Source organism: Chiloscyllium punctatum, chromosome 19, assembly GCF_047496795.1.
Source record: "Chiloscyllium punctatum isolate Juve2018m chromosome 19, sChiPun1.3, whole genome shotgun sequence".
Taxonomy (NCBI): Eukaryota; Metazoa; Chordata; class Chondrichthyes; order Orectolobiformes; family Hemiscylliidae; genus Chiloscyllium; species Chiloscyllium punctatum.
Window position 1 is genome coordinate 43,712,017 of NC_092757.1, and position 139,247 is coordinate 43,851,263.

A 139,247-nucleotide genomic window follows, 5' to 3' on the forward strand; every position below is an offset into this window, starting at 1 on the left:
ACCATAATCATCCCATTCATCAAATTTGGCTCCTGTCCTTCAAGTCTCTGACATTTATATAAATTCACTGCCAGGTGATCAATTTATGGGTTTTAAATTTAAACTTTTTTTTTAATGTTTGCCAGTTATAAATGTGATGGCAGTAAATCCATTGGATAATCTAACACATGTTTTAATATCAAAGTGGGCCAAGGGCTAGTGAATACTGCTAAATAACAGAAAACTACTGACAGTAAATCCAGGCAAGGAAGCAAAATAATATTTGCACGAGTGTGTGTGTGTGTGTGACAGAGAGCGACAGAGAGGCAGAAAGACTATGTGTGAGAGACGTAGTCTTTCGGTTAAATGCTTGGCTTCTTTACATTCATCAGGCACATGATCTTTAACACATTTTCAATTACAATCTGTAGTGTTGGTGGATGCCTTTGAGTTGACTTGTAACAAAAATGTCTTTCACTTCAGTAAACAGAACCACAAGTGAATGACCATTAGACAGAAAAGGTTTGCTTTATCCTTTTTGATGTGATGCCACCAACTTTAACATTGATTTCCTGTTCTTTTCTAACCAATGTTTTCTGTCCTGGGATTCTGTCCAAAGTTGCTATATACAATCCACTCCACTGCTCACCACATTGCATATGCAGCTTCAGTGAGTCAGAATCTTACTATGGGTTCGGTTTATTGCAACCACCCTTTTTAATTGTAGGAAATTACATTTTCTGCTTTGTCTAGTGTACCTTAACTTTTAATTGGACATTCTTCTTAAGTTCCTTTGTTAACCACAGATAGTTCATCCTTTTCAATGAGTCCTTTCTGACTGCAATAAATTTTTGTTGAGCATTATGATATATCTGCTTAAATATTTGCTATTGCTGATCTACTGACTTTCCCCTCAGTCTATTTTCCAAGCCCATGTGAGATAACATTTTCTTCATACCACTGTAATTGCTGTTATTTAAGTTGAGGACGCTTAACTGGTTTGCCATACCAAAATACAGCACCTCACATTTACCTAAATTAAACTCCATCTGCCATTCCTCAGCCCACTGGCCAAGTTGATCGAGATCCCATTATGCTCTTAGATAACCTTCTTCACTGTCTACCAATTCTGTACCATCCACAAGATTAATATCCAGGCCTCTATATCTTTATCCAATTTTTTAATATAAATGACAAAAAACAGGGGATCCAGCACTTTGCGGCACACTTTTGGTCACAGGCCTTCAAACTGAACAATAACCCTCTACAACCACCTTCTGTCTCCTATCATTGAGCCAATCTTGTAGCCAATTGGCTAGCTTTCCCTGGATCCATGTTAACTAACTTTACTAATCATTCTACCATGTGGAACCTTGTTGGAGACCTTGCTAAATTCCATGTAGATGTCTACCAGACTGCCTTCATCTACCTTTTTAGAAACCTCTTTGAAAAACCTAATCAGGTTTGTGAGACATAATTTCCAACACACATCCCTAATCAGTCCTTGCCTTCCCAACTGCATGTAAGTCCACTGTACTCACCATGGATGTTAGGCTTATCAGTCTGTAGCTCCCTGGCTTTTCCTTGTAGCCTTTCTTAGATAATGGCACAATATTAGCAACCCTGTAGTCTTGTGGCACCTCACTTATGGCTGCTGATAATACAAATATCTCCGCTAGGGGCCCCTACAATGCCCTGGGATACACCTGTTCAATCCCGAGGATTTATTTATATGTTTTAAGACCTCCAGCACCTCGTCTTGTAAGATTCTGATTTAGAAATAGGTAGTAGTTCCTTCACAGTCTCTGATTCATAATCATGGAACATCATTATTGTTTTATTCATTCATGGGATAAGTGTATTGATAGCCAGGCCAGCATTCATCGCCGTCCCTAATTGGCCTGGGGACAGTTCAGAGTCAACCACACTGATGTGGGTCTGGAGTCACAGGTAGGCCAGACCAGGTTAGGATGGCATTAGAATCATAGAATGCCTACAGTGTGAAAACAGATTATTTAGCCCAACAAGTCCACATCGACACTCCAAACAGTAAATCACACAGACCCATTCCCCGACCCTATGACTCTACATTTCTACTGACTCACCACCTAACCTGCTTCTGGACAGATGCATGAGTAGGTGGCGAGCAAAGGGATACAGATGCTTAGGAATTGGGTGACAGGTTTGGACAGTATATTTGGAGCGGCTCAGGCTTGGAGGGCCGAAGGACCTGTTCCTGGGCTGTAAATTTTCTTTGTTCTTTGTTCTAACCTACACATCCCTGAACATATAGGCAATTTAGCATGGCAAATTCACCTAACCTGCACATCTTTGGATTGTGGGAGGAAACTGGAGCCCCCTATACCCACACAGGTACAGTGAGAATGTGTAAACTCCACACAGACAGTCACCCAAGGTTGAAATCAAACCCGGTCACTGGCGCTGTGAGGCAGCAGTGCTAACCACTGAGCCACCGTGCTGCCCAAATCGGGTTTTCCAACAATTGACAATTGATTTTCGCAAGGTTTGTGAAGTTTTGTAGTTCAGGTTGAGATTTAGGGTGTTGGTTTGCTCGCTGAGCTGTAGGTTTGATATCTAGACGTTTCATTACCTGGCTAGGTAACATCATCAGTGGCGACCTCCAAGTGAAGCGAAGCTGTTGTCTCCTGCTTTCTATAGATTTGTGGTCATTGTTAGTCTTAATTCCATGTTTTAATTTCATTTAAATTCCATTATCTATTCTAGCAGTATTCAAAACTGTGACATCTGCAGTAATTTGCTCCCCTAAACATTACTTGGGACCCTGGATTAACAGTCCAGCCGTAATACGCCATCACCTTCCCCTACATTATTAATGCAGCTAGACTACAGTCATAAGCAGTTTCAGGATGCTTCTCAAGGATAATTAGGAATGCATTACAAACCTTTGCTTGTGACACCGACATCCTGTGAATGAATCAATAATTCAATTGTAATGTGGACTGACATTGGATTGTAACAAACACTGATTCTTTGAGGACTAGAACCTTCTGTTTGCCATCACATTAGTTTTGAATTCAAATTGACAGGACGAGGTTTTCCTGAATTTCAAGATTTGGAGGTGCCGGTGTTGGACTGAGGTTGACAAAATTAAAAATCAGGTGGAAGTGGGTACTGCAGATGCTGGATTCCTGATGAAGGGCTTTTGCCCGAAACATCGAGTTTCCTGCTTATCTGATGCTGCCTGACCTGCTTGACTAAAATTAAAAATCACACAACATCAGGTTATCGTCCAACAAGTTTATTTGGAAGCCCTGGCTTTCGAGGCGCTGCCTCTTCAACAGGTGGTTGTGGAATAGGGTGTGGCTGACGTGGTGCCACTATTTAAGAAAGGTGGTAAGGACAAGCCAGGGAACTATAGACCAGTGAGCTTGATGTCAGTGATGGGCAAGTTGTTGAACAGGATCCTGAAGGACAGGATTTACATGTATGTGGAAAGGCAAGGACTAATTAAGGATCAGCTTTGTGCATGGGAAATCATGTCACACGAACTTGATTGAGTTTTTTGAAGTAACGAAGAGGAATGAGGAGGGCAGCGCGGTGGACGTGATCTATATGGACTTCAGTAAAGTGTTCAAAAAGGTTCCTCGGGGAGACTGGTTAGCAAGGTTAGATCTCATGGAATACGGGGAGAACTAGTCATTTAGATTCAGAACTGCCTTGAAGATAGAAGACAGAGGGTGGTGGTGGAGGGTTGCTTTTCAGACTGGAGGCCTGTGACCAGTGGAATGCCACAAGGTTGTTGCTGGGTCCACTACTTTTCATCATTTATAGAAATGATTTGGATGTGAACATAGGAAATATAATTAATAAGTTTGCAGATGACGCTAAAACTGGAGGTGTAGTGGTCAGCAAAGAAGGTTACCTCGGATTACAACAGGATCTTGATCAGATCGGCCAATGGGCTGAGAAATGGTAGACAGAATTTAATTTAGATAAATGCGAGGTGCTGCATTTTGGAAAAGCAAATCAGAGCAGGACCAATACACTTAATGGTAAGGTCCTGGGGACTGTTGCTGAACAAAGAGATCTTGGAGGTTATTCAGTTTCATAGCTTCTTGAAGGCAGATAAGATAGTGAAGAAGGTGTTTGGTATGCTTTCCTTTATTGGTCAGGGCATAGAGAGGAAAGGTTTAAAAGGGACATAAAGGGCAACGTTTTCAAGCAGAGGGTGGTGCGTGTATGGAATGAGCTGCCAGAGGAATTGGTAGCGGGTAGCATAATTGCAGCATTTAAAAGGCATTTGGATGGTTATATGAATAGGACAGGTTTAGAGGAATATGGGCCAAGTACTGGCAAATGGGACTAGATTAGGTTATAGATTAGTGGTGCTGGAAGAGCACAGCAGTTCAGGCAGCATCCAAGTAGCTTCGAAATCGACGTTTCGGGCAAAAGCTCTTGTTAGGCTATCTGGTCAGCATGGACGAGTTGGACCAAAGGGTCTGTTTCCGTGCTGTACATCTCTACGACCCTAAGACACAGAACTCATAGCAAAAGAGCTACAGTGTCATGGAGCTGTAATGATATATTAAAGCACCCGAGCTACAAATCTTCTCACAAACTTTGATATATTAAATAATTTAGATTAAGTCTGTCATCTTTTAGAATGGGAAATGGGATATCCATTCCAAAAGATTAAAAACTTAATCTAAATTTGTTTAACATATCCTTACAGCTCCATGACACTGTAACGCTTTTGCTATGAATTCTGTGTCTTATGGTTCTGTTCCACAACCACCTGATGAAGAGACATCTCTCGAAAGCTAGTGCTTCCAAATGAACCTGTTGGACTATAACCTGGCGTTGCAGAATTTCAAAGAATTGTCACAAACTTTTCTCAAGCCGCTGTGGAGGCGCTGACGCCCACCACCGCCTAATGGGTAGCGAAGCACCATTCTGTATTGTGATTGGCTAATGTATCTCCACCCCGCGGTATTATTGTGTAATACTGATGTCAATCAGAGACGCTCCATTGTCCGGGAGGTGGGCTCAGGCCGGAGCCACGTCCCACCCCTTGCTCTGATTGGACAGTAATGACACAGCGTGCATTCGGATTGGCCGTAGGTGCTGTCGGTCAGGGAGGGTTCATGGGTGGGATGGCCGAGTCGGTACGGGCCGAGTGGCTGTGGTAGTGGCGGGGATGTGAGCGGTGTTTAACGGCTCTAGAGTGACAGGGAGGAAGGGAGTTTGGCCACCGGGACCATGCAGTCAGTGCTGGCCTATGGCCGCATAGTGGCACGGACTGTGCTGGGAGGCGGTCTGAGGCAGTCGGAAAGGCGGGAATACCGGCTCATTACCGTCAGCTGCGGCTTCGGCAAGGACCTCCGCAAGGGCAGCGGCACCACCGCCAAGGGCAGCGGCTACGGGGACGATGCCTGCTTCGTGGCTGCTCACCGGCTGGCAGATGTCCTGGGTAAGGGCCCCGGGGGCTAACTCAGACCCTCACCCCTTCACAATTACCCCGCCCTCATACCCGAATCCCCCACCTTCACAACTGCCCCTTCACTCGCCGCATCTCTGTACCCCCCTGGTGCTCCCCCGCGTAGTGCGTCCTCCTTCTTCCTCCCCCCCTCCCCCCTCGTGCCCTCTTCCCCCCCCGTGCCCTCTTCCCCCCCGTGCCCTCTTCCCCCCCGTGCCCTCTTCCCCCCCCCCGTGCCCTCTTCCCCCCCCGTGCCCTCTTCCCCCCGTGCCCTCTTCCCCCCCGTGCCCTTCCCCCCCGTGCCCTTTCCCCCCCCGTGCCCTCTTCCCCCTCCCCCTGTGCCCTCACCCCCCTGTGCCCTCACCCCCCTGTGCCCTCACCCCCCTGTGCCCTCACCCCCCTGTGCCCTCACCCCCCCGTGCCCTCTTCTCCTCCCCTGTGCCCTTTCCCCCCGTACCCTTTCCCCCCTGTGCCCTTGCCCCCGTGCCCTTCCCCCCCCGTGCCCTTTTCCCCCCCCGTGCCCTTCCCCCCCCGTGCCCCCCCCCATGCCCTTCCCCCCCCCCCGTGCCCTTCCCCCCCTGTGCCCTTCCCCCCCTGTGCCCTTCCCCCCCCGTGCCCTTCCCCCCCCCGTGCCCTTCCCCCCCCCCGTGCCCTTCCCCCCCCCGTGCCCTTCCCCCCCCGTGCCCTTCCCCCCCCGTGCCCTTCCCCCCCCCGTGCCCTTCCCCCCCCCCGTGCCCTTCCCCCCCTGTGCCCTTCCCCCCCCCGTGCCCTTCCCCCCCCGTGCCCTTCCCCCCCCCCCGTGCCCTTCCACCCCCCCGTGCCCTTCCCCCCCCCCGTGCCCTTCCCCCCCCCCGTGCCCTTCCCCCCCCCCGTGCCCTTCCCCCCCCCCGTGCCCTTCCCCCCCCCCGTGCCCTCCCCCCCCCCGTGCCCTCCCCCCCCCTGTGCCCTCCCCCCCCCCGTGCCCTTCCCCCCCCCGTGCCCTTCCCCCCCCCGTGCCCTTCCCCCCCCCGTGCCCTTCCCCCCCCCGTGCCCTTCCTCCCCCCCGTGCCCTTCCTCCCCCCCGTGCCCTTCCCCCCCCCCCCGTGCCCTTCCCCCCCCCCCCGTGCCCTTCCCCCCCCGTGCCCTTCCCCCCCCCCCGTGCCCTTCCCCCCCCCCTGTGCCCTTCCCCCCCCCGTGCCCTTCCCCCCCCCGTGCCCTTCCCCCCCCCGTGCCCTTCCCCCCCCCCCCGTGCCCTTCCCCCCCCCCGTGCCCTTCCCCCCCCCGTGCCCTCTTCCCCCCCCCGTGCCCTCTTCCCCCCCCCGTGCCCTCTTCCCCCCCCCGTGCCCTCTTCCCCCCCCCGTGCCCTCTTCCCCCCCCCGTGCCCTCTTCCCTCCCCCCCGTGCCCTCTTCCCTCCCCCCCCGTGCCCTCTTCCCTCCCCCCTGTGCCCTCTTCCCTCCCCCCCGTGCCCTCTTCCCTCCCCCCCGTGCCCTCTTCCCTCCCCCCCGTGCCCTCTTCCCTCCCCCCCCGTGCCCTCTTCCCTCCCCCCCGTGCCCTCTTCCCTCCCCCCCCGTGCCCTCTTCCCTCCCCCCCCGTGCCCTCTTCCCTCCCCCCCCGTGCCCTCTTCCCTCCCCCCCGTGCCCTCTTCCCTCCCCCCCGTGCCCTCTTCCCTCCCCCCCGTGCCCTCTTCCCTCCCCCCCGTGCCCTCTTCCCTCCCCCCCGTGCCCTCTTCCCTCCCCCCCGTGCCCTCTTCCCTCCCCCCCGTGCCCTCTTCCCTCCCCCCCGTGCCCTCTTCCCTCCCCCCCGTGCCCTCTTCCCTCCCCCCCGTGCCCTCTTCCCTCCCCCCCGTGCCCTCTTCCCTCCCCCCCGTGCCCTCTTCCCTCCCCCCCGTGCCCTCTTCCCTCCCCCCCGTGCCCTCTTCCCTCCCCCCCGTGCCCTCTTCCCTCCCCCCCGTGCCCTCTTCCCTCCCCCCGTGCCCTCTTCCCTCCCCCCCGTGCCCTCTTCCCTCCCCCCCGTGCCCTCTTCCCTCCCCCCCGTGCCCTCTTCCCTCCCCCCCGTGCCCTCTTCCCTCCCCCCCGTGCCCTCTTCCCTCCCCCCCGTGCCCTCTTCCCTCCCCCCCGTGCCCTCTTCCCTCCCCCCCGTGCCCTCTTCCCTCCCCCCCGTGCCCTCTTCCCTCCCCCCCGTGCCCTCTTCCCTCCCCCCCGTGCCTTCTTTCCCTCCCCGTGCCTTCTTTCCCTCCCCGTGCCCTCTTCCCCCCTCTTCCCCCCCCCCCGTGCCCTCTCTCTCCCCCCGTGCCCTCTTCCCTCCCCCCCCCGTGCCCTCTTCCCTCCCCCCCGTGCCTTCTTTCCCCCCCCGTGCCTTCTTTCCCCCCCCGTGCCTTCTTTCCCCCCCCGTGCCTTCTTTCCCCCCCCGTGCCTTCTTTCCCCCCCGTGCCTTCTTTCCCCCCCCGTGCCCTCTTCCCCCCCCCTTTCCCCCCCCCCACCCGTGCCCTCTCCCCCCCCCCCCCCCGTGCCCTCTCTCTCCCCCCATGCCCCCCAGTGCCCTCCCGGCCCACCTCTTCCCCTCCCCCGTGCCCTTCCCCCTCCCCCTGTGCCCCCTCCCCCCGTGCCTGCTCCCCCTCCAGTGCCCCCTCCCCTCCTCCTGTTCCACCCACCTTGCCCCCTCCCCCGTGCCCTGTCCCCCTTCCCTTCCCCTCCCCTCCCCCTTCCCCCCCCGTTCCCCCCCCGTCCCCCCTTCCCCCCTGTTCCCCCCCCCTCCCCCCTTCCCCCCTGTTCCCCCCTTCCCCCCTCACCCCCCCTCCTCCACCCCTCACCCCCCCCCCTCCCCGCCTCACACCCTCACCCCCCCACACCCCCCCCCTTCCCCCCCTCCCTCCCCTCCCCCCCTCCCTCCCCTCCCTCCCCTCCCCCCCCTCCCCCCCTCCCCCCCCCTCCCCTCCCTCCCCCCCTTCCCCTCTCCCCCCTTCCCCTCTCCCCCCCTTCCCCTCTCCCCCCCTTCCCCTCTCCCCCCCTTCCCCCCCTTCCCCCCCTCCCCCCCTCCCCCCCTCCCTCCCCTCCCTCCCCCTCCCCCCCTCCCCCCCCTCCCCCCCTCCCCCCCTCCCCTCCCCCCCCTCCCCCCCCCCCACCCCTTCCCCTCCCTCCCCCCTTCCCCTCTCCCCCCCTTCCCCTCTCCCCCCCCTTCCCCTCTCCCCCCCTTCCCCCCCTCCCCCCCCCCTCACCCCCCCTCCCCCCCCCCCCCTCCCCCCCCCCTCCCCCCCCCTTCCCCCCCCCTTCCCCCCCACTCCCCCCCCTTCCCCCCCCCCCCTTCCCCCCCCCCTTCCCCCCCCCTTCCCCCCCCTTCCCCCCCCTTTCCCCCCTCTCCCCCCCCCTTCCCCCCCCCCCCTTCCCCCCCCCCCTTCCCCCCCCCCCTTCCCCCCCCCCTTCCCCCCCCCTTCCCCCCCCCCCCTTCCCCCTCCCTTCCCCCTCCCTTCCCCCCCCTTCCCCCCCCCTTCCCCCCCCTTCCCCCCCTTCCCCCCCCCCTTCCCCCCCCCCCTTCCCCCCCCCTTCCCCCCCCCTTCCCCCCCCCTTCCCCCCCCTTCCCCCCCTTCCCCCCCTTCCCCCCCCTTCCCCCCCTTTCCTCCCCCCCTTTCCTCCCCCCCTTTCCTCCCCCCCTTTCCTCCCCCCCTTTCCTCCCCCCCTTTCCTCCCCCCCTTTCCTCCCCCCCTTTCCTCCCCGTTCCCCCCCCTTCCCCCCCCACTTTCCCCCCCCTTCCCCCCCCTTCCCCCCCTTCCCCCCCTTCCCCCCCCTTCCCCCCCCTTCCCCCCCCCCTTCCCCCCCCCCCTTCCCCCCCCCTTCCCCCCCCCTTCCCCCCCCCTTCCCCCCCCCTTCCCCCCCCCTTCCCCCCCCCTTCCCCCCCCCTTCCCCCCCCCTTTCCCCCCCCCTTTCCCCCCCCTTCCCCCCCCACTCCCCCCCTTCCCCCCCCTTCCCCCCCCCTTCCCCCCCTTCCCCTCCCTTCCCCTCCCTTCCCCCCCCTTCCCCCCCCTTCCCCCCCCTTCCCCCCCCTCCCCCCCCCTTCCCCCCCCCTTCCCCCCCCCCTCCCCCCCCCCTTCCCCCCCCCCCCTCCCCCCCCCTCCCCCCCCCTTCCCCCCCCCTTCCCCCCCCTTCCCCCCCCACTCCCCCCCCCACTTCCCCCCCTTCCCCCCCCTTCCCCCCCCTTCCCCCCCCTTTCCTCCCCCCCTTTCCTCCCCCTTCCCCCCCCTTCCCCCCCTTCCCCTCCTCTTCTCTCCCCCCCCCTCCTCTTCTCTCCCCCCCCCTCCTCTTCTCTCCCCCCCCCTCCTCTTCTCTCCCCCCCCTCCTCTTCTCTCCCCCCCCCTCCTCTTCTCTCCCCCCCCCTCCTCTTCTCTCCCCCCCCCTCCTCTTCTCTCCCCCCCCCTCCTCTTCTCTCCCCCCCCCTCCTCTTCTCTCCCCCCCCCCTCTTCTCTCCCCCCCCCCCCTTCTCTCCCCCCCCCCTCCTCTTCTCTCCCCCCCCTCCTCTTCTCTCCCCCCCCTCCTCTTCTCTCCCCCCCCCTACTCTTCTCTCCCCCCCCTCCTCTTCTCTCCCCCCCCTCCTCTTCTCTCCCCCCCCCTCCTCTTCTCTCCCCCCCCCTCCTCTTCTCTCCCCCCCCCTCCTCTTCTCTCCCCCCCCTCCTCTTCTCTCCCCCCCCTCCTCTTCTCTCCCCCCCCCTCCTCTTCTCTCCCCCCCTCCTCTTCTCTCCCCCCCCTCCTCTTCTCTCCCCCCCCCTCCTCTTCTCTCCCCCCCCCTCCTCTTCTCTCCCCCCCCTCCTCTTCTCTCCCCCCCCCTCCTCTTCTCTCCCCCCCCTCCTCTTCTCTCCCCCCCCCTCCTCTTCTCTCCCCCCCCTCCTCTTCTCTCCCCCCCCCTCCTCTTCTCTCCCCCCCCTCCTCTTCTCTCCCCCCCCTCCTCTTCTCTCCCCCCCCTCCTCTTCTCTCCCCCCCCTCCTCTTCTCTCCCCCCCCTCCTCTTCTCTCCCCCCCCCTCCTCTTCTCTCCCCCCCCCTCCTCTTCTCTCCCCCCCCCTCCTCTTCTCTCCCCCCCCTCCTCTTCTCTCCCCCCCCCTCCTCTTCTCTCCCCCCCCCTCCTCTTCTCTCCCCCCCCCTCCTCTTCTCTCCCCCCCCCTCCTCTTCTCTCCCCCCCCCTCCTCTTCTCTCCCCCCCCCTCCTCTTCTCTCCCCCCCCCTCCTCTTCTCTCCCCCCCCCTCCTCTTCTCTCCCCCCCCCTCCTCTTCTCTCCCCCCCCCTCCTCTTCTCTCCCCCCCCCTCCTCTTCTCTCCCCCCCCCTCCTCTTCTCTCCCCCCCCCTCCTCTTCTCTCCCCCCCCCTCCTCTTCTCTCCCCCCCCCTCCTCTTCTCTCCCCCCCCCTCCTCTTCTCTCCCCCCCCCTCCTCTTCTCTCCCCCCCCTCCTCTTCTCTCCCCCCCCCCTCCTCTTCTCTCCCCCCCCCCCTCCTCTTCTCTCCCCCCCTCCTCTTCTCTCCCCCCCCCTCCTCTTCTCTCCCCCCCCCTCCTCTTCTCTCCCCCCCCTCCTCTTCTCTCCCCCCCCCTCCTCTTCTCTCCCCCCCCCTCCTCTTCTCTCCCCCCCCCTCCTCTTCTCTCCCCCCCCCTCCTCTTCTCTCCCCCCCCTCCTCTTCTCTCCCCCCCCCCTCCTCTTCTCTCCCCCCCCCCCTCCTCTTCTCTCCCCCCCTCCTCTTCTCTCCCCCCCCCTCCTCTTCTCTCCCCCCCCCTCCTCTTCTCTCCCCCCCCTCCTCTTCTCTCCCCCCCCCCTCCTCTTCTCTCCCCCCCCCTCCTCTTCTCTCCCCCCCCCTCCTCTTCTCTCCCCCCCCCTCCTCTTCTCTCCCCCCCCTCCTCTTCTCTCCCCCCCCCTCCTCTTCTCTTCCCCCCCCTCCTCTTCTCTTCCCCCCCCTCCTCTTCTCTCCCCCCCACCCCCCCCGTGCCCCCTCCTGCCCCTTCCCTCACTTCTCCGTGGCCCCTCCTGCACCTTCCCTCCCCTGTGCCTCCTCCCGCCCTCCTCACGTCGCCCCTTGCCCCCCCATTGCCCCCTCCTGCCCCGTGCCTTGCCCCGCACCCCCTCCTGCGTCCCCTTGTCGCCCCGCCCCCCCCCCCCCCCCCCAGCCCAAGTTCTCTTATGAAGTGATTCTAGTTCCTGGGGCAGGTTAGTGGCAATTTAATAAGACCTAATATTTTAATTGGAACAAAGAATTCAAATACTTACCTGGGGCTGGATGATGGTCAGGTAAATTAAAATGTTGAAGCATCTTTCTACAGAGCAAAATGCTGCACATGTTGGAATCTGAAACAAACACAGAGGAACTTCGGTCTGGCAACATCTGTGAAAGAGAATGCTGGACTTTGAGTCCAGCATGACTACTTCAGAACTGAAAGCTGTTGGCAAATGGGATTTTAAAAACTATTTTTGACAGAGATACCATCTGCTTCACTCTCTCCTCTCAAAGACAGCAGCTCTGACGCTGCAGCACTTAAAGTTGTAGAGATGTAGAGCATTGAAACAGACCTTTCGGTTGAACTCATCCATGTCGACCATATATCCTAAATTCATCTAGTCCATTTGTCTACATTTGGCCCATATCTTTCTCGCCTCTTCCTATTCATATATCTGTCTAAATGCCTTTTAAGTGTTATGATTGTACCGGCCTCCACCAATTCCTCTGGCAGTTCATTCCATACGTGCACAACTCTGCGTGAAAAAGTTGCCCCTTAGGTCCCTTTTAAATCTTTCCCCTCTGACCTTTAAATCTATACCCTCTAGTTTTGGAATTCCTTACCCTCTTGGAAGAAACCTTGTTTCTTTACTCTTTCTGTGCCCCCTCTTGACTTCTCTGAAGTCACCCCTCAGCTTTCAATGCTACAGGGAAAATAACCCCAGTCTATTCAGCCTCTCCCTATAGCTCAATCTCTCCAACCCTGGCAACATCCTTATAAATCTTTTCTAAATCCTTTCAAGTTTTACAGCATCTTTCCTATGTTGAGAGTGTGGTGCTGAAAAAGCACAGCAGGTCAGGCAGCATCTGAGGAGCGGGAGAATTGACCCTTCAGTTATAAGCCCTTCATCAGTAACTTCTGATGAAGGGCTTGAGCCCAAAATGTCGATTCTCCTGCTCCTCGGATGCTGCCTGGCCGGCTGTGCTTTTCCAGACCACACTGTTGGCTCTGATCTCCAGCATCTGGAGTCCTCACATTCTTCTAAAATCTTTCCTATAGCAGGGGTACCAGAATTGAATGCAGCATTCCACGAGTGGCCTAACTAACTCTACGGGCAGCATGGTGGCACAGTGGTGAGCACTGTTGCCTCACAGCGCCAGACACCAGGGTTCAATTCCCGCCTCAGGCAACTGACTGTGTGGAGTTTGCACATTCTCCCTGGGTCTGTGTGGGTTTCCTCCGGGTGCTCCGGTTTCTTCCCACAGTCCAAAAATGTGCAGATTAGGTGAATTGGCCATACTAAATTGTCTGTAGTGTTAGGTGAAGGGGTAAATGTCGGAGAATGGGTCTGGGTGGGTTGCGCTTCAGCAGGTCAGTGTAGACTTGTTGGGCCGAAGGGCCTGTTTCCACACTGTAAGTAATCTAATCTAATGTCCTTTACAACTGCAACATGACCTCCCAACTCCTATACTCAATGCTCCTTCAGTACTGCACCAGAAAATCAGCCTTGATTTTCTTAGTGCTCAAATCTGTTGTATGGGACTGGTGTGCAATTTTTCTCAGAGGAGATTGCTACATGCTAAGCCACAGCTAGCATTCAGTGACATGATATGGCGCTGTAGTGTTGAATGATTTGCTATGAATTTAACTGTTGTTCAGAACAAAAATTGGTCTAAAGTACACAGCTTTGGAAGTGGAAGCATACAGTAGAAAACATGACTTTGCAGAGGCTGCTCATTTTAAAATACATGGTGATAGTTTGCCGTCCTCATGAAGAGATGAGCATTGCAGCTCATGTGAGATTCTATTTCTTGATTTTAAATCTAGCTTGAGCCACATGGTCTGCACAAACCCAACCCAAGCAGCAACTCATTTTCTTGTATGCAGAGTTCTAAAGAAGGATCACTGGACCTGAAATCTTCATTCTAATTTTTCTCCACAGATGCTGCCAGATCTGCTGAGATTTTCTTGCAAGTTCTGTTTTTTGTTTCATTTTCTTGTATGATGGATCATTACAGCTGAATTCAACCAGTGAATTAGAATACATTATTAAACTGTGCAGTGCTCTAGTTCCTGGGACAGGTTACCCGCAGTTTAATATGAGACTTAAAGATGTGTGAATTGCAATTCTTTAGTCCAATGAGACCTGATAAAGGTGCTCCAAAAATTGATGTACAAAGTTAAAAATCACACGACACCAGGTTATAGTCCAACAGGTTTAATTGGAAGCACACTAGCTTTCGGAGCGCCATTCTTTCATCAGATGATTGTGGCCACAATTAAATCTGTTGGATTATAACCTGGTGTCGTGTGATTTTTAACTTTGTACTCTCTAGTCCAACACCGGCATCTCCAAATCACAAAAGTTGATGAATTTTGACAAAAGGTTCTGATAGAATCTCATATAGGTGTTTGAGTTTTGAACAAGGTGCTGGTTTGGGATTCCCTCTCTCTATTTTCTCTTTGCTTTCAAAGGAGAATGTGACTTATTTTATTTGGTTGTGCTAGGTAGAGGAATTCTGGGCAAGCTTTTCCCAGGATTCAAAGTGAATATCAAAACTAAGGGAAGCAGTTGTGTCCTTGTAAATTTCCTTTTACTGCATGAGGGTGCATCCTGGACTTGAACCTTCTGTAGATGATGACTTTGGTAAGCAGGTGTCAGAGTTTTAGCCATGTAACCAGCCAAACTCAGTTAAATCGTAGATGTTTACAGTGCAGAAAGAGGCCATTTGAACCACTATGTCTATGCTGGCTCCCGAAAAGAACTACCCAACCAGTTCCACTTGAGTCCTATCTCTGTTGTGACTCTCTCAATATGTTACGATGCTTGGCAAATCAAAATTTATTTTGCAAATGGCTATTAGGACATCTAATCCAAAAGTAGCCTTTAAGTGGATAAATATTTAAATTTTAAGCAAGTATAGGGACAAGATGAAATAATGAACCATGGCTCTTTGAGAGTTGGCACCAAAGTCATAGTCTGTAGTGAGATTCTATACAAGATGCATTGAGTGTTTGATGCTAGCTATGATTTATTGTGGACTACCTCCCTCCCTCTCCTTGTGATTGTGCTCCACACTTGGGAATTCACTCACTAAACCTCTGTCTCTCTACCATTTTCCTTGCAGCATTTCCTTTAAATTTTGCTGCTTTGGCTCAGCTATTGATGCTGATCTCTCCCTTTCATATTATTTTTAATTGAATGCCTAACTTTAACTAAAGTCTTGAGATATTTGTTACCATTTTAGGAACTTAGAAAGTGAAGCTGTGCTTTAATTTTGAAGTGACTCCCAACCACATTAGTGGCATTTTCCATTACTATGCCCTCATTAGAAAGTTATTTGTTTAGTTTTATTAACTTTGTGTATCAAAGTGAAAATGGATTATAGCCAATGCTGGAGATTTGTTTTTGTTTCTGGGATGTGGGCCTTGCTGCCAAGGTCAGGATTTATTTCCTATCCCTAATTTACTCTTAAACCACTGCCATCCTGAGCCTGTGCAATTCCATGTCATTTAGATCATATACAATGCTGTTCAGAAGTTCCATGTTTTGACTCCATGAACAAGACTGCCACTTTTCTTATGATCCTATTATGAACCAGTTTTCATTTGTTTAAAGTAGACAAAGTTTGAAATCCCATGTATATATCAAGAGAATAAAGCTGTAAGATTCCACAATTTTGAACAAACTAAACTTTTATAGTATGAGGAAAGAAAAATAAAAGAATCAGCAATATACCAAGACTAATATGAGGTAAATGAATTAGCAACCAGACTTCTGTTGGACACTTCACAGACTGCACTTTGCATAGTGATGCGGTCAGGATAGATCCCAATCAGATGTTACTGACATTGTGGTAAACAAATTCTGATTGGAGACTCTTCCAATGTAATTAAATCTGCAAGTGTGCTGACCAGTACAGTACACAGTTCTCCAGATGCAGTCTCGCCAATGCTCTGTATAACTGAAACATAAACTCTCTACCCTTGTACTTGGTTCCCTTCACAATGAAACACACTATTCTATTAACTTCCTTGATTATTTGCTGCATATTAACCTTCTACAAGTCATAAACTAGATATCTGGAATCTCTCTGCATTTCAGGGTACTGCAACCTCCTACCATTTAATATGCTCTGTTGTCAATACAATTTTTAGTCTTTATCTCTCTTCTACTCTTCACACAACCAACTTGAATGGCTAAACCGCTCTCAGTAGGCTGTGTAACAGAAGCAATGCACGGCTAATGGAAATTTATAGAATGGAACTTGATCAAATTGAAGTAACATTATTGGAAGTGGTATACCCAACTCCTTCAGTATTCAGCAGTCCCTAAAGGCCTCAACTGTGCCAGTGGATCGCACATGTTCCCTCTCATTGGGCATTTAAGTGTGGATGATGTCAACTTTTCTAAACTGATACTTGATCATTTCAGAAAGCAGTTAAGAGTCAACCAAATATAGGCCAGACAAAATGAGAACTCCTTAGCTCCATCCCTGAAGAACATTAGTGATTCATTTGGGTTTTTAATGACAATTTGAATTTTCTGTGAAACTTTGAGACTAGCTTTTTATTCCAGATTGAATTGAAGTTTCACCAGCTCCTTTTGTGCACCTTGAGCTCCTGCTCTTGGAGCTTTAATTCAGGCCTCTAGATTACTAGTTCAATAATATCATTACCAAGATACCATTGACCCCAATTAGAGTCGTAGAGATGTACAACATGGAAACAGACCCTTCAATCCAACTTGTCCATACTGACCTGGTATCTTAATTTTGGCCCATACCCATCTTAAACCCTACTTATTCATATACTCATCCAGATGTCTTTTAAATGTTGTAATTGTACCTGGCTCTACCACTCCTTGAGCAGCTCTTTCCAGACACTCACCACCCTCTGTGTGAAAATGTTGCCTCTTAGATCCCTTTTAAAAATTTCCCCTCTCACCTTTAGTTTTGGACTCTGCTACTCTAGGGAAAAGACCTTGACTATTCACCCTATCCATGCCTCCCATGACATTATAGACTTCAATAAAGTCACCTCTCATCCCATGACACTCTGGGGAAAAACAGCCCAATCTGTTCAGCCATTCCCTATAGATCAAATCCTGGCAACATCCTTGTAAATCTTTTCTGAACAGAGTCAAGTTTACAACATCGTTGCTGTAGCAGGTTGGTTCAAGAAACGATGGTGGGTCAGGAATAACTATCGAGGAGAAAGTGAGGGCTGCAGATGCTGGAGATCAGAGCTGAAAATGTGTTGCTGGAAAAGCGCAGCAGGTCAGGCAGCATCCAAGGAACAGGAGAATTGACGTTTTGGGCATCAGCCCTTCTTTCTGAAGAAGGGCTGATGCCCGAAATGTCGATTCTGCTGTTCCTTGGATGCAGGAATGACTATCACTGAGATCCCAGCGCATCCTCCGTGCTCTGTTTATATGCTCAGGTCTTTGGAGTAAACCTTACTCCAATGTTCTTCTGATACGACAAGAATGTAACCTTTGGACAAGACTGACAACCTCATGTGAAATTGCTTTGGGCTGTAGGTACTGAGTTAATTGTACACTGTCCAATGATGACCTGCAGGGGCATATTGTGTAATTTAGTGGAACTGCAAGTGAAAGCATTTTGAGTAAATTCTGTGGTCTGTATTGATTGTGTCAATGATGAATATTTTGTCAGTGTTCTCTAGTAAGAGGGATAATGTTATAGAAATCCAGGAAAAGAACTGTGATATACTTAAAGAAATTAACAGACTGAGGAGGTTCTGAGTGATCAGGTAGGTTTAAAGTGGATATTTCACAAGTGCTAGATGAAATGTATCTTGAGTTGTGAAGTGAGGCAAGGGAAGAAATAATGAGGGCTGGCAAATTTCAATTCATCTCTTGCCACAGGAGAGGTGCTAGATGGCTGGAGAATAGCCAAATTGGTGCCATCAATTGAGAAGGGAGAAAGAATAAACAAGAAAACTACAGGCTAGTCAGTCTAATCTCAGCGGTGGGGAAACTATTGGAAGCAATTCTGAGGGATGAAATTAAACTGCACTCTGAGCAATTAGTGATGAGCAGTAAATGTTGGCCTAGCCAGCAGTGCACAGTATTCCTGTGAATGAATTTGAAAATCGACATTTGGAGGGTGTGAATTAGTCAGCAGTAAAGTCATGTCTGACCAACTGGTTGAATTTTTTTTGAAGCAGTGACCAGATGTGTAGATATAAGCAACATATTCAATATAGTCTACTTGGACATCAGCAAGAATTTGATAAGATGCATAGGAGACTGATTGCAAAGAGCCAAGTTTGCAAACTAGATCCAGAATTGGCTGAGAGGCAGAACACAGAAGATTGGTCTAAGGGTGGTTTTGTGGCTGGAAGTCTGTCAAGTGGGGTTTCACAGGGATTCATTTTGGGGCCATTGATTGCCACATAAATAATTTAAATTCAAAGGTTGGTTAATACAAATCATTTGGGTGGTGAATAGTGAAGAGGACTTAGATGGCTGGTTGAATCAGTTAGTTCAGATGAATGAAATTATGAGGGGCATAGGGTAGACAGGAAGAAACATTCCCTCTTTGGAGGGATCAGTGGACAGGGCATAGATTTAAGGTAAGGAGTAGAAGATTTAGAGGACGTGAGGAGAAAGCTTTTTCATCCAGAGGGTAGTGGGAATCTGAAGCACACTGCCTGTAAAGGTTAACTAGGAGAAAGTGAGGACTGCAGATGCTGGAGACCAGAGTTGAAAAGTGTGGTGCTGGAAAAGCGCAGCAGGCCAGGCAGCATCTGAGCTGCAGGAGAATCGATGTTTCAGGCATAAGCCCTTCCTCAGGAATGAGGTTGGTGTGCCAAGCAGGCTGAGATCAAAGGTAGGGTGGGGAATTTGGGGGAGGGGCGCCGAGAATACGATAGGTGGAAGGAGGAGAGGGGGTGGGGCAGAGAGGTCGGGAAGAAGATTGCAGGCCAAGAGGGCGGTGCTGAATCAGAGGGTTGGGACTGAGATAAGATGGGGGGAGGGGAAATGAGGAAGCTGGAGAAATCTACATTCATCCCGTGTGGTTGAAGGGTTCATAGGCGGAAGATGAGGCGCTCTTCCTCCAGGCGTCTTGTGGCCAGGGTCTGACGATGGAGAATGAAGGAGGCCTGGTCACACGACGCCTGGAGGAAGAGCGCCTCATCTTCTGCATAGGAACCCTCCAACCACCCGGGATAAATGTAGATTTCTCCAGCTTCCTCATTCCCCCTCCCCCCACCTTATCTCCATTCCAACCCCCAGATTCAGCACCGCCCTCTTGTCCTGCAGTCTTCTTCCCGACCTCTCCGCCCCCACCCCCTCTCCGGCCTATCACCCTCACCTTAACCTCCTTCCACCTATCGTATTCCCAGTGCCCCACCCCCCACCTTTTATCTCAGCCCGCTTGGCACTCCAGCCTCATTCCTGAAGAAGGGCTTATTCCCGAAACGTCGATTTTCTTGCTCCTCGGATGCTGCCTGGCCTGCTGTGCTTTTCCAGCACCACACTTTTCAACTGCCTGTAAAGGTTGTAGAGGCAAAGAGCTTAAGGTATAAAAGTTATGGGCAAAGTGCTGAAAATGGGGTTAGAATAGTTAGGTGACTGTATATACTTGATGGGGATAAGGGCATTTTTTTTTGTGCTGCAAACATCTGACTTCAGCTTATTTCAACACAGTCCAACACCGATACCTCCACGTCAATGTTTTAAGTCAGATTGTGAACAATTTCCCTTCCTTTCACATTGCCATCTGCATCTGAGCTTGGGAGAGGAAACATTTATAATTTCTCCTGAAGTTGGCTAGGATTCCAAAAACCTTAACATTAGAACAAATAAGTTTTTTTAGAAAACAAAATCTGTCAAAATTGAATATATCTCTTTTCTGTCCCCCACCTGAGTTTCTAGCAGGAAATTATATGTTAGCTAATGATGACTTTTTAAAATAAAATTGATCTTGCATTTAGAAAGTTGAATCATATTGCTTTACACGGATGAAAGTAAATATTCTGCACTGATCAGAGAGGATGAAGTTAGAATAGTCAGTGAAGATTTTGGAAGAAAGTGGTGATGAGGCAGAAGGTACAAGATAGGAGAATAGAGAATCGATAGACCTAGTCAATGAACATGAAACAAGCAGTGATGGTGCAGAGTTGCAAGAGTGCACAAGGCAGGTCAGGTCAGATCACCTCCAAGTAAGAATGAGACAAAGTCAACTTATTGGCAGCATCTGTAGAGAGAGAAAAACATTTCGAATCCAGTCACCCTTCAGAACTAAAGTAGCTCTGGAAAAGTATAACTGGACATGAACCATTAACTCTGTTTCTCGTTTTATAGTTGCTGCAGATCTACTGCATTTCTCCAGCAATTTCTGTTTGTTCTTCTTTGAAGCATCACGGGAAATCGCAGAATAGTTCATAATTTTGGTAAAAACTTTCTTTCCTATCCTAACTATTTAATGCTTCTGTTACACTCATCAGGAATAGTATTTGGATGACTCATTTAAAGCAACGTACTGGCTTGATCTTCATCGATGTATGACGCTGGAACCATGGATATGGAGAGGAGGAATGAATAGTTAGCTAGTCAGATTCTGTCATTGGTGGAGCAGGCAACAGGAAGGAAGAGTCCCTGAAAGTGATAGGGTTTAAGGTGAATAGGGCACAGAAGAACATTACTGAAGACACATGTTTGGCACCCAATGCTGTGTTGCAGTCACATGTTAGTTGGTATTTTTAAATCAACAGACAGCACTGGTACCTATGTGTGGGTGCACTTGAATGGAACTTCCATGGAAATCTTTGCCTTGAGCATTAGGGTTACTAGGCCAAGAGCTAAGATACATAAGATCAGGTCCGGCTGTGGGTGGCTGGCTTTCAGCTGATAACTCTTGGGCAGTGAGTGGAACAGGCATCAAAAAGCCATATGATTATTAAGAGGTCAAATAAGTGCAGAGCAATAGATGCTCATTGCACTTTAGAGGAATCTTTAGAATGCTACATGGTAACCTGTGCGAATATACTTTAAAATAACATTTCAATGAAAAGGTTTGGTGTTGTGATAATGTGGAATCCATGACCATTAGGTGGTTGCCACACATAGCATTGACTCATTTAAGAGGAATTCTAATGCATACGAGAAGGAAATGGAAGGAGGCTCAGTCGAGTTTAAAAATAACCAAATGTAGTTGGACATTTGTAGATTGTACTTAATTTATCACCAAAATTGTCTTAAGGTGCTATGGTGTGAGTTAATGGTGATTACTGTTTCACCATCTTAAAAAAAGAAGCCTTCATAGAGCCACTGTGTCTCGTGTTTTGAAAAGGAATTTTGCAATTGTATACTTGAAGCTTCTATGTGTTACACATCCTTTAATTAAATGTGAGATACTATTGTTGACAACTCTGAGATTGGAATGTACAATTCACTTCAGCAAATGCCTGTTCAATCCCACCTGTTTTATTTGTTTCTGTCTCTACTTGTTTATTTTTGTGGTTTCAATATCCCCTCCTTGTACAATGTTTATAATTGAATTGAACTTAAAAATCTTTTTGCAGCTGTATCCAGTACGTGTATGTTGTACTGAGCCTGCAAATTAAAATGTTATGTAAATACAGATCTGTAACCTTCTGGAAGCACTAACATCTTAGTCAGTAATTTGTCAAGCTGGAGTGAATTAAAGGCTGAGGATTTCACCTGAAGACCTTGTCTTTTGCTACTAATCTGCTGTGCCACTTCTAGTATTTTTAATTTCTATCTCCTCCCTCGCTCTCTGCAAGGCCATGAGATTCTACAGGTACTCAAACATCTTGTCCAACTTTCCTCCTGATTCCCCTCAGTGCAAGTCTGCAGGTGATTTACTTGTGAAGAAAATTACTATTGAGCCCTCCTTCCCTGTATAATTCCATCCAGCATTTTCACTGCCTCGAGGAAACCTCCATTAACTGATTCTGTGTCCTTCAAGTCTATGCAGCTGGTACAGCAGGCTCTGGGGAATCTCTCCCATGTTTAATTGTAGTAACCTCTGATAACGTTCTTGTTTTCTGATAGCTTTACATTATAATTATGGAACAAACATGCCAGTTAAACCAAAAGATATGCATGAGCCTTCACCCATTCTTCTTCAACCCTTCTATTCTAGTCCCCTTTGTTTATTTAAGTCTCATGTGCGTCTATACTATTTGCCTTGAGCTCATTCACTATTTGGACATTTCTCTTTCCAAGGACTAAGTGACCTCTTTATTTTTTATTTTAAAATATGTTGTCACACTTGAAATCAATTTGTTAGTTAAATGTCCGTTCTTCCGTTCTTCTATGTTGTCCGGGCTTTGAATGAAGGTTGCCAGTTAGCTATTCTTGCTGTATCTCTCTGCCTATGCCAGCTTTGACCAAAACAATTGGTCACCCTCTTAAGTTGTACAAGTGTCCCATTGTAGTTTTATTCCTGTCTGATTTTCCTTTTAGTTATGCACAACGTGTTGTTTATTATTTCATTATGTTGGAGAATTTAGTTTTGTAGCTTCTGTTTGCTTTCCGTTTTTGTTTTATTCCTAAGCTTTATTTTTGTTTATTCTGTTTTCCATGTACTAGATGTTTGTTTCTCTTTCATTTTGCTTATACCTTTATTTCTTTATTCATGTATGGAATGTTACTGGGATAGTTTACTTCTTGCTTTTTAGTTTCCTCTGGACTGCAGTATTATTTTAAACGTTTCCCACTGTCATTCTATTTCTTTCCCTAGTGATTTTTTTCCAGTTATTTTCCCTTGATTTTTTTGCATCCTCTTGAATCCCTGCTGTGTGGAAGCAGGCCATTTGTGCCATCAACACCATACTGACCCTCTGAAGATCATCCCAATCAGATGCATCCCCACCCTGTAACCTTGAATTCCTCATGGCTAATCCACTTTGCCTGCACGTCTTTGGACTGTGGGAGGAAACTAGAACACCCAGATGAAACCCACACAGAAATGGGGTGAATGTGCAAACTCAACCCAGTCACCGGAGTTTGGAATCGAACCTAGGTCCCTGACACTGTGAGGCAGCAGTGCTAACGACTGTGCCACCGTGCTGCCCTATTTCCAATTCCTTTTTCTAAATGGTGTCCTTGATCTTTATTCTAAGCCTAGGTGTTATTTTATGTGTCCATTCTGATTCTTTTCCCACTGAGATTCAGCAGTGTTCCATCTCTCTGCTCATTTTGTATCATTCTGGGTAATAAAGGAGTTCTACAGACATTGTGAACTCAAATCCAGTTGCATTAAGTTTTTCATTGCCTCTTGTTACTTGAGAGTAGTAAAAGAAAATGTTTCCCCTTGTGAGGATAACCGTACTGGAGGGCATCAGTATAAGATATTCACCAAAAAAAAAATCCAACGAGACTATGCAGGGATTCAATACCAATCTTACAATTTGGGCAGCTGAAGACATGACAACTAATGTTGGAGTAATTAAAATTGGGGCTGTTGAGGAGACTAGGTTTAGATATCTCAGGTTGTAAAGGAGGAGACTAAAGGGATATGAAGGGATCACATCATTGGAGCTGAAAACAAGGATGAGAATTTGAAAATTGAGGCATTGTTTAACTAGAAGCCAATGACCCCAGTTAGTGCAAGGGTATAGAAATCAATTTGTGATACTAGATGTGGCCATGCATCCTCTTGTGCCCTTCCCTGACAGAGTTGCAAGCATAATCCTATTTTCCATCTGGCTCAGAGTACATAGAACAATACAGCACAGAACAGGCCCTTTGGCCCACGATGTTGTGCCGAACTTCTATCCTAGATTAAGCACCCATCCATGTACCTATCCAAATGCCGCTTAAAGGTCGCCAATGAATCTGACTCTACCACTCCCACGGGCAGCGCATTCCATGCCCCCACCACTCTCTGGGTAAAGAACCCACCCCTGACATCTCCCCTATACCTTCCACCCTTCACCTTAAATTTATGTCCCCTTGTAACACTCTGTTGTACCCGGGGAAAAAGTTTCTGACTGTCTACTCTATCTATTCCTCTGATCATCTTATAAACCTCTATCAAGTCACCCCTCATCCTTCGCTGTTCCAACGAGAAAAGGCCGAGAACTCTCAACCTATCCTCGTACGACCTACTCTCCATTCCAGGCAACATCCTGGTAAATCTTCTCTGCACCCTCTCCAAAGCTTCCACATCTTTCCTAAAGTGAGGCGACCAGAACTGCACACAGTACTCCAACTGTGGCCTAACCAAAGTCCTGTACAGCTGCAACATCACTTCACGACTCTTGAATTCAATCCCTCTGCTAATGAACGATAATACTCCATAGGCCTTCTTACAAACTCTATCCACCTGAGTGGCAACCTTCAAAGATCTATGTACATAGACCCCAAGATCCCTCTGTTCCTCCACCTGACCAAGAACCCTACCATTAACCCTGTATTCCGCATTCTTATTTATTCTTCCAAAATGGACAACCTCACACTTGGCAGGGTTGAACTCCATCTGCCACTCCTCAGCCCAGTTCTGCATCATATCTAAGTCCCTCTGCAGCCGACAACAGCCCTCCTCACTGTCCACAACTCCACCTATCTTTGTATCATCTGCAAATTTACTGACCCACCCTTCGACTCCCTCATCTAAGTCATTAATAAAAATTACAGACAGCAGAGGACCCAGAACTGATCCCTGCGGAACTCCACTTGTAACTGGACTCCATGCTGAATATTTACCATCTACCACCACTCTCTGACTTCGACCGGTTAGCCAGTTTTCTATCCAATTGGCCAAATTTCCCTCTATCCCATGCCTCCTGACTTTCCGCATAAGCCTACCATGGGGAACCTTATCAAATGCCTTACTAAAATCCATGTACACTACATCCACTGCTCTACCCTCATCCACATGCTTGGTCACCTCCTCGAAGAATTCAATAAGACTTGTAAGGCAAGACCTACCCTTCACAAATCCGTGCTGGCTGTCCCTAATCAAGCAGTGTCTTTCCAGATACTCGTAAATCCTATCCCTCAGTACCCTTTCCATTACTTTGCCTACCACAGAAGTAAGACTAACTGGCCTGTAATTCCCGGGGTTATCCCTATTCCCTTTTTTGAACAGGGGCACAACATTCGCTACTCTCCAGTCCCCTGGTACCACCCCAGTTGCCAGTGAAGACGAGAAGATCATTGCCAATGGTACTGCAATTTCCTCTCTTGCTTCCCACATAATCCTAGGATATATTCCGTCAGGCCCGGGGGACTTGTCTATCCTCAAGTTGTTCAAAATGTCCAACACATCTTCCTTCCTAACAGGTATCTCTTCTAGCTTATCAGTCCGTTTCACACTCTCCTCTTCAACAATACGGTCCCTCTCGTTCGTAAATACTGAAGAGAAGTACTTGTTCAAGACCTCTCCTATCTCTTCCGACTCAATACACAGTCTCCCACCACTGTCCTTGATCGGACCTACCCTCGTTCTCGTCATTCTCAGGTTTCTCACATACGCATAGAATGCCTTGGGGTTATCCTTGATCCTATCCGCCAGGGATTTTTCATGCCCTCTCTTAGCTCTCCTAATCCCTTTCTTCAGGTCCCTTCTGGCTATCCTGTATCCCTCCACTGCTCTGTCTGAACCTTGTTTCCTCAACCTTATGTAAGCCTCCTTCTTCCTCTTTACTAGACATTCAACCTCCCTCGTCAACCAAGGCTCCCTCACACGACCATTTCTTTCCTGCCTGATCGGTACATACATATCAAGGACACGTCGTATCTGCTCCTTGAAAAAGTTCCACATTTCCACCACATCCTTCCCTGACAGCCTATGCTCCCAACGTATGCTCCTCAAATCCAAGTACTTTTTAAAAGTTTCTGTCTCTACCACAGAAAGTGAGTTCTAGGTCCAGTGAGTGAAAATAAGTTTTTCTATTTTTCCTTTCAGGCCTTCCACCAATCAGTGTAAATGTGTGTTCCATGGTTTGTTTAAGACCTCTGTCAGTCAGTCAAGCGTTCCTGTTTGTTCTTAAGTAGGTGCCTCAATTTTATGCACTTCCGGTGAAGTCACTTGCCAGCCTTCTGTGTTCCACAGAGAGTATCCCCCAGCCTGTCTAATCTTTCATCATGCCATAAATTTTCCAATCCTGACAACAGCCTCATGGGTCTCTTAAGCACCCAGTGCAGTATAATCGCATTGCTTTTGTAATGGTCAGAACTGTATGTGGTACTTGAACTGTGATCTAGTGCTGTACACAGTTGTGGCATAATTTCCCTATGACCTCAGCTCATAAAAGAAAGCATTTCATTTGTAGTCTTAGCCACTTTATTGATTGTTTTGCTATCTTTAAGGATCTCTAGACATACAATCCAAAGTCCTCTGTTCCTCCACACTATCCAGTACCCTACTGTTCATTATGTATTTCACATCCTTTTGCTCCTTAATGCTAGATTAAATTTAATTTGTCACTTTTCTATCTCACTGGCTAGATCATCCCTATCTTCCTGCAGTCCAAAGTTTGGCACATAGAGTTAAGGAGAATCCAAAGGGTTTTTACAAATACATTAGGGACAAAAGGGTAACTCGGGAGAGAATAGGGCCCCTCAAAGATCAACAAGGCAACGTAAAGTCATAGAGATGTACAGCATGGAAACAGACCCTTCGGTCCAACCCATCCATGCCGACCAGATATCCCAACCCAATCTAGTCCCACCTGCCAGCACCCGGCCCATGTCCCTCCAAACACTTCCTATTCATATACCCATCCAAATGCCTCTTAAATATTGCAATTGTACCAGCCTCCACCACATCCTCTGGCAGCTCATTCCATACACTTACCACCCTCTGCATGAAAAAGTTACCCCTTAGGTCTCTTTTATATCTTACCCCTTTTAAACCTATGCCCTCTAGTTCTAGACTCCCCGACCCCAGAGAAAAGACTGTCTATTTAACCTATCCATGCCCCTCATAATTTTGTAAACCTCTATAAGGTCACCCCTTAGCCTCCGACGCTACAGGGAAAACAGCCCCAGCCTGTTGAGCCTCTCCCTTTAGCTCAGATCCTCCAACCCTGGCAACATCCTTGTAAATCTTTTCTGAACCCTTTCAAGTTTCACAATATCTTTCTGATAGGAAGGAGACCAGAATTGAACGCAGTATTCCAACAGTGGCCTAACCATTGTCTTGTACAGCCGCAACACGACCACCCAACTCCTGTACTCAATACTCTGACCAATAAAGGAAAGCATACCAAGCGCCGCCTTCACTATCCTATCTACTTGCAACTCCACTTTCAAGGAGCTGTGAACCTGCACTCCAAGGTCTCTTTGTTCAGCAACACTCCCTAAGACCTTACCATTAAGTGTATAAGTCCTGCTAAGATTTGCTTTCCCAAAATGCAGCACCTCGCATTTATCTAAATTAAACTCCATCTGCCACTTCTCAGCCCATTGGCACATCTGGTCCAGATCCTGTTGTAATCTGAGGTAACCCTCTTCGCTGTCCACTACACTTCCAATTTTGGTGTCATCTGCAAACTTACTAACTGTACCTCTTATGCTCGCATCCAAATCATTTATGTAAATGACAAAAAGTAGAGGAACCAGCACTGATCCTTGTGGCACTCCACTGGTCACAGGCCTCCAGTCTGAAAAACAACCCTCCACCACCACCCTCTGACTTCTACCTTTGAGCCAGTTCTGTATCCAAATGGCTAGTTCTCCCTGTATTCCGTGAGATCTAACCTTGCTAACCAGTCTCCCAAACTCAACAAGTTTGTGAGACATGATTTCCCACACACAAAGCCATGTTGACTAACCCGAATCAGTTGTTGCCTTTCCAAATACATGTACATCCTGTCCCTCAGGATTCCCTCCAACAACTTGCCCACCACCGAGGTCAGGCTCACCGGTCTATAGTTCCCTGGCTTGTTTTTACTGCCCTTCTTAAACAATGGCACCACGTTTGCCAACTTCCAGTCTTCTGGTACCTCACCTGTGATACAAATATCTCAGCAAGAGGCCCAGCAATCACTTCTTTAGCTTCCCACAGATCACATTTTACTGATCATATTTTGTATCATTTGTAAACTACTTCATGCTGCTTTCTATGTTTGAGTCCAGGCTGTTGTGAATTAAACTATAGAAGAGCCCGGCTGGAACATCCCAACTACTGTAAAAACACTTGTCAACTTCATTGTCCCATTGCTTCCTGTCACAAAGCCAAACTTGGATCCACATTGCTTGAGCCTTTTTTGACCAATCTGTTGTGGGATGTTGTTAAAAGTTTTCATAAAAGCTATGCAGACCTCTTCCGTTGCATTGACCAGTGAGCTTTCATATCCCTGCAATGATTGAAAGAGAAGATAAAGCTCACGTGGTTTAATGTGTATAGGAAGGCCACTGACAAAAAGCATATGGACCTCCTCTTCACCATTATTAGCTTCTTCACTTTTTGTGCTCGTGACTGGGGAGCTGATTGAATCCTTTGGATCAGGTCACATCAGCTCTGCATTAAAAAACACAGCAAAGATATTATAAAACAATACTGTCATCTGGTTAAAGCATGACCACTGACACAATTGTTTTTGAAACAGGCATTGTTGAATTTCAAACAAATCAGGGGTTCAAGGCCCTCAATCAGTTTGTTTTAAGGTTACAACTTTGATAATTTTAAAAAGGGCATAATGTACAATATTAATGTAAAAATGAAATCTACCCTGTTATATAGCCCACGAAACATATTGATTTGAGATCCTGAGTCAAATAAGGCAAAACAGTTACTTCAAAGGATTTTCTGAACCAGTATTTTAACAAACCACAATATTTAAATATCAAACCCTCTCATCATGGCATAATTTATAATGAACCTTCCTTTTTCAACCCAAATACTAATACAACCTTAATTTCAGCACTTCTCTTTTTTTTTCCTCTCAATGAAATTACACTTAGAGAAAACCCTTGCAGTGGACCACACAGCGGCGCAGTCCAAGCCACAAACTACTACCCCCCCACCTGTATCCACCTATTGCCTTCCTAGCTCCACCCCCACCATCCTATTTATTTCTCCACTCCCCCAGCACTCCTGATGAAAGGCTTATGCCCAAAATGTCGATTCTTCTGCTCCTCATACGCTGCCTGACTGGCTGTGCTTTTCAAGTGCCATACTTTTCAACTCTTTATCCTCAAACAGACCTCTCCAATCTAATTTCTTCAGTTCCTGCCTAATACTTTGTATAACCTTCCCTTCCATCCCCGCCCCACCCCCATTTAGCCTGTTCATCTGAGGGCCAGTCTTGTCTTCATCCACAGCTATCTTTAAAACTTACAGAATATGATCACTGTTCCTAGAATGCTCAGTACAGGCTCATTCACTAGTACAAGATCTAGAACGGCCCCTTCTCTAGTTTGACTATGTGCATGTTATTTCAAGAAACTTTAATGAATGCACCTAACAAATTTTGTCCCATCTAAGCCCTAGCACTGTCAATATTGAGGAAATTAAAATCACCCACTGCAACAATGCTGTTGTTTTTACATAATTTCATGATCTGCTGACATATCTGTTCTTCTGTCTCCTGGCTGTTGCAAGACATTTTGTGTAACCCCATCATTATGATTGCACATTTCTTATTTCTGAGTTTTCCTGGCATGGCCTCGCTGGGATGTGTCCTCCAGATTTTACATCTGTCTCTACCACATACAGTCAGAGATGTACAGCATGGAAACAGACCTTTCAGTCCTACACATCCATGCTGACCACATATTCTAAATTAATCCAATCCTATTTGCTCGCACTTGGCCCATATCCCCCTCAACCCTTCCTATTTATATACCCATCCAGATGCCTTTTAAATGTAACTGTACCAGCCTCTTCCATTTCCTCTGGCAGCTCATCCCATACCCGCAGCATCCTTGTGTATGAAACAGTTGCCCATTAGGTCCCTTTTAAATTTTTCCCCCCCCTCACCCTGGTTTTGCACTCCCCACCCCAGAGAAAAGACCTTGTCTGTTTACCCTATCCATGCCCCTCATGATTTTATAAACCTCTATAAGGTCACTCCTCAGTCTCCAGTCTGGCGAAAGTGGTCCCAGCCTGTTCAACTTCTTCCTAAAGCTCAAACCCTCCAACGCTAGCAACATCCTTGTAAATCTTTTCTGCACCCTTTCACGTTTCACAGCATCCTTCCTATAGGAGAGAGACCAGAATTGTATGCAATATTCCAGAAGTGGCCTAACCAATGTCCTGTACTGCTGCAACATGACCTCCCAACTAATATACTCAATGCTCTAACCAATAAAGTTAAAAATCGCAACACCAGGTCATAGTCCAACAGGTTTATTTGGAAGTACAAGCTTTCAGAGCGCTGATCCTTTGTCATACGAAGGAGCAGAACTCCAAAAACTCGTGCTTCCAAATGAACCTGTTGTGTGATTTTTAACTTTGTCCACCCGAGTCCAACACCAGCACCTATTGTTCACGGCTGACCAATAAAGGAATGCATACCAAATGCCTTCACCATCCTATCTACCTGTGACTCCACTTTGAAGGAACTATGAACCTGCAGTCCAAAGTCTCTTTGTATCAGATGGGAGTGTTGTTGAACATCTAAACACTGGGATGTTGAGTTGCCAATCCTGTCCTTCTCTCAACCAAGTTTTTGTAATGGTTACAATGTCAAAGTTCCTTGTACTAATCCAGGGTTTGTGCTTATCTGCCTCACCTGTTATATCCTTGCATTAAAATAAATACACTTCAGACTGCCAGTCCCACTGAGTTTATTAACCTGGCCCTATATTCTTCCTATTAGAATTACTTGACTTAACCTTTACCTTCTGCTCAGTCACTCCACGTGCTGACCTACTGCTCTGGTTCCCGCTCCCCTGCCACACTTGTTTAAACCCTCCAAGTGGCATCAGCAAATGTCCCTGTAAGGATCTTGGTGCCCCTTCAATTTAGTTGCAACCCATTCTTCTTATGCAGGTCCCTCCTGTCCTGGAAGACATCCCAATGATCCAAGTACCTGCAGTCCTTCCTCTTTCACCAGCTCTTTAACTATGCATTCTGTTGTATTATCTTTCTATTTCTGGCCATAGTAGCACTTGACGGATTAATCCTGAGATTGCAATTACTTCGAGTTCCCACCTTTCAACTTTCCATCTAACTTCCTAAATTCGCTTTGCAGGACCTCCTCTCTAACCCTGCTTATGATCATTCATTCTAATATGGTCGATGACCTCCCTTTTCAGAACATTCTGTGCATGTTCCGAGACCACCTCCTCCCTGGTATTAGGGAGGCAACACTATCCTGGAGTCGCACATGGCCACAGGAATGCCACTGACTATAGAGACCCCATGACTACCGCTCACCTACATTTCGACACTCCCTCCTTGCTGTCAAACAGAGCCAGTTATCTGGCTTCTGCTGTTGCTTCCCTCCAAGAGGCCATTCTCCATCACCCCCAACAGAATCCAAAATGATATACTGGTTTGAGAGTGAAATAGCCACAGGGGACTACTGTCTACTTGCCAATCCTGGTGGTCAGCCAATTATCTGGTTGGATCTTTGTTGTGATACATTATTGAAACTACTATCTATAGAAGTTTTTGTCACATGTACGCTCGCTCTCCAGTTAGTCCACCTGCTGCACCAACTGATCCATGTGACCTATAGAAGAACTGCAGGTGGACATACTTCATGTAAATAGGAACATGAAGTTGTCCCACAGCTCACAGGAAGAGCATACCATTTCACTAACTGCCATTATTAGCTCTCTTGTAACTAGAGGATTAAAAGAAACATGTTGCTCACTCCCCTTTACCAAAGCCTGTATTTTCTCTTCAAAGAGTAGCACTTTGACCCCACAGTCCCCCTCCAACGTGGCTGCCTCTGCTCGGGCTTGCCTCCCTTTTATATGCTACCAACAGTAAGGAAAATCTTGATCTCTTACCTGGTCCCCACCTTTTTTAAAACCGTTACCCTCTGTTGAATGCTCTTCCTTTTGTTGAACATCAGATCCTACATGATCCCCTTAATCTCCTCAGTCACTTTTCCACTTGATTTCATTTTAACTTTATCCTCTGAGATTTGATTGATTAAGCAGTTAACTAACAGGGTCGCATTGTTATTAAGTTTTCTGTTGATATCCCTCTCCTTTCTGATTTTTTTTGTCCTTTTTATTGATGGGGATATTGCTTCATACTTGTCCCTGATATCATTGTGCTCACTTTGTGCCTGCTGTCGAGATAAACCACGTGATGTGTGTAGAAAGCAAAGTACGTGCAGCTTGTAACTAGTTATTGGTACTGCACTTCTTGCTGAGGATGTTCAGTCGGAAGAGCTGAAAATCTGGTAAACTTGAGCATATGTTTAAATATCACCAGTTTATAATGGTGTTAGTCTTGTGCTAACAGATTTGCTTGAGTCAAAGGCTGTGGGTTCAAGTCCTGTACTCAAACTCTCAAAATCTAAACTGATGTTTAGTGAAAATGAGCAGTGTTGCATTAAAAGCACCATTTATTATGTGAAACGTTAAACTAAAAACATTCAAGTTCCCTCCATTATTTGAAGAGCATAGAGCTCATTTGGTATCCTGGCCGACATTTGTCCGCACCTTTTTGAAGGCTGCTTGTGTTGTATCATCTATTAATTTGGATATGAGCTTTAAGACTTGTATTGCTTTATGCTGTTTTAGGTGAAGCAATTACCTGATTAGACCTTGACCAGTAATGATTGCAGTTCATTGTGTGTTCATATTGTTCTGGATTTTGTGAAGTTATGAAGAAACAAAATTCACCATTCATTATGCCTACAGCTGCTCTTGCATGTTCCACAGACTTTTGTGGTCACTAGAGATCCATTTCAGTGTTGTGCACTCTACTGGATGTATCATCTTGAAGAATCCTCACTCACAGGCAGAGTGTAAAGCAGTAAACCAGAATGTGCACGGAATTAAACAATCTTGCATTGAAGTGAAATTGACAGAACAAAGTGTAAAACATTTTTCTTAATTGTGTTTGAAAGTTTTAGCCAAACAAAAAATTAATGGCTGAATTATATGTTTTTTTTGTTGATTCTAATATCGTCAGGAACAAACAGTTGGATATCCAACTGATTACTTAGCAATTGAAGAGATGAAAAGCAGGTTATTCTGAGTGAATGGAATAGAGGATGGACTACATGAAATTTTCATAACTCCTTTCAGATCTATTCATGTAGAATAAGTATGAGCAGACAGGTATCCCGCAATTTGTTTTAAAAGCAACCTTTACAAATGACTAGTTATTATGGAGTGAAAAGATAATATTGGTACAGAGGAAGAAGGGTGCAACAAAATATGACAGCATTGAAGGGCTGGACATCTTGTATTTCTTTTGATTTGATTGCCATGTTTTTCATTTAAATTAATTTGTTTCTATAATGGAGCTTAAATTTCTGCAGAAAAGTAGTGATTCTAAATAAAGTTGGGAAATAAAGTTAGACAGCAATTGGTCCCAGTGAGCCTTTGTAATGTTAAGATAGGAATGCTGGCCAATTCCTAACTGATTGTGATTAGAAGAGTGGGGGAGAAATGTATATGTGCATATTACCTTCAGTAAGTTCAGAAAACATTCCTCTTGCTAAAGCAAAGAAAGTGAGACATTGACGTCCTGAGAATCAAATGCAAGTATGATCCAGACGGCCTCACTCAAAAGTGACCTTCTTGTAAGGTATTGCTACATTTACTGGGCTAGGCAGTAATCTGTTGCAATTGCTTTTGTGCATTTTGGAAATATTCTGGACAACCTTTAGAATAATTTTTGGGAAACTTCATGGTTATACTTGGCATTCTTCTGGAAGTGGACATTTGGCTGAAGGTCATTATATGTTATCATCATCGGTGGAATTATGGATATATTTGTTTTGGCTTGAGAGGAAGAACAATGAGCTGAGACAAAGCAAGATTAATATAATTGGAAGAAGGGTGACTGCTCAGTCTCCCAGACGTGTCATTCTTGGCAATAATTTCTGTACTCTTGAGAGGTGGTACCCTGGAAATTGAAACTATATGTGAGACCTTACCTGCTCAAACACCTGTAAAAGCAAAAGCTCCAAAACAGCAATGGTAACAACGTTTGCTTGCTGGAATTTTCAACAATTCCAGCATTGTCTCCATATTGTACAGTCTGTGTTTACCAAATGACAAATGCATTGCTCATCAGAATCAACCAATTTATCTTTTGATTTCCCCAGGGATCAGAAAGTCTGAGCCCTCTGGTTCTGTGGTGTGCTAGCCTTCCCTGTTGTACAAGGAAAAGTAGACAGATATTCAAAACCCGTTATGACGCCTGAACAGGAATATATCTTGTATTTAAATATGACATAACCATCTTGTGTGTGCACTAATCGCTATAAGGTTGCGCACACTAGTAATAGTACTCCTGCTGAGTGAGTTATTTTTGAGGCCCCAATGCTCCATTCCTGTAGATCCAAAAACTTGCTGAGCTCTTGCCTCTGAACTGTTATTGAACACTTGGTAAGGGTCATAAAACAAGACTTAATGTGTCTTTTGTGTTTGGGAAATAGTGTTCTGAGGCATTTGGATCATTGTCACTTGCTGCATTCACTATGACTTAGCAGTTAATTGGAGTGGTCCTAGTGAAGCAATAGCTTCAGACCTGTTTGGTCATTCTGTGGTCATCTAAACTCATGGGGTAGCTGCCTAAATAAATTGGAATTATTCAACATAATCTGAGCAGCTGTTGGCAAAACTCTACTCTTCTGCAGTAAAGCTGTATTCTAAAGGTAGCCTTTACTCAGAGTGATAAGGGCGTGGAATATAGTCAACTCTGCCACATTAGGGAGATTTAAACAATCCTTGGATAGGCACATGGATGATGGGATAGTGTAGGGGAACGAGCTGAGAACAGTTCACAGGTCGGCGCAACATCAAAGGCCAAAGGGCCTATTCTGCTCTGTGTTGTTCTTTGTTCTAACCCCAGCCTAGTTCAAGGACAGGCAAAGATGGCACTCAGTAGAGTGAATACCTCTGCAGCATTGTGTTAATTCAATGTGATTATAATTAGAGATTTTCCTTGAAGTTTTTTTTTAATCAGTCTGGTTAATATTCTGTAACCTCAAAGTTTGGGAAAAGGTATTTTTGTTATTAACTTCCATTTCAGTTAAGAGGCTTCAGACAAGTCAGCATCCAACAGCCTGCTCTGAAAGCGCTGCTAACGTTATATTGGTTGTGATTAAAGTGCAATGCAGCAGCTGAGATAATAACAAATATTCTAAATAGAATGACCCACATCATTCTTAAAAATGAGCTACCCTTTCTTCCAATCTCAACAGGTGATTTCTTTTTTTAAAAAAAAATCAATCTAGTGTCTGGATATCCACCTCCACCTAAAACTAACACTTGTACCTTGGCTACACAAGCAAGCAGAAGACTAAGCTCTGCGCACCTTCAGTGACTGAAGTAATTACCTCCAAAGAATAGTTTTTCAAAGCTTAAAGCTAGGAAGGAATAGTAGCAGACATGAGAAAACAGTTTGATAGCAACCACATTTAGATCTCAAACCTTTAAATTGGACATCAACCAATGAGCATTTGATCCCCAGAGCTGCAACACTCTGATATATACTTTTTATGTCCAGTTGAACTTTACCCAAAATGGCTGTTCAGGCAAGATCAGTGCTGGTTGCTGCAGCTGCAACCTGGAGAGGAATACTGGTGCTGAAATCTGTTGTCATCCTCATTCTGCTTCTTTCTCTGCCCCCACCCTCTGCTCTTTTTCTTGATCAGCCTTTCACATCTGACTCCCCTTCCTCCTTGCTTAATCCTTTTCTCTGCCATTTTAGCTAGTATCTCACCCTCTTTATGGGCATTTAAACGGGCATTGGATAGGCATATGGAGGTTAGGTGGGCTTGGATCGGCGCAACATCGAGGGCCAAAGGGCCTGTACGCGCTGTATTTTTCTATGTTCTATGTTTTAAAAATATAAAGACATTTCTCATCCTATTGTCTAATCTAGTACTGTTTGGACGATGCATTGATTGAATCAGATATGAAAATAATTTGGCTCTGTGTAAGCGTTCAAGTCAGTTTTATAAATGAATTTGAACTGAATCGATATTTATTTCCTTCTCTCCCAATTGGACTCAAGAAATTAAAATGAAAATTGAATGCAAAGTAATATTGTACTGTAAAATTAGTTGCCATGCTCCCCTTCTGTTGCATTTGTTGATTTTAATCTTTTTTTGAGTGAAGTTGTTTCTATTTTGCTTCATTGTACAATGGGTGGCATGGTGGCACAGTGGTTAGCACTGCTGCCTCACAGCGCCAGAGACCCGGGTTCAACTCCCGCCTCAGGCGACTGACTGTGTGGAGTTTGCACATTCTCCCCGTGTCTGCGTGGGTTTCCTCCGGGTGCTCTGGTTTCCCCCCACAGTCACAAAGATGTGCAGGTCAGGTGAAATGGCCATGCTAAATTGCCCATAATGTTAGGTGTTGGGGTATGGGTGGGTTGCGCTTCGGCAGGTCGGTGTGGACTGGTTGGGTCAAAGGGCCTGTTTCCACACTGTAAGTAATCTAATCTTTAAAAAAAACCTCTCCTATAATTGAAAAACCAGTATCAATATTATTGGTACAATGAATTTTTAACATCAGATCATTGGCAGGAGAAATTAAGCTAAGATCTTGCCATTTATTTATTTCAGAGCTTAAAACAAAACATTAGAATGTCAGAGCTGGTCCTGCCGGATCCGTAAGGAGAAAAGATGAGGCAATGTTTTAGGTGTTCACCTTCACCAGAACTCAGTGGTGAGACAAGGCCACTGAGTTGAACAAAGGATTTATTGAGGGTAAAGGTGGTCCCCATTTAATGGGTGGGAAACTAGCTTTGAAAATTGCTAGTGGGGTGGGATGGAAATCAAGGACATGGAGCAGGGCTAACTGAAGAAAGTAGGATGGTGAATGTCAGTCCCAATTTCTGCTTCAGCTGAAGGTAGTATGCATTATGAATTGAACCTGAAACCCTCCAAGTCAGAATGAATCAGTGTCATTCTGAGCAGAGTGTTTGCTGACTGAAGCATATTGGTTTGGAGTCGAGGGCTGGCTGAAGACATGTATGTTTGTTTGCTTGATCCTAGAATATCTACCCAAAAGAATGGATGTTTTCGGTATTTCTTTCTCAATTGCACGTGTTAATTCCATTGTTGCAGTTTAATGTTCTTGAAGTTTCACTTGCTTGTTTGCCCTTTAGTTTTAATGTTCTGCCGATGATAGTATCAACTGGAGAACAGAAATGTTTCCTAATTTGTAAACCTGTTGTGACACAATAGAGCTACATAATGGAGAACAAGCTGCTTTCTTTGTATAGTTAAAATTAATTGTTAGCTTAATATTTTACTTTGTTTAAAAAACCTGTTGATTGTTCAATCTTCATGCAAGCTGTGTACAAACTGTTTCTCAGAATTCCTGTTGATGATTGTTAATTATTTTCCCTTTCCAAACTGGAACTGAAGTGAAGCATCTATGTAATGCCACGCTTTATGTGGTAGACAAGTTTGAAACAAAGGTTCAATTCTTATGGTTAATTTAGAAACAAAAGTCAGGTTCAGAAAACTGTATCTTAGAATTTGCAGGCAACAATTGAGCCATATAGCCCTTTTCTAATGTCTGGCTAATGGAATTAAATAATGTAATTCCGTTTTGTGAATTCAGTTTTTGATCAGTCACTGGTATACTTAGAATACTGTGGTTACCACTGTACAAGAAATCCTTTTTTCTCGCGGTATGAGTGTTTTCTTGGCAAAGTATTGCCTATTTGTTTGGTAATTGCTCTAGAGCAGATTGAGGTGAGCTGCTATCATGAACTAATGCTTGTAGGTACAGCTACAATGCTGTTAGCACTTTCAGGATTATGACTCGAGACAGCAACAGAAGGGTGATGCAATTCCATGTCAGATGATGTGCTATCCAAGTGCTGATATTGCCAGTTTGGAAGATGTGAAGGAAGCCTTGAATTGGAGCAATGCATTTGTAGATGGTAGACGTGATACTCCAGAGGTGGAAGAAGTTGACAGGGTGCCAATCAAGTGAGCTGTTTTGGTTGGTGTTGAGCTGCTTCTGTAGTTTCTGCACAACATCTAGACAATTGGAGAGTTTCCCCTGACCTGGTCCTTGTATGGCCATTTGCACTGGGGGGTTGGATGTTGAATAATGCTGTAGAATTCTGAGCCACTCACCTGGTCATAGCTACAATATTTATATGGCTGGTCCAATTGAATGTTGATAATGGGGAATTGAATGATACTGTTAAATATCAAGGAGGTAGTAGATTATGTTATTGGCGATGGTAATTGCTTAGCACTTGTATGATGTGAAGTTTTCATTTGTCAGCATTAGCTTGGATGTTCTGCAGATTTTGATGCAGGTAGACAAGATCTACTTCAGTATCTGAGGAGTTGCAAATGATGCTGAACTCTGCAGCCATTAGTGAAAAGCCTGAGTTTTAACATTGAAACAGCTGAAATGGTTTGGCCAAGGAAAGTGACCTGGAGATGTTCTGCAACAGTGTCCTGAGAATAAGATGATTGACTAAAGGAAGTGAGGGAAGAGATTGCTGCGCCTTTGGCAGTGATCTTTGCATCTTCACTATCCATTGGAGTAGTGTCAGATGATTGGTGAGTGACAAATGTTATTCCCTTGTTCAAGGAAGGGAATAGGGATAATCCTGGGAATTACAAACCAATCGTTCTTACATCTGGTGGGTAAAGTATTGGAGAGAAGAATTCTGAGACAGAATTTATGATTACTTGGAAAACCATAGTTTGATTAGAGATATTCAGCATGGCTTTGTGAGGGGGAGTTCATGCCTCACAAACATTATTGAATTCCTTGAGGATGTGACAAAATACATTGAAGGTGGAGCAGTGGATGTGGTGTAGATGGATTTTAGCAACGCATTTGGTAAGGTTCCCCATGGTAGGCTCATTCAGAAAGTAAGGAGACATGGGGTACAGGGAAATTTGTCTGGATACAGAATTGGCTGGCCCATAGAAGACAGGGTGGTGGTAGATACAAAGCATTCAGCCTGGAGCTCTGTGACCAGTGCAGTACTGCAGGGATAGGTTCTGGGACCTCTGCTCTTTGTGACTTTTATAAATGACTGTAAGTAAGTTTGCCGATGACGGAAAGGTTGGTGGAGGTATGGAGGGCTGTTGTAGGTTGCAATAGGGGCATTAACCAGATGCAGATCTGGGCTGTGAAGTGACAGACAGAATTCAACCTGGAAAAGTATGAAATGATTCACTTTGGAAATTTGAATGTAGTATACACAGTTAAAGGCAGGATTCTTGGCAGTGTGGAGGAATAGAGGGATCATGGGGTCCATGTCCATCAACCCCTCAACGTTTCCACCCAAGTTGATTTGGTTGTCAAGAAGGCATAATGGTATGTTGACTTTCATTAGCAGTAGGATTTGAGTTTGAGCTATGAGGTTATGCTGCAGCTCTATAGAGCCCTGGACTTCCACACTTGGAATATTGTGTTCCATTCTGGTCACCTTATTATAGGAAGGATATGGAAGCTTTAGAGTGTGCAAAGAAGATTTACCAGGATGCTGCTTGGACTGGAGGGCATGTCTTATGACGAAAGATTGAAGGAGCTAGGGCTTTTCTCATTGGAGCCAAGAAGGATGAGAGGTGACTTGATCATGGTGTATAAGATAATGAGTATGGATAGAGTGGGTGGTCAGAGACTTTTTTCCCAGGGCAGAAATGTCTATCATGAGGGTCATAATTTGAAGGTGAGATGTCAAAGATTGGCTCTTTACACAGAGTGGTGGGTGCATGGAATTCACTGCCAGCAGTAGTAGTAGAGTCAGATACATTAGGCACATTTGAGTGACTCTTGGATAGGCACGTGGAACTTCGTGCAATGAAGGATCTGTAGGTTAGTCTGATCTTAGGGTAGGATGAAAGGTTGGCATAACATTGAGGGATGAGGGCCTTTACTGTTCTGTGTTCTATGACTTCAATGTGAACATGTGAATTAGAAGCAAAAATAGGTCTTGATCTCTTGACCCTGCTCTGCCATTCAATAAGATCATGGCTGACCTGATTGTAATATTAGCTGCATATTCCTGCCTACACTGGATATCCTTGACTCGCTTGTTAGTCAAGAAGCTATTCAAGTAGCTAGGATGTTTGTGGTGGCTATATAGAGATGTTCACCTTTGATTCCCGTTGACTGTTGGAATGAATTGTGCTGCCATGGTGTCAAGGGCAATTCACATAAGGGTGCAGAAGAAAATAATTAATGATTTGAAGCTATGGAGGGACTCAAATGAGGAATGAATTCCTCATTCCAGTGAGAACATGCCCAACTTAGAAGTTTGGGGAGTGGTTTAATTGCTGTTTTTAGGATTCCGAATGGGTTGGGTATTATCAACAATGATAACCAATTTTACCTTGTCTAGAAATAATGGATTGAGATGACACACATGCACTTGAAGATAATATCTAAACAAGTCTTCTGCTAAGCGAGACAGTATTGATTAATTCAAATGCAGCTTAAACGCATTTATTTCAGGAAGTATGTTTTTAGGATGGAGTGCATAAATAATTTGAGACACGATGCTTGGCAGGGACTGATGACCTCAGACCTGTGGTTTCCTAGAGCTTCCCAGAGTTGGGGTTTTCCACATTAATGATTGTGTCTGCTGCAGGGTCATTGATGAAGATTTGTCTGTGATTATTCAACAATTCAACTATTATGTAATTATAACTGATGATGGTAAAAATGAACCTGGGGATCTTGGTGTTTCTTTGCCTCGCAGTGTCCATATTTCAGGCTATGGACCGTTTTCCACCCTAAACTGGAAGCTTTATACTCCTTCAAAAATAAGCTTTTGAGCCTTCAGTAGAGTTAAAAAATCTGTTTAACAATCCTGCCCATCTTTTTTGAAAAGCAGCAAGGAAAATATGGATTTGATCCAGGATCTAGTGAGTCATTGATAAATGCTGCACTCTGTAATTAGAACCAGAATTCCAGTGGAAGAATGAATAAATACTTTATACTTATAAGGGCATGTTATGCATTATTTTGTACGTTTTAAGACTTTTCATCCACTGCCATATGTTATCATCATAACGTAGCAGTCTCCAGGAACTAAACGGACTACTAATGGTTGTATGAGTTATATTTGTGGACTGCTAATATTTTTAGGCTTTTTATCTTTTTCATGTGAAAGTTATCTATTTACCAGGTCTTAGACTTAACTTTGCAGCTGTTGAGCTCCCTTTCTCATTCATAGTAACTCTTAAATGAAGCAGAGTTCCTTTTGGTGATGTCCCTATAATATTAAATGCTGTACAGATGCCTACAAGCATACAGCAAAAGCTTGGATTTGGATAATAAGAAACTCGGTTGTGGCAAGTCAACAGCCATTCTCTCCAGCAAATTAGGAAATTAAATCAAAAACCTTCCATGATAAGGTGAAGTTTCTGGCTGGTAACTCCAAATTAACCTAACCCAAGCATACTTTTCATATGACCACCCCAACCAACCTGTGGATCTAGACCACGTTCGCACATAAAATCATGGGCAAGCCATCATTTGACCAAGGTTTGTCTGAAAGAGTATTCAAACCCTGCAAGAATGACTGAGCCTGAGAAAGTTAAAAATGCTGCCAAATGGAGACCATGTGAAGTTGAGACAGCAACAGTGGTGTGAATTGGAAAGCAGATGCTGCTAAGGAATGGGAGATTTGAGCATCAAGTTATTCGTTATTTTGAAGCACAAGGAATGTTTTGGAATAGTTCCATAAGTAAGCATTCTCTCCAGCAATGAATAGGATGAGAACAGCTCCGATTCCAACTTTGGAGCAGCTCAACTAACATGGTTCAATGCAACTTTATCAGAGAATGTTCCAGTCTCCAGTAGGAAAGGTGAGTTACCCTGGCAATGAGGCTGGGCCACAATACTTTCACCCTTAGTAATGTTTGGCAAGATCAGTTCAAGACAACATATGGCATCATTTGATAAGTGGTGAACATATGGCAGTTATAGCAGTAATGATGGATGATTAGCTGTAGAATAGTTTTGCCCATGTTCTAAAGCACACTCACTAAGACGACCTTTTAACATGAAAGAAAGTGAAAAAAAAAAGTTCTAACTTTACCGGATCACACTAATGTTTTAAAGTTGATTTGTGTGACTGTAGGAAAGGGAGTGAGTCACTGCTTGGTCAACACCAGCATGGATGGCACCAAACATCAGCTTGTGATGGGGAAAGTCCATGTAGCCATGTTGTTTTTTGTGTGCCACGTCACTACCAACCCTGTATGAGGCTAACAAAACTGCGTGGATAACCTCATGCATTTTTTGTGATATTGGTCAGAAGTGAGGATATGTATTGAAGATTACTATAGACAGTTGTCCTGTGGACCCTAGACCAATGGCTTCAAGATTGTCAAGTCAAACCTGCCTTTCAACACGACAGCCAATTAATCTCTAGCCAATGGATCAATGGGTAATGAAATTTTTTTTTGAAAAGCTTAAATTATTGAGACCATTGATTCAAAGGCAAAGTACAATGCAGAGGTTATGTTCATGATTGGAGAAGCCTTGGAAGATGGTAACACTGGGAACAAGGAGGAGTAGGATGAAGCCAACCAGCTCAATGAATAGATGCTGTTTGTTTGCCTGTGGGAGTTTGACACACTTCAGCAGAGAACACCACGGAAACTTGTTCTGAGGTGGACAGCATCTTAACTTGAACAACAGAATTGACTGATGAGGCAATTGTTAGATGCAGTGTGCTCTTCAATGGAGGTTGTCAGTGGCCCTGTAGAGCCGGCCTGCTCACCCACCTGTTTCCCAAGCTGAAGCCATAAAGGCTATCAAGATACTATTATTTCGCACTCCAGTAGGAAAACACAGGAGATGCTTGACTGCACTGACAAACATGGTGCATGTGCTACATTTGTTCAAAGACAGCACGCTAAGCAGAACAAGATTAGTCAGTTTCTCCAGAGCTAATTCACAACATTATTCAGTCTCTTTTTCAGTCCAAGGTAGGCCATTGAAAGTGGTGAACAAGTTCAAAAAGAGAGTCATTTTATCACATTTACCAAGTTTTCTTTTCAATTGTTTTGTGTTGACATAAGGCATGTTTGTAAGTAAATTGGGTTCTATAGAGGCCTCCTTGGCTATCTTGAAACTCTACTTAACATGAATTTGTTGACAAGCCCCACACAATTTTATTCTGGGTAAAGTTGGCATTAAGAAGTAGATTCACCTTGCTGTACATTTGGAAAAGGTAAACTACTTTTGCCACTGATTCATCGATGAGATGACCTCTGCCTCTTTGTATGAGCAGTGTTGCTATTACTGACTTTTATGAATGCTTTGTTTATATCACCAACAAATGCTGGCCTTGAGAAGATGGTATTTGAACTGCCATTTTGAGGCACTGAAGACGATATAGTAGAAATGCAGCCACCGTGCTCTTGGTGAGGAAGTTTCAGGATTTTAACTCGGGACATTGGAAACTAATGTTGTCGCAAATCAGGATGGTCTATGACTTAAAGGGGAACTTGCAGGTGGAGGTGCTTCTATGTGTCTACTGTGCTGGCTTTGACAAATTTGGAAGAAGGTCACGTGCTGCAGAATAGCAAATCTCTAATCAGTTCTTGTCAGCATCTGTGATTGGTCCAGTTCAGGTCTGGTGACTCCCAAGATGTTGATGGTGGGGTATTCAGTGATAGATAATGAGCTTGAAAGCCAAGGGATGATGGTTAGCCTCTCATTGGAGATGGCATTGCCTGACACACGTACAACACGAGTGGCGCTTGTCATTAATCCATCCCAAATTAACTATATTGTCCAGCTTTTTTCGCATGAGCTGTGAACTGTACTGAACACTGCATTCACCATGAGCATCTGCAATTTCTGACTTTTCTGAATGTTGAAGCAAAAGCATTTGAGGTTGTTTCCAGCATGATGGTGGAGACGGATATTGAAATGTGATGGGCAAATGAAGAAGGAATATGAACTGTCTCAAAATCTGGAATGTATACTGATTTTTTTTTTCTTTAAAAATACATTATTTAAGAGTCTCATATGAGACTATCTTAAAAGCATGATGTCATGTAAAGATGTCATGTTCAGCGTGTGATTTTATTTAAGGGTCACAGCAGAACTGTTAGTAGTGATTTAGTTCAAGTGAAGGTCATGAGCATGATTAACTGTTTTGAAGGGCAGGTGTAATATTGACTGTCAGCCCTACCTGACCATGCCAGAAAATGCGCAAAGCACTAATTGTTCATTGAGGGTAATGTTCAGAGAAATCCCTAAAACTGGTTTTATGCTGTTAGGTGAAATCAAAGTTTGTTTTTGTTTTGGAATTCTGGCATGTGCAGAATTCTGCTTATCGCCATTCTTGATGGGCTGTTTGGAAAGGAACCAAAATTACTGAAATGTGCAAACAGGAGCTTACTAAAACCCTGGCCACGAGCGATTGCGATTTACCCACAAGATGTTGCCGAGGTAATGAATTAGAACTTCAGTCATAAGCAAAGTATTTTTGTCATGAGTGTTTTCACATTAGATTCTCTGCACCGGAGTTCCTGTTATATCAATATTATCAATTAGAATGCATCAAGTCTTGATTTATGAATTTGCTGTAGGCAATATGACTGGCACCTTTTATGATGTGATTTGCAGTCAGGAAAATATTTTCTGCTTTTATTTACTTCAATGGATTTTGTTGGTTGATTGTGGATAACACAGTAACCTCAGCCCAGTTGAACTGTTGGCGAATTTGCATTGTGGAAACAGGAAAGTCATCTAGTTTGAGTGCACTATCAACTCATGATCGTTGTATGCTCTGTGTTTATGTGCGAAACACTTTAAAACATACTCAAGATGTGGTTATGAGTCTAATGTATTATGCTATTTTGAGCTGCCTTGAGAAGATTATTGTGGGCTGCCTTGAATCTGGCAGCATGAAATTTAATATAGGGAAGACTGAAACAATGGTTTGGTCCCTGCCACAGATTTCTCTCACTGGTCACTGAATCCATCCTTCTGTTCATCAGCTGTCTGTCACCAGATATCTGTGCTCTGTTTTACATCCATAACATTATGGTACTCTGACCTTCCTCAACACTTCTGCTGAAACTTTAATCCATGCAAGTCTTACTCTAGATATCTGTGCTCTTTAAATTCTGTTCTCTTGAGCATCTGATTTAACCACTCCACTGTTGTTGGCCCGACCTCAAGCTGCTTGTGGAACAAATTCCAAAGTTTAGAGTCTCAACATTCCTAAACTCTTGCCTCCTTTAAAGTTAAAAATCTCAATACAGTTGGTCCAGTGTGTTTCGGATAAAGGATTGTGTAGATGTGCCAGGTTATAGTCCAGATTTATTTGGAACTACTCACTTTTGGAGCGCTGCTCCTTTAGGTAGCTGTGGAGCAGGATCCGAAGAGACACAACTTGTAGCAAAAGGTCAGTGTCATGCAACTGACAGGATATATTGAATAAAACTAGATTGTTGTTAAGTCTTTCATGTTTTAAAATGGGTTGCAGGTTTTGGTTCGTTAATATGTAAATCTCAGAACTTCTTTCAAGTCGCATTCTCAAGATAACATAAGGTTTTATAAAAAGAAGTGACATCTCAGCCCATTGGTGTGTGTGTGTGTGTGTGTGTGTGTGTGTATACGCATGCATGTGAGAGAGAAAGAAAGAGTGTGTGTGTGTGTGTGATAGAGCATGAGCCTTGAGAGGCTGTGTGTGTGTATATGAGAGAGGGTCCGCATGAGTGTGAGAGTATGTAAGAGTATTTGTGTATGTTTGTGTTTGAGTTTATGGTGTAATGGTGGCCCGAGGAATCGTACATTTGAGACCAAGCTACGACAATGGATGAATGGACACCGAGCAACAATCACCAGACAGGTGTGTTTTCTCCCAGTTGGGGAATACTTCAGCAGTCAGGAACACTTGGCCACAGATCTCCTGGTGACCATCCTCCAATGGGGACTTCGGGAAATGTAACAACGCAGAGTGGCTGAACAGAGGCTGATAACCAGGTTTGGTACCCATGAGGATAGCCTCAACCAGGGCCTTGGGTTCATGTCACTGTAGGTGACCTCACCACATTATACACATTTGCACACACACAGACACACTTTCATACTCTCACAGACTTTCTCTCATACACACATGCTTTCTCTCAGACACTCACCCACTCCCATGCACAACCCTTCTTATCGGCTTGTACTCAGTTACTTTCACATACACACTCCACCAAGCGCGCACACATGCAAAAAACACACTCTCTCTTTCTCTTTCCCTCACATGTTCACACAAGTCTATGGGGTGAATTTGCATTTGCAGAATTGTGATTGCAGATATATTCTATTTTGTTCAAAAAGCGCACAATCTGAAGACAGTTAATCCATGTAACTTTTTATTAATTCCAATTTTGGAAATAGAACAAGCCTGACTCAAGATTGGGATACAGACAGATTCTAATCTATCAGTTTTAATGCGTTTTCTGAGCTGAGATGTCTTTTTCTTTTTTATTATAAAACTTATTAAAAAGAATGTGGCTTGAAAGAAGTTCTGGGATTTACATATTAATGAACCGAAACTTGCAACCCATTCTAAAACATGAAAGACTTAACAGCAATTTAGGTTTGCTGTTAATATATCTTATCAGTTTTTCAACACTGATCTTTTGCTATAAATTGTATCGTATGATCCTGCTCCACAGCTGCTTGAAAAAGGAGCAGTGCTCCGAAAGCTAGCACCCCCAAATAAAACTGCTGGACTATAACCTGGTGTTATGATTTTTAATGTTGTCTATCCCATACCAATACTGGATCCTCCACATCCTCCTTTAAAACTTTACTTGAGAGCTGCCTGTATTTGAAAATTTGAACATTATGTTTAAAAAAAAGTAGACTAATTAACTTAGTGTCTGTTATTAGGAAAATGTTTCAGAATGTTATAAAGGATGTGATAGCAGAGCATTTAGAAATACATGAAATACGTTTAGAAATCAAAGTCAGCAAGGATTGATGAAGGAGAAGATCATACCTGACAAATGTACTAGAATTCTTTGAAGTAATGAACAGGATAACTAAAGAGGAAATAATGTAATATGTTTGGATTTTCAGAAGACTCTATGCAGGATATTTAATGAGATAAGAATTCATGGTATTGGGGAGAATATATTTGTATGGATAGAGGGTTGCTAATTAATAGAAGCCAAGGTTAGGATAAGGGGGGAATTTTCAGGCTGGAACTTATAATTAGTGATGTACCGCTGGGGCCACAATTATTTACGATGTATATTCATGACTAATGAGGAAAGTGAGTGTACTATCATGAGTTTTCTGGATGATGCAAAAAGTGGGAAGGCAAGTTACGAGGGTGACAGTCTGCAGAGGGATATAGACAAGTTACGTGAGTAGACAAAATCTCGGATGGGATGTAATGCAGGGGAGTGTGAGGCTATGCACTTTGGCAGGAAGAATAAAGGAGCTGAATATCATTTAACTGGATAAACATTGCAGAAAGCTACAGAACAGATGGATTTGGGAGTCCTTGTTCATGAATCACAAAAAGCGAGCATCCAAGTTCAGTGAGTAATGAGGAAGACAAAAATGTTGGCTTTTCTTTTAAAAGAAATGGCATATAAACATAGGAAGTCTTTGTTAAAACTTCACAAATCAGACCACAGCTGGGATAATTGAACAGTTTTGGGTTGGGGTCTGTATTCCTTGGAATGTCGAGGAATGAGAGGAGACCTTATTGAAGCATGAAAGATTCTTTGAGGATTTGACAGGGTGGATGCATAGGGACTGGGAGAGGCTGGGACTAGAAGTCATATTCTCAAAATGTCAGACATGTAAGACAGAGGAGGAATTCTTTACTGCTGAGGGCTAAATCATTAAGTATATTCAAGGCAGAGATAGATTTTTAAATATAAGGGGATGGAGGGTTATGGGGAAAAGACAGGAAAGTGAAGTTGAGGATTATCTGATGCACCATGATCTTGTTGATTCTGCTCCACCATTCAATGGCCTGAATGGCTGCCTGCTGCTATATGTTTGGATGTTGAAGCCTATCTCTGACCGACGTTTTGGTCTTCTGATCAAATATCCCTGTTGATTTTTATTTTGTAATGCTTACCTTCTATCTCTTTTAGGCAATATTCTAGCTTCAGTTTGAGTTGTTTACAATGTTTTAATGTTTCTTTCTCTGTTGTAGGGGTAGCGGATGGTGTCGGAGGATGGTGGGATTATGGTGTGGACCCATCCCAATTTTCCACTACGTTGATGCAAACGTGTGAGCGACTTGTACAAGAAGGACTCTTTGTACCCAGCAACCCTGTGGGTATCCTGACTGCTAGTTACAATGAAATGCTACAGAACAAAGCTCCATTACTGGGTTAGTGAAATATTTGTTTCTTGGTGATGTGAAGGAAACCAAGCTATTCGGCTAAAATCTCAAATACTGATGGATATTTGCACATCAAGCAAAATGTATTTGCGCAATGACTGTAAGGGTGATAAGAGTCCTTACTATTAATTGTTGGAAATTTAACCAGCATTGCTGTTTAATCTGTAATGTTGAATTGTTGCACATCAGCTGTTTTAGTGGTTAATGCTGACTCTTCGACCAGATTAATTCAGGATCTAAAAATGATTTTAACTGCAAGGGCAAATTTTGCACTTTTGCTGATAATTATGTGGCATGCATAGTTAATTGAATGAACTTCAAAAACATATTTGTCCTAAATGTCCACTTGTACATGTGCAGAATCTGCACTAAATGACATGGAGTAGCTTGAAGCACTGTGGAATATAAATGCTAGTGAATCACTTGAATCTTGGTTATCTTCCTGCTGATTCCAAAGTCTCATCACTCAAAGTAGTTCCTATTCCCAAAACTATGAAGCCCCAAGCTTTAAAATTCAAAGTTCCAGCAATTGCCAGTGTTCAGCAATGTTTGCCATGTTGGACCCAAATTCTCAAGCACAGTGTCGATAATATGTAAAAGCTGTATAACATTGCAAGAGAAAAGCGTCTTAACCTTGTACCAGTCAGCCTAGCTCTGGAGGGATTTTTTAATATTACGTTTTTAAGATTCCACTTGGACGTGGGATGCCTTACCAGTCTTATTCAGTGACTATTTGATTGTAATCAATTAAGCTGCTCTACAGATGATGTTTATACAAATGATGACATGGAAAGTTGTGCAAAACTGTGTCAAAATCAAAGTCGGGAGTGCTTTTTTTTTCAGATTACTCCCCTAGAGAAACCACCAAGTCAAAAAATCTGTTTCTAGATCAAGCTGACCATTTTAGCATTTGTTCATTTGCATTAATTTGTTGAATGTGGTCATTACTGATAAAAACAAAGTTTGCCCCTAATTGATGGTGAACAGTGTTCATGACATTTCAGTAGCGTACCAAGCCATTTCAGAATGCAGTTAAATGTCAGCTGTATTGCTGAGCCTGGAGTTGCATATAGGCCAGACTGTCAGGTTTCCTTCTTTAACGCTGGTGAATTAAATAATTTTTGTGACAATCCAGTAATTTCATAGTGTCTGTTACTGTGATTTTTTTTTTAAAGTTCTAGTTTATTTAGGGTGGTATGAGCCAAAGGTTGGTATATGGAGTTAGGCTACAGGTCAGCCGTGATCTCTTTGAATGGCAGAACAGGCTCGAGAGGTGAATGACCTACCTCCGTTCCTGTGCAAGCTTCAGTAGTGGGATTTGAGCTGTAAACTCTGGATCAATAGTCTAGGTCCCTGGATTGTTAGTTCTGTAACGAGGCCACTGAGCTATTTTACCCATAAAGCATTTTCCACTGATGTGGTAGGGTATGGGATGAAGACAGGATCTGCTTTGACTTTCATGTTGCCATTAACAAAATACCTAATAGGCAATCATCTGGGCTGACCCTGACTGACCCAGTCATACCACCTCTTTAATGAGATGTTAAACCTAATGACAATCTGCCCCTCTTGTTAAATGCAAAACATCTCATTGACAGTACTCTGGAGAGATGTTCCCCAGTGTTCATATCAATGTTTGCACCTTAACTATTGAAACATGCCCAAGATGAGACCATGGTAGATGTAAACTTACACCTTCTGAACAGAACTCAACAAAAACTCAATATTCTGGACATTATCTTGCTGTTTGGGATCTGAGTGAGGTGACTTTGGGGGCTGTGTGTAGGTGGGGATCTGGTTAGGGGCTCTAAGAGTATGGGGGTTGGGGGGCAGTCAGGTTAGGGCTGAAAGAATATGGGAGGTCAGGTAGGGAACTGTGTCTGTGTTGGGGGATAGCAATGCTAGTGAGTGTGCATGGGATTACATTATGTAAGGGGTCAATAAATGGTGTGAATGTTTGTGTGGGTAATTGGGTATGAAGAAGGTATTGGGGTGTCTGGGTGTGAGATTAGATGTGTCTGTGTGTGGCTCTGGGGTATCAGTGCTTGTCTGGTGTTGAAAACTCAGTGCAAGCATCATGATCCTGTGTACATTGTGAGTGTGCCAAAACCTCAGTGTTCAGTGCCAAAAGAACTGCTGACCCAGTGAAGAGGTCTGTCTTGTGATAGGGAGTGGAACTTTGAAGCAATTCTATTAAAAGGTCCCTCTAGGATGAGGGAATGTATTTGCTGCTGTCAGTGCTGATTTTGCATGCAGCTAGACATTGCAACAGTTGTTGATTTAGGTAGGGACTCTGATCTCATTTCACCTCCATGCTCACCTTGGCTCTTTCCCATTGATCCAGGTTTTAGTAATTTTAAGCTGTAATGCTTTAGTGTTTATTTAACTGTGAAAAATGTTCTACATTTATAAATGTACAATGTTAGTATGTTTTCATGGAATGATATGTGCCTTGTTGGAATTGGAAGGGGAAAGACGATTGCATTTTGGTGATTTTTGCACATGTTCCCTTTTCGTTGGAGCTCATCAGCAGTATGTTGAGGACAGCTGCTCATGCATGTTCTGTCTGCTATGGTTGTGCCCATGTCACAAGGAAAGCACGTGTGAAAATACTGTTTCATTAGAAACCATCAGCAACTTCTGGCACATTCAGGATTTGAAAAGTGCACCTGTTCCAAAGTTTCTTATAAAAGGAAGATATTTCAAAAGCGTGCTTAAAAGGACAATATTTGCAAGGGGATTTTAAGATATTTTGTTTCCTGCTACATTTAATGACTATTATGGATTTATTATTACAGTCTAACCCCACATGCTAAATTATACCTCTTATTAGGTATAGATTAATTACCAAGTTTAATCTTTTCAACTCTTTTGTGCATTTTTTTACATTTATGAAGATACCACTGGTTTAGCCATTTTGCAAATAACTGAAACAATGTCTGATTGTAATGAATACATTTTTAAAAATGATTTGGCGATCTAAACATAACCATCTAAACAGGCAAGGTTTTCTTCTGAAAGTTGTAATGAAATATTTTCCTGAATTGCTGTAATCCATATGGTGAAGGTAATTCCATAGTGCTGTTAGGTAGAGTTACAGTGCTTTGACCTGGTCCCAATGATGAAGAGACAGTGATTTGTTTCTAAGTTAAGGTTTGTTCAATTTGGATTTTTGTATTTAGCATTCAATTTCCATAGCATTTTACCTTACCTTGTCTGTTCTTTTAGTCTTCACCAGTGGTAGCAAGCTCCATGTTAGTGGCAGGAGCGCAGTTTAGATTAGATTACTTACAGTGTGGAAACAGGCCCTTCTGCCCAACAAGTCCACACCGCCCCGCCGAAGCGCAACCCACCCATACCCCTACATCTGCCCCTTACCTAACACTACGGGCAATTTAGCATGGCCAATTCACCTGACCTACACATCTTTGGACTGTGGGAGGAAACCAGAGCACCCGGAGGAAACCCACGCAGACACGGGGAGAATGTGCAAACTCCACACAGTCAGTCGCCTGAGGCGGGAATTGAACCCGGGTCACTGGCGCTGTGAGGCAGCAGTGCTAACCACTGTGCCACCGTGCCGCCCACATTTCTTGGGAGGCTAGTTAAATTTGTTACCTAGCTGTGCATGCTCCCCTCCAAGCAGCTTTTATTTTGAAATTAAAAATGTTCTATTTTTACTTAACAACCTTTTCTCTTCATCTATATATTTTTCTCTTTAAAAGTTTTTTGGTTTTATTTCTGCGATTTTATTGCTACTGTGTATGCTCTTGGGTGTCACCAGATGCAGTCTTTCAGCTAATGAATCTGATTAACTCTGACTCCCTTTCTCAGACCACAGCTCAGTCTATATAAAAATCATACAGCACAGAAACAGACCCTTTGGTCCAACCAGTCCATGCCAAACATAATCCCAAACTAAACTATTTCCACCTACCTACGCCTGACCAATATCCCTCAACTCTTCCTATTCATGTAGTTAGAGTCACAGAGATGTACAGCACGGACACAAACCCTTTGGTCCAACTCATCCATGCTGACCAGATATCCTAACCCAATCTAGTCCTATTTGCCAGCATTTGGCCCATATCTCTCCAAACCCTTCCTATTCATATACTCATCCAGATGCCTTTTAAATGCTGCAATTGTACCAGCCTTCACCACTGCTTCTGGTAGCTCATTTTATACACACACCACCCTCTGCATGAAAAAGTTACCCCTTAGGTTCCACTTAAATGTTTTCCCCTCTTACCATAAACCTATTCCCTCTAGTTTTGGATTCCCCTCACCTGGTGAAAAAACCTTGGACATTCAGCTTATCCATGCCTCTAATAATTTTATAAACTTGTCTAAGATCACCCCCCCCCCCCCCCCCCCCCCCCAGGCCCCCATCCTTTGCTCCAGGGGAAATAGTTCAAGCCCATTCAGCCTCTCCTTATAGCTCAAACCCTCCGACCCTGGCATTATCCTTGTAAAATAGAACATAGAACATAGAACAATACAGCACAGAACAGGCCCTTTGGCCCACGATGTTGTGCCGAACTTCTATCCTAGATTAAGCACCCATCCATGTACCTATCCAAATGCCGCTTAAAGGTCGCCAATGAATCTGACTCTACCACTCCCACGGGCAGCGCATTCCATGCCCCCACCACTCTCTGGGTAAAGAACCCACCCCTGACATCTCCCCTATACCTTCCACCCTTCACCTTAAATTTATGTCCCCTTGTAACACTCTGTTGTACCCGGGGAAAAAGTTTCTGACTGTCTACTCTATCTATTCCTCTGATCATCTTATAAACCTCTATCAAGTCACCCCTCATCCTTCGCCGTTCCAACGAGAAAAGGCCGAGAACTCTCAACCTATCCTCGTACGACCTACTCTCCATTCCAGGCAACATCCTGGTAAATCTTCTCTGCACCCTCTCCAAAGCTTCCACATCTTTCCTAAAGTGAGGCGACCAGAACTGCACACAGTACTCCAACTGTGGCCTAACCAAAGTCCTGTACAGCTGCAACATCACTTCACGACTCTTGAATTCAATCCCTCTGCTAATGAACGATAATACTCCATAGGCCTTCTTACAAACACTATCCACCTGAGTGGCAACCTTCAAAGATCTATGTACATAGACCCCAAGATCCCTCTGTTCCTCCACCTGACTAAGAACCCTACCATTAACCCTGTATTCCGCATTCTTATTTGTTCTTCCAAAATGGACAACCTCACACTTGGCAGGGTTGAACTCCATCTGCCACTCCTCAGCCCAGCTCTGCATCATATTTAAGTCCCTCTGCAGCCGACAACAGCCCTCCTCACTGTCCACAACTCCACCTATCTAAGCCTACCATGGGGAACCTTATCAAATGCCTTACTAAAATCCATGTACACTACATCCACTGCTCTACCCTCATCCACATGCTTGGTCACCTCCTCGAAGAATTCAATAAGACTTGTAAGGCAAGACCTACCCTTCACAAATCCGTGCTGGCTGTCCCTAATCAAGCAGTGTCTTTCCAGATACTCATAAATCCTATCCCTCAGTACCCTTTCCATTACTTTGCCTACCACTGAAGTAAGACTAACTGGCCTGTAATTCCCGGGGTTATCCCTATTCCCTTTTTTGAACAGGGGCACAACATTCGCTACTCTCCAGTCCCCTGGTACCACCCCAGTTGCCAGTGAAGACGAGAAGATCATTGCCAACGGTACTGCAATTTCCTCTCTTGCTTCCCACATAATCCTAGGATATATCCCGTCAGGCCCGGGGGACTTGTCTATCCTCAAGTTGTTCAAAATGTTCAACACATCTTCCTTCCTAACAGGTATCTCTTCTAGCTTATCAGTCCGTTTCACACTCTCCTCTTCAACAATACGGTCCCTCTCGTTCGTAAATACTGAAGAGAAGTACTTGTTCAAGACCTCTCCTATCTCTTCCGACTCAATACACAGTCTCCCACCACTGTCCTTGATCGGACCTACCCTCGTTCTCGTCATTCTCAGGTTTCTCACATACGCATAGAATGCCTTGGGGTTATCCTTGATCCTATCCGCCAGGGATTTTTCATGCCCTCCCTTAGCTCTCCTAATCCCTTTCTTCAGATCCCTTCTGGCTATCCTGTATCCCTCCACTGCTCTGTCTGAACCTTGTTTCCTCAACCTTATGTAAGCCTCCTTCTTCCTCTTTACTAGACATTCAACCTCCCTCGTCAACCAAGGCTCCCTCACACGACCATTTCTTTCCTGCCTGATCGGTACATACATATCAAGGACACGTCGTATCTGCTCCTTGAAAAAGTTCCACATTTCCACCACATCCTTCCCTGACAGCCTATGCTCCCAACGTATGCTCCTCAAATCCTGTCTTACAGCATCGTAATTTCCCTTCCCCCAATTGTAAAAACTTTCTTGTTGTGCGCACCTATCTCTCTCCATAACCAAGGTGAAAGTCACAGAATTGTGGTCACCATCACCAAAATGTTCACCCACTAACAAGCCCACCACTTGTCCCGGTTCATTACAGAGTACCAAATCCAATATGGCCTCCCCTCTGGTTGGACAATCTACATACTGCGTTAGAAAAGCTTCCTGGACACACTGCACAAACACCGCCCCATCCAATCTACTTGATCTAAAGAGCTTCCAATCAATATTTGGGAAGTTGAAGTCGCCCATGACTACGACCCTGTGGCTTCTGCACCTTTCCAAAATCTTTTTGAACCCTTTCAAATTTGGCAACTTCTTTCCTATACCACCTTCAGAACTGATGGTAGTTAGGAAAAGACATTGGACTTGAAAAGTTAATTTTTTTTCTCTTCTCAGATGCTGCTAAATCTGCTGGGTTTCTTGATCAATTTGTGATTTTGTTTCAGATTTTGAGCATCTGCATTTCTTCGTTTCATTTAATAGATAAGCAGGTATTTGGGTAGATGGTTGAGTTAATCTTTTCGTTTTTCTGAACTAGAACATATAGTTTAAATTGGGACCAGGAAAAATCTAGGTATTGTATTAAATTTATGGCTTAACTGTCAGAGCATTCTGCAGTGGTTAAAGCTAATTTAAGCTTATGAACAGGAAGACTAAACCATGCAAACACATCTGTTGGAGCAGTCATCACCTCGCAACTCTCTGGCAGAGCCAGAGAATTGGAGAAACTATGTCACGAAAGGGAAAGGTAAGAGTTTCTAACAATTTTATCCATCATCATATAGTCACAACCCAGCAGAAAGTACAGCTTCAGGAAATGAAGGGTGTGATGGGAAGTGGGATTCAGGAGAGATCAAGAAGGAGATCCCATGTCCAACAAAGAGGATGTACTTGCTACATGTGTGCACAAGGAGGAAGACTGCAAAGAGAGCAGACAATGCAGACTACTGCACTGTGGTTCATAAGGCTGTAAAGTGCAGGGAGGTGGGAAGACTGGGTGCACTGGGAAGAGCAAATTAGACATGTAGAAGTAATGGAAGACTATAAATCTGGTGCTAAAGTCCTCTCTACAGCTGAGAAAGCTGATCTCAAAAGGTGTGCTGACTGGCCAGTGTCAGTATTGGTGATATCTTAAGGTAGCTGGAGGGGAGTTTAGGCAGGGAGAGGGTAAATTCAGTTTTTTAGTCAACCTTGGAGCAGTGATGGTGATAGGAACAGGGTGGACATTTAGATGAGTGTCAGGGTTTAGGCTCTAATTCTTGAAAATCAGAAGCTCAAAGTGTAATAATCTGAGGATTATTGTCTGAGCTGCATGCAGAATGATATGAGAGCAGGTGGATCAGACCTTTGAATGTAAGGCTAAAGAACTGTCATAGTAAAGAAGGATGTCTTTTCATGAGAAACTGAGGCCAATTCTGGGTTGAGAAGGAGCTGATGAACTGGGTTTCATTTGAACCAGGATCGGTGTTATGTTCTTGTAAAAAGGATAAATAGAAAGGTAGCAAAAGTCCCAAATTAATAAATGAGATGAATGAGGTTAGAGAGACTGATGTGCAAGAAATATAATGTAACCTAAATGTGAACAAAACAGGCATGGGAACACTGGAAAGATTTATTAATTGGGGAGAAAGGTGTAAGAATGAGTGGTGAAGAATTTTACTAGGCAGAATGATGGAAGGTAAATTTAAATAAGGGTACCATTCTATTGGGGGTGGGGGGACAGAGGGAGAGTGCAGGAGCAGAAGGACCAGGGTGTATAAGTATAGATCATCGAACATGACAGAACCGATAGAGAGACCAGTAGGTAACATATGGTATCCTTGGTTTTATTAGTCTAGCACAAGAGCATGAAGATAATAGTAAACTTGTGTGCGTCGTTTGTTAAACTGGGTAGATTAGATGAGGCGAACCTGTTCCTCCTTGTAAAAGGGACAAGTGAGCATGGATTTAAAGTGATCTGCAAAAGAAACCAGGTTAAAGGAAGGAAAAAGCTTTTCACTTGGTGAGTAGTTGGGATATAGAATATGCTGCCTGGAACTTAAAGGAGGCAGGTTCAATTGAGGCATTCAAGAGAGCATTGGATGATTATTTGGATGAAACATGTTCTTGCCCAATACCCGTGCAAGCTAAGAGATCGGCATAAGATAATATCCACTTAACAAGCTGCTGCAAACATGATGGGCTGAATGGCCGCCTCCTGTGCCATAACACTTGTGATTCTGAAAAATGTAAGGAATGACAGAAAAAGGAGATAAATAATGGGAGTTCAAAAAGATTGTTTAAACAATGAGAGGAAATCCTCTCAAAAATTAGATTAGATTAGATTAGATTACTTACAGTGTGGAAACAGGCCCTCCGGCCCAACAAGTCCACACCGCCCCGCCGAAGCGTAACCCACCCATACCCCTACATCTACCCCTTACCTAACACTACGGGCAATTTAGCATGGCCAATTCACCTGACCTGCACATCTTTGGACTGTGGGAGGAAACCGGAACACCCGGAGGAAACCCACGCAGACACGGGGAGAACGTGCAAACTCCACACAGTCAGTCGCCTGAACCCGGGTCTCCGGCGCTGCGAGGCAGCAGTGCTAACCACTGTGCCACCGTGCCGCCCACGAATCAAGATGCTTGAACAGCAATGAGCATGGTGTTTGTAATGAGACAAGAAAGTTGAAGGGAACCATATGTTGGAAGTAGCCAGATGTAGACATTACTGAGTAAGAGACTTGTAGAAGAAAGTTGACTTTGCATGAAACATTGCAGCCTATAATAATTAGAAAAACTTGTTAAACAGCTATACTTATTTGGGATGCTGCAGGGAGTAGGAGATAGTAGGGACTGCAGATGCTGGAGAAGTCAGAATTGAGTCTCGCTCCTCAGATGCTGTCTGACCTGCTTTGCTTTTTCCAGTACCACACTTTGTCACAGGAAGTCCTCATATAAGGCTGTGACTGTGTTCCTGAAAATCACAACTTTATTTGAATCAGTGCTTCAAAAAAAGTAATTTAAGTAGTCATAACTACTACCTAGTGAGGTCTTTCATGGGAAACTCTTTCATTTGTTGGCTGCTGCCTTTTCAGGTCTGTTTAGTGGGATTGCTCTTGCCTGGCTGTGGGCCCTTTCCTTTCATCCCCCTTTTCCTGGCCGGTAGTATGTTGGTCATGGCTAATAGTCAGTGGGGAATATTTAAAACTGTTGAATATAGTGCTGGAAGTTCTACTCAAGGGAAATATACTAACCTAACCGAAATTGATACGAATAAAAACAGGAAGGGGGAATGGAAGGTTAGGAAAGGGAGATAAATAGATTGGCAGCAGAGGAACACATGAGCGACTACAAAGAGTCTGAGAGAATTAAGAAACAATTGGGAAGGTAAGATGGATTACTAAATTATGAATTAACATTAAAAATATTTTTCAGGCACTTCAATAACAAAAGTACTATGGAAAATGGCCATTGAGAGAGAGACTGGATTAATACTCCAAGTAACAATAGAGCGGTTATAAAGACGGAGTTGTTATTTCAGTTTGGTATTTACCCGGAAGTGAGAACAAACAGACATAATTGACTAGTGAACAGAGCTCATTTAAATTTTTTTGAAAAATATGTTGAATAAACTGAACAAACGCAGATGGATTGCATCCACATTAAAAAAATTTAAATTATTTTAATGAATTAAACATAATCCAACCAGAAGAGATGAGATTACTATTTATATTTAATAATGTATTAAAAAGATAGTGCCAGAGACCAGAGCATCTGTCATTGAACTCCACATGCCTGCCTTTGACCTGTGTCCCTTAATACCTTTGTTTAATAAAAATTATCTCTCAGATTTAAAATTAACAATTAATCTAGCATCCACTGTCCATTGTAGAGGACAGTTGCGAACCTTCTCCATCCTTTGTGTAGAAGTGCTTCCTAAGATCTCTCCTGAGCAGTCTGGCCCTAATTCTCTTCTTTGCTCCCTAGTTCTAGAATCCCCAACCACTGGAGTTTTTTATCCACTGTCTTTTCCTATTAATATCTCGCAGACGTTAATCGGATCACTCTTTAACCGTAGCAATTCCTGAGAAATCAGGCACAATTTCTGTAATGTCTCCTCATAACTTAGCCCTTGAATTCCAGATATCATTCATGTAAAAGCAGGAGTAAATTGTGAAAAATCATCTAGATGCTGTCTCTCCATGGATGCTGTTTGACCTACAATGACCTCTAGCATTTGATGTTTTCAGTATCATTCTTGTAAACCTACGTTGTACTCCTTGCAAGGCCTAAAGTGCGATGCCCAGATTTACTCTCAGTACTGCTTGGAATTAACTACTGTTTTGTATTGCTGCTGACATAACGTCTATAGATTTATACTCCAGTCTTTGAGATATAAAAGCCAGTGATCCATTAGCTTTCATGGTTATTTTCTGCAACTGTTTGTGGCATTTTAAAGAACCTCCAAGTCTCTTTAGAATGTACTGCATTTAACTTTAAGCCATCTAGAAAGTACTGTGATCTATTGTTTCTCAATCCAAAATAATTAACCTCACTTGTATACATTCAATTCTGTCTGCCATAGATTTGTTCAATATATCACTCCAGTTGCTTGACACTAATCTTTTGCTATAAATTCTGTCTTATGATCCTGCTTCACAGCTACTTGATGAAGGAGCAGCAAGTACTTCCAAATAAACCTGTTGGACTCTAACCTGGTGTTGTGTGATTTTAAACTTTGTCCATCCCAGTCCACCATCAGCATCTCCACATTATAATTTTGCCCAGTCACCTAGTCTTTGTAGTTTAATGCTATTGTCTACACTGCCTGGGGTGCCATCTAGCTCATCTGCAAATTTGAATATTTGATTATAAGTCATTAATAAATAAGGTGGGGCACCACCTTGTGGGGCACCACTGGTCACAGAATCTAAGTTAGAATTAGGTTTAGTGTCACATATACTCAAGTACAGAAGTGAAAAGTTTAAAATGTTGGCCCACACAGTGCCATCTTTGGTACAAAGTACCTACGTGTAAATCTTAGATACAAAATAGAGAAATAAAGAAAAAAGCTACATTACCTTAGTTATTTATAGTATAGGTTAGAAAAATTAAAAATAAAGTTAAAAAGATAAACATGACTGTCTTTATAGAAAGGACCTGCAGTAGATCAATGTATGGGTCTTCCAAATGTCATCTGACCGGACTTGCAAGCCACGGACTGCCCACACTGGTCGCCTCTCCCAACAACTCCCCCTGCTCCAGACACACTGGCCATCCCGCTCTGCTTGGGCCTCCAGCCCACTCGATTTAGGCTGTGCAGCTCCACTTCCATTCCAGGTCACTTGGTTTGGGTATGCATCGCTCGGGCCGAGTCTGCTCTGGCCCTTAGTGGCTCCTGCCTATTTGAAGACCTCCTCATTATCTCTACTTTCTTTCACATGCCACTTAACAGGTTTCTCAGCCATGTCATTAACCTAGATGAAAGATGCGAGGACACTTTAATGGACCATAAATATTGCCATGGACTAGTTATGCTAAATATCTTGTTTCTGTGCTATGCAAGAATGGTGTATGACTTGAAGGGAAACTCAAGAAGCTGATGACTCTGTGTGGCCTATCCTCCTGGGTGGTAGTGGTGTGGGCTTTGAGGCTTTAAGCTCCAGAATTTCCTCAAACTTTTCTGTTTCACTGCCCTTCTTTCCTATCCTAAATTGTTCCTTCAAACTGACCTTTTTGACTAAATCTTTGGCCATCTGACTAACTCCCTCCGTGCCTTTGTCAAATGTTGCTTTATAAAGTTCTTGTGAAGTTCATTTGGAGATCATCTTGCGTTTAAACATTGGACACAATGGGGCAGTCTTTAGTATTTTTAATCTGAACATCCTTGGACTGTGTAAAGGAAACTGGAGCACTTGGAGGAAACCCCTGCAGACACTGGGAGAAAGTGCAAAAGCAACACAGACAGTTGTCCAATGCTGGAATTGAACCTGTGTTCCAGGTTGTGTGAGATAGCAGTAATAACCATTGAGCTGACATGCTGCCCATAAATAGTAATAGTACTACTATGCCATTTGCTTTCCTTTAGTATTGTCGGATATAAATGTCTATCTCTCTTTAATGCCTTAAGGTAAGGGAAATGAGTGCTGGCTTGTCAGTGGTTCTATAAATGCCAACAGTTTTCTTTTCTGAAATGTTCTGTGTTTTTTGTACATGTTCTAGGGTGAATATAGGATGATACAAGTTCTGTAATACAGGGTGGCAGCATTTGATTTGGCAACGTGGTATTTAAGTACAAATTTGTTGACTTCAGCCTTACAACCTACTGTAAGCTCCTGTAGCACAGTGATAGTGTCCCTGCCCCGGACTGAGAGACTCTGGTTTAAGTTCTACCTGCTCCAAAGATGTGTAATAACATCTGAACAGGTTGATTAGAAAAATTGGTTTAAAAAAAGCCTCCAAGCTTTAGGTCCAGAAGCATGCTGTTTGGCTAAACTCTGGTTATTAAATGAGAATTAATGTTATCAATTGGCCGTAAAGCTGGAGAGGCCATTCACCTCCTCAAATATATTTTCCCTATTATGGATGATCTTAATGTCATGTACCAGCCTTGAACCTGTATCACTATTGTTTGATAACACAAATTTATTATTCAACTTTACAGTTTTGAATCCAGCCCTTCAAGGTCTCTTTTTAGGTTCAGAATTTCAGACTTTGGAGAGTCCTCATGTATGAATCTCAAAAAAACTAGCATCCAAGTTCAGCGGGTAATAAGGAAGGTAAATCTAATGTTGGTCTTGATATTTAAACTTCATTTCCATTGGAATAAAGAAGTTTTGCTAAAACACAAGGCATGAGTCAGACTGTACGTGAAATACTGTGAAGAGTTTTGACCTCCTTTATTAAGGAATGATATACAGGAATTCTCGGCAGTCCAGGGACAGTTCACTAGGTTGATCCCAGATATGAAGGGATTTTCCAATGAGCAGAGGTTGAGATTGTTGATGCTGTAAATCTGAAACAAAACCAAATTACTAGAGAAGCTCAACACGTTTGGCAGCATCTATGGTGTGAAAGCAGAGTAATGTTTCAGGTGAAGAAGGGTCATTGGCCTCAATGTTAACACTCCTTTCTGTCCATATTTCTTTCAGCAATTTCTGGGCTTGTATGCATTCAGGTTTGAAAGAATGAGGGGTGACCTTTCTGAAATGTACAGGATTCTTAAGGGGCTGGACAGAGCAGTTATGGCAAAGTTGTTTCTCCTTAAAAGTATGTAGGATCAGAGGAAATAATCTCAGAATAAGGGATCACCCATTGGAGAGAGGAGGTATTTCTCCTCTGAGGGTGATAAATCTGTGGATTACTCCTACTGCAAAGAATTGTCAAGACTGAGCCATGAAGAATGTTTGGGGGTGTGAGAGTAAGGGAATATAGGGTTATCAGGAAAAGACAAAGTGGAGTTGAGGATAATCGGATCAGCTATGATCTCATTGAATGCCAGAGCAGACTCACTAAATGGCATACTTTTGTTTGTATGCCTTGCAGTCATTTGGTCAATTTCAATCACGTCCATAGACATTCCTTATCTTTACTGGTTGTTCGTGGGACATGGATATTGCTGACAAGGATGGCATTACCCATTCCTAATCATGCCTGAGAACAGTTGAGAGGGAGTTGCAAAAATAATTACCTAACCAAAATTGTTAGAATAATGATTGTTGAATTTCAGTACCACATTTGTAGAAATATACAGGGGATACTTTCATACACCTATATGAATTGGGAATAGGAGTAAGTCATCCAGTTCCTTTACTCTACTTGGTCTTTCATTAAGATAATGACTGTTGTGGTTCTGTTCGCCGAGCTGGGAATTTGTGTTGCAGACATTTCGTCCCCTGTCTAGGTGACATCCTCAGTGCTTGGGAGCCTCCTTCACAGCCTCCTCTGCAACACAAATTCCCAGCTCGGCGAACAGAACCACAACAACGAGCACCCGAGCTACAAATCTTCTCTCAAACTTTGAGCACCTACGGGCGAGAGACGCTAAGACAAGCCAGGAAATGGGAATCCTGTGCCAACCGCCTAAGCGCCACATACAAACTCCCGGTTCCTGCATGAATGCCAAAAGAATCGAATCCTTCCACCATGTTGACTGATGGTCTGTATCTGACACAACCCACAAGCCAGGGACACAGCCAGACAGAACAGATTCAGGATGATCCAGGTAATGATTACAGATGCTCACAACAGACTTCACAAATACAGACAAGAAATTGCATGCCAAAAATCGTTAATTTCAAAAACCACCAATCAGGAATGGACCCGAACCATAGAACAGGCTGTCGCCATAGGACAGAACAGGACCACACACCGCAAAAGAAGGGCACTCAAAGAAAAAATGGCCGAACTAACACAACAGAGAGGACACCACAACACACACACCTGGGTTTAAAAACCCCTCCCACAGACAGCTCTCAGACACGGAAAGAACAATACTGGCCAAGGGACTCAGCTACAACCACAGGGACGCCAAGACAGCAGGCTTCACAGGAGGCTCCCAAGCACTGAGGATGTCACCTAGACAGGGGACGAACTGTCTGCAACACAAATTCCCAGCTCGGCGAACAGAACCACAACAACGAGCACCCGAGCTACAAATCTTCTCACAAACTTTGAAAAGATAATGACTGATCTGATTTTTGCTTCAGCTCTACTTTCCTTCCTGCTGCCCCATAACCTTATGCTTTTTTAAAGAATCTATTATTTTAAATACTCAAGCTGATTTTAGTCTGTTCTGGAATTCCAGATAGTCCGGAGATTAGATGCAGATACAACAGTAGAAAAGCTAGTATATTGTAATTAATATTTATTACAAGAAGAATTTAATATGAAAGTAGGGAGATTATGCTTCAGTTATGCAGGGTACTGGAAAGATCTTATTTGGAGTACTGTGCCCAGTATTGATCGCTTATTTAAGGAAGGATGTAAACTCTGGAAGCAATTCAGAAAAGGTTTACTGGACTGATACCTGAACTGGGCATGTTACATGAGGAATGGTTGGATGGATTAAGGTTTGTATGCACTGGAGTTTACAAAAGTAAGAGGTAACTTGGTTGAAGCACGATCCTCAGGGATCTTGAAAGGGTAGATGTTGAGAGGACACTACCTTGAGTGAATCAAGAACTGGGGGCCGCTTATTTAAAAAAAACTTTTTAAACAGATGAGGTGAATCTTTTTCTGAGAATAAGCCTTTGGAGCGCTCTTCCTGAAAAGGTGGTGGAAGCAGAAGTTTTGAATATTTTTAAGACAGTGGTAGATTCTTGTTAAGCAAGCTAATCATGGTAGGTAGGAATGTGGATTTGAAGTTGCAATCAAGTCAACCCTGAGTTTATTAAATGAGGGGACAGTCTCTGGGGCCAGATGACTGATTCCTCCTTGTTTCATATGTTTGTATGACTGAAAAAGAGTCAATGTATTTCTGTCTAAAAAATATTCAGCAACGCTGTCTCCACTGTTCTCTGGGGAAAAGGATATGAGAAAACACTTCTCATCTCCATTTGAAATGGCAGACTCTTTATTTTTAAGCTACTACCCCTGGAATAGTCTCTCCCAGAGGAGAAGAATGCTTTGATCATCTACCTTTTTCAGTATCCACAGGATCTTTTGTTTTAATAAGGTCACTTCCCATTCCACTAAGCAATGGATGCAGAGCTAGCTGACGAACCGCCCTTTGTAGGTAATGGATGTATCCCAGGATTTCGTCAAGTCTTTCTGAACTGCTTTTAATGCAATCACATGTATAAATTAGGATGCCAAAACTGTACCTAATATTCTAGATGTGGTCTCACCAATACGCTATACACTTGTAGCAAAGCATCCCTATTTTTGTATTCTTTCCTCTTGCAAAAAAAACTTTGTATTTGACACCTTTTATCACTTGCTGTACCTGTAAGTTAACTTTTTTGTGATTCATGCATCAGGGCAACCAAATCCTTTGTACCACAGGCTACTATAATCTCTCATTCAAAAGTATATGCTGATTTTTTTTTCATGTCTTCCAGCCAAGGTGGACAAGTTCACATTTTCCCCCTTTAATATCTGCAGTTTTATTTTTGCCCACTCACTTAACCTATCTATATCTAGAAAAGGAAAACACCTTTTGTTATGAGACAAGAGTGGGCCCTGTTCTTTGCAGACAGAAAGGACATGTACACATTGCACTTGTTTTAAGTCAATGAAATAGCCATTCTCTAGTTCATTTCTTTATGAACTTATAAAGCAATGCTTTAACCAATTGGATTGAACCTGCCTGGTTTGAAATTTGAGCTAAGCTTGGCAGTTAAATTCATTCATATAACTAGTTCATTCTTCATGGAAATGCCTCTACTAATCAAGTCCATTTGTTAACCAATTAGCACTCTCCTGCGCCAGTATAACTTTTATTTCCCCTTTATTGGTATTCTTGTGAATTGTCCTGAAGGAGCATTAATTGAAGATGAAAAGTTTATGTAAAGTGCTTTATTTCAAGCAATCCTCAAATTCTTTCCAACCAAATTACAATTTCTTTCTATATTTGTTTGCAAAATCCTTATGTCCTCTTCACAACTTGCTTTTCTATCTGTCTTAATAGCCATTTTCAGATCCCATTATCCAAGTTGTACATGAATAGGATGTAAATAATTTGAGGGCCAGTACTAATCCGTTCAGGAATGACCTGAATTTGTCTGTTCTTTTTTGTTAGCCAGCAATCCTCTGTTAATATGTTGCACCATACACCACAAGTCTGTATTTTGTGAAATAATGTTTCTGGCACCTTATCAATTGACCTTTGGAAATCTAAGCACATGACCTCTACGGGTACCTCTTTATCGACATTTCTTGTTAATCTCTCCATGACTTCTCCTAAATTAGTCAACACAATCATGCTGACTCTGCCTAATTGCATGAATAGTATTAAGATGACTTTGTTATTCTTTCATGGAATATGTCCATCCCTAATTACCTTTGAATTAATCTGCTTGCTAGACCATTTTAGAAGGCAGTTAAGAGTCAATCACATTGCTGTGGGTCTGGAGTCAAATGTAGGCCATTATCAGGTAAGGACTGCAGATTTCCTTCACTGAAAAGCTTCAGTGGACTCAATGGGTCTTTGCAGCAGTTGATAGTTTTATGCGTTGCATTACTAAGCCTAGCTTTATATTCCAGATTAATGAATTCAATTTAACTTCCACCATTTGCTGTTTGGGACATCTGTCTCCCACAACGCTGAGGGTCTTGATTATTTGTTCAGTGAGATTACCACTAGATCAAGTTGGAGGCATTGACTCCATGTCCAAACTTTCAGATTAATAAAGCAAAAGTAACGGGTCAAATTGAGCATGTTCAGTCTGATGTGTGTAAACACTGAATGGTGTGTTACCACTTCGATGCCAGGGTCCAGGATGTCTCTGAGCAGCTGCAGAACGTTCTCAAGGGGGAGGGGGAACAGTCAGAAGTCAATTGGCATGTTGGAACGAATAGGTAGAGATAGGGATGAGGTCCAGTGGAGTGATTATAGAGCAAGGAAAAAAGTTAAAAACCAGGACCTTGTTGGTGGTGATCTCTGGATTACTTCCAGTGCCACGTGTTAGTGAGGGTACAAGCAAGAGGATATGGCAGATGAATGAGTGGCTGGGATTCGGATTTTTAGATCATTAGGATCTTTTTTTCTGGCAGAGGTGACTTGTTCAAGAGGGATGGGTTGCACTTGAACTGGAAAGAGATCAATATCTTGGCAACCAGATTTACTCGTGCCACAAGGAAGGATTTAAACTAGATTGGCAGAGGTGTGGGATCCTCAACAGCAGGGAGGCAAGTGCAAGGCTCAAAGGAGGTCCAATAATCTGAAATAGTAAATTCAAGAGCACCAGGAATGCCTCCTGGATTAAATTGCATTTATTTCAATGCGAGAGGGCTGACCGATAAGGCCACTGAACTTGGCATTGCTAGGTACGTGGGACTGGGATTTTATAGCCCTTACAGAAACATGGCTAAGGAAGGGACAGGGCTGGCAGCTGAATGTGTCAGGGTACAGGTGCTTTAGGATGGACAGAGGTGGAGGAAAGAAGACAGAGGGAGTTAGAGTTTTGATTAAGGCAAGTATCTCAGCAGTAATCAGAGATGAAATAACTGTAAAATCATCCAGTGAGGCATTGTGGGTGGAGCTAAGAAATAAGGGGTTGGTGACATTATTACGGTTGTACTATAGGCCTCCAAATAGTCAACAGAAATTAGAGGTACAAATGTTCAGGGAGATTGGGTAGACATGTAGGTGCAATAAGGTTGTCATAGTAGGTGATATAAAATTCCCTAACATACTCTGGGGTTGCCACAGTGTTAACGGGGTGGAACTTAAGTGTGTTCAGGAAAGTTTCCTCAAGCAGTATATAGAGGGTCCAACTCAGGAAGGGGCATGGACAGGTGACTGAGGTGACAGTGGGGGAGCACTTTGGGACCGGTGACGATAGTTCTATTAATGTTAAAATAGTTATGGAAAGGGACAAAACTGGTCCACAGGTTCAAGTTCTAAAGTGGAGCAAGGCAAATTTTGATGGAATAAGACAGGAGCTTGCAAGGGTTCATTGGAGTAGTTTGTTTGCAGGCAAAGGGACCTCGGGCAAGTGGGAGGCCTTTAAAAGTGAGATAGCTAGAGTTCAAGATCTATATGTTCCTGTGAAGGTGAAGAGCAAGCTTGACAGAAATAGGGAACCATGGATGACAAGATATTGAGGCTTTGACCAGAAAAAAGGCATTAAGACTCAAGTACATGCAGCTGGAAACAAATGAATCCCTGGAGGTATATAGGGGAAACAGGAATTTACTGAAGAAGGAAATCAGGAGAACAAAATCATGGCATAAGATTGAGTTGGCTGAGAAGATTAGAGTGAATCCAAAGAGGTCCTTTAAGTATATTAAAGGAAAAAGAATAACTATAGAGAGAGAACAGAACCCCTCAAGGACCAGAGGCTTTGACCAGGAAAAAGGAGGCATGGCTCAGGTTGAAGCAGCTGAGATCAAATGGACCCCTTTGTTATCTATATCAATGATTTCGATGAGAATGTACGTGTGCAGGTGACACTAAAATCGGTATCGTGGGCAGTGAGAGGTTATCGCATATTGCTGCAGGATCTTGATCAGCTGCGGAAGTGGGCTGAGAAATGGCAAGTGGAGTTTAACATAAGTGTGAGGTTTGCATTTTGGAAAATCAAATTTAGCTAGGAGTTTCATGGTGAATGGTAGGGCCTTAAGGAGTGTAGTGGAACAGTGGAACCTTTGGGGTTCAGATGTACAGTTCTCTGAAAGTGGGGTCACAGGTAGACAGCAGTGAAGAAGACTTTTTTTAGTATACTGGCTTTCATCAGTCTGTGCTTGAGGAAAAAAAGTCTGGAAGTTATGTTGGGAGGATCTCATAGAAGTGTATAAGATCATGAGAGACGTGGGTAGGGTGAATGCACTCAGTCTTTTTCCCCAGAGTTGGAGAATCAAGAACTGGAGGGCATCTGTTTCAGGTTATAGGGGAAAGAATAATAGGGAACCTGAGGGGCAATGTTTGTACACAAAGTGTGGTGCGCATATGAACTAAGCTGCCTAAGGAAGTGGTTGAGGTGTGTACATTAACAACATTGAAATGGCATTTGGACAAATCCATCATAGGAAATGTTTAGAAAGATATGGGCCAAGTGCAGCGAAGTGGGGTTAGCACGGCTGGACGTTTTAGTCAGCATGGGCTGATTTGAGCTGATGGGCCTGTCTCCGTGCTGTAGGACTCCAACTCTTTGACAGCAAATAAACAATATCCACTAGAAATAAAGAACTAAAGATGCTGTAGATCAGAAACAAAAACAGAAATTGCTGGAAAAGCTCAGCAGACCTGGCAGTATCTATGGAGAGAAATCAGAGTTGATGACTTGAATAAGGTCTGTGTATAAGCTGACATTTTCTTAGCTACTATCAGTTCTGAGGGTCACTTGACCTGAAACATTAACTTTGACTTCTCTCCCCTGATGTTTCCAGACCTGCTGAACTTTTCCAACAGTCTTCACTACTAAGTTGAACTTTCCTGTTTGTGTTTACACACTGTGAGACTGCTGCAAGTGACAGATGAAAAGAAATAGCACCCTATGTGCATTTCCTTGAACTAGTCAAATTGAAAATTGAATAGCACAGAGTCTGAACCAAGAAGTATAAATTAGAATAATAAATTCAGTGTCAACTCAGATACAGAGGAGGGGGGGACGAGGTTTGGGTTGAGAGAAGAAATTTACATTTAAAAGATGAAGACTTGATATGGAAATCCTAGACTTGTAAAAATTGTCTAAGGTCGGTTTTAATATTGGCACAGCGCCATTGAAAAAAGAAATTGAAGTGGACAAGCCCAGAACATGAGGAACAGCATTTGTAACCATCTTTTGAAATAGAAGACTGTCATACTTATCAAAACAAAATCAATGCAGTCTGAAATGAGAATGATGTGTCTTGAAGCAGTCAGTAGAATGGTACAACTCAAATATTCGTTTTTGGATTTTTACACTTGACCCCATGTCTGAAATTGTGGTAAGACTTAAGCAGAAATAATAGTGAACAACATTAATAAAGCTTATCTTGATAGAAAACACTGACATATTAATGAGTCATATTATTTAAAGTCAATAAAATATCAGTGAACAAAATCAGAAAATTAGTTCTGAAGAATGGTCACTGGACCTGAAATGTTAACTCTGCTTTCTCTCTGCAGATGCTGCCAGACCTGCTGAGTTTTTCAAGTAATTTCTGATGTTCTGATTTCCAGTATCTGCAGTTCAGCAAAAGTCATTCTGGAAACGTACAGGGCTCTGGTTACATCCTGAGTACTGAGTTTATTTCTGGCTGTCAAGCCACTAAAAAACAGACAAATGAATATCTCTCAAATCTGACAAAGGAGTAGTGCTCCAAAAGCTTGTGCTTTTAAATAAATTTACTGGATTATAATCTGGTGTCATGTGACTTCTGACCTTGTCCACCCCAGTCGAATACTAGTACATGTCCTCCAGGGCAGTTAGGGACGGGCAATATATTTCTGGCCTTACCAAGAAATCTAACATCCCACAGCAAAACAGGTGGAAGATCAGTGAGGAAACAAAAATCAAACCCCAAAGGGAGCAGACATTAATTATGGGTGAGGTATCAGTGTAGTGGCGGTTATTGTACCGGCAATTCTCAGGCCAATTTCTTGGATGTGGGTTCCAATGCCAGCATGACATGGTGAGATTTGAATTCAATAAAAAAAACTAAAGAATGTTGCTAAGATGTATAAAGGAAGTCATCTATTACTTGAAAGCTGAAGGTTTAAGTAGGGGGAAGGAACAAGAGGGTCATAGCGCAAATACCTCTCCCACTAAAAGTTGGACCACAGGTTAGTGAGTTCTTAAAAAGAAACCAATCAAGCACTGGACTGTTTCTAATGGGGGGAATTGAAAAGTAGAGGTGTGTCATTTTGTTTGTTGAACCATGAGTACTGTGCACAGTACTGTTGTCACATTATAAAGAGGGTATCAAAACATTTGAGAGGATACAAAAGATTTGTAAATATGTGTTTGTGTATATATCAGGAAAGAACTGACAGACTGCATCTCTCTTCTGCGGGTCAGGTGCTGAGCTATAGCTTAATAGAAGTCTTTTAAATTATTAAAGTTTTGGTAATGTGGAAGCACATAACTAGAGGCCATTAAATTGTAGATAGTTACCAAGAAGTCCAGAAAGTGATGAGAATATAGAACACTGACAGAGTATCATTGAAGTGAATTAGCATTGAAGCATTTAAGGAGAAATTAGACATGCATTTAAGAGAGACTTATCGGGGTAAATTTAGATGAGAGAAGATGGAGGAATCTTGACTGGAGCTCAAATACCAGGGTGGACTTTGAGCTGAACAGCTTCTTTCTGTGCTGTATATTCTGTGCAATTTTGTTTTTTCTACCCCCCCCCCGCCACTTTTTAACCACATCACCACTCGAAGAGAGAGTTTCAGAAAGCAGGGCTGACTGAAGATCTGTCAACAGGCGCAGCTGTTGATACACTCAAATCCATGCTCAAATTACACTGCCTGTTAGATGGCAGACCACTGGCTGCAATAGAAACATGCACACCTTTCATATTATATTAAAAAAAATTAATCTGAACATTTGAGTACACTGCATGCCTCCCTTGGAGGTTTCCCACATTCCACCTTTTATAAATTAAGGTCATTCAAACATTTTTGCCTGTATCTCAACTAGTGCCAAATCTTGTTTACTTATCCCCTCTGTCCAATTTTATCTCAGTCAAGTTCTCTTGATTTTAAAGTTCTCTGGTGTTTTTAAGTCCCTCATGGTCTCTACAATATACCCCCTCTAATTCTGGCCTCTTTCACCTATCTGATCATTTTTCTTGCCTTTAGCTCCATTTTGTGTACCAAGATAAATACAAGAACACAGAAAATACGCATGCATGAAAGAGAATTAGAGATGCACAATTTGTCTGAAAAAATTGGAATCAAATGAATAAAACCTGAAGGACTCTGACCATGGTAACATGATGATTAAATGTATGTTCGTGTTGATGGCTTTCAGTGGCTCATTTTTCAGTTACTTTTGAAATTCAGTAACATTGTCAGCTGACAAGTCAGCCTTTCTGTACCAGACATGTCTCAAAGTAGGATCAAAAACCCTTTTTAACGTTTACTGTGTTGGCTCCCTTGATCTGTTGCTTTTACGGTTGGTTCTTTTTAAGCTGCTTTTCCCACAGTGGTGTCCCTACTTTAGAAATAATCATCTTTTATCTTTATTCACTGTTGTCTGTGTTTCTCATTGCATATTGGCAGCGACAATGTTATTTGATATATCAACTTTAATGTAATTAAACATTCCAAGGTATTTCACAGGATCATTATAAATGAGTGTCTGACATGGAACCGTGTGCGAGTTTAGGGCAGATAATCAAATGTTAAGTCAAAAAGGTAAGTTTTAAGAAGCGTGTTAGAAGGAAAGAGATGGTAAGGGGATGTTCCAGAGCTAAGGGCTTAGGTGACTGAAGGCATGACCACCACTGTGGTCCTGAAGAACGGCTTATGCTCGAAATGTTGATTCTCCTGCTCCTTGGATGCTGCCTGACCTGCTGCACATTTCCAGCAACACATTTTTCCAGCTCTGATCTCCAGCATCTGCAGTCCTCACTTTCTCCCACCACTGTGGAGAGTCTATCTTTGGGATCTCATAAAAAGCCCTAATTAGAGAAGCACATGTCTTGGAGGATTGTGGGGCAGGAGTAGTTTAGAATATACCATATCTTGAAACAGTGTGATCTCCAGCCGTATCTACAAGATTTTAAGTGACACATGAGCTTGTGTTCATTGACTGGAGAGAAGTGGTGTATTTAACCTGATGATTGATGTGTAAAAATCATAATGGTCAGTGACTATAATGGCTTTATTATTGATTTTATGTGCTAAGATGTTTGCAGCCTTGATTTCTTACTTCAGTTATTTCTGATCAACAAGTTAGTGGATTAAGTCATATCCAGCAATATACAGAGGATTAAGTTTTATGCCAGTAGTGTATTGCTTGATTGTTGAATCAAATACTAAGTTACTGACTTCTAATAAGTAAAAGGGCACTGCAGCAATAATTGTGCTGCCCGTGAACTACACAAACTGAGGGTGGACCACTGCCTTGATGGGGACAGTCCAGGCAGACCCTGCAGTGAAGGCAACCATGGTGTTCAGACCAAGGAAATTGAAGAGTTTGGGGTGGGGAATGGATTTGGAGGCCATACGAAGAGGTATGAGGGAGGATAAAAGGAGCTGTCCCCAGATGAGCAGGGGATCCCCTGATGAAGCAGTCCCTTCTTTGCCCTTTTTTCACTAAATTATGTAATTTGAAAACCGCTTCCTCTTTCCAAAGGTCTGTTACGCTAAATGTTATGATGTGAGCAGTACTGGATTAGTGGTGCTGGAAGAGCACAGCAGTTCAGGCAGCATCCAACGAGCAGCGAAGTCGACGTTTCGGGCAAAAGCCCTTCTTCAGGAATAAAGGCAGTGAGCCTGAAGCGTGGAGAGATAAGCTAGAGGAGGGTGGGGGTGGGGAGAGAGAGTAGCATAGAGTACAATGGGTGAGTGGGGGAGGGGATGAAGGTGATAGGTCAAGGAGGAGAGGGTGGAGTGGATAGCTGGAAAAGGAGATAGGCAGGTAGGACAAGTCAAGGAGACAGTTACTGAGCTGGAAGTTTGAAACTAGGATGAGGTGGGGGAAGGGGAAATGAGGAAGCTGTTGAAGTCCACATTGATGCCCTGGGGTTGAAGTGTTCCGAGGCGGAAGATGAGGCGTTCTTCCTCCAGGCGTCTGGTGGTGAGGGAGCGGCGGTGAAGGAGGCCGAGGACCTCCATGTCCTCGGCAGAGTGGGAGGTGGAGTTGAAATGTTGGGCCACGGGGCGGTTTGGTTGATTGGTGCGGGTGTCTCGGAGATGTTCCCTAAAGCGCTCTGCTAGGAGGCGCCCAGTCTCCCCAATGTAGAGGAGACCACATCGGGAGCAACGGATACAATGAATGATATTGGTGGATGTGCAAGTAAAACTTTGATGGATGTGGAAGGCTCCTTTAGGGCCTTGGATAAATGTGAGGGAGGAGGTGTGGGCACAGGTTTTACAGTTCCTGCGGTGGCAGGGGAAAGTGCCAGAATGGGAGGGTGGGTCGTAGGGGGGTGTGGACCTGACCAGGTAGTCACAGAGGGAACGGTCTTTGCGGAAGGCAGAAAGGGGTGGGGAGGGAAATATATTCCTGGTGGTGGGGTCTTTTTGGAGGTGGCGGAAATGTCGGTGGATGATTTGGTTTATGCGAAGGTTTGTAGGGTGGAAGGTGAGCACCAGGGGCATTCTGTCCTTGTTACGGTTGGAGGGGTGGGGTTTGAGGGCAGAGGTGCGGGATGTGGATGAGATGCGTTGAAGGGCATCTTTAACCACGTGGGAAGGGAAATTGCGGTCTCTAAAGAAGAAGGCCATCTGGTGTGTTCTATGGGGGAACTGGTCCTCCTGGGAGCAGATACGGCGGAGGCGGAGAAATTGGGAATACGGGATGGCATTTTTGCAAGAGATCGGGTGGGAGGAGGTGTAATCCAGGTAGCTGTGGGAGTCGGTGGGTTTGTAAAAAAATGTCAGTGTCAAGTCGGTCATCATTAATGGAGATGGAGAGGTCCAGGAAGGGGAGGGAGGTGTCAGAGATGGTCCAGGTAAATTTAAGGTCAGGGTAGAATGTGTTGGTGAAGTTGATGATTTGCTCAACCTCCTCGCGGGAGCACGAGGTGGCGCCAATGCAGTCATCAGTGTAGCGGAGGAAGAGATGGGGAGTGGTGCCGGTGTAATTACGGAAGATCAACTGTTCTACATAGCCAACAAAGAGACAGGCATAGCTGGGGCCCATACGTGTGCCCATGGCTACGCCTTTGGTCTGGAGGAAGTGGGAGGATTCAAAGGTGAAATTGTTAAGGGTGAGGATCAGTTCGGCCAAATGAATGAGAGTGGCAGTGGAAGGGTACTGTTGGGGATGTCTGGAGAGGAAAAAACGGAGGGCTTGGAGGCCCTGGTCATGGCGAATGGAGTTGTAGAGGGATTGGATATCCATGGTGAAGATGGGCCGGGGAAACGGAAGTCTTGGAGGAGGTGGAGGGCGTGGGTGGTGTCTCGAACGTACGTGGCGAGTTTCTGGACTAGGGGGGATAGGACAGTGTCGAGGTAGGTAGAGATGAGTGCAGTGGGGCAGGAGCATGCTGAGCCAATGGGTCGGCCAGGGTGGTCAGGCTTGTGGATCTTGGGAAGGAGGGAGAACTGGGCAGTACGGGGTTCCTGGACTGAGGTTGGAAGCTGTGGGTGGGAGATCTCCTGAGGTGATGAGGTTCTGTATGGTCTGGGAGATGATGGTTTGGTGATGGGGGGTGGGGTCATGGTCGAGGGGGCAGTAGGAAGAGGTGTCCTTGAGTTGTCGTTTGGCTTCAGCGGTGTAGAGGTCAGTGTGCCAGACTACCACTGTGCCCCTTTATCCGCTGGCTTAATGGTGAGGTTGGGATTAGAGCAGAGGGATTGGAGGGCTGCGCGTTGCGAGAGTAAGAGGTTGGAGTGGGGGAGGGGGGTCGACAGGTTGAGGCGGTTAATGTCCCGGCGGCAGTTGGAAATGAAGAGGTCGAGGGCAGGTAATAGGCCAGCACGGGGTGTCCAGGTGGATGCAGTGTGTTGGAGGTGGGCGAAGGGGTCCTCGGAAGGTGGGTGGGAGTCCTGATTGTGAAAGTAAGCTCGGAGGCGGAGGCGACGGAAGAATTGTTCGATGTTACGTCGTGTATTAAATTCATTGATGCGTGGACGGAGGGGGATGAAGGTGAGTCCTTTGCTGAGGACTGATCGTTCTTCCTCAGTGAGTGGGAGGTCTGGGGGGATGGTGAAAACTCGGCAGGGCCGGGAGCTGGGATCTGGTGTGGGTGTGGAGCTGGGAGTGGGGTCGGAGCCAGTACCTGGAGTGGGTGTGATGGTGGATCATGATGTGAGCAGTGTCAATCTGGGTCAATTGACAGGCTTAATGAGTTAAATTGCCTGTTAATTATTTAATTAAGAATATTATATTGGCTCTTGATGTCTATCCACCTATGCTTTATGGGGAATCAGGTTGGGCATGAGCTAGAATGGGTAAGCTACCATGTTAAACTTGCTCTCTCTCACCAAAAGCATATCTGGTTTTTGGGGGTAGTCTAATGTTGAGCCCAGAAGTTATAGAACATAGAACAATACAGCACAGAACAGGCCCGTCGGCCCTCAATGTTGCGCCAACCTCTGAACTATTCTCAGCTCGTCCCCCTACACTATCCCAAAATCATCCATGTGCTTACCTAACGATTGTTTAAATCTCCCTAATGTGGCTGAGTTGACTACATTAGCAGTTAGGGCATTCCACGCCCTTACCACTCTGTGTAAAGAACCTGCCTCTGACATCTGTCTTAAATCTATCACCCCTCAATTTGTAGTTTGCCCCCTCGTACAAGCTGACATCATCATCCTAGGAAAAAGACTTTCACTGTCTACCCTATCTAATCCTCTGATCATCTTGTATGTCTTATATTCAAGTTTTGATAGTTGTCCATGGCCTAGTGGCTGTAGTTTATGACATGATCATATGTTTCCAGCATTTATTTTTTTCTGATTTAATTTCTAGCTGACAGGTTTTTATAATATAAGTTCAGTTTTACTGAAAGAATGTATTTTCCTTTATTAGTTGGATTTGATGTGAAGCACCACCTGGCTGAGATTGCATTGTGTTGTTTTTGTCAAACTCATGATGCCACTGTTAATTTGTTCACAGGTAGCAGTACTGCTTGTCTTGTAATTCTGGACAGACAGAAACGCTGTTTGTACACAGCTAACTTGGGAGACTCTGGCTTCCTCATAGTGCGTGATGGGAAGATCATACACCGATCAGATGAGCAACAGCATTACTTCAACACTCCCTTTCAGCTGGCAATCGCACCCCCTGAGGCCCAAGATTCTATTCTCAATGATAGGTAAGAGGAGCTGGCAGTCATATGGATATGATAGCAAGAGTAAGAACGAATGAGTGAGGAAATAGAATAGCGCAGGTAAAATATACAAATGATCAAACCTGTTCAATTGAGGTTACGATACCTTGTACCAAATTTTGTAATGTAATACCTGGACTTTTTTTTAACTGAACCCCAAGCAGTTCCCAATATGAGTCAGTCTGATAAAACGTGAATTATCTCTTTATGGTAAAGTTTCCTGTCAGCACGATATAATGAGCAGTTTCCAGGTGGATATGTGCAGCCAGTTTTGCTTGATGATGTCAATGTCAGCTCAATTGTTCATTGTTTCCAAAGTAGTTCTGACATTTGGGACTTGCTTGTTCTGTAGGAATATATTTTCAGATCTACAGAAACTTTCTCCTAGCCCAGTAGTTGTGCAAATATAGTTCCATGGAGTTCTGCCTCTTGTTGAAAAGATCCCACGTGTTCTGTTTTATGAAATGAGCTGAGTGGAGCTTCCACTTCAAAAATCTTGATGTGTAGGTGCTGGTGTTGGACTGGGCTAGACAAGGTCAAAAATCACATGACTCCAGTTTATAGTCCAATGGGTTTATTTGAAAACATTGGCTTTCAGAGTGCTGTAAGGAACAGTGCTGCCAAAGCTAGTGTTTTCAAATAAACCTGTTGGACTATAACCTGGTGTCATGTGATTTTTTTGAACTTTCAAAAATCTTGTCAAGTGAAAATTAAGGGTGTCCGAATAAATCACATCCATTGGCTCCCTCTCCTCACCTCTACTAAGACATCCTCAAAGAATTACAATAGATTTGCGCGGAATGGATGCTTGTGAATCTGGCATCAATCAAGTGGGCTGCTTTGTCCTGGATGGTTTCAAGCTGCTTGAGTGTTATTGGAGTTGCATCCATCCAGGCAAGTGTGGAGTATTCCATCAGTCTTCACTTGCGCCTTTGTAGGTGGTGCACTGGCTTTAGAGAGTCAGGAGGTGAGTTGCTTGTTGCAGGATTCCTAGCTTCTGACCATCTCTTGTACTGAGTGTTTATGTGGCAAGTCCATTTGAGTTTCTGGTCACTGGTAACCCCAGGGATGATGATGATGGGGGATTCAATGCTGGAGGTTTGATGATGATTCAGGGATTCATTAATACCATTGAATGTCAAAGACTGGTGGTTAGATTGTCTCTTACTGGAGGTGTCATTGCCTGGCATTTGTCTGGCCTGTATTTATTTGCCACTTGTTAGCCCAAGTCTGGGTATTGTCCAGATCTTGTTGCATTTAGCATGGACTGTTTCAGTATCTGAGGAGTTGTGAATGTTGCTGAACAATGAGCAATCATTTCTGACCTTATGATGGAGGGAAGGTCATTGAAGCAGCTGAAGATGGTTGGACCTAGGATATCACGCAATGGAACTCCTGCAAAGATGTCCTGGAGCTGAGATGACTGACCTCCAGCAACCACAACCATCTCCTATGTGCCAGGTATGACTCCAACCACCAGAGAGTTTGTCTTCAGATATCCATTGATTCCAGTTTTGGTAGACGCCTTGATGCCTCACTTGGTCAAATGGACCTTAATGTCAAGGGCCATAGCTCCCACCTCATCTCTGGAATTAAGCTTTTTTGTCCATGTTTGAACCAAGGCTGTAATGAGGTCAGGAGCTGAGTGATCTAAACTGAGCGTCACTGAGCAGGTTATTGCTGGGCAAGTAATGCTTGATAGCACTGTTGAGGGGACCTTCCATCACTTTACTGATGATTGAATGTCTGACTTTTCTAAGCCTTGGATGTTTAGTTCCCATCCCTGATCGCCCTACAGCTTTGTCATTGTAATCCCAACTATATCAAACCTGTTTTCATCTGTTTGCGCAATTAATTTGCTCACTTCGTTATGAATGTTCCACACGTGAAGGCACAAGCCCTTGTCTTTTTTTTAGTCTTTACTTGTCCCGTTCTGATTATTTTTCACTGTGACCCTGTACGAACCTGGCCTTTGATTTCTCTACCATCACCTTTTTTATTTCCCTTTCTGTCTTTCATTCTTGTCATTGATTACTTGCAAATTTTTCTATTTCCCTGCCATTTTAGTTAAAAGTCCCCCCAATCACCCTAGCAAATGCTCCCTCTAGGACATCAGTCCCTGGAGTGTGTCTCCTGTCTGCCTGGTCCCACCTTCCCCAGATAGTCTTGATGCCCCAAGAATCTGAAACCCTACCCCCTGTACCATCTTTTCAGCCACATATTCATGTAAGATATCCTCTTATTTCTACAGTTGCTAGCGTGCAGTACTGTTAGTATTCCTGAGATCACAACTTTTGATATCTTTTTTTCTTTCTTCTTCCTCACTCCTTATATTTTGTTTTTACGACCTTTAAACTGTGTTTTGGTTCAAGTCACCAAGGGAAACATGGTGTGCCACGACCACTGGCTGTGACCCCTTCCCTTCAGAAGGTCCTGTAGCTACTCTAAGATGTCCTTGACCCTAGCACCAGCCAACATATCATCTTGGAATCTTGTTTCCATCCACAAAATTGCCTGTCTTTTCCCCTTACAATTGAATCCCCGATAACTATTGTATTCCCATAGCCTTGATTGTACTCCTCAGGAAGAGTAAAGCCAACTATGGTGCAACTTCCTCCTGAGAGGCCATCCCTTCTTGACAGTTTCCAAACAGTATATCTCTTTTGCAGAGGAATAGTGACAGGAGACTTCTGCATTGCTTCCCTAACCCTTTTGCTGTGTCTGGCGTTTACCCATTCCCTACCTGCCTATTGGAGTCATAACCAATTTGACCTCCTCTCTGCACATGCTATTCATGATACTTTATGCTTAGATGTTCCATAGAGTTCCCAACTGCTGCTATAGCTCTGACACCTGGGCTTCAGGGAAGTGCAGTTGCAGATACTTCCTGTACGCATATTGCCCCCGGGCACTTGAAATGTTCTCGGCTTCCTAAATTAAGCAGAAAGGGCATATACTGGTTTTAGCGTAATAGAGTTGTACAGCACGGAAACAGACCCTTTGGTCCAACTCATCCAATCTCTCCTGCTGTGACTTACCTGTTTAAATTAAACCTTTTCAAAGATGCTTAATATCAAATACTATCATTTACTCTCAGGGTCCTTATTCCCTGGTTATCGTTACAATAGATTATAATCCTTACAAACTGTATACCACAAAAAACACCTTGTAAACTAAAACCAAAAAAAAATAAAAAGCATCTCTTCTAGTCAGAATTCCCACTGTGCCCCAAATTCCCAGATACATATACACACACTCACTCGCTCTTTCACTCTCCCTCTCTGGCTGTGCCTCACTCAGGATAGCTCTCTCCCAATTGCTTTTGCACAAAGTTTACTCTGGTCTGGAAAGGCCAAAATATGTATTTGTTTCCAGGTATTGTTCCTTTGATTACCAGAGCAGAAGTGGTCATGAGAATATTTGATCTGACACAAGTGTCTGTTTTACAGATGCGTTTTTTTCATCATCCTGTTCCGATATGTTGTTGTATAATCCTGACAGTGTGGAAACAGCCATTTGGCCCAAGAGGTCCACACTGACCTTCCGAAGAGTAACCCACCCAGACCCATTCCCCAACCTATTACTCTACATGTACCCCTGACTGATGCACCTAACCCACACATCCCTGAACACTACGGGCAATTTAGCATGGTCAGTTCACCTAACCTGCACATCTTTGGTCTGTGGGAGGAAACCCATGCAGACATAGGGACAATGTAAAAACTCCATGCAGAGAGTTGCCTGAGGCTGGAATTGAACTCTGGTACCTGGCACTGAGAGGAAGCAGTGCTGACCACTGACCCACCATGCCACCCATGATCTCGCACCTGTGGAGCAGGTGGAACATGAACACTACTGCCGTATCTCATAGCCCCTAAAAACCACTCTCTGCAGCACTGGTCTTGAACCCATGGCCCAAGCAACACTAGAAAGATTCCTTGAACTCATATTTTTAAGTAACCTGTTCACACAAGTTATGTACCTCTGGAGTAGTTGGGGCTTCAACCCAGGCCTTCTGATCCATAGGTTGGAACAGAATCACTTTGCCACAAGAGCCCCATGTTATACTCTTTCATGGGCACCTTGCTGAGATATTTGTATCATCGATAGTCACAGGTGAGGTGTCGGAAGACTGGAGGTTGGCTAACGTGGTGCCATTGTTTAAGAAGAGTGGTAAGGACAAGCCAGGGAACTATAACCCCGTGGTGGGCAAGTTGGAAGGAATCCTGAGGGACAGGATGTACATGTATTTTGGAAAGGCAAGGACTGATTAGGGCTAGTCAACATGGCTTTGTGCATGGGAAATCATGTCTCTCAAACTTGATTGAGTTTTTTGAGGAAGTAACAAAGAGGATTGATGAGGGCAGTGTTGTAGATGTGATCTATATGGACTTCAGTAAGGCGTTCGATAAGGTTCCCCATGGGAGACAGATTAGCGTGGTTAGATCTCATGAATACAGGGAGAACTAGCCATTTGGATACAGAACTGGCTCAAGGGTAGAAGACAGAGGATGGTGGTAGAGGGTTGTTTTTCAGACTGGAGGCCTGTGACCAGTGGAGTGCCACAAGGATCGGTGTTGGGTCCTCTACTTTTTGTCATTTTACGTAAATGATTTGGATGTGAGCATAAGAGGTACAGTTAGTAAGTTTGCAGATGACACCAAAATTGGAGGTGTAGTGGACAGCGAAGAAGGTTACCTCAGATTACAACAGGATCTGGACCAGATGTGCCAATGGGCTGAGAATTGGCAGATGGAGTATAATTCAGATAAAAGTGAGGTGCTGCATTTTGGGAAAGCAAATCTTAGCAGGACGTATACACTTAATGGTAAGGTCCTAGGGAGTGTTGCTGAACAAAGAGACCTTGGAGTGCAGGTTCATAGCTCCTTGAAAGTGGAGTCACAGGTAGATAGGATAGTGAAGGAGGCATTGGGTATGCCTCCTTCTATTGGTCAGAGTATTGAGTACAGGAGTTGGGAGGTCATGTTGCGGCTGTACAGGACATTGGTTAGGCCATTTTTGGAATATTGCATGCAATTCTGGTCGTGAAACTTGTTGTGAAAGATGTTGTGAAACTTGAAAGGGTTCAGAAAAGATTAACAAGGATATTACCAGGGTTGGAGGATCTGAGCTATAGGGAGAGGCTGAACATGCTAGGGCTGTTTTTCCCTGGAGCGTCAAAGGTTGAGGGGTGACCTTATAGAGGTTTACAAAATCATGAGGGGCATGGATAGGATAAATAGATAAAGTCTTTTCCCTGGGGTCAGGAAGTCCAGAACTGGAGGGCATAGGTTTAGGGTGAGAGGGGAAAGATATAAAAGAGACATGAGGGGCAACTTTTATGGAATGAGCAGCCAGAGGAAGTGGTGGAAGATGGTACAATTGCAATATTTAAGAGGCATTTGGATGGGTATATGAATAGGAAGGGTTTGGAGGGCTATGGGCTGGGTGCTGGCAGGTGGAACTAGATGGAGTTGGGATATCTTGTTGGCATGGACCGAAGGGTCTGTTTCCATGCTGTGCATCTCTATGACTCTATAATTGAATTAACCTTTGTAAACAAGATGGGCAGCACGGTGGCACAGTGGTTAGCACTGCTGCTTCACAGCGCCAGAGACCCGGGTTCAATTCCCGCCTCAGGCGACGGACTGTGTGGAGTTTGCACATTCTCCCCGTGTCTGCGTGGGTTTCCTCCGGGTGCTCCGGTTTCCTCCCACAGTCCAAAGATGTGCAGGTCAGGTGAATTGGCCATGCTAAATTGCCCATAGTGTTAGGTAAGGGGTAGATGTAGGGGTATGGGTGGGTTGCGCTTCGGCGGGGCGGTGTGGACTTGTTGGGCCGAAGGGCCTGTTTCCACACTGTAAGTAATCTAATCTAATCTCTAAGATCTGTTTCCAATGAGGTGATGTGAGCTTTGAAAAGGTTCTTCAGAATCTGTAGTCGATGTGACAATTCCAGTGTAGAGCCAGTTGCTTTGCCTTGTGCATATGCTAAGCCCTGGCTGTTGCTGTGTAATATAACTACTGCTGAGGAATGATGGCCATAGCCCGTGATAAGTACTTGCTTTAATTATAAATCTCTGACTGACAGTGCCCTGGCATACTCTATCTAACCTTCTCCTTACCTGGCTGGCTGCCAATGATTCCTTGTTTATCAAAATAATTCCTATCTCTTTTATGAACACCTTGGAAAGTATTGCACACGTACTATCTTTCCAGTCACGTTTTAATTTTGCACTGTGTAAATGATGGGAACTCTCTCCAATAGCCAATACACTTCAATCTTAATCCTACTAATTATTCTTTTAAAACTCACATGTCAGTATTAAGTGTTTTCTGACTTCACCAATAAGCTCCAACTGTGAACGTTTGAGGAAAAAGTATCTTGGAATAGTTGGTCCCAGTTGACCCAAATCATGTTTACATAGCTACAAAGTAGGCCTAGCACATACTGGTATATAACCAAGAGAAGTTTTCAGCTGTTCAGTTTTAACACTGTGACTGGGGGATTAGCCCCTTGAGCTCAATTTGTCAGTCAGATTGTGACTGAATTTCACCTTAATTCCAGTTTGATGCCTTTGCCTTAATAATAATTACATTCTTAAAATTTACTTGTCCCAACATTCACAACTGAAGTGTCATTTCCTTGCATTTGTTTTTGAGCCTCTTTGGAACAAAGGCCAACTTAATTAAGAAATAATCTGATTTGTCTCTTCACAAAAAAAAAAGCAAAATAATTGGAAAAATACAGCAGGCTAGACAATGTTATGGAGCAAGAAGCTGCGTTAATGTCTTGGGTGGCTGACTTTTCAACAGAATCAAAACTGAAAGAACTGCAGATGTTTTAAATCAGAAACAAAAACAGAGGTTGCTGGAAAAGCTCAGCAGGTCTGGCAGCATCTGTAAACAGCAATCAGAGTGAACATTTCATGTCCAGTGTCCAGTTCTGTGGGAGTGTCTCTGGACCTGAAACATTAACTCTGATTTCTCATCACAGGTACAGCCAGACCTGCTGAGCTTTCCAACAACTTCTGTTTTTGTGACTTTATCAGAACTGGCTTGTCTTGTATCCATAATATGACCTCAGGTGATCAAAAGATCAGCTATTTTACAACTGGTAGCAAGATTTCACTAATAGTATCTACATTTTCCTTTTCCCTTGCCTCTCCATTTAGTTTAGTCACTTTGTTCAGTTATTAACTAATCTTGCACCATTACAGAATCAGACTCTCAGCTATCCCACATACATCGGTGGGCATAGAATTGACAGGCACCTCACTATTTTCTTTTGTGTATTTACATAAATTTCAAGTTCAACATAACCTAAGGTACTGTACAGCCAGTAAAACATCAGATGTCTTTTCTTTTAAAACAAAAATCTCCATCCACATATGTGTGGCAATATACCAAGAGCAATGAGATAACAGACTAGACAATTAGTGAAGCTGGTTGAGGGTTAAATTTTGATCTAGGACGAAATTTAAACAAAAACTCCCATCTAACTCTGCCAATAGCATCTGTTTCTTTATTTCCAACTCAACAAACAAATGGGTTTTTGTTACAAATTCCAAAAGAAAGCATCTCAATCAGTGTAACCCTGAAGTGGCAGAGGATCAACTCCAGTGCTGTCTGGAATTCGCTGATTGGGTCATGTTCAAACAGTCCACAGGTATCTTGGACGAATATTTACCACCGTCTCAAACTTGATCAGCAAATATGTGGAGGACTGCATAAGGAGGAAGTCAATCTGGGTGTTCCCCAACATGAAACCCTGGATGAGTCAGGACATACAGAATCTGAGGCCTTCAGATCAGGAGACCAACTCAAATATAAGGAATCCAAGTATGACCTTTGCAGAGCCATTAAGGCAGCCAAGGACCAATACCGACCCAATCAAGAGACCTAGACAGACACCCGGCGACTATGGCAAGGACTGAATGACGTCACAGGTTCTAAAAAGAGAGAGTGCAAGATAGCAGACAATGACCTATCCCTCACAGATTATCTCAACGCCCTTCTACGCTTGCTTCGAGCAGAATTTCAGTGGAGAGGTATCACCTATTCTGACAAGTCCTGACAAACCTATCCCAACAGTCAATGCATCAGAGGTCAGGCCAGTTTTCTTTCGTGTGAATCCAAGGAAAGCGAAGGGACCAGATGGAGTACCAGCCATGCAGATCAACTGGCAGAGGTCTTCTCGGACATCTTCAACCTCTCCCTGCAGCAGACCACTGTCCCTGCCTGTTTCAAGAGGGCCAACATCATCCCTGTGCTGAAGAAGGCTCATGCAGCATGTCTCTATGACCCTAACTTCGGTGGTCATGAAGTGCTTTGAAAGGCTGGTCATGGTATTAATCAACTCCAGTCTCCCCACTACTCCTGACTCACTCCAATTTGCTGATCAGACCAACTTATCCATGTCAAATGCCACATCACTTGCCCTTCACTCCTCCCTAGAACAGCTACATAAGAATCCTACTCATCGACTACAGTTCAGCCTTTATCACTATTATCCCCTCAACTTGATTACTAAACTTAGCAATTTCGGACTAAGCCCCACTCTCTGCAACCAGATCCTCAAAATACTCTATAACAATTTACACTACAAACCCATTTATGCTTTAACTTAACTCTATCATCTCACTTATTTATGCTACATAGGTCTGTGATCTGCCTGTATTGCTCGCAAGACAAAGCTTTTCACTGTGCCTCAGTACACGTGACAATAAATTTAATTTAACTTAAGTGTTAGCTCAGGTTGCGCTTACTTCACAATGATGTTTCAACCTGTAACTTTTAGTCTGAGATGAACAAGACATCTTTAAATTACTTGGTCTTTAAAGTCACTTTTAACTTGTCCCATTGCCTCTAACTGTTGTCAATTTGTGTGTACTAGTTAAATCTTTGGTCAGATTTATTTGTGGGTGAAAACAGCACGCAAGCAAACATGTATTGAACGATGTATAGGGCTGAAGGGAGGGTCGGCTGGCAATGTGACCTCTGCAAGTCTGTCTTGTAGCCTGAGTTGCACAATACTACCAATGATCTGTACCAAAATGTTGCAAAAGTGTTGTCCAGCAGCCTTTTGAGGGCAGTGTTCTCTGATCAGGTAGATAGGAACCGCTGACTGAAGTGATGTGCACCTAATCTTATCTGAATTCCACATAATTAGTGTTCCTCAGACTGTGTAAATTTGCTGCTAAAATAAATGCCTAGCTATCAGATCAATCAACATTAACTGCTTCCTGCAGCCAAACTGTTCTCTTATCCTCCATTTTGAAATAAGCTATCTTTTGCTGTTACTACCAACTGTTATCATCTTTGTTATCACCTTTGCTATTCTTAAAAGAATCAAATAAAAATAACATTCCCACTGAATTACAGTCAGCACTTGTAGAGACTTACCACAGCACAGTCAGCAGTTTTGTGAAGAAGATCAATCGGAGCAAACCAGATTGGGGGAGGTCTGAAGAAGATCTATGTCAGAGATCAATAAACCAGATTAATAAACATGTCTGTTTAATCTCTCTGCATTTTTTTTTGTACGTATATGCATTTCTCGTATGTGTAGATAATTAGTAATTGCTGACAGTCCTGCTCTTCTGGCTTTGCTTAGAGGCCATAACTGATAGTACAGCAAGGACATTGTGTGAAGCAAGGTGAGACTAGGGTGTCACCATGTTGCTGACTGGTTGCATTCTGATCATCTGGCAGTACTATCACCTCGACCATTAGCTTTGGCGACTGCTGTCAATTCCCATGTGCTTCCACTCGCTTTATTTCTGGCATTTTAAAGAGATAAGTGTTCAGAATAGAATCATGGGAAATAGAATTAGAGCCAGTTTTGTCTAAGAGAAAGTAGGAGCAGGAATAGACTTATTGTGCCTGTCACAGGGTGTTTCAACTCTTAAATCTAGCATAAGATCTGATCGACTCAATAAAACAATAACTTATTTATTTAACACCATAGTATCGCCACAAAATATTCTATAACGATTTACACTACAGATTGATCTATGCTTTAACTTAACTCTATCATCTCACTTGAACTTGGCCTTACTGCACGTGGTGATGTTGTCTGGTCTTCTCTGATGATTTCAGGGGTGTCCTCTCTCCTCGGTAGTTATTCTCATGTCTCCACTCCTGAGAATGGTGTTGCTGCTATTCTTATACTCCAGAGTCTTTGTGCCCTTTTGGGAGGGTCCTGAGTGTTTTCCAACAGATAATCAGGCTTGATCACACTGAATGATCAGACCCAACCAGTTGTTGGCATGTTGATGGCAGGGTGGTCCTGGCCTCCATTCCTGGAGGTGCTGGGTGCACATTGCCAGCTCCATATAAGGTTGGGAGTCACCTCCTGTATCTGGTACGCACCTTGATGTTTCCGATCGCCCTGAGGACGATGTCCATAACCTCCATTTAAACTCAAATTCAGGTGTGTCTTGTAGGGTCTGCAGCTACCAGGTTTGTTTGCAAAGTGTCTGTTGGTAGCTGCAACCTGTCTGGATTCTGCAGCATGTTAATTAGCCAAGTCACTTTGGTCAAGGCTGGTTTCCATTTCCCGTTCTGCTGAACGCAAAGTGGTGATGGAACATGTAATCAAAGACCAATTTTCATTCTGTGACGACATGACTGTTCAGGCTCAAGCAAAGCACAATATGTACTTAAACCAACTATATTGTTAAAGTTGTTATCCTTGTCTAATAGCTGAATAATTTTGCTTTAATGTAATATATGTGCCCTTACCCTTTCCCACTTTCTTTTCAAAAACAAATAACAAAACATAGGAATGGGAGCCCTGTATGGAATGTTGAGTTGGGTTTAGAGGCTGGTATGCTCCAGCATTAGTTTCTAGTGGTAGGTGTTTGGGTGATTGAAATGACCTGACCGTGAAGTGGTCAGGAAAGACCAATTATTTATAACAAGTGAAGATGAAGTTGCTCTATGCGAAGGGCCAAGACTATGCAGTCTGTAAGACCAATGCTTTAAATATGAGTAAAGATGAAGATGACCTCAAGACCAACAATTCAACTGTAAGTGAAAATAAGCGGGTAACCGAAGAATTGCAATCTGGTTAATCCCACCAGCTTGCACAGAAATAAGAGTTGGAAGACCTGTGGGTGTGGACCTTCAGAAACAGTTGCACTTTGCCTTGGGTGGGTGTCAGGAGCTGTTTCATCACCTGGATTAGTGACTGCATACATTTGTCAAATGGGCACCCATCAGAGACTCATCAGTGCATTCTGAATCCTCTGTCTCTGGAGGCATGGCAATAATAAGTCCTCCAGCTTTCTATGTTTGTCCAGTCATTCCCTCTAGTGGTGATACCTGGGATCTCCGTTCGGTAGTCTGAGTTTCTGTTTCTCCGTAGTTCGTACTAACCTGTTGTGTCACGTGTCAATGGTGCAGGGATGCTGTTTGGGGTCTGAATTATAGCAATTTGGGAATGTTCGATTTCTCTTTCTGTCAGGGGGCTGTTGAGGAATCATGTCATGTTTAAATGGTGGGGATGTCTAACATGTCCGCAGTGTAACTTAGTAGTGAGTCATTCCAAGTTATTAGAGAGTCTGCCATTGAGTCATCTAAAGTGTCAGGGGGTACCTTGCATGTTGAAACTGCAGTCGATGGCAGTGATGAAATGGTATGGACTTGGTCAGGCCTGACTGTAAGGATGTGTTGGGGGTGTCTTTGGTGTTTGGGCTATCATTGGTCTTGTTACCTGCTCCAGGACAGTTTCATCTGCCATAAATATGTCAAGGTGGTGAGAGTGGCTGTGTTTATTGTTAAATCTTGAGGTGTTTAGGGTTGTGCTGGAACTTCTGGTATCCCGACGAAATTCTACAGGGTGGCCTCCAACCACGTCATTGACTAGTGATCTACCTACACTATTCCACTTTGCCTCCCCAGTATGGGTTTACAACACAGAAGTCTGACACTGTCATGTGTGTGCCTCCCAGGTTGGGAGTGGGGGCTATATGGTATGGCTAGTATCCACGGCATGGACTAGAGCCTGCCTAATTGAGCCGGCTAACTGGACCATGGTGACTCCCTCTATCACTCCTTGGTCCTGCTGCGGTTGGTGGTCTTTGTAGTTGCAAGTGCAGCTGTGCATGGCCTCTAAATTCTGTGTCCTGAGCGACCACAGGGGTAGCACCATGCTGGATGTCACGTGTTCCTTTCCTGTGTCCCTCTATCTCTTCCTGTGGCTGTGCAGGGTGTAAATAGCTTCTTTTTGTGAGTGATCTCGCCCTTCTTCCTTCATTTCTCCACACCAGACCCTTGTTGGAGGTTTGGAAAGGAAGCAGTTTCCCTCCTTTATCTGTTTTGCTCATGGACTTCTTTCTTCCACACCTGGAACATGTTGTGGCTTGGCTGTGCAGGATTAAAATGTTTGCTCTCTTTGGTGGCATGGGAAACTAAAGTTCTCAACCACTTAGCTGAGTCAGCCTCTGATAAATGACCTCCATTTAAGGCTCTGTAGACTGCTATAAAGTGCACCCATAAGTGATTGGTAAAGGCAGTCAGCTGTACCCCCTTCTTTTGTCTGCACTTGTTTAACCAGTCTACAGGATCTCCCTTATTATAGCCAATTGCTGTTAGCATTGCTGTTTTCATGCTGGTGAGTGTTCAGTCTCCTGCGTTTAGTGGTGCTGGGATTGTGGACTGGTCTAGCTGGCTTAAACAGATTACAATGAGTTTTGTTTCTGTCTCTCATCCAGTCCATGTAAAACTTTCTGCTGCCTGACTCTTTCTAAAAAAAATTAACAGATCAGCTGACATTTCCAAATTCAAACTTTCTCGTGATCTCCACTAACTGAGCCACCGTAAATGGGGTGGTGTATGTGATTACTGGAGCTTTGGCATTCCTGACCTGTTGTTGGTAGTGATTGGATTTATCACGACAGGGGTTGTCCCCAGGGGTGGAGAAGAAGTTGACACCTTTGGGAAGGATGGCATATTACTGCGCATCTTCCCTGAGTTTATCCCAGTCTATCTCCTCCTCTTCTTCCTCCCTAACTTCTCCATATGTGCATATTCCCATTGTAGATTGAGAAATTAAAAGTGCAGCTCTCCATCTCCCGCAGGCACTTGGTATGGTCTGTGGCTACCTGTTTCTTTTCTCTGTCTGCCTGATGCTGTACTCTGACTGCTGCTTACAAATCTATACATTTGTGTCTCAACTACCTGACTTCCTTCTCAGCGGCCTCTTTAGCTGATACTGTGTGCTGGGTACTTTTCCCATTAGGTTTGGAATTGCTTCATGTGTAATATATTTGCCTAATGTCTCTGGACCTGGGCTGCATTTTTCAATTTTATCTCTTTAATTTCCCTTTTTGTGTCCTCTAGTTCCTTACGGATGATGATTAATTCATGCTCTGTCCTTAATAATTGTCCTAGATAGAACATTATCGCTGTGACCTTTATTGGAGCTTAGACGAATGAAAGGCGATTTTATTGAAACACTAGATTTGTAGGGGACTTGGTAGGGTAGGTAAACATAGTGGTTGTTTACCCTTGTGAGAGAATCTAGGGCGAGAGAGCTTAAGCCCAAAATAGTGGGTCACCCTTTTAAGACAGAGGAGAATCCATGGAATTCTTTACTGCAGCGGGCTGCCAGATCTGGCTAATAGTCAAGATGCAGAGATTTTAAGGCGATAGGCGATTAAAAAATGGAGTGTCACAAGGGTCACTTCTGAAGACTGTATGAATTAGATTCTCTTTTCATGTCTTGGAGGAAAATGCCAAGAGTAAAATTTGTGGATGAAGCTAACACAGAAGTTGCAAAGAGATGGACAGATTAAACGAGTAGGGAGTGAAATAACAGATGGAGTATAGTTTGGTAGAAGTGTGAATATAGAATAACAGAATATTTTGTCAAAAGGCTTGAAACTCATAAATTATGATGTTCAGAGAGGTCAAAGGTATTTCTGTTCACCCTTCAGCAAGTGCCAGGACATTGAGAAGGTTAATAGTCAACTGAGGTTTAGCACTGAAGAAGGGCTGAGAAAAGCGTCATAAAACAATGCACTGAAGTTTTTGGCTTTTAGTAGTGTGAGGGAAATCTTTGAAAAGTGAACGGCTGAGTGTTTAATATCAATGTTAAAAGAGTGCCCTGTGATAGTGAGCTAAACAGTAAAGTGTATATTTGGGGAGTTATGTATATAACTATCTGCAATCCACTTGAAATTTCTGACTCTCAAATTTACCGTTTACACCTATTGCTTGCTTTCCATCTGTTAATTAATCAATAAAATGTGGAGCTGGAAAATGCACAGCAGGTCTCCTGCTCTTCTGATGTTGCCTGACCTGCTGTGCTTTTTCCAATTCCACATTTCCAGCATCTGCAATTCTCACTATCCCCAAACTGTTAATTAATCCTCTAACCATACTAGTAATCATTCGCTACCCCCATAACCTTGCTACATTAACCTTTTCATGTAGCACTTTACCAAATGTCTTTCGGAAATCCAAGTATTCCACATCTAATGGTTTTGTTTTATCTATGCCAATGTTGGATCCTTAAAGAGATGGCAAGCTCACCTGTAGTTCATTGTGGTCTCTCTCCATGTTTTGAATAGCAGTGTTACCTTATTCCACTTACAATACTGAGGAGCTGTTCTCGACTCTGGGGTAAAAGGTCGTGATAGATCTTTGGTCATGATGAAGGCCTTCCTCCTAACTGTCTATTACTACCCCTCTAGACACCGCGCCCCCTCCCCCACCCCTTGCAACCTCTCTCTCCTCTCCTATCTCACCTTCAGCCCCTAAATACCCTCTTTTCTCTCCCCTTTGTAGATCCTGGCTTCCCACTTAATAAATCTTATGTCCTGTACCCATTCTTTATCTCTTTAGTATTTAAGGCCCTGGTCCTGCTCTTTGATCAGCAGCCATGGTCCTCCAGTCCCCCTTCCAGGTGTCCTGCTCCACCTTTGCTGGTTCTTGGCCCTCTGTTCCCCTGCCCAGTAGATTGCTGCCTTCACCTCATTTCTCCATTCTTAGGTTGGTTCTCACCACTGTTTAGGAGAAAATGAGGATTTCAGATGCTGGAGTTCAGAGGTGAAAAGTATGGCACTGGAAAAGCACAGCAGGTCATGCAGCATCCGAGGAGTAGGAGAATCGATGTTTGGGCAAAAGCCATTCATCAGAAATGTCGGGGATGGGGAAGGGGGCTGAGAGATAAATAGGGTGGGGTGAGGTAGCTGGGAAGGCGAAAGATAATAGGTCGGGGAGAGGGTGGAGCAGATAGGTGGGAAAGAAGATGGGCAGGTGGGACAGTTCAAAAGGGTGGAGCAGAGTTGGAGGGCACCTTTCTCTTGAACTGTCCTACCTGTCCATCTTCCTTCCCACCCATCCACGCCACCCTTCCCTCTGATCTATCACCATCACCCTCCCATCTGAACCTACCTATCAACCTCCCAGCTGTCTCACCCCCAACCCCACCCTCCTATTTATCTCTCAGCCCCCTTCTGCCCTCCCTCACCACCCAGAAATGTTGATTCTCCTGCTCCTTGGATGATGCCTGACCTCCTGTGTTTTCCAGCACCACATTTTTTCAACACACTCCAATATTTGTTGTTGTTAAGCTCATAGTGAAGTATCAGTGCAAGTATTGGAGAGAATCGGCCTATTTACAGGGGCAACATTTCTTCCCTTGTTCACCACTGAAAGTGGAGTTTCCACGATGATTTTGGGGGCCCTGTATGTTTTGAATATTGAGCACTCCTATCCCTTGAAGTAAAGGTAAGCATGACATTTAATATCTTTTAGCTTTTCAAATAGTTTCCATTCATAGAAACATAGAAAATAGGTGTGGGAGTAGGCCATTTGGCCCTTTGAGCCTGCACCACTATTCAATATGATCGTGACTGGTCATGCAATTACAGTATCCCACCTCCATTTTCTCTCCATAGCCCTTGATCCCTTTAGCCCCAAAGGCCACATGCAGCATCCTCTTGAATATATCTATTGAACTGGCCCCAACAGCTTTCTTTTGTAGCGAATTCCACAGGTTCACAACGCTGAGTGATAATTCTTCCTCATCACAGTCCTGAATGGCTTACCCCTTATTCTTAGACTGTGACCTCTCGTTCTGGACATCCCTGATATTAGAAACATTTTTCCCGTGTTAGTGCTGTCTAGTCCGATTAGGATTTTGTTTCTAGGAGATCCTCTCCACCTCCTCCACTTTTCCACCCCCTCCCCAGTCCTTCTAAATTCTACTGAGCACAAGCTCAGTTGATTCAGTCTTTTTTTTTGTATGACAGTCCTGCCAATCTGGGAATCAGTTTAGTGAACGTTTGATGGACTCACTCAATAGCAAGAACATCCTTCCACAGGCCAGGAGACCAAAACTGCACACAATACTCAAGGTGTGGCCGCATCATGGCCCTGCATAGCTGCAGCAAGACATCCCTATTCTTATACTCAAATCTCTTGGCTATGAAAGCCGGCATACCATTAGCTTTCCTCACTGCCTGCTGTAACTGCATGCTGACCTTCAGTGACTGTTCCACCATGACATCCAAGTCTTGTTGGACCTCACCTTTTCCTAAACTGCCACCACTCAGACAATCTGCCTTCCTGTTTTTAACACCAAAGTAGATAACCTCACATTTCTTCACATTCTATTGTATTTGCCCATTCAGCTGGCCTGTCCAACTCACCCAGCAACCTCTTAGCATCCTCTTCATGTTGCCATCCAGCTTCGTGTCATCTGCAAATTTGGAGATATTGCATTCAGTTCCTTCGTACAAATCATTAATGTGTATTATGAATAGCTGGGGTCACAGTCTGCTAGTTTTTGGTGTGTTTTATATATTTGAGCCCCGAAATATCTCTACTCATCCACAGTGCTCATGATTTTTTTTTGTATACTGCAGCCCTGAAGCAGCAGAAGGTTCCATGTTCAATGTAGAAGTGGGTGATATCATTCTTACGGCAACAGATGGGCTCTTTGACAACATGTCAGACTACATGATCTTGCAACAGTTGCGAAAATTGAAGGTACAGTATTCTGCTCTGCAGTCAGTTAATTCACAGCTCTCTAATAGTTTATGCCAACTTGTCCCTTCCTGCAACACTAGAATTGAGTGCCCCGAATCTCTCATTGAACCTCAAACTAATTATTGTATTCGGATTGTTCTCTTAGATTTGTTGTCTGAGGTGCTGATTTGAGTGATTACAGGGAGATGTGGTTTATTCATTATTTTTGTACCCATAACAATCCTGCTCAACATTCTTGCTGTTAAATCCAGACTTTAAACACTTATATCTTGTCAAATATCGACGTATAGAGAGTGGAAGATAGTCAGGAATGATATTCCCAGAGTCTGTTGTATTTCTCAACATGCTGTGTGAGACTAAATTTTGCAACAATCTTTTGAACTAGAATCCTTTTGATTTGTTTTTTTACAGCTGTTAGGTTGCTTTCAGAGCTGCCTTTCATAGGGACTGGTCTCTGTGTTCTCAAAACAAACCTTATGACTTCAGTGTGGTGAAGACTGTTGAATTTTAAACTGACAGGTGACTTGTGTCACCAAAGACTTTTGAACTTTAAATTGACTGGGCACTTGTGTATTCAAACTCAAGATTTTTTTCAAATAATTTCAAGATGGGAACTTTCCATTTGAATGTGGCATGAATGACTGACTGATAATCTAGCATTGTTCATTAACTGCACTGACCTTAGAACACCTGATGTTTCTGCCTACACAAAATGCATGTCTTAAAGTGATTTCACTGTGCTTGAGATGGATTTGTAAAATTGCAGATTATTCTTATTCTATGACCACAGAGATGGAGGGATGCCTGTGCAATTTTAACTATTTTTAAAACTGATTACCACATTCTTTTGCAGGCTGTCATCATGGCTCTCATTTCTGGTGAGCATAAATCCCATTTGTGGAGAAAGTGATGACTGCAGATGCTGGAGATCAGAGTCAAAAAGTATGGTGCTGGAAAATGTGATGAAGAGCTTATAGAGTCATAGAAATGTGCAGCATGGAAACAGACCCTTCGGTCCAACCTGTCCATGCCGACCAGATATCCCAACCCAATCTAGTCCCACCTGCCAGCACCTGGCCCATATCCCTCCAAACCCTCCTTATTCATATACCCATCCAAATGCCTCATAAATGTTACAATTGTACCAGCCTCCACTACTTCCTCTGGCAGCTCATTCCATATACTTACTACCCTCTGCGTGAAAAAGTTGCCCCTTAGGTGTCTTTTATATCTTTCCCCTCTCACTTTAAACCTATGCCCTCTAGTTCTGGACTCCCCGACCGCAGGAAAAAGACTTTGTCTATTTATCCTATCCATGATCCTCATAATCTTGTAGACCTCTATAAGGTCACCCCTCAGCCTCCGACGCTCCAGGGAAAACAGCCCCAGCCTGTTCACCTCTCCCTACAGCTCAAATCCTCCAACCCTGGCAAAATCCTTGTAAATCTTTTCTGAATCCTTTCAAGTTTCACAACACCTTTCCGATAGGAAGGAGACCAAAATTGCACCCAATATTCCAACAATGGCCTAACCAATGCCCTGTACAGCCGCAACATGACCCCTCAACTCCTGTACTCAATACTCTGACCAATAAAGGAAAGCATACCAAACGCCGCCTTAACTATCCTATCTACTTGGGACTCCACTTTCAAGGAGCTATGAACCTGCACTCCAAGGTCTCTTTGTTTAGCAACACTCCCTAGGACCTTACCATTAAGTGTATACGTCCTGCTAAGATTTGCTTTCCCAAAATGCAGCACCTCGCATTTATCTGAATTAAACTCCATCTGCCACTTCTCAGCCCATTGGCACATCTGGTCCAGATCCTGTTGTAATCTGAAGTAACCCTCTTCGCTGTTCACTACATCTCCAATTTTGGTGTCATCTGCAAACTTACTAACTGTACCCCTTATGCTCGCATCCAAATCATTTTTGTAAATGACAAAAAGTAGAGGGCCCAGCACCAATCCTTGTGGCACTCCACTGGTCACAGGCCTCCAGTCTGAAAAACAACCCTCCTCCACCACCACCCTCTGTCTTCTACGTTTGAGCCAGTTCTGTATCCAAATGGCTAGTTCTCCCTGTATTCCGTTAGATCTAACCTTGCTAACCAGTCTCCCATGGAGAACCTTGTCAAACGCCTTACTAAAGTCCATATGGATCACATCATCTGCTCTGCCCTCATCAATCGTCTTTGTTATTTCTTCAAAAAAACGCAATCAAGTTTGTGAGACATGATTTCCCACACACAGCCATGTTGACTATCCCAAATCAGTCCTTGACTTTCCAAATACATGTACATCCTGTCCCTCAGGATTCCCTCCAACAACTTGCCCACCGCTGAGGTCAGGCTCACCGGTCTATAGTTCCTTGGCTTGTCTTTACCGGCCTTCTTAAACAGTAATTAGATTAGATTAGATTTTTAGATTAGGTTACATTACAGTGTGGAAACAGGCCCTTCGGTGGCACCACATTTAGCCAACTTCCAGTCTTCCAGCACTTCACTTGTGACTATCGATGATGCAAGTATCTCAGCAAGAGTTCCAGCAATCACTTCTTTAGCTTCCCACAGCGTTCTCGGGTGCACCTGATCAGGTCCTGGGGATTTATCCACCTTTAACCGTTTCAAGACATCCAGCACTTCCTCCCCTGTAATCTGGGCATTTTGCAAGATGTCACCATCTATTTCTATACAGTCTATATCTTCCATATCCTTTTCCACAGTAAATACTGATGCAAAATATTCATTTAGTGTCTCCCCCATTTTCTGTGGCTCCACACAAAGGCCGCCTTGCTGATCTTTGAGGCGCCCTATTCTCTCCCTAGTTACCCTTTTGTCCTTAATATATTTATAAAAACCCTTTTGGATTCTCCTTAATTCTATTTGCTAACGCTATCTTATGTCCCCTTTTTGCCCTCCTGATTTCCCTCTCAAGTATACTCCTACTTCCTTGATACTCTTCTAAGGATTCACTCGATCTATCCTGTCTGTACCTGACATATGCTTCCTTCTTTTTCTTAACCAAACCCTCAATTTCTTTACTCATCTAGCATTCCCCATACCTACCAGCCTTCCCTTTCACCCTGACAGGAATGTACTTTCTCTGGATTCTCATTATCTCATTTCTGAAGGCTTCCCATTTTCCAGCCGTTCCTTTACCTGCGAACATCTGCCTCCAATCAGCTTTTGAAAGTACTTGCCTAATACCATTAAAATTGGCCTTTCTCCAATTTAGAACTTCAACTTTTAGATCTGGTCTGTCCTTTTCCATCACTATTTTGAAACGAATAGAATTATGGTCGCTGGTCCCAAAGTTCACCCCTACTGACACCTCAGTCACCTGCCCTGCCTTATTTCCCAAGAGCTGGTCAAGTTTTGCACCTTCTCTCGTAGGTACATCCACATACTGAATCAGAAAATTGTCTTGTACACACTTAAGAAATTCCTCTCCATCTAAACCTTTAACACTATGGCAGTCCCAGTCTATGCTTGGAAAGTTAAAATCCCCTACCATAACTACCTTATTATTCTTACAGATAATTGAGATCTCCTTACAAGTTTGTTTCTCAATTTCCCTCTGACTATTAGAGGGTCTATAATACAATCCCGATAAGGTGATCATCCCTTTCTTATTTCTCAGTTCCACCCAAATAATTTCCCTGTATGTATTTCCAGGAATATTATCCCTCAGCACAGCTGTAATGCTATCCCTTATCAAAAATGCCACTCCCCCTCCTCTTACCTCTCTCTATCCTTCCTGTAGCATTTGTATCCTGGAACATTCAGCTGCCAGGGCCTGCCTGGCTTGCTGTGTTCTTCCAGCCTCCTGCCTGTCTACTAGCAATTTCTTCTGCATGGGTTGTTTTACATAGGAAAACATCTAAGCTGTGTTATCTTTATGCATGTGTACTTGACAGCTTATCATTTCAGATCATTCGTCATTCAGAAAACAAGGAATGCCACAGGGAACAGGCCAATTTCATGGAGAGATCACAACCTGTTCTTTGACTTTTCTAGTTCCAATTTGTTCCCTGCAGAACTTAATCTGACTGAAATGGCAATGAATAGCAATGGCTGATTTTCCATATGGGCTCTTGTGGTGCAGTTGTATGTCCCTACCTCTGGATTTAAAGACCCGTGTTCAAGTCCCCCTGGGTAGGATTAGGCAAAACCATAAGGCATACTACAATTAAGTGAGCAACAAGAACATGGCCAGAGTGAGGGTAGGGTTGATCAGGGTCAGTGGAGGGTACTTGTGCCTGGATTTGGAGGAGGTGGGGGTTGGGGGCGGGATGGGGGGGTGCGTCCTTAATGAATACTTTGTTTCGTTACTCACTACTGAGATGGAATCAAGATTAGAGTGGTGCTGGAAAAGCACAGCAGGTCAGGCAGCATCTGAGGAGCAGGGAAATCGACATTTTGGGCAGGAGCCCTCCGTTCATTGTGAAGGGCTCCTGCCCTAAACGTCAGTTTTCCAGCTCTGATGCTGCCTGACCTGCTGTGCATTTCCAGCACCACTCTAATCTTGACTCTAATCTCCGGCATCTGCAGCCCTCACTTTCGACTACTGAGATGGAGCTTGTCGTTTGTGAGGAAAGCGCAAAACAAACTGATATGCTTGACTGGTTGATGTTAGAAAGGAAGATGTGATGAAAAAAATTGCAAGGCCAGATGGGATCTACCCAAGGTTACTACAGGAAGTGAGGGAAGAGATTGCTGTACATTTGGCAATGATCTTTGTGTCCTCACTGTCCACTGGAGTAGTACTGGATGATTGGAGGGTGGCAAATGTTATTCCCTTGTTCAAGAAAGGGAATAGGGATAACCCTGGGAATTACAGACCAGTCAGTCTTATATTGGTGGTGGGCAAAGTATTGGCGAGGATTCTGAGAGACCGGATTTATGATTATTTAGAAAAGCATAGCTTGATTAGAGATATGCAGCATGGCTTTGTGAGGAACAGGTCATGCCTCATAAACCTTACTGAATTCTTTGAGGATGTGAAAAACACATTGATGAAGGTAGAGCGGTGGTTGTGGTGTACATGGATTTTTGCAAGGTGATTGATAAGTTTCCCCATGGCAGGCTTATTCAGAAAGTAAGGAGGCATGGGATACAGGAAAATTTGTCTGTCTGGATACAGAATTGGCTGGCCCATAGAAGACAGAAGGTGGTAGTAGATGGAACGTATTCACCAGTTCTGGGACGTCTGCTCTTTGTGATTTTTAGAAGTGACGTGGATGAGGAAACGGAATGGTAGGTTAGTAAGTTTGCTGATGACACAAAGTTTGGTGGAGTTGTGGATAGTATGGAAGGCTGTTGTAGGTTGCAATGGGACATTGACTGGATGCAGAGCTGGGCTAAGAAGTGGCAGATGGAGTTCATCCTGGAAAAATATGAAGTCATTCACTTTGCAAGGTTGAATTTGAATGCAGAATACAGGCTTAAAGGCAGTATTATTGGCAGTGTGGAGGAACAGATGGATCTTGGGTCCATGTCCATAGATCCCTCAAAGTTTCCACACAAGTTGATAGGGTTATTAAGAAGGCATATGGTGTGTTGGCTTCCATTAACAGGGGGATTGAGTTTAAGAGCCACGAGGTTATGCTGCAGGTCTATAGAGCTCTGGTTAGACCACACTTGGAATATTGTGTTCAGTTCTGGTCATCTTGTCATAGGAAGGAAGCTTTAGTGAGGCTGCAGAGGAGGTTTACCTGGATGTTGCTTGGACTAGAAGACGTGTCTTATGACGAAAGATTGAGGGAGCTAAGACTTTTCTCATTGGAGCGAAGAAGGGTGAGAGGTGTACAAGATGATGCGAGGCATAGATAGTGAATTGTCAGACTTTTTCCAAAGGGCAGAAATGGCTGTGACTAGGGGCATAATTTTAAGATGATTGGAGGAAGGTTTAGGGGAGATGTCAGAGGTTGATTCTTTACACACAAATTGGTGGGTGTGTGAAGTGCACTGCCAGTGGTGGTGGTAGATTCAGATACATAATGGACATCTAAACAACTCTTCGATATGCACATGGATGATAGTAAAATGAACGATATGTAGGCTAGTTTGATCTTAGATTATGATAAAAGGTTGGCACAACATAGAGACTGAAGGGCCTGGACTATTCTAGGTTTCCACCGATTCCAGAGGTATGTATTAACATCACCAAGTGAGTTGATTAGCAAAACAGGAAAAATAGCTACTTTCCTGGCACTTGGCCTGTATGGTGTTAATATGCCTGATTATGAAACTGTCAGATTTGTCAAGAGAAGCTTCATCATGGTGAATTTGTGCTGACTAAGGTGAATATTCCATCCATATTGGAAGGGATGGAGTCCAAGCTGTGAGAGAAGTCCTGTACCCAAGTTGGAATTGGACGTCTGTGTTCTGTGGCATTTTGTGGTACCTTGGCACTCATGATCAAAATTCTCTGGAACAAACATGTGTAAACTCATCCTCAAGTGAGCTGGCTCAAGTAGTTCCTTCATCCTGAACCTGGCGCATTAATGCCAGGCTTATCATCACATGCTCCTGTCAATCCTGGCTTGTGTGCAGTCTGAATAGTTTCAATATCTGAGCTGGAAGAGTGAGCTTAAGTGGTAGTGCATCTTCATTGCATAGTTGTTCTTCCAGTGGCTCATGGGCTTGCACACCCTGGCAAATAGTGAAGTAAAAGAGACAGGATTAAATTGTGTATTGAAAGGAGATGCATGTTCACAGCATCTACATCTCATCATGCATATTTCTTCAGTTCCATCTTCTGTTTTACCATTCCCATTATCAACAGCTCTGCTTCCTAATTAAAGTGTGTGTGCAGTATTGTTCATAGTTCCAGATCTGGTCTCCAGATCTCAAAAATAGCATACTTTGTTTGGAGGCATTGCAGTTCACTGCATTGTCTTTGGGGATAAGAGTTTTCCTAAGAGATATTGCATTTTGGTACTACAAAGAAGAGTAATGGTTACACATTTTAATTGTAGGGTCTTGGGTACTGTTGTAGAACAGAGGGACCTAGGGGTGTAGGTGCATAATTCTTTGAGGTTTTCATCACGTATAAATGAGGTGGCTAAAAAGGCACACTTGTCTTCATTGCTCAGTTCTTTTAAGTATCGAAGTTAGGAAGTAATGTTGAGGTTGTACAGGGCATTGGTGAGGCCCCTGTGAAATAGTGCCCAGTTATAGGAAGGATATTATTGTGGTGGAGAGGATTCAGAAGAGATTTGCCAGCATAGAAGGTTTGAGTTATAAAGAAAGGCTAGGACTCCTTTCACTGGAGCGTGAGAGGTAAGCTGAAAGAAGTTTATAAACTAATGAAAGGTATAGGTAGAGTTAATAGTAGTTGTCTTTTCCCTAGGGTGGAAGACAAGGGGGGCACATTAAGGTGAAAGGAGGGAGATTTTGAAAAAAAGACATGAGGGGCAAATTCTTTTACACAGAGGGTGGTTCACATGTGCAGTGAACTTCCCGAGGAAGTAGTGGATATGAGTACAATTACAATCTTAAAAGATATTTGGAGAAGTAAATGAATAAGAATGGTTTGGAGGGATATGGGCCAAGCGCAGGTAGGTAGGATGAGTTTAGTTCAGGATTATGTTTGTCGTGGACTGTTTGGAATGAAAGGTCTGTTTCCATGCTGTATGACTGTGAAAGATTGGGTAAATTGGTCTATATTTTCTGGAATTTAGATGAATGAGGTAATCTTATTGAAACATAAGTACTGAAGGTCTATGTCAGAATAGATGCTGAGAGACTGTATCCCCTGGCTGAGGAATCTGGCACCTAGGGGCCCAGTCTTAAGCTAAAGACTTAATCATTTAGGACTGAGTTGAGGAGCTATTTCACCGTGTGGATCTTTAGAATTCTCAATCCTAGAAGGTCTGTGGATCCTTCTTTGTTAATATGTTTAAAGCTGCAATAGAGTTTTGATATATCAGAGAATCAAGGGATACGGCAATTTTCTTTTGATAAATTTGTCCATGTCAAATGGGTGTTGCTGGCTAGGCCAGCTTTTTATTGCCCTGGATAAGTTGTTGGTGAGCTACTTCCTCGAACCTTCAGGTATCCCAGTACCCTGCAGTGCTTAGGAATGTGGAGCCGATGGAGAAGACCAACAGTGACTGTACTGGAAACCTAGAGATCTACAGCTCAAAAACAACCACCTAACTATTCTAATCTCACTTTACAGCACTTGACCCATAGCCTTGGCATTGCAAATGCACTTCTAAACGCTTCATAAATGCAATGAGTTGTTCTACCTCTATCACCCTTACAGGAAATGAGTTCCAGATTCCTACCTCCCCTTGGGCAAAAAGGTTTTTCCTCACATCTTCTCTCAACCTTCTGCCCCTTAAATCTATGGCCTCTGGCCATGGATTCCTCTATCAAGGAGAAAAGTTTTTTTTTTCCCTCTCTATGCCCCTCAATTTAAACGTCTCAATTGTGTCCCCTCTCAATCTCCTTTTTTCTAAGGAAGACAACCCCAATGTGTCTGAACCTCTCTTCATAACTGAAACTCTTCAGCCCAGGCAGCATCCTAGCAAATCTCCTCTACACTCTCTCCAGTGCAGTAACGTCTCTCCCATAATGTGGATTCCAGAACTGCACATATACTCCAGCTGTGACCGAACTAAATGTTTATACAGTTCCAGCATAGCTACCTTGTTCTTAAACTGTACCTTGCTTATGCTTTCTTAAACATTTTATCCATCTCTCCTAATACCTCAACCCCTTTGATCCTCAGTGCTTCACTGGTCCTTCTGTTCAACCTGTGCTGCATTGCCTTATTTGTCTGACCAAGTGTATCACCTTACATTTATCCAGATTGAATTCAGTTTGCTACTGATCAGCCCATCTGACCAGCCTGTACATAGCCAGGGTACTTGTATATAGTCTGTTCAGCCCTTTCAGATTTGTATTTGTTTGTGAGTTCTCTTCTCATTCTTCCTACTCCCAGTGAAGATGGGTCTAGTTGACCCAATCTCTCTCCTGCCATCTCAGTGATCATTCAGGTGTTACTTCATTGCATTCAGTCAATGATGCTGTTTTTTAAGGTAAGAAGACCAAAATACTACTCTGGGTATGGTTTCATTCAAGGCCCACCACTCTAGTTAAGACATCCTTTTTCTTGTGCTCAAATTCTCTTGCAATAAAGGCCAGTACGCAAATTGCTTGCTGCCTGTTCCTGCCTACTTCCAGAGACTAATGCAATCAGGTCTTTTTGTATATTAATATTTTCCAATTTATCACCACTCAAAAAAGTAATATTCCATCATTCTGTCTTCCTTGCCACAGCGGATAACTTCAGACTGTGCCAATTACTTGTCCACTCACTCATCTGAGTTGCCTTGATACCTTTCTATATCCTCCTCGCCCCTCTCAATCTCACCTAGTTTTGTATCCTCAACAAATTTGGAAATATTATATTTGATTTCCTCCTCCAAACATTTAATCTATGTTGTGAATAGCTGTGGCCCAAACTCTTACACCAGTGGTCACCACCTTCCACTCCAAAAACATTTCATTTATCTGGTAACCAATTCTCAAACATGATAATATATCTTTGAAAAATCTCATCTGCTTTAATTTTGCACACTAACCTCTTGTGTTCGGCTTTATCAAAATCTTTCTGAAAATCCAAAAATGCTACATCCACTGATTCTCTCTTGTGTACTCTACGAGTTATTTCCTCAAAAGAAAACTCCAATAGGTTAGTCAAACATAATTTCCCTTCAGAAATCTGTTGATTTTTGTCTAATCCCACTGATGTTTTCTAAGAGCCCTGTTACTAAATTCTTTAGAATAGAATCTAGCTTTTTCTCTACTACTGATGGTAGGCTAACAACATTTTAATTCCCTATTTTCTTGCTCCTCTCTCTTTTTAAAAAGTGGAGTTACATTTGCCATCCTCCAATCCAGAATCTACATAATTTTGGATGTTGCAAACTAATTCATCCACTATATTTCTATAGCTATTTCCATTATTACTCTGGGATCTAGATTATCAGGATCTTGAGGTTTATCCGTTTTTAATCGCATTAATGTTTCCAGCATTATTTCCTTTTTTACATTTAAAAAAAACTGTTGCTAATTTTCTTTTTTCTTCCTCATTAATACTTGGTTCTCTAGTATTTCTGGGAAATTTGTGTCGTCTTGAATGGCAGGTAGGTTCAAAGGGCTATATAATGTTGAGTCTTTCAGGAATCACTGAAGTCAGGAGGGTCCCAGAGGATTGGAAAACGTCTGACGTAACACCACTATTTAAGAAGGGAGGGAGGCAGAAGACAGGAAACTGTAGGCTGGTGAGCTTGATTTTAGAGTCTGTTGTTAAAGATGAAATTGTGGAGTAATTAGAAGTGCGTGGTAAAATAGAACCGAGTTAGCGTGGCTTCGTCAAGAGGAGGCCATGACTGACGAATCTGTTAGAGTAATTTGAAGAAGGCAGTCAGTGAATGTGATCTATTTGGATTTCCAGAAGACCATTGACGGAGTGTGCACAGGAGGCTGCTGAGCCCATGGTGTTAAGGGTACAGGACAGATAGAGGGTTGGCTGACAGGCAGAGGTTAGAGAAAAAGGGGTCTTTCTGAGCATGGCAGCTTGGGGTTCCACAGGGACCACAACTAACTGGTCAAAGGAACTGAGGGCATCATTTCTAAGTTTGTAGGTGATGCATTGTAGATAAGTATTGAGTATAGGAGTTGGAACATCTTGTTACAGCTGTACATGATGTTGGTGAGGCCGCATTTGGAGTACTGTGTGCAGTTTTGGTTACCGTTCTATAGTAAAGATATTATTAAACTCGAAAATAGCTCAAACATTTATTAGGATGCTACTGGACAGGATGTTTTTAGTTATAAGAAGAGGTTGGATAGACTGGGACTATTTTCCCTGGAGCTTAGGAGATAGATGGCCTTTATAGAGATTTATAAAATCACGAGAGGCATAGATAAGTTAGATGGCCGACAGCTCGAAAAATACACGGCATAGGTTTAAGGTGGGAGGGGAGAGGTACAAAAGGATCTGAAGAGGCAATTCTTTCTCTCTCAGACTGGCGAGTGTCTTGGATAGGCTGTTAGAGATTCTCTAGAAAAGGAGACCAAAGCAGCTCTGCATACTCCAGATAATGGTCTCACCAGTTGCAGAATAGTTGCAGTAAGACCATATTTGTCAGATTCTCCATGACTGATCTTTGTGTACAAGTGCATGTCTGTAAGGTTCTTTCACTTAAAGTCGCCAGCTATTTTTTCTTGCTGTGGAGTTTGCACGTTCTCAGTGTCTGCATGGGGTTGCCCCCTTTTCCCCTCCCACAGTCCAAAGATGTGCAGGTAAGGTGGATTGGCTATGCTAATTTGCCCATGGTGTCCAGGGATATACAGGCTCGGTGCATTAGCCATCAATAATGTAGGGTTACAGGGATAGGGTGAGTTTAATAGGTTTTGGTGGGATGTTCTTTGGGCGGTCTGTGTGTACAGAATGGGTCGAATGGCCTGCTTCCAAACTGTAGGGATTCTACAATTACGGAGGACCCGGTGATATTTAGATGACCAAATAAAGATAAACGTGCCTTTAAATTGCCCTTCATAACCACTGGATGTCTCAAAACGCTTTATAGCTACTAAAGTACTCATGCAACATGACCTATCGGAAATGTGGTAGCTAATTGCACACACCAACTCCCAAACGTAGCAATATGATGTCGATTGAAAGATACATATTTAGCCAGAACACTGGAGGAAACTCTCCTCCTCATGTTTTCGAAAGGCTGTAATGGAATTTTTTTACTTCCACCTGGGCAGAAGACAAGGCTTCAGTTTAACACACTCATTACTGCACTGTTGCATTAATCTTGATTTTTGTTCTCAATCTTGGAGTGGGACTTGAACCCAGAACCATTTTCAGTTGATTAAAATGTTTCTGATCAATAAGTGACTGTTTTTATCCAGTATTTTAGATCAGGACTGGGGTCTGACTTCTTTTTGGACTGAAGTTTTTTATTTTGTTTATTTTGGCTGCTGTTTCCTGCCCAAAATGAACATTCAGTTCTGTGTGACACCTGATGGCTTTGAACATTTCTGTCAAAATGCAATGGATTTTATGAAAATAAAATTTCAAGTTTAAAATGAGTAAGACTCTAGCCTGTAATAAATTAAGGCCTAGGAATTTATAATTTAGGAAACGAAATGAAAAAGAAAAGCATGCAGTTTTTTTACCATTTATGTACAGGAGCTGAAGTTGTATTGAACTTTATGGTAACATTTTGTTACAGGACTCAAGTTACCAAAGCTTGAATGAAACCGTGAAAAGCTTAGCTAAACGGGCACAACAGTTGGCATATGACCCAAACTATATGTCTCCCTTCGCACAGCATGCCTGTGAAAATGGACTCAATGTCCAAGGTAAAGTATTGTTTTTGATCTGAGATTGCATGATGGTTTAATTATTTTACTCATTTTACACTGTGTGTTAAATTGCATGGATCTCTGGTCCTGTGCAGATGAAGGTTACAAGTGAAGAATGACTTGCATTTCTGCTGTATTCTTCAATATCATACCCTCTCTAGTGAACAACAATGTAAACTAGAATGAAAAACGCGTGTCAAATATAATTAAATCTCTAAGCTAAAGTGCTGGAACTGCTTATCTTTATATATTCCTGCTGCCTCATGGTTTTGATGCGTGTTTATATTTTAGGTCTGTGGCTAGGATGTCACATTTTTACTCTATCCCATAGCTCCCCCAGTTTATCTTTACCATGAAATCATGGTGGGACAGTAGTGTGTGGTTTGAGGACTGACTTCTCGCCCAAATTTTGATCCACAATTCTGAACAATCTAAAACCTGGGAAAAAAAAACTAATATTGTAAACATAAATTATTTGCTGTTTCACATGGCAGTGTGAGCCAACACACTTTGTATGGTCATTGGGGTCTGACTTCCTTTTGGTCTGAAGTTTGTTTTATTTTGAGATGTTCCCCTCTGGAAGGAGGAAAGAGCACTGGGAAAGAGCTGGAAAATGTGGCATCAGCCTTTGTGGATCTGAAATAGAATATGCAGTATTTTAACACAATGAACTGAAATGGCTGTGCTCTAATTTGAGATACAAATGTGTCTTCGTGCAGATCATAGAATCCCTACAGTGCAGTTAAGGGCCATTCAACACATTGAGTCTGCACTGACCTGCCAAAGAGCAACCTACCTAGACCCTAATCCTGCATTTAATCATGGCTAATCCACCTAGCCTACACATTCCTGGACACCACTGGGTAATTTAGCATGGCCACTCCACCTAACCTGTATATCTTTAGACTGTGGGAGGAAACTGGAGCACCCACTGAAACCCTGTGACATCTGAGACTCTTCAGTCAGACCATTTACCACCGTTGGTAATTCAACATTTAAATGCAATTTCTTTTGTAGGTGGAAAGCCAGATGACATCACTGTGCTATTATCAGTAGTGACTGAGAGCAAAGAATGAAGAGAAATCTTACCTCGTTGACTCCGAGCTCCAAGCTGACACACCTCAAAGGGTGGCAACCCTGAATCCTGCAAAACTCTGTTGGGGCATCCTGTCAGAGGTGACTTTTGATCTATGCAGATTACCACAGTCAAGGAATTCAAGCAGTTGAAATATTGGGTGATCTATTCCGTCCTGTAGTTTGGAAAAATTACACTTTACCCGTACTCGCTTTTTACAATCTCTGGAGGCTTTGTAAAATATCTTGAGATTTTAAGAACTCTACATCTTGCATTAGTCTCCATTCCATTGCAAGTATCTTCACCTCTTTTTGTTTGGCCATTAAACACTGAAGATAACCATCTAGTTTTCTTGAACAATTTGATGCCTTGAGCGATTCATGGAAACTTGGTCTGCTCTAAGGTGTTTTTTATTTAAACTTTTGTCAAACAAATGCTTTAATGTATTGGTCTAAGTACCATTTACTAAAAAGTTAATTCGTTAATTACAAAAGCTAATTTTATTTTTATTTTTTGCCCAGTCATAAGTTTGAGTAAAATGCATTGTTATGTGTGAATGATGTGAGAGGCTCATACCCTTTTCCCCAAAATTGTAATTTCTATACAAGAAAATTCTTGAATTTTCAAACCCAAATGCAGGGTGCAATTTTGACAAAAGGGTGGTTTTCTGCACTAGGTGCCTGCTGGAACATGTTTCCAGAATCGAACTCTCTTTCAAGTCTGAATGGCAGCCATTACAGTGCCTAATAATCCACTGTACTGAGAAACAGACCAGTTGTAGAATCTTCATAGTATATCAGCATGGCCGCCACTACACTTACACTTCTTCAAATAAAAATGCATAGTGACTATTTGGCCTCTATGCCATGGACTATTCTGATCCAAAGGTGTTTTACCGACCTGATTTGTGGGCAATCTATTTGGATTTCATTGAGTTTCAACCACTGTTAGATTTATTAATAATTGATTTAAGTGTCACTACAGAATCGTTATGCTGTGAACAACCTGCAGAGCTTGGGCAGAAGAGCGCAGTGAGTTTTTAAATGTCTCGTGGAGTATGTCTGAAATCAACAAAATGGATCATGCAAGAGATCTGTGATCCTTCACCTTAAATATCACTTGACATGTGACAAATCCTGTGCTGGTTATTTATCCACCGAATAAAGCGCACAACCCTGGCGGAGATCTTTGAAATATGAAAACTGCTAGCTGAAATTATAGAAATGTAACAATCGATTCAGAAGTTTCAATGGTACTGGTGGGTTGTGCCATCTCCTTAATTACATTCTTTCAAACTCATCTAGTCAGTTTATATTTGACATATTTTATTGAGAGTTTTCTAAGCTTGGTATTGTGGCTTCATTATGCTTTGAATCTCTTCCAAGTTGGCCATTTGACCACACAGCATTTTTTTTAAAAAGAACTTAAAATGAATGGGAGCTGCTGGGTGATCTTTGTGGTCTATGCTTGTATTATCGATGCTATAATTGCGGTTTTACTGGCTGTGAATTCTTCCGACCTTGTCTTGAAGCTATTTTAATCCTTTCCTACAGTAGGGATAATTGGTAACTTAGTACATATTGTGGCAGTTATGCCAATGTTGCTATATGCTAAAATAGACATGCTCTTCTATGGGTATGGGATAATCATCTATTAACCTTTTAGTAGTGCCTTCTGGAGATCAGCATCTACAGACTGTGATCTATTGATTGTTTATTGGGTCGACCATTTGCTTCTCTCTTGTGGATTTGGCTTTCCTATATCTGGCGTCTTCAGATTTTTGTTATCAAAAGTCCTGATCAATAGTATATTTTCTATTAATATGTGTTGGTCTGCCAGTTAAACACAACTGATCTTTGTTTACTGTAATTGATATCAAAGGATAAATTGTCACTAAAAGAAATAGTCAATCCAATCTCAAATTGTCTAGTGTTTGAGTAGTACCTCTAGTCAGAAGACAATGCATTGATGCCCTGATTCAAGGTGCCTGTTGAATTTCAGGGCGTTCAGAATCTTGTGGCGTTACATTGTCTTAAAGATGTGATTGAGCTGCTTGATGTTGCAAACCGCAGTTAATATAAGCTGCAACCGTCATTAATCTGAACTGATAGTGCAGATACTCTGTCTCCCTGAGATCCAGAGAAAGAGTGTACTGATTGACTGACTGCCAATTTTAGTTGCTGTGGCAGTCTTATTAATAAGTGATATAGCGGACTGTGTGAAGAAGGACTTGTCGCAGATAACATTGGTCTTTGCCTTCCTTTCACAAGGTGAGAATTTGCATTAGCTGCCCCTCAGGAGTAGGTAATGTTCACTGAAAAGACAAAAAGAAATTGAGAAGAGAAACATTGCTTTTGTATATTAAAAAAATTCAAAAGAGAAGGGTGCATTTAAAAACAATGGCCTTGATGTCCCTTTCAAAAAAAAAAAGAATTCGCTTTGTTCCAATGGGTTAAATTCCAAAGTTCGAGAGAAGCAGATAGGCGTTGATCTCCCTCAGGCTCTGCTGCTATTTTGTGTGTTTCTGTATCTACCCTTTGAGTAAGGCTTCACATTTGATTTTTGGAAAAGAGCTACTGCTGTTTGAACTCAGAGCCATAGGAATATCTGCAGCAATATGTCTGTGATTCACTGTATATATAATGTTTGTATATAGTCCATGTACTATGCACATGGATTTGTACAGTTGTTTTTCAGGTTTGGTTCTGTTGTAGTCTTAATGTTTAAAAATACAAAGTTAAGCTTGATTCTATGTTGGTTTATGTAACTGCAATTGCACAAAATAAGGAATTGAGTATTGACACTGTTACAGGAACATTGCACTGAGGTCTTTAGAGCATACTGTGATCTTTTATGTAGAGGTCACATTTTGTAAGATTTTACGTGAACCCATAACATGAAGGTGGCAGATATATTGGATGTCCTTTCTCCACCATCCTGAAGAACAGATTCTTTAGTGAAAGTGTGTAGTGGTCATCATAGCCCTGTGATGTATTAAATTAAGGAAGACCAATAAATCAATTCATTTACAAGAGGCATCTGTTGTAGTTGTCACACTTCACTTTCATACTTGGTGGGTTGAGGCTTGAGTCAATGATGAGTCATGGGTACCATGAATGTGCATGGCATCCATGCTGAGAAGGTGGGTGTGAGAGAAAGATGGAAAGACCACTTTATCCTTTTGTGAAGTCCCTATGCACATTGCACTTGTCAATTCATAGAATTTTGTAGCACAGAAGGAAGCTATACTATCCATAACTGCACTGGCTTTCCAGTTTGCCTCACTTTCCTGCTCTTTCCCTTAAGTATCCAATTCCTTATGAAAGTTACTGCATTCCATATTATCATAACTTACTAAGTATTTTTAAAAAAACTGTTTCCCTCCTATAACGTTTTTGTTAGTTACCTTGAAACTTTTTGTTTCTGCCAACATAAATATTTCTCCCTTTTTTCCACCAGGACCCTTCCCTCTGGCCTCATACTCTGTTTCACTCACCTCATTGAGAACTGTTGATATGAGATCAAATGTCTCAGTTACTTTGCCCTCAAGAACTCTAACCTGTCTTTCTCTGACCTTCTGTCAGACTGACAGAACAAGTTCATGGGTATTAGACCTGCTGACAAGGGAATGCTGTTTTCTGAACCATACCTTGCAAAGGTGCTGACTCCAAACTCCCAGCAGGCAGAGGTGGGTACTGCTGATGCTGGAGGTTAGAGTCAATATTAGAGTGGTGTTGGAAAAGCGCAGCAGGTCAGGCAGCATCCGAGGATCAGGAAAATCGATGTTTCTCGAAATATTGATGAAGGGCTTTTGTCCGAAACATTGATTTTCCTGCTCCTCTGATGCTGCCTGATTTGCTGTGCTTTTCCAGCACGACTCTAATCTCGACTCCAAACTCCCAATGCCTCTTCCTATCTCTCTCAAACCTCCCAGATCATGCCATTAAACATCAAGTGTTTGTTTCTAGAAAGTCATTGTCCTAATTTCCTACATTATTCTTCAGTCTATGGCTTCCCATTTGCTGTTTCCGCACTCCCATGCAACTTGCTTTTACTTCCCAAGATCAATACATTTCCCAAGACACCCCAGTCAACTCATTATTTCAACCTATTCATGCCTTATTTCTTCTAGTCTTGACTCCATTCCTGAAGAAGGGCTGATGCCTGAAACGTCGATTCTTCTCCTTGGATGCTGCCTGACCTGCTGTGCTTTTCCAGCAACACGCTTTCAGCTCCATTCTTTTCTGTTTATATAGTCTTTTGCAACCTACATCAGTGACAATTCTGTTACCTCGTGTCCTCTTAATATTTTATAGTTTTCTGGTTGTAACTGTTTCCTTTTCATGAACGTTCAACCTTTCTACAGCCCCATTCCTAAGGAATCTGAGGATTCTCTGCTTTTTCCTTAAGAGGTTCAACCAGTACCATCCACTCCCACCCTCCTGCCTGTACAACTTTACCAAGTTTCTCCTTTTAATTCCTCACTTCCTCCAAATAAAAGGTATTGCTATGGGTACCCTTCTGGGCCTTAGAAATGCCTGTCTTTTTATAAAATGTTCTTTGTTCCAGTCCTATTCAAGCAGCTCCTTCAACTCTTCCAGTACATTTATGACATTGTTGTTTGTCCTGCTCGTGCCCTGAATGGGAAAACTTCTTCAATATCGCATCCAGTTTTCAATTTTCTCTCGCTTTTTCACTTGGTCCATCCCTTCTCTTCAATTTCTGTCTCCTTTTCTAGCAGTAAGCTATCAAAAACCTTTCATTATAAACACAAGGCCTGCAGATACCTTGACTACCTCTTCCCCACATCCTGAGTGAACATTCTCTCATTCTGTCACTGTCTTATTTGTTCTAATAATTGTTCCTTTCACACCAGAGCTTCCAAAGTTTTCTTTTGCACTAGTGAGGATGCCCACTGTAGTTGGCAGAGTTCAACCAATTTTCTGCATTGCTTCTCTCACCGTTTTCAATGCCTCCCAGAATCTTGAGCTTCTCCATCAGCCAACCTTCATGATCCGCCATTTCCAGGATGATGTAACTAACAAACTCAGTTTCCCCTTCCTACCCTTTTCAGCATAATCGAGACTGTCACCACACACCACCCCCTTCCCGGGTTTGTTACGTGGTGGCATCCCATTGCAAACGCAGGAAATGTGCGACCTCTTTCTGCCACCCCTCTTATTACCATCCAAGACACCAAACATTCTGTACAGGTAAATCAGCAATTTATATCTGGTTGTAAGTTTGCTCGCTGAGCTGGAAGGCTTGTTTTCAGACGTTTCATCACCATGCTAGGTAAAATCATCAGTGAGGCTCTGGTGAAGCGCTGGTATTATGTCCCACTTTCTATTTGTGTGTCTTGGTCTCAAGGTGGGTGATATCATTTCTGGTTGTTTTTCAGTGCCTCCCAGAATTATACGCATGTCATTTACCAAATACCCTGCAAGAACTGTAACAAACACTATATTGGACAGGCAGGCAGAAAATTAGCCACCAGGAAACGCGCACACCAACTAGCCACCAAATACATGACCACTGGTATCCTTCCTTACAGAAGAAGGACATCACTTCAACTGGGACAACACATCCATCCTGGGACAGGCTAAACAGAGAGACACGGGAATTTCTAGAGGCCTGGCATTCAAACCGGAACTCCATCATTAAAAACATGGATTTGGACCCCATTTACCAACCTCTGAGAAAAAGAGTCAGAAATGATGTCACCCACCACAACAGACCAAGACACACAAACAGAAAGTGGGACAAAACACCAGCACTTCACTGGAAGCTCACTGATGTTATCTAACATGGTGACAAAGCATCTGAGAGCAAATCTTACAGCTCATGGAGCAAATTTACAATCTGAATCTCAACCTGAGCTACAAATCTTCTCAAAAATAGCCATTTCTGTGTACGACTTTCAATTTAGCTGGCTCTATTTGCTATTCAGAATGCCATGATCGCTATAATGGAGAGAAGAAGTACGGATTGGATGATTGCTTTGGAGAGTATCTCTATTCAGTCAGTACACACAATGCCATGAATTTGTCCCACCTATTTTTTGCTTCATACTTACTGTATTTCTAAATCATCCCAGTTCTGGTGAAAAGTCATTAATCTTAAATTTAACTCTTATTTCTATTTTTGGTTCCATAATGCTAGGCATATATTGGAAAAGTGGTCTTGTGTGTTTCTAAAGTTTGGGAGCAAGCTTAGAGACTTGCCAATGGCTGGTGAGAAGATAGACCATGCCTACTCCATCCAACAGTTAAAGAGCCAGCCTTACAGACATATACCTTTATTTGTCAAAGCTTGTTGCTTGATAATCTCACTTCAGTTTAGTACTTGCTAATGAATTTGATGTACACCATTAGTTGGATTGTCATGAAGCAATCTCCCCTCTGTAAATCCTTGGACTACATTCAAATTAGATGCCCATAGCTTAGCATATGTGGAAATCTATTATGATGTCTGTGATCCAGATTCCATTCTGTCTTTTTAATGAAGAGTTTATACTGCAGTTTCCTTAGGTTTATCCATTGATCCCAGAACTCGATGTTGAGATATCATTTCCATACTGGCAATACTTTTTTCAAGACTTTTGGTATATTGGCAGAGATGCATTCAGGAGGAACATTTGGTACCTGAAAGATGAACATTAGTTTCACAACAAGGAAGCAATTCTTTACTCATTTTGACCAGATATTCCTTTCTAAGGGCAGAATTTTGTCAAAGTAATGAAAAATGATTTCTGCATAAAATTCATTGTGAAACATTCAAATCTTCTAAAGATGAACAAACTAAATTGGCTAGAGAAACTCGGCAGGTCTGGCAGCATCTGTGCAGAGAAAGCAGAGTTGATGTTTGGCGGTCAAGGGCCTTTCTTCTGAGTAGTTTTGAATTAGGACTGCTGGACCCAAAACATTAACTCTGCTTACTGTCTCCAGATGCTGTCAAACCTGCTGAGTTTCTCCTCCAATTTCTATTTTTGTTTCAGATTTCCAGCAATCGCAGTTCTTGGTTTTCATATTTTGAAGATGAGGTTGTAAAATGGCTATAGGTACTGCTCATTAAGTTACTTTCCTCACCCATCATAAATACATAGGCTTAATTAAACAAAGCTTCAACCCATTCCTTCACTGGCTGCATTGCACAGTGACCCAGAGGTCAGCCTAGTTAGTAGTTTTTACAGCTTCCTGAAATTAACCAGGCATTGATGTTTATCTGTATGTCCTGAGCCATAACTTTGTGTGTTGCCCAGCAGTCAGGTTATGTTGTCAAAAGCCAATGATCCATGCTTTTAGACTACAGTTATCCCCTCATCTTATTTTCTAATAGTTACGAGTTCAACAAATTATGTTGAGTCACATTTAAATATTTCTGTGGGTTGTTTAAAAGTAGAGAAATTTAAAAAGGCTGCATAGATTTGTTTATCCCATCCTAGACACCATGTGTTAACCCCAAGATTTAAATAGCAATTTCAGCTGCTCCTGGCAGTCACTGATCTGGCAGGCGTACGTGCCCAAAAATACAAATTTTACTGAGTTCCACTTGCTCGATAGCTTGATGTACTAAGTAGGATTTAACCCAAGTCTAAAGTGGAGTGTCCGTTGTCTTGGAGAAAAGTCTTGATCTTTCCCTGTTTACCAACGCTTGGAAATCATCATGTGAGAAACAAAACCCACTCACTTCAATAATTTCAGTCCGAGACAAGATCTGAATCAATAGTATCATTTATTTTACACTTGCAAGTGGGTGTGATGTCCCTTTCTCAAGGCAAGGGACATACACACACTAAATTCAATTCATACATAACATTTATATGATTTGATGTCTATTGTTTTACACTGCTCCCTCCCCTGCTTACATCGTCCACTTCCCTAAGACCGGCCCCCATTACCCCTGTTTGCCTCTTGCCTTATCCGGCCTTGTCTGTGATAAAATGCTTATTTCTGGTCTCACAAGGCTGTTTGACCTTACCCTGTTATAGGTCATTGTTAGGCATATCCCTTCTTCATCATTATCTACCCCCTTCATCTGTGCCTTTCCCGAGGCCGTTCTGATCCCTATGACCCTTTTAATTGGGGTTTGTTCCTGTGTTTTTGTAAAAGTGGGAAGCACATGTTTATACCTACTGTTTGTACAGGCGTATCTAGCTTAACTTCATCCCCTCACAACATCTTATCTACTTGCCCATAATGTCTACCTTCTGACATACAGTTTTAGCTAATACAAAAACAATTATATATTTCCTCCACATTGTTTCCATTCTTGTTGACTCAGCACTTGGCTAAAACAATTACCCACTGGTGTGAGTTCACCTCCTTTGTAAAATGGAATTGCAGAAGTAACACTAATCCTACTGATATCCCACAATCATAACACAGGCACTGTGATTAAAGCACTGAACCAAAGCCAATTTGTTTGAACGTGGGTAAAATAAAATACTTGCCTATAATTACTGTAAACACTGTTAAGATCTATTCACAGATACGAACAATTAAGGTAAACAAAAAAATGTACTAGAAGAAAATCTAGATCAACAATTCATGTTGGGAATGGAATGTAACAGCTTGAGTCCATTGCACCATATAAAAATGACACTTTTTTGTGAGATGATAGCATATTATGGTTTCCATTGTCTGCTACCATGAAATTTTTTAGTGACCTTTTTTGGGGTATAATTCCTCTATCCCAACTGAGAGGCCACAGTAAAGCTTCAAGCAAGGACTGTACAACGTGGCATTCCAGTTGTCCAACTCCTGTTCCCTGCAGTAAGCAGGAAGTGAAAAATGTTATACTTGCAAAACATTTGCTGTTTGTAGAACTAATACCTGGAATGCTTGTACGTCGGGTCACTGATCTGGTTGTTTCTTAACTCTCTTTACTGGCCCCACAATTCTTAACTATCGTTTAGATCAAAATAGATGAATTAACTTAGCATCTGCTGGTCTTTGGGAAAGAGAGTTCCAAGGATTAGCAATCCTCAGCAAAAGAATTTCTTCTTCTCCATTTTAAATGTCCCAGTTCTACATCCTCCAGAAAGGGGAACATGCTCTCAGGATCTGCTGTCACTCAGTATCCCTCAGAATCCTGTACGCTTCTTGTTCTTCCAAATTCAGATGAGTATAGGCCCAATTTCAACCTACCTTCATAAGACAACCTCTTCATCCCAGGTATCAACCCAGTAAGCCACCTTTTGAACTGCTTCCAAATAAATGTGCTCCATTGCAAGTAGATCCCTCAAGCATGTAGACCAGAAACCGTACGTGGTACTGCAAGTGTAGGCTCAGAGTTGTAGCAAGAATTCCATGCTTTTGCAATAAAGGGCAAATTTCCATTTCCCTCCCCAATTATTTGCTAAACTTGCATGTTAACATAGTGTTTTGAGTACAAGAAGCACAGATCGCTCCGTACCACAGCACTCTGCATTTACTCTGTTCTAATGTGCTGCTTTTTGATATTTCCTGCCAAAGTGGACAAAATCACATTTTCCCATATGCTCCTCACACGCTGAACCTATGTATATCCCTTTGCAGACTTTGTCCTCCTCACAACTTGCTGTCCATTACCAGCAAATTTGGCGACAAGACACTCAGTCCCATTATTCAAGTCACCAGTATGGATCATAACTAGTGGGGCCCAGCACAGATTCCTGTGACACTCAATTAGTTGCTGTTTATGACCCCTTTATCCTGATGCAGTTTCCGGTTTTTTAGCCAATCCTCCATCCATTCCAGTATGTCCCAAGGATTTGTAGAAGGAACCTATTGCATTGCAAGATCTTCAAAGTGGCCTACAGTTGTATGTGGAAATGCCACCTAAGGGAATAATCATATCTGACAGGGAATATGTTTTTATGTGCTTCTGTGAAAATAAGTCATCAATGAATTAGATCCCGAACTTAAACAGCATGACTTTGTCATTTAAGTGCAACTTCTAATCATTATCATAGAACATAGAAAACATAGAACATAGAAAAATACAGTGCAGTACAGGCCCTTTGGCCCTTGATGTTGCGCCGATCCAAGCCCACCTAACCTACCCTAGCCCACTATCCTCCATATGCCCGTTTAAATGCCCATAAAGAGGAAGAGTCCACAACTGAATCCTAGATAGATATAGAATCCTATATAGATATAGAATAGATATCCTATATCTATTCATGGGGCTGCTTCAAGAAAAGTTTGAATCTTTTTTTTTAATTAATCAGTGCTCTGTAATGCTCAGGATTATTAAATTTAGGAAAACTTTTCCTGATTTCTGGCGCATTTTGAGAAACCATTGCATCCAACAGTATGGTTCATGCTTTAGCATCTTGTAATTTCTGCACATGATTCGTTTTTTAAAAAAATCTTTCCCTCTCTTGTGTTAAAATTGAAGCAGCAGTTTCTTTTAGTTTGAGTCTGAGATCACAAAATTCAAATGAATGTATCTGGCCAAAAACCAAAAGAACTGTGGATGCTGTAGATCAGAAACAAAAACAGAAGTTGCTGGAAAAGCTGAGCAGGTCTGGCAGCATCTGTGGAGAGGAATTGCAGTTAATGTTTAACTCAAGTGAACCTTCCTCAGAACTGCTGTTTTGTCCCAAAACGTTAACTGATTCCTGTCCACAGATGCTGCCAGACCTGCTAAAGTTTTCCAGCTATTTTTGTGTTGTTAGCCACTTGTCATTGCTATTTCTTGTCTTTGGATAATGCAGATGAACACAGATTCATGAATGCAGATTTCAGATTTTGAAGTGCTTTCCAGGAATTGCTGTGATCCTCAATCCCTCATTCTGTGATGTTGCTTAGTGCAGTTTGATGATGAGACAACTTGAGTAGGAGTTCAAAAGTCAGTGATGAACCTTGCCAGAAGGTTCCAACAACAAATAGGATTCATGGGAGTTTAGAAGTCAACAATAAAATCCTGGGAATCTGAATCTAAAAACTGAGAGTAATAAGCATCTGTGAAGAAAGATTAACTCAGAATTGTTTCAGGTGTAGACTTTTCCTGAAGGACAAACCCAATAAATGGTACGAAGGGCTATCCTACAGGAGGCTTGAAGGGTAACTTTGTCAGTGTGTACGTGATTTAACAATAAAATGGTGAGGAATATGGATAATCATGAACTTAAATGGTTGGATGAACAAAGAGCAAGTTTCCTAGGTGTCTCTTGGGACTTGCCGTTATAAATGGGGCCAGTATACTGAGAGGATTTTGAGTGCTGAATTTTTGCTGGTGTCAAAATAGTCAACTGGTTCTTGTGGATTTTCCATGATTTTTGTTGTCATTTCTGAGACCTTAAAATACACTTCATCTGTTCCCACCACTGATGGATGTTTGCCCCTTTAAACTCCACACACTTCCTGTTGATCATGTTCTCTCCCAATTTCACCCTATTAAACGGTAGCCATTTTAACGCAATAAACATACACTAATAGAGAAAGCAGTTGATTTGGCAGTGCCTATTACACAGGAGAACTAAGAGGACTGTGATCTTAAACAATGCCATTAGATATTCTGCAAAACAGGGTGGTTTTGCTTTGCATTTGTGTCATATCTCTGAGATGTCAGTTTGAATTCGATATCCAAGTCTTAGATGGGCTTGAACCAGTAATCTCTCTCCTACACTACCAGTTGATTCAAACTGTGACAATTTAACGGGGCTGTGGTCTCTTTCTCTCCTCCACCATCTCTCCTCCACCTTCTAATTCTGACCAATGTTAATTTGCAGTTACTGACAAAATTGTTCTTTTTTATTTTAAAGGGTATTATTTTGTTGGATTTTTTATTGTCTTCTGTATATATCCATATATTGCTATATAATTTGTAATTACTTTGTGATTTGCACAAATGAAATCATTGAGCATTCTGATCAAATGTTAAACTCCTGTTTCTAAGCTGTGTCCTCAATTAGATTTCGTTATCAACGAAGAAAATTGCTCCCAATTTATGAATTAATACATTTATTGTAAAGTGATTTAATTGTTTATTTGTTTCCAAATTTCACCCAAACGTACCTTGATTTTGGGACCAACCCCTTGCCATTTTTGCTCAATTTGGTATATCTGCAGACCAACATGAAATAACATATTTTAAGGCAGGGAGTCCATATCCTGTCTATTACCTTCAGATTCAGGGAGGGCTTCCAATGGCAAAGATTTCAAGACCCATTTGGCACTGGGTCTTTAGATGTTGTGTGAGACATTGATCTAGACTGGTTCCAGGACCAGTTTCAGCTCTTGAATTCTTTGGGTAATTTGCAATCTGGAATTTATCAACAGCAGATGTACTGCTTTAAAAAAATCTTGCAACAACATGAAGCTTATATCCTTATTGGTTCATAATGGACCTGATTGGTGTGGTCCAGGCTCTCTCATCCAGATCAAGGAGCCAAACCAGTTTCCTGATGCATAACCTTCACAGGTTGAGACTTAAAATGGTGCTTTTGAAAAAATTGTTAACACAATTTTGCAAGAAAAGAGCTGCTCACTACAAAGCTTCACACTGATGTGTTCTTGTAAAGTACAACTGTTTCAACTTTTCATGCTTCATTTAAAAGTTTTATTTAACCATTTCTTCCAAATTTAAGAAATTTATCCTACTGTAAGATCTTTAGGATTGTTCTCACAACTGCAACCAAACCAAACTCTGAAAAACTCCAGCAGAAGTAAAAATGATCCATTTGGCAAAGTGCAGTTTTATTTAGGATGAGTACAGACTAATGAAAATAATTTGTTGAATTTGAATGTATTTGTCTGTGTCTGTCTTTTTGTCTGTAGTACGGAAATCAAACCTTTAGCTTTTCTTTGTATCAAATTGTTTTTAAAATTTAGATTTGAAATTAAGGTTTGACAATTCATAAGTTATGAATGGAATGTAAAATCTATGAAAAAATTATAATCTTTATTTATTTAAACCTGGACTGTTGTGCTCATTCCCGAATTCATCAGGAGTGATCTGGTTGATTGTGAATTCAATTTAATATCAAATTTATTTGATGAAATAGCACTACTGTCAAGTCCATGTTTCCCACCCTTTCCATCAGTGATGCTGAAACAGCGATTCTTCATTCACCTTCCTGTTATGATCTTTACTGATAATACCACTGAACATCCCAGATTGAAATCTGCTTTGATCAATCATATGTTTAATGAGCTGCTCATTCACTGAAATATAGGAATGCAAGGCAGCAGCATGGTAACATAATGGAACTAGTATTCCAGAACTCCACGTTAATGTTCTGCAGCATGGGTTCAAATCCCACAATGGCAGCTGGTGAAATTTGAATTAATTTTTTAAAGAACTAGACTAAAAAGCTAGTCAGTGCCAACCATGTAACAACTGTCAGTTTTTGGATAAAACCAGCTGATGCAGTAAGGTCTCTCTTCCTTCCTTTAGGGAAGGAAATCTGCTCTCCTGACCTACGTATGATTCTAGGTTCACAGCTCCCGACCTAAGAATCTACTGATGACCATGAAAGCATTGTCAATTGTCAGAAAAAACTCTCATATGGTTCACTAATATCCTTCAGGAAATCTACCATTCTCATCTGGTGTGGCCGACATGTGACTGTAGACCCATTGCAATCTAGTTGATTCTCAATTGCTCTCTGAAATGGCCTAGCAAACCATTCAGTTGTAACAATTGTTACAAAGTCTCAGGAACGAAACTGGGAGGATCACCAGGAATCAGCCTAACCACCTGAAAAGACAATGGCCAAAACATAGTTGACCCTCCAAAGTCCACCTAACACCTGGGGCCTACTGCCAAAATTGGGGTGGTTGTGTCTCAGACTAGTCAAGCAACAGCCTGACATGGTCACACTCTCACTCATGGTACCTTCCAATGTCTCAGACACCACCAAGAGCATCCCTGGATATGTTGGGAAATAGCAGTGGTGGCAGAGTGGTGCATAGTCAGGAATCCTCAACATTGATTCCAGACCCCTCAAAGTCTCGTGGCTTAGGTGAAACATGGGCAAGGAATCCTCCTGCTGATTGCCAAGTACTGTCTTTCCTCAGCCAATGAATTAGTACTCGTCCATGTTGAGGGAGTACGGAGAATGGCAAAGGCACAAAGTGTACTCCGGGTGGAGGATTTCCATCTCCTAGAGTGGCTCAGCAGCAGTACTACTGATCAAGCTGATTGGGTCTAAAGGGCATAGCTGCTAGACTGGGTCTGCAGCAATTGGTGAGGGAAAAACATACTTGACCTCATCCTTACTAATCTGCTAACTGCAGATGCATCTATCCATGACCGTATCGGAAAGACCAACCACTGCACAGTCCTTGTAGAGACAAAGTCCTGCCTTTACATTGCAAATAATCCCCATTGAGTTATGTAGCACTATCCCACCATGCTAAATGGGGCTTCAAATAGATCTAGAAACTCAAGACTCAGCATTCGTGAGGTGCTGTGGGCCATTAGCAGCAGGAGAGTTGTATTCCAGCACAATCTAACCTCACTGCCTGATAAATCCCCCACTCAACCATTACCATCAAGCCAGCTGATCCACCTGGTTCAATGGAGAGTGCAGGTGGGCATGGCAGGAGCAACACCAGGCAGACCTGAAGATGAGGTGTCAACCTGGTGAAGCCACTGAACAGCACCACTGGAGGAGGAGGTCTATGAATATCCCTATTCTCAATGATGGAAGACTCCAGCACATCAGTGCAAAAGATAAAACAGACTTCTGGCTGAAGATTGCCAAGTGGATGATCCATCTCAGGTGCCTTCAGTGGTCTCCAGCATTACAGATGCAGTCTTGAGCCAATTTGATTCACTTCACATGATATCGAGAAACAGTTGGAGACTCTAGATACTGCAAAGGCTACAGGCCCTGAAAATATTCTGGCAATAGTACCAAAGACTGATGTTCCAGAACTTGGTGCTCACCTAGCCAGGCTATTCCAGTACAGTTGCAACACTACCCTGTACCCGGCAATGTGGAAAATTGCCCAGGTATGTCCTGTAAGTAATAAGCAAGGCAAAACCGACCCAGCCAGTTACTACCCCTTCATTCTACTCATGATCATCAGTGAAGTGACAGTATGTGTCATCAGTAGCGCAATAAAGCAGCACCTGTTCAGCAATAATCTGCTCAGTGACACCCAGTTTGTGTTCCACTCCTGACCACCTTACAGGCTTGGTTCAAGTATGGACAAAAGAGCTGAATTGCAGAGGCAAGGTGAGTGTGATAGTCCTTGACATCAAGGCTGCATTCGATAGAGTGTGGCATCAAGGAGCCTTAGCAAAACTGGAGTCAAAGGGTATCAGAGACCAAACTGTCATAGAGATGTACTGCCTGGAAACTGACCCTTCAGTTCAACTCGTCCATGCTAATCTGATATCCTAACCTAATCTAGTCCCATTTGCCAGCACTCAGCCCATATCCTTTGAAACCCTTCCTATTTATATACCCATCCAGATGCTTTTAAATGTTGTAATTGTAACAGCCTCAAGCACTTCCTCTGGCAGTTCATTCCATACCTGCACCTGCCTCTGTGAAAAGGTTGCCACTTAGGCCCATTTTAAATCTTTCCCCTCTCACCCTAAACCTATGTCCTTCTAGTTCTGGACTCCCCCAATCCAGGGAAAAGACTTTGTCTATTTATCCTATCCATGCCCCTCATGATTTTATAAACATCTATAAGGTCACTCCTCTGCCTCTGACGCTCCAGCCCCCGTCTATTCAGCCTCTCTGTAGGCTCAAATCCTCAAACCCTGGCAATATCCTTGTAAATCTTTTCTGAACTCTTGCAAGTTTCACAACGTCCTTCTGATAGGAGGGAAACCAGAATTGCGCACATTGCAGAAGTGGCCTAACCAATGGCCTGTACAGCCACATGACCTCCCCACTACTATACTCAGTGCTCTGACCAATGAAGGAAAACATTCCAAACATCACCTTCACAGGGATGGAGATGACTGACTTCCGACAACCACTTCACAAGGTGGTTGTTGGAAGTCCGTCATCTCCACTCATCTACGTCTTTGCAGGAATTCCTCACGGCAGTGTCCCAGACCAAACCATCTTCAGCTGCTTCATCAATGATCTTTCCTCCATCATGAAGTCTGAAGTGAGGATATTCATTGATGATTAAATAATGTTCAGTACCATTTGCAACAACAGTCCATGTTCAAATGTAACAAAATCTGGACAATGTCCACCATCTACAAGGCACAAGTCAGGAGTCTAATGGAATACTCCCCATTTGCCTGGCTGAGTGCAGTTCCATGAATACTCAAGAAGCTTAGCACCATCAAGGACAAAGCAGCCGACTTGATTGGCACTGCATTCACAAGCATCCACTCTGTCCACCAACACTCAGTAGCAGCAGTCTGTACCATCTGCAAGAAGCACTGCAAAAATTCACCAAAGAGCCTCAGACAGCACTTTGCAAACCCACAACCACCTCATTTAGAAGGACAAGGGCAGCGGATATATGAAGTATATCACCATTCCTTCACTGACGCTGGGTCAAAATCCTGGAGTTCCCCCCTATTGACTTTGTGGGTCAACTTACGACTGCAGCTGTTTAAAGAGGGAAACTCCCCAGCACTACAGCAACTAGGGACACGCATTTAATGCAGGCTGGCCAGCCAGCATTCTAGGATGCCTACATCCCATAAATGAATTTTTAAAAATTGAAAGGCGATTAACACTGGACACTAGCTATTCATGAAAAGACATTAGTGTTGATTTTCTATCTTCATGAAATATTAGCACACCACTGAAACAATTATGTCATTGTTACCTTTAGTACCCTGAAACTTTTGTCTACTGTTATGATTCCAGCTCATGTTAATACTGGACAAATTTAATTCCACAGAGAACCCTAGAGTGACCTATTACTGCTTTTTTTTTTGAACGTTAGAGGTCAGTTACTGAGCAGCAAGAATAAAGTCCTTATTAAATAAGAGTGTGAATCCTGTTATATGTCACAAAAAAAGTTGGAAAATTTTCATTACAAATACCAGCTGAAGATTCAAACTTGCACCATCCCTTTTACCCCAGAAATAGCATTACAAACATCAAAAAGCCCCAGTGAAGATTAATCAGTGAATCTACACTAAACTTCTTACTGAGACTGGCACAGCTGTAATAGAGGGAAATTGAGGAGCAAATATTTAGGGAGATCATAGATAGCTGTAAGAATAATGTGTTGTAATAGTAAGGGATTTTAGCTTTCCAAATATAGACTGGTAAGGGCTTGGATGGGGAGGAATTTAAGTATATTCAAGAAAACTTCCTCTGTCAGTATGGCCCTACTAGAGAAGAACAAAATTCAAACTTTTTTTTTAAATAAGGAGGGCAAATAACTTGAGGTGTTAGAGGGGCAGCATTTTGGGACCGATGACCATGATTCTATTAGTTTTAAAACAGCTTTGGAAAAGCATAGGCCTGGTCCACAAGTTCAAGTCAAGCACTGTACTGTCCCTTGTGGGACAATCTACATGTTGATGTAACAAGGTGTCCTGAATACATTTCAAGAAATCTTTATACGATGATTATCCCAATTAATATTGGCATAATTAAAATCCCCTAATATAATTATCCTATTATTTTTTATACACCTCAGCAAAAGAACTACATACCTACTCCTCCATTACTGCTCACTCTTTGGGAGCCTAAAACACACTGCTTCCAATGTAATTGCCCCTTTTTTATTCCTAAACTTGACCCACAAACCCTCATTTGACAACCTTGCTAAAATATCATCCCTCCCTACAGCTGTAACTGACACCTTAATTAATAATGCAACACTGCTTCCTCGTTTACATCCCTGTCCTGCCTGAAGATCCTATTTCACAGAATATTGAGTTGCCCATCCTGCCCCTTCCTCAACCACATCTCTTTGAGGTTAACATTGTGATTACCCATGTCAATCCACACTGTAGTACTCCTAGCATTAAAGTAGGGGCCATCCAACCATGCCTTACTCCCCTGAGACACAACAAGGCCCAACATCCTTTATCTAGGTTCCTTTTCTAAGGTGTACTCTGTCCCTTGTCCCTGCTGAATTAGTTCAAACTCCTCCCAACAACACTAACCAGCTCTCCCACAAGGATATTTTTCCCATGTTGGTTCAGGTGCAGACTCTCCCGCTTGTGGATGTCCCGCTTGTGGATGTCCCACACTCCCCAGAAATAGTCTGTGATCCAGGAATCAAAAACCTTCCATCCTGCACCAATTCTTAAGCCACCCTGCATCTGTTTTTTTTTAAATTACTTGCTAGTGGTACTGAGAGTGAGAGGTGGATACTCTTACAACATTTAAGAAGCAATTCTATGAGCACTTACAATGCCAAGACATGATAGGCTATGGACCAAGTGCAGGTAAATGGGATTATTGTATTTCTCTGTTTATTGGTTGGATGAGCCAAAAGGTCTATTTCTATGCTGTTTGACCTTGACAGTATGACTCCAAACTTGGTTCCAAATGAAAAGTCCAGTAAATTCTCAGTGCTAAACACAGGCCGTCTTCATAAATTGCTGTTTAATCAAAGCATTTAAAAAAAAAACTTAATAAATGTTTAAAAACCAAGAACTGATCTGTGAATCTCAGGAGCGCCAGATCTCATGATCGTATTGAATTTTAATTCTTGTCATGTTTCAAATAATGGCTTTGGCCTCACTTTGTGCCCATTTATAGGCACCACACTTTAGCAAAGATATAAAGCCTGAGCGATGTGAGCAAAAGAGAGATTAACTGGAATGGTTGCAGGAAATGAAGATTCACAATCTCATGGTATGACTGGAGAAGCTAGGGTTGATCTTGGAATAGAGAATTATCAGAGGGGATCCTCAACAGAAATGTATAAAATCATGAGCTTTGATGGAGTAAAGGAACAGAACTGTTTCCAATGGCTGAAAGGTTCATAATCAAACACCACAGATCAACTGTATTGTTCTTTGTTCCTAACTGTAAAGCTATCTACAAAGACATGAAGAAATTAGCAACAACAGAAAAGCAAAAGAGAAAGTCCACAATGTGGTGAAGATTAGTGGGAAGTCAGAGGATTGGGAAGCCTTTTAAAAACCAGCAGAAAATGACTAAAACAATAAGTTGGGGGAGAAGATGAAGTATTGAAGGTAAGCTGGCTAGTAATAAGATTGCAAATAGTTTTCTTTAGGTATATAAAGGTAAGAGAGAGGAAAGAGTAGATGTTGGACTACTGGAAAATGAGGCTGGACAAGTGGTAAAAGGGAACAAGGAAATAGCTGAGAAACGGAATTATTACTTTGCTTACGCTTTCACAGTGGAAGACACTAGCAACATGCCAGAATTTCAACAGAGCTGGGGCAGAGGTGAGTGTAGTAGCCATCACTAAGGAGAAGGTGCTGGAGAAGCTGAAAGGTGTGAAGACATAAATCACCCAAACCAAGGACTGCATCCCAGAGTTCTGATGGATATAGTGGAGGAGCTTGTAAAGGTACTGGTGATATTTCGGGAATCACTGGAGTAAGTGAGGGTCCCAGAGCACTGGAAAATGGATAATGTCATATCCCTGTTTAAGAAGAGAAAGAGGTAGAAGACAGGAAACTATAGGCTGGTTAGCCTGACCTTGGTCATTGGTAAGATTTTGGAGTCCATTACTGTATTAAGAATGAGTTTACAGAGTAGTTGGAAGCACATGGTAAAATATGGCTGAGTTGGTATGGCTGCATTAAGGAGAGGTCATGCCTGACCAATCCAGTAGAATTCTTTCAGAAGGTAACAAGCAAGTTAGATGAACGAGAGCCAGGAGGCATAATCTATTTAGATTTTTAGAAGGCCTGTGACAAGGTTCCGCTTGGGAGGCTGCTAAATAAAATAAGAGCCCATGGGATTAAGGACAAGATACTATCATGGATAGAGGATTGGCTGACTGGCAGAAAGCAGAGAGTGGGGATAAAGGGTGGAAGCTGATAACTGAAATTCCACAGGAGCCACTGTTGGAACCACAAACAATCACATTATCCAAATTTTGCAGATGACACAAACATAGGTGGAGGGACATGCAGTACTGAGGAAGTGAGGAGGATACTGAAGGACTTCTCAGGCTTTGGGCAAAGAAAATGTAGGTGGAATACAATGTGTGAGGTTATGCACTTTGATGAGAAGAATAGAGGCATAGACTATTTTCTAAATGGGGAAAGCTTCATAAATCTGAAGCACAAAGGGACTTAGGAGACCTAGTTCAGGATACTCTTAATATGCAGATTCAGTTGGCAGTAAGGAAGGCAAATGCAATATTGGCATTCATTTCATGAGGACTTGAATACAAGAGCAGAGATGTGTTCCTGAGACGGTATAAGGCTCTGGTCAGATTGAATTTGCAATATTATGAGCAGTTTTGGGCTCTGAACCAAAGGATGGGTCTGCTAGCTTTGGAAGGGATGGAGAGGAGGTTTACAAGAGTGATCCTGGGAATGAAGGGCTTGTCATATGAACAGTGGTTGAGGACTCTGGCTCTGTACTCGGAGTTTAGAAAGACGGAGGGGGATCTCATTGAAACTTACTGAATGCTAAGAGGCATGGAAAGAGTGGATGTTTAGAAGGGGTTTCCACCAGCAGGAAAAACCAAGCTCCAAGGGCACAGCTTCAGAGTGAAGGGACAATCCTTTAGAACTAAAATGAGTTCAGTCAGAGTGCGATGAATCTGTGGAACTCTTTGCCTCAGAAAGTCACTTTGAGTGTATTCAAGGCAGAGGTAGATAGGTTCTTCATTAGTAAGGGGATCAAAAGGGAGATGGAGGGGACAATGGGTTTGCAAAACATTGAGCTATGATTGAATGGTGGAGCAGACTCAATTGGCTGAATGATCTAATTTTGCTCTGACATTTTTAAAATATCTGAAGGAACTTTCTGAATCCAGAAGCAGTCTGAGTAGAGAAGTGGAATGATGAAAACGAGGTCACTTGTGGGATTTGTGTATAGGCCCCCTATTAGTAGTCATGTGATAGGACCAGATTTCAAGGAGGAAATAATGGGACCTTGTCAAATGGTTACAGCAATTGTTGTGGGAGATTTCAAAATAGATGCCAAATCAGATGGGAAAAATAGTGTTGAATAGGAATTCATTGAATGTTTTGGGAATAATTTCTTATACCAACATGTTATGGCACCAACTAGAAAGTAGACTATAGATACTAGATCTGGTTTTGACAAATAAGATAGGATTAACTACTGACTTCCTTGTCAAAGCGCATTCTATGTAGCAGGAACTATAACATGATTGAATTTTGCATACAGTTTTAACGATAGAGGTTTGGGTCCACGATCATTGTTTTGATTTTAAATCAGGGTTATTATGAGGGAAGGAAAGCAGAGGTAGCCAAAAGTGAACTGGCAATTTAGATTAAGGGATAAGCCAATACAAATGCAATAGCAAACATTTAAGAGGATATTTCAGAAAGTACAGAACAGATATATTACAAAAAATAAGGACAATTCTAAGGGCAATTCTCATATCATCGTGGTTAACTTAAAAGAAGTGTGAGATAATATCAAACCTAATCGGAAGATCTGGATGTAGGTTTGCTCGCTGAGCTGGAAGATTCATTTTCAGATGTTTTGTCACCATACTCGGTAACATCATCAGTGAACCTCTAGATAAAGCACTGCTGATGTTTCCTGCTTTCTATTTGTGTTTGGGTTTCTTTGGGTTGGTGATGGCATTTCCTGTTCTTTTTCTCAGGGAGTGGTAAATAGGATCCAAGTCAATGTGTTTGTTGATAGAGTTCTGGTTGGAACGCCATGCATCTAGGAATTCTCATGCGTGTCTCTGCTTGGTTTGTCCTAGGATGGATGTGTTATCCCAGTCGAAGTGGTGTCCTTCCTTATCTGTATGTAAGGATACTAGTGAGAGAGGGTCATGTCGTTTTGTGGTTAGTTGTTGTTTATGTATCCTGGTGGCTAGTTTTCTGTCTGTTTGTCCAATGTAGTGTTTGTTACAGTTCTTGCACGATGTTCTGTAAGTGACATTAGTTTTGCTTGTTGTCTGTATAGGGTCTTTAAAGTCCATTAGCTACTATTTTAGTGTGTTGTTAGGTTTATGGGCTACCGTGATGCCAGGGGGTCTGTGTAGTCTGGCAGTCATTTCCAAGATGACTTTGATGCAGGGGAGAGTGGCTAGGGTTCCTGGATGTGTTTTGTCATCTTGTTTGGGTTTGTTGCTGAGAAATCAGTGGACTTCATTTTTTGGAAGTCTGTCTTATTTATTTCTCCAGATTATTGAAGTCTTTTCAGTAGGGCTGTGATTCGATTCTCTAGTTGTGGGGTCCGGTCTTTCACCAATTGTTGGTAAGTGTTTATATCTGCAAGTAGTGCGTTCACCTTTTCAATGTAGTCTCTTTGATTTAAAGTGACTCAAGGGTCCTTTGTCTGCACGTAGCATAGCAATGTTTTTATTTTTTTTTAGTTTTGCTAGTACTTTTCTTTCTTGTCTATTGAGTGTGTTTCCTTCCTTTTCCCTGCTTAATGTTGGTGCGACTACCTGTCTGATAGTTTGCCGGGTTTCTTCTGTGAGTTGGTTGTCCTTCAGTGTTGTTTCTAATGCTCCTAAGAAATCAATCTTGTCTGCATCCTGGAAGTTGTAATTTAATCCTCTTACGAAGACGGCTTTTTCAGTGTCTGTTAAGGGTCGATCAGATAAGGCTTTTTTATTCATGCTTCTGTGTTTGTCAGTGTTATTTTGTGTAAGTTTGTCTAATTTCTTTCTGCAGGACAAGTTTTTTCATTTTCTATATTTGTCGCTGTCTAATATCTGTGACTTGTTGTGCTGTGGTCTGTTGCTTGAGTGAGTAAAGATTTTTGGTGCAAAATTTTCTGGTTGTATTTACGGAGTCTGTTGTGGGCATCATTAATCATTTCCCTAAGCATTCTGTGGGTGTTTTGCTCTGCTATTCTTTTGGCTAGTGGGGTGCTAAGGGGAGGTTTGTATTTAAGACATTTAGGAAGCACCTGTTTTCTTAGGCAATCGTGCAGGAAGTACAGTTGTTCGCGGGTGGCACTCTGTTGAATGGCATTAGATTCCCGTTTTTGGGCCAGTTTTAGTATATTGCGACAATAGGTGTTAGCGAGTTTTGAGAGTCGCTAGAACTCTCGAAAGAGAACAGGAAATGACATAACCGCAGGAGAGGACGACATCACAACAGGAAATGATATCAGCAACCTAAAGAAACCTAAACCTATAAATAGAAAGCAGGAAGCATCAGCAGTGCTTCGTCCAGAGACTCACTGAAGATGTTACCTAGTATGGTGACGATACATCTGAAAATGAATTTTCCAGCTCAGCGAGCAAACCTACATCCAGAACCTCAACCTGAACTACAAATCTTCTCAAAACACACTAATAATTCTAAAATACATAATTGGGTAGCAGTCTAAGATTGGACAAAATATTTTCAAAAAACAATTACTAGAAGATTAATAAAGAGGAAAAGTTTCTTCAGATAATTAAAAAAAGAGTTAAAGTAAATGTTAATCTTGTTGGAAATAACTCTGGTGAGTGAGTAATGCAGGATAAAGAGATGGCAGATGAATTTAACATATTTTATGTCAGTCTTCACTAGAGAGGCTGCAAGTTATATCCTGAAATTAGCTGTGAATGAGGAATTGAAAGGGAGGGAGGAACTCAAGAAAATTACAGTTGAGTTTGAGTAAATTTGACTGCAAGTTGATAAGTCCCCAGGTCCTGATGATTTTCAACCTAACTTCTAAAAGTAGTAATGGTGCAATAGTTCAAGCATTGGTTTTAATTTTCCAAAACTCATTAGGTTCAGGGAAGGTATACTTTAGATTGGAAAGAAATAAAGGAGTTACATTAGCTTTATGAAGAGAGGGACGTAGAAAACAAGAAACTACAGGCCGGTTCGCTTAACATCAGTCATGGGGAAATGCTAGAAGCTGCAGTTAAGTATGTTATAAAAGGGCATTTGTATAGCTTCAAGGTCATCAAACAGAGCCAACATGGTTTTATCAAAGGGAAATCATATTTAACTAATTAATTGGAGATTTTCGAAGAAGTAATATGTGATTATAGATAAAGGCGAACCAAAAGGCATTTGATAAGGTGCCACACCAAAGGTAAAAGCACATGGTGAAGGGGTAACATATTAGCATTGATAAAAAAAATTAACTGGCTTGCAGGAAGCAGAGAGAAGGAATAAATGGATCTTTTTCAGGCTGGCAGGATATCACAGGTAGTGTGTTACAAGGGTCAGTGTTAGGGCCTCCATTCTTTTACAATTTGTACAAATGATTTGGATGAAGAGATAGAATGGATGGTAACTAACTTTGCTGATGACACAAAGTTAGTCAGGAAAATGAGTTGTGAAGAGAATATAAGGGGATATAGATAGGCTAAGTGAGTGGGCAAAGGTCTGGTAAATGAAGTACAATGTGGGAAAGTATGAACAATTGGACAGAAAGGTTAAAAGAAAGGTTATTATAAAGTGGTTTGAAATAGACCTGTTGGAATATAACCTGGTGTTGCGTGACTTCTGACCTTGTCCACCCCAGTCCAACACTGACACCTCCACATCGTTATACGAATGGTGACAGCTTGCAGAGCTCTCGCTGCAAAGGGATCTGGGTGTCCGAGTGCATGAATCACAGAAGGTTAGTCTGCAGGGGCACCAAGTAATCAGGAAAGCTAACAGGATGTCTAGTTTTATTGTGAGGGGAATTGAGTACATGCAGTTGTACAGGGCATTGGTCTGACTGTCTGGAGTACTGGCCACCATACTTACAGAAGGATGTTAATGTGTTGGAAACAGTTCAGAGAATGTTTATTAATCCAAGGATGGAGTAGATTGCCATATGAGGAAAGGTTAACCATGTATCCCCTGGAGTTTCGAAAAGTCAGAGGTGACTCATTTAAAACTTAAACGATCCTAAGGACTTGACTGAGTAGATGTGGAAAGAATGTTTACTATCGTAGCAGAATTTGGAGGTACAAGTCATCGTTTAAAAAGAAAGGAGTCAGCCATTTAACACAGAAATGAGGTAACTTTTTTTTCTCTGAGGGCTGGGAGTCTTTGGAATTATCTTCCTCAAAAGGCAGTGGACACAATCATTAAGTATTTTTAAAACAGAGGTTGATCAATCCATGATTACCAAGGGGATGAAGGATTATTGAGGGTATGCAGGAATGTAGAGTTGAGGTTAAAATCAGATCAGTGATCTTATTGAATGGTAGGGCAGGCTTGAAAGGCCAAGTTCATACAGTGCTAGTCAAAATATTCTACAGCTAATGCATGGCCAATTTGTAACCTGATTCTATTTTCTCATACTTGCTTCTTCATTTTATTGACCAATTAAATCTACAGATCCCAATCTTGAAAACATCAGCTGACACTGACAGCCCTCTGAGAGTTCCAGATTCCTAATGTTGTTGGTGTGAAATACTGGTTTCCTATTTCACTCTCAGGTGGTTGGGTTATGGTTTTAAGGTTTCAGCCCTTTGCTCTGCATCCTCCCTCTGGAGGAAGTAACCTTTCTTTATTTACTCTATCCAATACTTTTGACATTTTAAACACTTTGATCAGACCATCCACAATGATTTAAACTCAAAGGTTATTCAACCTGTTCTTCTGATTTAACCCTTGAGTAATCTGTTATTTGTGGAAATTTTAATGTGTGCACACTAGAAGTAAAGGAATTAGCTAGCACGCAGTTTCAGCAGGTAATCAGGAAGGCTAATGGAATGTGTTGGCCTTCCTGATTTCAAGGGGGTTGGAGTATAAGAGTAGAGATGTCTTGCTACAAATGTACGAAGTGCTCTTGAGACTGCATCTGGAGTACTGACAGCAATTTTGCTTCACTTATTCAAGGAAAGATATTATTTCAATGGAGGCAGTTTGGAGAAGTTTACTAGGATAGCCGCTGGTATGGAGGGATTATCTTATGAGGAAAGGCTAAACAGGTTGGGACTCTACACACGCGTTTGGAAGAAAAACCGATGATCTCATTGAAACATTATAGGGTTCTTAAGGGGCTTGAAAGGGTTAATGCTAAGAGGATGTTTCCCTTCATGGGAGAGTCTAGGACCAGAGGACACAGTCTAAATTTGGTGCCCCTTTATTCTGAGACTGAGACGAGGAGGAATGTCTACTCTGAGGCTAACGGTCTTTGCCACTGAGAGCTGTGGGGACACAGTTCTCTCATATATTTAAGTCTGAGATAGATTCTTGATCGGTAGGGGAATCAAGGATTAGGGAGAAAACTCAGGGACATGGATCAACCATGATCCTATTGAGTGGCAGAGCAGGCTCAAGGGGCTGAATGGCCTACTCCTGTTCCTATTTTTAATGAGTTTATGGACTGGTCCTGGGCATCTCTCTAAAGCAGAGAGAGGGAGGTAATTGGTTATGTCTAGCTTGAGGGCTCCACCCAGGGCAAGGTGAGGAGGCAGTAAATTCTGAGCTACTGCAGCTTGGTTATAGAGATTGATTTTGGTTTTACTCTGCACCACACTGTAGTCATCTTGCCTATCAAGTGAACAAACGGAACCCTGCATGTGAAGAGAAAAAGTAGCATATGTGGACGGACAGTCAGAATGAATAATTCAGTTCTGTGACCTTTCATTGAAAAATCCAGATGGGTGCTACTCCAGAAGCTTGTTATGAAAGTGAAGGTACACAATCTTAAAAGAGATGTAATTGTATGAATGGAGAGATGAGGGGAGCTTCTGAACGAGAGCTTTCAACCTTCTGACTCGTCTAACCTCTGATGAGGAGATGCCATATGCTGCCCATCTCACAGTGCTCAGCTTCCACAGTACTGTTCCCCCCCCACCTTCCCCCATTGGAGTACCCAGTGAGTAGAATGGGAGAAATATGCCTCTATCATGTTCAATCTTCACCAACCATGGGGCAAGACTCTGTTTACCATGTGAGGAAATCAAAGCTCTGATTGTGTACCGTAGGGATCTCTCTCTCCCGTCGTGCACGGAATCTCTTGAAACTGATTCACCAACAAGAAACTCTCCTGCCCTGACTTGGAGAGAAATCCGTGTGTTTTGGGTGAAATAAATTTTCAGTTACCTCTCAACAGCTACCTCACTAAGCAGATCCTGACTGCCTTTTAAATGGTGAAGTTTCTTGGGAAACTCAAGGGCATTGTGGGTCTATTTACAGCAAATGGACTGCAGCGGTTCAAGGAGGCAGCTCACCACCACCTTCTCAAGGGGCAGCTACGGACAGGCAATAAAAGCTGGCCAGGTCAGTGATACCCAATTCCCATGAGCGAATGAAAAAGCAACTGTCAATTTTTGAGTGGCTCGACTGGTTATAAAATGATGCATTTTACAAAGGTACAGGCACACACGATTCACCCCAAGGGCTCCAATACAAAGACATGTGGAAGTAAAAATGATCAAGATTAAATTCTTCACATTTAACATTCCTGATATCCATGCTTGTGGGGAACAGTTGGAACCACTGCAGAAAGTTGAACAGGGCTTTATCACTCGAGCACTGACCTCTAGTGGACTAGACTCAGTAAACTGTTGGATTCATAGAGCAAATAATTGATGTCCTGACATGATACCATATAGCTGAAAATGTGTTGCTGGAAAAGCACAGCAGGTCATGCAGCATCCAAGAAACAGGAGAATCGATGTTTCGGGCATAAGCCCTTCTTCAGGAATGAGGAAAGTGTGTCCAGCAGGTTAGGATAAAAGGTAGGGAGGAGGGACTTGGGGGAGGGGCGTTGGAAATGCAATAGGTGGAAGGAGGTCAAGGTGAGGGTGATAGGCCAGAGTGGGGTGGGGGCGGAGAGGTCAGGAAGAAGATTGCAGGTTAGGAAGGCGGTGCTGAGTTCAAGGGATTTGACTGAGACAAGGTGGGGGGAGGGAAAATGAGGAAACTGGAGAAATCTGCATTCATCCCTTGTGGTTGGAGGGTTCCTAGGCGGAAGATGAGGCGCTCTTCCGCCAACCGTCGTGTTGCTATGGTCTGGCGATGGAGGAGTCCAAGGACCTGCATGTCCTTGGTGGAGTGGGAGGGGGAGTTGATGTGTTGAGCTATGGGGTGGTTGGGTTGGTTGGTCTAGGTGTCCCAGAGGTGTTCTCTGAAACGTTCCGCCTGTCTCCCCAATTTAGAGGAGGCCACATCGGGTGCAGCGGATGCAGTAAATGATGTGTGTGGACGTGCAGGTGAATTTGTGGCGGATATGGAAGTATTCTTTGGGGCCTTGGAGGGAAGTAAGGGGGGAGGTGTGGGCGCAAGTTTTGCATTTCTTGCGGTTGCAGGGGAAGGTGCCGGGAATGGAGGTTGGGTTGGTGGGGGGTGTGGACCTGACGAGGGAGTCATGGAGGGAGTGGTCTTTTCGGAACGCTGATAGGGAAGGGAAATATATCCCTGGTGGTAGGGTCCGTTTGGAGGTGGCGGAAATGACGCTGTACATGGAGGTTGTTGGGGTGGTAGGTGAGGACCAGTGTGGTTCTGTCCTGGTGGCGGTTGGAGGGGTGGGGTTCAAGGGCGGAGGAGCAGGAAGTGGAAGAGATGCAGTGGAGGGCATCGTCGACCACGTCTGGGGGGGAAATTGCGGTCCTTGAAGAAGGAGGCCATCCTGGGTTGTACAATTTTGGAACTGGTCCTCCTGGGAGCAGATGCGGCGGAGGCAAAGCAATTGGGAAAATGGGATGGCATTTTACAGGGGGCAGGTTAGGAGGAGGTGTAGTCTAGGTAGCTGTGGGAGTCGGTCGGTTTATAATAAATGTCCGTGTTGATTCGGTTGCCAGAGATAGAAATGGAAAGGTCTAGGAAGGGGAGGGAGGAGTCTGAGACGGTCCAGGTGAATTTGAGATCGGGATGGAAGGTGTTGGTAAAGTGGATGAACTGTTCAACCTCCTCGTGGGAGCACGAGGCAGCACCGATACAGTCATTGATGTAGCGGAGGAAAAGGTGGAGGATGGTGCAAGTGTAGCTGTGGAAGATGGACTGTTCCACATATCCTACGAAGAGGCAGGCATAGCTGGGGCCCATGCGGGTGCCTATGGCTACTCCTTTGGTTTGGAGGAAGTGGGAGGATTGGAAAGAGAAGTTGTTCAGGGTGAGGACCAGTTCAGTCAGTCGAAGGAGGGTGTTGGTGGAAGGGTACTGGTTGGGTCGGTGGGAAAGGAAGAAGCGGAGGGCTTTGAGGCCTTCATGATGGGGGATGGAGGTGTATAGGGACTGGATGTCCATGGTGACTATAAGGCGTTGGGGACCGGGGAAGTGAAAATCATGGAGGAGGTGGAGGGCGTGGGTGCTGTCCCGAACGTAGGTGGGGACTTCTTGGACTACGGGGGACAGGACCGTGTCGAGGTATGCAGAGATGAGTTTGGTGGGGCAAGAGCAGGCTGAGACAATGGGTCGGCCAGGGCAGTCAGGTTTGTGGATTTTGGGCAGGAGGTAGAAACGGGCGGTGCGGGGTTGTGGTACTATGAGGTTGGAGGTGGTGGATGGGAGATCCCCTGAGGTGATGAGGTTATGGATTGTCTGGGAGATGATGGTTTGGTGGTGGGAGGTGGGGTCATGGTCACGGGGGGCAGTAGGAGGAGGTGGCCGTGAGCTGGCGTTTAGCCTCAGCGGTGTAAAGGTCGGTGCGCCAAACTACTACTACGCCTCCCTTGTCTGCTGGTTTGATAATGAGGTTGGGGTTGGAACGGAGGGAGTGGAGGGCTGCACGTTCCGAGGGGGTGAGGTTGGAGTGGGTGAGAGGGGTGGAGAAGTTGAGGCGGTTAATATTGCGGCGGCAGTTAGCTATGAAGAGATGGAGGGCGGGTAAGAGGCAAGCATGGGGTGTGTTGGAGGCGGGAGAAGGGGTCGTCAGAGGGTGGGCAAGAGTCTTGGTTGAAGAAATAGGTGCAGAGGCGAAGGCGGCGGAAGAATTGTTCGATGTCACGGCGCGTGTTGAACTCATTCATCTGAGAGCGTAGGGGGATGAAGGTGAGGCCTCTGCTGAGGACTGATCTTTCATCCTCAGAGAGGGGTAGTTCTGGAGGGATGGTGAAAACACGGCAGGGCTGGGAGCTAGGACCTGGTGTGGGGCTGGAGCTGGGAGTGGGGGCGGGGTTGGGCGTGGGGGCAGAGTTGGGTGTGGTATCGGCGTGGGGGCAGGGTTAGGCGTGGTGACGGAGATTGGAGTGGGGGGGCGGGGTTAGACATGGTGACAGGGATCGGCGTCGGGGTGGAGTAAAGCGTGGTGACTGAGATCGGCGTGGGGGCAGAGACACATGCGGCGTTGTGGTCGTGCAGGTTAGTGATGTCACTGGGGGGCGGAAGTGGCTGCAGCGACGGCAACCTAGAGGGTGGAAGTGGCTGTGGCGACGACAGAGACAGTGTTATTCCCGATAGCCGCGGAGGCCGCGAATCTGTCGGCGATGGTCTTCCTGGCAATCGTGGAGGTGGTTGTCTGGGCGGCGATCGTGGAGGCTGTGAGGTCGGTGGGGCTGGAAGTGATGTCATGGTCCGCGGCGGTTGTTGCCGCGGGCACTGTAGTCTCCGTCAAATCCCTTGAACTCAGCACCACCTTCCTAACCTGCAGTCTTCTTCCTGACCTCTCCGGCCTATCACCCTCACCTTGACCTCCTTGCACCTATTGCATTTCCAACGCCCCTCCCCCAAGTCCCTCCTCCCTACCTTTTATCTTAGCCTGCTGGACACACTTTTTTTCCTCATTCCTGAAGAAGGGTTTATTCCCGAAATGTCGATTCTCCTGCTCCTTGGATGCTGCCTGACCTGCTGCGCTTTTCCAGCAACACATTTTCAGCTCTGATCTCCAGCATCCGCAGTCCTCACTTTCTCCTTGAAGATGATACCATATAGATCAACATCAATGACAAGTGTTATGAACTAGGCCAGACCACTCAAAACATTCTTAAGCAGGCAGCCCAGACCATAACTTTGCAATTTGTTTTGGTAAGTGTACAGTGAGTTACCCGGATTAAGTTAGCTAGGTTGTCTACCAGATTTAAAACACACAAAAAAATGTATTCACAAAATTACACAATGAAACACAAACAGAATAAAGAACCCCGACAAAACTGTCTATCCAAACAAGATTTAAGTATGCTGTTTCAAAGTATACACAACAGTCCCAATAAGCAAAACCCCCTTTAAAAAATAGTACAATAAAAAGGGTCACATGCTAACAGGTTGAAGTTAGAAGGGCAGAAGAGGGGTTTCCACACAGCTCTCAGTTGAACTCCCAACCAATTCTGGACTGAACTAAACTGCTCAGCTAGAGAGCTGACCACTCCCCTTTCATTCTACAGGTCACATCTAAAACATGACCTCTTTGCCCTGAGGTCTCATCTGTTTACATATAAACAAAAGGCCTCTCAAAATCCTTTTCATCTCTGTACAAACCAGACTGATCGGATCCCGGCCCGGTTTATTACCCCTCTGAAAGAAATCAAGGACAGAGTCTCCTTGAGCCAAGGAACAGCTTTTAAGGAAAAAAAGGACTAACTTTGTGACATCTCCCCCATTTTAAAAAAAGGAACCATCAATACCAAAAGATGGCTTAATTTTTAACCCTTCAAAAATCTGGTTAGTAGTCTAAACACACATATACTCTGTACTAAATATAAACATGCAAACATGCACAACCACATGCAAATTCAGGCAGCTGTACACCCACCATCGAATGCCTCCATATCTCATTCAAGTCTCAATAATGCATCAGTAATCGCGTTTTCGTGACCTGCCACATGCACAATTCTCAAATTGGCTGTAACACCAAGTTCCATCAAGTCTGGCATTTTTGTCCTTAAATGTTTTCACAAATGTCAATGGGTTGTGATCAGTGTATATGATTGTCTCAGATGCATTGGTAATATAAACACTGAAATGTTGTAATGTCACCACCAAACTTAATGTCTGTTTCTCCACCGTTGAATATTTCTTTGGGTCTTTCTATCCCTTCGTCATCCTCCTGCAGGAGCACTGCACCGACACCCACATCACTGGCATTGCTAGCCACCTTGAAAGGCTTCGTGGAATCCAGTGTGGCTAATACTGGGGCAGTGGTTAACACAGTTTTTAGGTTGTCAAATGCCTTTTGACAGTCTGCTGTCCACTGAAACTTCTTGCCTTTTTTTTAAACCATTCAGTGAGTGGAGCAGCCACACTGCTAAAGTTCAGTACAAACTTTCGATAAAATCCACTCAACCCCAGGAACCATGGTACTGCTTTTTTTGTCGACGGTGTGGGAAGCTTCACAATTATTTTTGATTTTACATCTTATGTCCATTTTACATCCATTTGTCCATGTCCAATAACATGGTCCAGGAGGATGACTTGGGCTTTGGCAGATACACTTTTAGTTAGGTTGACCACCAAGCCTGCCTTCTTAAATCAATCGAACAAATCCAATAAATGCTGTAAATGTGCCTTCCATGAGCGACTAAAACTCACCAGGTCATCAATATAAACCACACAGTTGGGTCATCCAGCAATGACCTAGTCAGTCTCTGAAATGTGACTGGAGCATTTTTCATGCCAAGTGGCATGACTTTGAACTGATATAGTCCATTTGGCATTACAAAAGCTGAATCTGCCTTTGCTCTCTCTGACAGAGGTACTTGCCAGTAGCCTCTGACCAAGTCCAACTTTGAAAGGTACGTTGCTTGTCCCACTTTTTCAACACAGTCCTCCAACCATGGAATTGGATATGCATCAGTCTTTGTAACGACGTTGACTTTGCAATAATCTACACATATCCATTGGGTACCTTCTGGCTTTGGCACCATGACTATGGGTGAGCT

General features: G+C 43.5%; 1 protein-coding gene across 1 annotated transcript; it reads left to right on the forward strand.

Moving 5' to 3' along the window:
- The first annotated feature begins 5,135 nt into the window (after positions 1 to 5,135).
- Positions 5,136 to 109,551, forward strand: LOC140491298 (protein phosphatase PTC7 homolog). Its single transcript, XM_072589290.1, has 6 exons — positions 5,136 to 5,431; positions 47,829 to 48,008; positions 75,827 to 76,025; positions 92,920 to 93,043; positions 105,308 to 105,437; positions 106,458 to 109,551. The coding sequence occupies exons 1-6, from the start codon at positions 5,221 to 5,223 to the stop codon at positions 106,514 to 106,516; spliced, it is 903 nt and encodes a 300-aa protein (XP_072445391.1). The 5' UTR covers positions 5,136 to 5,220; the 3' UTR covers positions 106,517 to 109,551.
- Positions 109,552 to 139,247: the final 29,696 nt, after the last annotated feature.

Excerpts from the sequence above, each read along its gene's own strand:
- LOC140491298 (XM_072589290.1), top strand. The coding sequence starts at position 5,221 with ATGCAGTCAGTGCTGGCCTATGGCCGCATAGTGGCACGGACTGTGCTG. Across the intron at positions 5,432-47,828 it reads CCGGCTGGCAGATGTCCTGG|GGGTAGCGGATGGTGTCGGA; the intron begins GTAAGGGCCCCG and ends TCTCTGTTGTAG. Across the intron at positions 105,438-106,457 it reads AAATGGACTCAATGTCCAAG|GTGGAAAGCCAGATGACATC; the intron begins GTAAAGTATTGT and ends TTTCTTTTGTAG.